This window comes from Acipenser ruthenus, chromosome 5 (assembly GCF_902713425.1).
Source record: "Acipenser ruthenus chromosome 5, fAciRut3.2 maternal haplotype, whole genome shotgun sequence".
Classification (NCBI taxonomy): Eukaryota; Metazoa; Chordata; class Actinopteri; order Acipenseriformes; family Acipenseridae; genus Acipenser; species Acipenser ruthenus.
This window is the reverse complement of record NC_081193.1, coordinates 61,416,038-61,560,216: the sequence shown is the minus strand read 5'-3', so window position 1 is coordinate 61,560,216 and position 144,179 is coordinate 61,416,038. Positions and strand designations below refer to the sequence as shown.

The following is a 144,179-nucleotide window of genomic DNA, read 5'->3' as shown; positions in this document are numbered from 1 at the left end:
GTAAGTTTACTCCGTCTAATTCACACAGCACCTCATTTACACACCACAAATCCTCAAATTTTCCAAGATCTTTCATCACTTTATAAAACTCATAAGCTACTTTCAGTCTGCATTTCACCGCTATCTTAAACATGCTCAGCACATCCTCACTCCCCTCCCTCTCCACTCTGTTCTTCCTACTCTTATAAATAGCCAGCTTAGCCTGCCCCACCAGGAAATTCACAATTTGATCGATTCTTTTTGTTTTCTTCCTATAACCATTTCCAAAAATAAAAACTGTGATGTTAAAATTTAAATTGAAGGCAGTAAAAAACTGAGCTAAAAGACTAAAAATGGGTGCTAATCGGGAGCATGCGCTAAAACAATGAAACACGGTCTCTCTCTGAGCATAGAACGGACAGGAATCAGACACGCCGGGGTTAATAATGCTGATAAAAGCATTGACAGCAACAATCATGTGTAAAACCCTCCACTGCAGATCCCCAGCTCTCTTATTGAGGGGGGGGGGTTATACAAGCTGCTCCAGGCTGGCACTGTACTCTCCTCCTCTTCCAGCTTGGCTCTCCAGGGTGTGTCAGGGAATGTGGTTAGCTGGTTCTGATGTTTAACAAGTACGCAAACTCTGTACAGGGCTTTGCCCTCCATGCTTGAGACAAGCCTCCCACTCAATCCCTCTGCTTCCAGTAGTGGCCCTGGAGGCCCCGCTTCTTCCCTGAAAGCAGGAGACACTCGCAGGCCTGGGAACGGGGGCGGGATGTCAGGGAGGGGGTGTCCCTGGAACAACTCTTTCAGGAGCAGCCGTCCCTCCAGGGACAAAATGGATCTGAGCTGGCTCAAAAACCTCTCCACTCTTCGTACTGAGTGCACTCCCAGCTCAGCACTCAGCCTCTCCGCACTCAGTCAGCAGCCCGGCTGCAGGTCCAGCAGGTGGCGCAGCTTCGTGAGGTGAGCTCTGATTAGCTGGTGGTTCAATGCAGGGGCGTCAGTGCTTGGAGGAACAAGGAGCGGGTTGTTTACAATTGGCTCTTCCAGAAGCCAATGCAAAGTGAGGGCCTCCTCCCCTCTCTCAACCCTCAAAAGGCGCCAGGTCCTCAGCATGCTCCTATAGAAAGTGGGGAGCAATGACAGGTCCACCCGGCTGGAATCCACTAGGAACAGGTGCTTATCCAGCTGTAGCGCTCCTGCTCTCCTCATCAGGGCGCAGGCCAGCAGTCTCCAGGACAGTGAGTCAGATCCATATAGCAGCCACTGGACTGGCTGCAGTCGGAAAGCCGAAACCCGGCTGCTCACATCCATCACACCCTGACCTCCTTTCTCCCGTGGCAGGTACAGCACTCCTTTCCTTAGCCAGTGCAACCCATCCCAGACGAAATCCAGCATCACCTTCTGTACCTCTTCCAGCAGCCCCTGCGGTGGTTCCAAACACACCAGCCAGTACCACAGTGTGGATGCCATCAGGTTGTTAATAATCAGAGCTTTGCCTCTGTAGGAGAGCTGCGGGACCAGCCAGCGCCACCTGCCCAGTCACGCCTTCACTCCCTCCAGCACCCCCTCCCAGTTCTTTATCTCGCTGATGTCGTCCCCCACGTGCACCCCCAAGTACTTGAATCCTCCCCTGCTCCATTGAAGCCCTCCTGGCAGTGCTGGGTGTCCGCAGACCCCCCACTACCCCAGCAGCAGTGCACAGCTTTTATTCCAGTTCACCTTGGCTGAGGACAATGTCTCAAAGTCTACAAGTGTGCTGTGCAGTGTCTTGATGTCCTGCTCCCCCTTGACTATCACAACAAGGTCGTCAGCGTATGGTGACACTGTGACAGGGGGGCCGGGGCAGTGCAGTATAGACAGTCCACTGATCCCTCGACGCAGTTCTTGGAGCAGGGGTTCGATGGCCAGGGAGTACAACATGCCTGACAGTGCGCAGCCCTGTCTAACCCCCCTCTGTACTCTGAAAGGAGCACTCAGCCCACCGTTTGTCTTCGGTACACTGTGAATGTCACGATAGAGCACCTGAGTCATGGCCATGAAGACAGGGCCGAACCCGAAGGCCTGCATGGTCTTCCACAAATACTGGTGCTCAACCCGGTCAAAAGCCTTTTCCTGATCCAGTGAAATCAGACCAGTGTTTAAGCCAAATATCTTGGAGACTTCCAAAATGTCCCGAATCAAAAATATGTTGTCAAAGATTGACCTGCCGGGCACACAGTAGGTCTGGTCTGAGTGTATCACTGAGCCCAGGACATGCCTCAGTCGACTGGCCAGGGTCTTCGACAGCAACATTGTAATCCACACATAACAGCGAGACAGGTCTCCAGTTATTTATCTCACACAGGTCCCCCTTTTTTGGCAGCAGCGTTACCACCACCCTCCTGCAGCTAAGTGGCAGCTCTCCTTTGGCTAGGCTTTCATTGTAAACCGCCAGGAGGCCCTCCCCGAGTTCACTCCAGAACATTCTGTAGAACTCTGTAGGCAGGTCGTCCATGTCAGGGGCTTTCCCGTTGCTCAATCCACTGAGGGCAGTGGAGAGCTCCTGCAGATAGAGTGCTCTCTCCAGCCCCTTCCTCTTCAGGGACCTGTGGCAGACCTTGGTGGAAGCTATGTGTGTGGGCTGTGTCTTCTCCTCCAACCTGACTGGAGAACAGCTCTGTGTAAAACTGCACAGCTCTCCTGCGGATCTCTCCTGGCTCCTGCAGCTCCCTCCCATCCTCCGCACGTAGGCAGTGGATCAGCTTGCTCTGTCCCTGTTTTTTCTCCAGGCTGAAGAAATAGTTGGTTGGGGCATCCACCTGTGATACACTATGGAACCTTGATCTTGTTAACGCTCCCTGTGCTTTTGTGTCCAGCAGGTCAATGAGTAATGCTTTTTTTCCTTTGAGATCCTCAACAAGCCTACTATCTGATGTGGACTCTAGAGCCTGCTGAAGCTCAAGAATGTCCTTCTCCAAAGATCTTATTGACTCATTGATGCCCCTTGTAACACTCACAGTGTACTGCTGACAGAGCTGGCGAATCTGCACCTTCCCCACATCCCACCACTGTGTCTGGGAACTAAAACTGGCCTTTTGCCTTCTCCACTGCTGCCAGAAAAAATTAAAACAGGTTTTAAAATGTGCATCATTGGTTAATAGGGTGTTAAAATGCCAGTATGCACTGCACGTTCTAACTGCCGGAATTAAAACAAAGATACTCCTCCACTTCACATTTAAGAAGGGTATCCTCTAAAACCTTTAAAAATAAAACTCTTTCTTTTCCGTCAGTTGGTGCATAAATGTTAATAAAAACGAGCAAGGTCTTCTCCATTAATGCACGCCCTTTAATAACCTCTTCAACATTCACAGAAATAGGTTTTACATTTTCAGCAAATAAAACAGCAACTCCGGGGCTCAGAGAGGACCCTTGAATGTCACTATAGAGCACCTGAGTCATGGCTCAGACTCCTTGGTGCCGCTACTAGCAGCTAAAACACTCCATCTAGTTGTGGGTCTCCTTTCTTCTACATCTTTCCCTTCAGCCTCTCTCTCCTTTACCCCCGTTCCAACACCTCCAATACCTCCTTCCTCTGCCTCTCTATTACGTTTTTTAGCTACCAATCCTCCGCTTCTTTTCCTTGTCCTCTTTTTTCCTGGGATTTAAAAATCTAGATCCTTTTCTTTTTCAATCTCCATCTGTGCTATCTCCTCCCTGATTTCTCCAATTTCCTTCAAACCCGTCTCTGTTTCCTTGACTGCAGCCCTGCTTCCAGCCTCCTCCCCTCCCTCTGCCTCAATGATATCATCTACCTGCTGTCCTTGGACGTCTTTTCCCCCAATTCAGTTCTGTTTTCCCATCGGCGATGCTAGCAGCCCTTCCCAATCTGTTACTGCCACTGCCTCCCGCTACCTCAGTGTCCGCCTGGGCTATTCCCCTCCTCGGCTGAGGCTGCGGCCAAGTCCGCGCTCTCGCGCTCTCGGTCTCGGCCCTGTCTCACCACCCTTCCCGGCTGCAACCCGCTCCTCCTCCTCCTCCCGCTCCGGACAGTTTTTAACAATGTGCCCCTCACTCCCACACCTGAAGCACTTCATCGACTCCGAAGTTACAAAAAACACGTAATCATGATTCTCAATTTTAAACTTTAAAGAGATGTTTAAGTCATTGTTAATATTATTTAAAATCATGTATACTTGCCTTCGGTATGAGACGATGTGCTTCAGTTGTGGAGCTTTGCACCCCAGAGGAATCCTCTTAATCCTGGACATTACCTGCCCGTATCTCGCCAGTTCCCTCTCCAGAATCTCATTTCGGATAAACGGCGGCACATTCGAAACGGTGATCTTCCGAGACGGGGCTGCTAGAGGCAGCACTGGCGTAAACGTGTTGTTTAACACAACCCCATTCACAACTACTTTCTGTACTAGCTCCATTGTTTTGAGAAAAATGACAATAGCTCCATTCATGCGTGAAGCAGATTTGACATTCTCACATCCAACTATCTCCCCGACTGCCAACACACGCCTCTCCAAGGGGCAGAACTGCGCTGGGGAAATTTTAAGAGAGACTTTTAAGATCCTCTATTAATCGTTTCAATTAAACGGCATTAAAAAAACAAAAAAGGCAAAACACAATCAAGTTACCACATTTTAAACAAATAAAAGGATCATAAAAAAATCAATACATAATAAAAAAACATAAAACTAAACAAACAGTGTTTTCTTTCTGTAAAACCAGATTAATAACAAATGAATAAAAACCATGTAAATCAAAACTAGAAATTAAACTGGAGTTCCCTCTCCTCACTCACAGCACACAAGGCGTCTCCCACACACCACCTCTCCTGGAAGCTCTCCAGATTACTGACCAGTTTAAAATACTCAAACTCTACTCTGATCTGGCTGACCACCACACTGGTCAATCCAGAACCAGAAAGCTGTTTTTTCCTTGTCTTTAAAATAGCCAATTTTGCCTGTTCAAATAAAAAATTAATTAGAACACACCTGTTTTTCATTTTAAAACTGTACATAACTCCAAAAATAAAACGCTCCTTACTAAAAACAACCCCTAAAACATTCATGATTCCCTGCAGTAAATTAAAAAGTGGCCGCTGCCTCTAGCACTCACTGTAAGCATGAAAAATGGTTTCCTCTGCTGAGCAGAAAGCACACTGCTCACTAATACTGGGGTCCACTCTGTGGAGAAACCTGCCCGTGGACACAATACCATGGAGAATCCTCCACTGCAGGTCCCCAACTCTCTTAGTGAGGGGCGGCTTGTACAGCACCCTCCACACCGGCCTGCGCCCCTCCTCTACAGATAAGTGAGCTCTCCATTTGGAATCTACCAGACCCCTTAGCCTATTGTACTCCATAGCTTTAACACACAATGTATATATATTTTTGCTATTCATTGCATGAAAAACAATTTCCTCTACACTATGCATAGTAATGTCCCTCCATTCTCTCCACCCCCTCTCCTCCCTCTCCTACTGCTGGTGACACAATCATCCCAGGGAATAAGGAACACTGTCTCTGCTCTGTGCCTCTGGACAGCTCCTCCCTCAGGACCTCCCTTAGCCATAGGGAGAGGCAGCTCCTCAGCTCAACCATCAGTCTCTCTGTGAGTCTCTCGGAGTGCCAACCCAGCTGTGCAGCTAGCTGGGAGGCAGTTAACCAGCAGGAGAGCTCAAGGTCGAACAGATGGATCATTCTGGTTATACCTGCTTTTAAAAACCTGGCACAAAGCGTCATCGACTGGAGGAACTTAACTGAAAAAAAGTGGATTAAAAAATAGGGGCTCATCAAACAGGGCCTGCCCGGTCAGGGACTCTTCATCCCTTTCCACCCTCACCAGCTGCCAGGCACTTAAAATATTTTGGTAAAAACTAGGAAGTCCTGCTTTACAAAAACTGGTGTTCTCAATTAAAAACAGGTGTTTTCCTAACCCCAGCCCCCTGACTCTATTGAGGAGGAAACAGGCCAGCCTCTTCCAATGAGCCTCCTCCTCAGTGTACAGGAGTCTCTGTACCGCCTGCAGTCTGAAGGCTGCCACCCTGCTGGCAATGCTGACCAGCCCCTGCCCCCCTTCATCACTGGGGAGGTACAGGACTGCCGGCCTCAAACTGTGTCTCTCGTTCCAAAAGAACTCCAGCAGCACTGTGTCTCCCATTCCAAAAGAACTCCAGCAGCACTTTCTGGATCTCCTCTACCAGGCCTGGGGTGGGGTGGGTCCAGGCACATTAGCCTGTGCCACATGCTAGAGACCACCAGATTATTAATGACCAGCACCTGACCCTTGAAGGACAGTTCGGCCAGCAGTCCCTTCCACCTCTGCAGCCGCCCCCTAACCCTGTTTACTCTGACAGAAGATGTTTTCTGGAACTCATTTAGAGTTTGCTGCAGTGCTTGAACATCAGCATCCCCACTCACAAATACAGTCACATCATCTGCATAGGCAGACACTTTCACTGTGGCAGGGGAGGGTGTGGAGGGCGAGGAGGGCACTGTCCATCCAGCCAACCTGCCCCTCAGCTGGTGCATCAGGGGCTCTATAACCAACGAGTACAGCATACCAGACAGGGCACAGCCCTGTCTTATACCCCTGCACACTGGGAAAGGCTGACTCAGCCCATTGTTGATCTTTAAAATACTAAAAATGTTGGAATATAAAAGCTGAATATAAGAGAAAAAAACAGGGCCGAATCCGAAAGCCTCCAGGGTTTTAAGGAGGTAGGTGTGGCCGACTCTATCGAAAGCCTTCTCTTGATCCAGGGAGACCATTCCTACATTAAAATCACAAATATCATTTACAGATAAAAAATCTCTAATAAAAAACAGGTTATCAAAAATGGAGCGACCCGGTATACAATATGTTTGGTCCATATGTACTATAGTTCCAATTACTTTTTAAAATCTGTTTGCGATTGTTTTAGATAAAATCTTTAAATCAGAGCATAAAAGTGACACAGGTCTCCAATTCTTTAGCTGACAAAGGTCTCCCTTCTTTGTCAACAGTGTAATCACTGTCCAGCGGCAGCTGAGAGGCAGTTCCTTGTGGCTGAGGCTCTCTCTCAGAACCTGGAGCAAATCCTCCCCTATTATGTCCCAGAAAGTATTATAAAACTCTGCTGGCAGTCCATCGATCCCTGGAGCCTTTCCGCTGGAGAGCTGCTTGACAGCAGTGGTCAGCTCCTGGTAGGTCAGCGGTGCGTCCAGCTGAGCCTGCTCCTCATCACTGAGGCTGGGTAACCCCTGGAGCAGCTGCTCAGTGTCCTTTAGATTGCACTGTTCTCTATTGTGAAGTTCCTTATAGAAAAGCACCACCTCTTATTTATTTTAAAACAGTAACTGAATCTTTGTCTCTTGAAGCAGCACTGTTTTGCTCTCAGAAAACAAGGAGGCGCTCTGGTCTGAATGAGTTTGAACCTTAAAGTGCTTCTTAATGTCGCTGTCTTCACCCTTCAACACAGCCGTGAGACTTTCACTGATGAGCCACGGAGTGGCTTCTCTACACCTGGAGACGTGTGTCACCGCCAAGCACCGCCTCACTAACTTTCCTAACTGCACTGTGCCCCCTGGTGGCAGTGACCTGTTAGTACTCCCTTAACTTCGTATGCAAACGCTTTCGGATTTCTTCACACAGCTGCTTTGAGCGAGATCCACACGGAGATGGACAGACACGAGGTCCAAATTAAAAGATATACTTTTTATTATTTTAAAAAAATCATTCATTAAATCAAAGGGAGGGCAGCGAACCGATCCTTTGTGATCCAGGAGTAGTGATTTGCGGTATCGTTTCACAGCGACCACAAAAGGCACACATCCACATGGTCACAATGTGCAGCTTCCAAGTTATTACTGCGATACATTTACCAATTAAATGATACAATATCCTGATCGATTCAGCAACGTCACTGACCATCACAGCAATCATTATTCATTCATTGATTCAGCATTGCGGGAGTTATTATTTACAGAGCTTGCAAAGCTGTAGATGGTATAATACATCAATAGAGCATTGTGTTTAATTGAATATTATTTCAGAATGCATATTCTTTATTCAGTGTTGTTCTTTAACCAATTCATGTTCTAGTTTTTGTAATTGTATTTCTACATGGATTTGAGGAGCACAGACCAAACACCCGCGTCACGTGACAAGGGAGAGTGGTGCAGTAGGGTGAACATGTTCTGTTACAATATATTTAATAGTTTTCTAAACATCATTACATTTGTCACTTTAATCATCCTTCGAAAAGTTAAATATGTTTGGAATAACACATTATTATTATTATTATTATTATTATTATTATTATTATTATTATTATTATTATTAAAATAATAATACCTTATCATCAATGCTTGGTTAACATTTTGGGGGTAATTCACAGCACTTATAGTTTATCTAGATAATAACAATAATAGTTATTATAATTATTTTAAATATCAGCCTGTATGAAGTTTAATAATAGAGTACTAGATATAAATATATAAAGACGTGCATGCGCGAGTTGGTCTCATGTCATCTCTTGTAAAATGTCTTCACTCTTAATATCCAGGGATACAGCTGCAAACCTGTGTTTATTAACAAAACGCTTCACGTGCCTCACATATTTTTACAGCTTGTTTTCTGTATGCATAACTTCATAATAAGTCTGCCGTGAATAAAGTCTATTGAATCTTCATGAATTAAAAGGAAAAAGGACCCCTTCCCTGTTAGTGTAAAATTGATTTATTTTGTATTTAAAATGTTTCCGTTCCTTTCCAATATATATTTCCCTCCCAATCATGTCCTGACTATTATTATTATTATTATTATTATTATTATTATTATTATTATTATTATTATTATTATTATTATTATTATCATTATACATCCCGATTGTTTATGCTGAACACATTGGGCCAGTCCACTTTTATAACTGCCTTCACACTCTGAGGGGGGCAGAGCTAGGATAGAAAAGCCAGAAAAATTGAATCATTCTCTCAGTAAATCTGTGTTTAAAAGTGTAGAGAGGTTTTCTCATATCACTGGCGTCAAAGAATGCCACCTCCCCCCCCCCCGTCACAGTCCAGCTGAACTCTGATCTTCTGGGGTTTCTTCTCCACAGTGAGTCGTGTCCGTGATGAGGTCCCTGCGCTGTACTGATCCCCACCCTCCAGGGCTATAACCCAGTATCCTGCTTCTGGGTTCAGAGGGATGCTCCCTTTCCTCTGGCTGGACTCTTTAGTTACACCCAGAAACCAGTAAGTATTGCTCCCCACTTCCACGTCCCAGCAGTGTTTCCCGGAAGTGAACCCCTCAGAGCTCAGCACACAACCATAGGTATCAAACCGCTCTGGGTTGTCAGGAAGCTGCTGTCTCTCATAGCTGCATCTCACACTTGTTAGATCCTCAGACAGTATCAGATCAGGGTGTGATGTGTTGGGATCCAGAGTCACTGGACAGGGTTAGAAATGAGAACATCTACCTGCAAGCATTTTAATAAATCACATGCTAAGAATTGTATATTTTTCTTCATAATACACCATCTCAAATATTATTATTCAATACCAAACATAACTTTTAAAAAAAGAAATCCCCTTAAAAATATCAAAGCAACAGCATCTGAACCTGTTAAAATCAGATCCATTCACAGCATGTGTAAACCCAGCCCTGATTGGCTGAGAGGATGTACAGTATATAAATGCTGAACTGATATCCGGCTGGATGATTTGAGTAGAACTCTGGCTCCGGAACTCTGGTCAGTGAGAATTGTAGCTGCTTACATAGTTCTATCACAGAGCTCTAGAACAGAACACTGTGACACTGCCCAGCACTAACATTCTTAGAGCTCTGGGAGCATTCCAAGACAATGGGCTGAACTCAGAGAAGTCTGTGTTGTACTGCAGTGATTACTTTACAAGGAGTTTTAATGCAGATCAACATGGGATCAGAAAGCCTTTTGCTCTCTTGGACTGCTCTACCAGCTCACCTCAATACTATGAGCAGCTCACAATGTTTAATATTGAACTGAGAGATGATCTCTCTGATGGATACAAGTGTATTTGCTACAGGTGTGTACATTTCATTGTGTATTATTATTGATTGTAGAGAGCTGTATCTTGCTGCTTACACACATTCTGGATTGTAGTTATATGCACCCCCCCCCCCCCCCCCCCTCCTTTGTGATGCTCCGCACAGGACTCACTGTATTGAACAATCCCCAGCATCTTCTCCCACACTTTGTACTTCAGAGAGCCCAGGTGCTCGGCTACATCTATCAACGCTCCTGAAACACACTGTGGATCCTGCACTTGGCTCTGCAATCATATTCAGGAGTTAGTGCTGCTCTGTGTTTACATTCAATACAATACAAGAGAGGAAGACAGGCCACATCTTACACACCTTCTCTGTGTGTCTTTTTACTTCTGAAACAAGCAAGGACATTAATTGAGACATTATTAAAACACAAATACCACTTTGATAGAAAACAGCAGCACCGCTGTCCAGCTTTACATTTTGAACTCAGTGTTTATCCATTAACATATTCTCTGGAGCACCAAACCAATGAAACCCCTCTGCTGGTTTGTGTGGCTGGAGGTGGGGCATTTGCTGCCTGTCTTAAGATGTCTTCAGCTTCCATCTCCTCTTCTATCACTCTGATCATGAATGAAAGGGATGAGATTTCTCTTGTAAGTTTTACAGTCTTCTCTTTCATGATTCTTCCCTTTTGTTCCTCTTCCCTCCTCAGTGCAGCTATCCTGGCCTTTTCTTCCTCTTGTAGAAACCGGTGAAGTTTCTCAAACTCCTCCTTTATCAGCCTCTCTGTTTGCTGGGCTTGTTTCTATACAAGAAAAGGATCAGTTTAGAGTTAGTTTGGGTGTCCAGTGAAAATGTATGTTGTGTATTGTTTCAATCACTAATCTAGTTCTCTTACCTTGATGTGCTCTGCTGTTTTATCACATTCATTTTTAACTTTATTAAAGGTTTTCAGTTTGTCCTGCAAGGGCTTCAGCGCAGTCTTGAGTTCACCCTGAAATGCAATGAAACCCAGAGCTTGCACATCACTGTGAACACATGCCTGGCTAGTAGCAATATGAATGCAGTGTGTGAGAAATCCCCTCAGCACTGGGGTTGCCACTGGGGGCTCTCAGAGCAGCAAACCCCCCGCTCTGGAGATTTGTGACACATCAATAAAGATTTGAGTGACTGGCAGATTCAAACGAGCTTCCGATATTGAATCCCAATCACAGACCTATCAGCCTGAGCTTCTAAACATTTCAAATCCTGGAAGCAGGGCCGGATTGAGGGGGGGGGTTAAAATAAATACAAAAATAAAAATGGCTATTTTACAGTTTAGAATCCAATCCACTTGCCCCGTGATCGAAGAATCAACAACAAGTGGGACACAATCATGAAGTGGAACGAAATTTATTGGATATTTCAAACTTTTTTAACAAATAAAAAACTGAAAAATTGGGCGTGCAAAATTATTCAGCCCCTTTACTTTCAGTGCAGCAAACTCTCTCCAGAAGTTCAGTGAGGATCTCTGAATGATCCAATGTTGACCTAAATGACTAATGATGATAAATAGAATCCACCTGTGTGTAATCAAGTCTCCGTATAAATGCACCTGCACTGTGATAGTCTCAGAGGTCCGTTTAAAGCGCAGAGAGCATCATGAAGAACAAGGAACACACCAGGCAGGTCCGAGATACTGTTGTGGAGAAGTTTAACGCCGGAATTGGATACAAAAAGATTTCCCAAGCTTTAAACATCCCAAGGAGCACTGTGCAAGCGATAATATTGAAATGGAAGGAGTATCAGACCACTGCAAATCTACCAAGACCTGTCCGTCCCTCTAAACTTTCAGCTCATACAAGGAGAAGACTGATCAGAGATGCAGCCAAGAGGCCCATGATCACTCTGGATGAACTGCAGAGATCTACAGCTGAGGTGGGAGACTCTGTCCATAGGACAACAATCAGTCGTATACTGCACAAATCTGGCCTTTATGGAAGAGTGGCAAGAAGAAAGCCATTTCTTAAAGATATCCATAAAAAGTGTCGTTTACAGTTTGCCACAAGCCACCTGGGAGACACACCAAACATGTGGAAGAAGGTGCTCTGGTCAGATGAAACCAAAATCGAACTTTTTGGCAACAATGCAAAACGTTATGTTTGGCGTAAAAGCAACACAGCTCATCACCCTGAACACACCATCCCCACTGTCAAACATGGTGGTAGCAGCATCATGGTTTGGGCCTGCTTTTCTTCAGCAGGGACAGGGAAGATGGTTAAAATTGATGGGAAGATGGATGGAGCCAAATACAGGACCATTCTGGAAGAAAACCTGATGGAGTCTGCAAAAGACCTGAGACTGGGACGGAGATTTGTCTTCCAACAAGACAATGATCCAAAACATAAAGCAAAATCTACAATGGAATGGTTCACAAATAAACATATCCAGGTGTTAGAATGGCCAAGTCAAAGTCCAGACCTGAATCCAATCGAGAATCTGTGGAAAGAACTGAAAACTGCTGTTCACAAATGCTCTCCATCCAACCTCACTGAGCTCGAGCTGTTTTGCAAGGAGGAATGGGCAAAAATTTCAGTCTCTCGATGTGCAAAACTGATAGAGACATACCCCAAGCGACTTACAGCTGTAATCGCAGCAAAAGGTGGCGCTACAAAGTATTAACTTAAGGGGGCTGAATAATTTTGCACGTCCAATTTTTCAGTTTTTTATTTGTTAAAAAAGTTTGAAATATCCAATAAATTTCGTTCCACTTCATGATTGTGTCCCACTTGTTGTTGATTCTTCACAAAAAATTACAGTTTCATATCTTTATGTTTGAAGCCTGAAATGTGGCAAAAGGTCGCAAAGTTCAAGGGGGCCGAATACTTTCGCAAGGCACTGTATATATATATATATATATATATATATATATATATATATTAGTCAAAAGTTTACGTACCCCAATGGATTTCTATTACACGAGAGTAGATGTTAAAACTTCAAGCTGATTTGAACTAATGTGATCCATCTTTGTCTCCATCCATTTGCGTTTCCTTCCATATGATGATGTAGGTATCCTTCTGCCTGGTGTTGATGGCTGAAGTGTAATGCTGGTTCCAGGGATCATCTTATTTTTGCCTCCCTAGCGCATCAGCACACACAATGGCTGCGATACTGACTCTGGGGATCAACCACAGTGCGGTCTCCCCAGCGCATCAGCATGACAACCGTCTGGATTGAGCTAAGTAGGGTACATCTCTGGTGTCTTCAAGCGGGCACCTTCCATCCTCGGTGTTTCGTCGACTAGCCCACGAGACCTCAAGAGGGCTCGACGGTGATTCTGGCGTCCCAGCATCACTCCCCTCCGTCCCCCACTGAACTCAGCCCAGCTTACTTACCCGTACATCAGCGTTTCTTTCTTTCTATTGTGCTTGAGATCCCCAGCCAGAATCTTTCCATCTCAACCACAGCCAGTTGCTTCTCCTCTCTGCTTCTTCAGATAAGTTCTTCACTGTGCGACGCAATTCTTGGCCACTGAATCCGACGTCTCTGAGAAACCGGGTTGTAAAGTGTACCACAAATCCTCGACAACCCACTTCCACTGGGTAAACCCGGACTCTCCATCCTCGCTGTTCCGCTTCAGTAGCTAGTTGAGCATACCGCAGTTTCTTCCTCTCATACGCCTCATCTACAGCATCCTCCCATGGCACTGTTAACTCTACCAGGTGAACAAGGCATGCTGATCCAGACCACAAGACAATATCTGGTTGAAGGTTAGTGGTGGCAATCTCAGGTGGAAAAATAAGATTTCGAAGTTGGTTCGGAGGATTTCGATACCAGTGACAGTGATGTTGACTTATCACTCAGCGATGATGATGAAGAGGATGTGGAGCCAAGAACAGCAGGGGACTGGGTGTTTATTACTGATCCCTACGATGATGCCAGTCCTCCATCATTTGATTTTGCACCTGTTTACACAGATTTGCATTCTCCATTGGAGTGCTTTTTGGCTTTTTTTCCCGAAAAGCTAATCACTTACCTTTGTGACTGTACAAACAAAAGAGTACGCAGCTACTTTACAGGTAAGCCAGCTGCAAACAGGAAGGTGTTTAGTTTGAAATGGCAGTGCTTTGACGAAATATTATCAAAACAATACTGGGGGGTACAAGGCAACGAAGCAGGCAGGTGTCTGCAGCAGCCAGATCCATCAAAATGCCTGGGCAAAGTAGCCCTGTACACGCATCTGTGACTATCCCTCCAACACAAGAGGCCTCAAAAAAGGTGCAGGGTCTGCTACGAAAATGAAAACAAAAGAAAGGACACAAGAAAAATGTGCAGTGGTTGCACCCCTGGTTCTGTTGTATTGAACATTTCAATAAATGGCACAGAGCACGTCGATAATGGCACACTGTGGCAAAGTGATAAGTGATACGTGCAGGTGCACGGGTAATGCAGTGCAGTTATGAAACATAGAGAGTTATAATCCAGTTGGAAACAGTTTTTAATTGTATCCGGTTCTGGTGACCAAACAATAAACCTCAGGCAATACACTCCAATGTTACAGTCCAAATAATAAAGACACGTTATCCACCCCACAATAATACAATATATGGTCACTGCTACTGGAAGACTCATCTTTGCAAATCCAGTCTGCAAATGTCCGTCTCTGTACAGTGCTCCCTCGCTATAAGGCTCTCAGTTATAACGTGCCTCTGATATAACGCTCCTACAGCATGTCCCCCAATTCCCTATACTAGTGATTCATGCAATATTTCTACAGTACATACAGTACCGGTGTTTTTAAAACTATAAATAACTTCTCGGTCTAACTTCTGTTTCTGTCTCTCCCTTTTGATACAGTATTTGAACTGAAGAAATGTTGCACTGGCACTTTATAACACAGACATCTAATTCATCATTTCTTTTATAACTAAATAAATATTAGGCCTATTACATGGTTATCTTTCCAAATGTATTTACTTTTTTTCTGCGAGAGGAGCTGCAGCTTTCTCCGGAAGACGAGATGCGTCAGCTTCATTTCAGCCCCGCTCCGGCAGCCGAACTTGGGGCGAGCCCATTCCATCTTCCTCTTTCCCGAGCCGCTCTCCTTCTCGCACTTGGTTTGCTTGTCTGTCACTTCAAACTGAACTCCCGACCACCATTTACCAGGCTATTTATAGTTTAAAAACTGCTAATTAAAATGATCCATGAGTGGGAATGTTACCTTTTTTTGTAAAAAATATAGCGTTGATTACATGGTGCTTTATGCATGGTTAATTCACGGAAAGTTACATCTTTGCTTCACTATATATGCATTATAGAGAGGGAGTTATTTTATTTTGTATTTGTCAGATGTGTGTTATGTGTCGCGCAGAACCCCCACCCCCTCCCCCGTTTATAATGCTCTTCGGTTGCAATGCTCATATTGTGTGTCCCCCGAGACCCGCGTTACAGCAAGGGAGCACTGTAATTCCAAACACTGCTTTGCTGTCATGCATCTTCTGCGATCCATTTTCAATGTGTATTGGGATAACAATGAACTTCTTTGAAAAACAAGTGACTTATATAGTAACTAGAGTGCATCTAAAACATAGATGATAGACTATCACACAGACAGACAGGACAGCCAGGCTCTGTCAGCTGTCAAGGCTGATTGATGAGCTATCAGGAGGCTCATTGTAAAATTAATCTGATTAAATCAAACTGTCTTGAACTGTCAGAACTAATGACTTGAATTGACTTGAGCCAGATAGGTCTGATGATGTATTCGAAACAGCTGGCTAAGTCAGGGCAAGAAGCACAGACTACCCCATGCACTATATACTTAACAAGCATGTTGCTTTATTGCTCAATGGATTTCATACATTCCAGATCTCAGTTAGGACCTCCATTTTTGTAGGAAGTATTAACAATTAAATACATTTACAATACCCAATCAAGAGTAACTAGGTGACATGTGTAATGGTTTTAATTAATTTGCACTCTTAATTATGAATTACTTCCAACCAAGCTCAAGATCCGGAAAGTGAAACACAGTCAAACAATAACAACACAACATGGTTATATAGTCTATACATTTTATCAAAGTGAGTTCAGTAATACAGTACAAAAGTAACAAAGTTAATTAGTGTCAAAATTAGCAATGGATAATATTCTGTTAATATGTGACATGTTAATTATAAGTAAAAGCAAGCATTCATCTACATTTTATATTTGCCTTTCTATAATAATAGCACGATTCTGAAATCAATAATCAAATAGCATGAATAAAGCATGTAAAAAGGATAACTGTTTGAATATATATGAGTATATATGAGTCAGGAAACTGATCAAAATACAAACTTAGTAAATTCTAATTATCAGGATATTACAAAATCGTTAGCAATCTGTTGTTTAATTTATATATATATATATATATATATATATATATATATATATATATATATATATATATATATATATATATATACAGTAATGTGCAAAAGTTTTAGGCAGGTGTGAAAAAATGCTGTAAAGTAAGAATGTGTTCAAAAATAGACATGTTAATAGTTTATATTTATCAATTAACAAAATGCAAAGTGAGTGAACAGAAGAAAAATCTACATCAAATCCATATTTGGTGTGACCACCCTTTACCTTCAAAACAGCATCAATTCTTCTAGGTACACTTGCACAAAGTCAGGGATTTTGTAGGCATATAGTCAGGTGTATGATTAAACAATTATACGAAACAGGTGCTAATGATCATCAATTCAATATGTAGGTTGAAACACAATCATTAACTGAAACAGAAACAGCTGTGTAGGAGGAATAAAACTGGGTGAGGAACAGCCAAACTCAGCTAACAAGGTGAGGTTGCTGAAGACAGTTTACTGTCAAAAGTCATACACCATGGCAAGACTGAGCACAGCAACAAGACACAAGGTAGTTATACTGCATCAGCAAGGTCTCTCCCAGGCAGAAATTTCAAGGCAGACAGGGGTTTCCAGATGTGCTGTCCAAGCTCTTTTGAAGAAGCACAAAGAAACGGGCAACGTTGAGGACCGTAGACGCAGTGGTCGGCCAAGGAAACTTACTGCAGCAGATGAAAGACACATCATGCTTACTTCCCTTTGCAATCGGAAGATGTCCAGCAGTGCCATCAGCTCAGAATTGGCAGAAAACAGTGGGACCCTGGTACACCCATCTACTGCCCGGAGAAGTCTGGTCAGAAGTGGCCTTCATGGAAGACTTGCGGCCAAAAAGCCATACCTCCGACGTGGAAACAAGGCCAAGCGACTCAACTATGCACGAAAACACAGGAACTGGGGTGCAGAAAAATGGCAGCAGGTGCTCTGGACTGATGAGTCAAAATTTGAAATATTTGGCTGTAGCAGAAGGCAGTTTGTTCGCCGAAGGGCTGGAGAGCGGTACACGAATGAGTGTCTGCAGGCAACAGTGAAGCATGGTGGAGGTTCCTTGCAAGTTTGGGGCTGCATTTCTGCAAATGGAGTTGGGGATTTGGTCAGAATTAATGGTCTCCTCAATGCTGAGAAGTACAGGCAGATACTTATCCATCATGCAATACCATCAGGGAGGCATCTGATTGGCCCCAAATTTATTCTGCAGCATGACAACGACCCCAAACATACAGCGAAAATCATTAAGAACTATCTTCAGCGTAAAGAAGAACAAGGAGTCCTGGAAGTGATGGTATGGCCCCCACAGAGCCCAGATCTCAACATCATCGAGTCTGTCTGGGATTACATGAAGAGAGAGAAGCAACTGAGGCTTCTTAAATCCACAGAAGAACTGTGGTTAGTTCTCCAAGATGTTTGGGCCAACCTACCTGCCGAGTTCCTTCAAAAACTGTGTGCAAGTGTACCTAGAAGAATTGATGCCTTTTTGAAGGCAAAGGGTGGTCACACCAAATATTGATTTGATGTAGATTTTTCTTCTGTTCACTCACTTTGCATTTTGTTAATTGATAAATATAAACTATTAACATGTCTATTTTTGAAAGCATTCTTACTTTACAGCATTTTTTCACACCTGCCTAAAACTTTTGCACAGTACTGTATATATATATATATATATATATATATATATATATATATATATAAAAGTGCTTTGTGATGGTGGTCCACTATGAAAGGCACTATATAAAAGAAAGATTGATTGATTGATTGCTATATCCCTTGATTAGAATTCATGGCACCTAAACTTAACACCCATTAGATTCGTTCTTATTCATTCTGTATTTATTCCAGTACCAATTACCCAGTTAAGTAGATTAATTCAATTATTTTCACTCTGTCTGACTGTTAAATTATTTCCATCAGCTATTCCACTTGCCCGTGGTTTCTGCAGTACAGTGACTTATGGCCCACCCTGTTATACTTTATAACTGTCTGCTTATATATAGATGTGTTTGTCTGTATTTCTGGTTAGGCAAACTCAGTCTCGCTCCGTATATAGGAAATCTTGCTGTAAATTTGGCCAGTGCCAGCAGGCCAAATCAGTTCATTCATTTATTTGTTCAACGTCTGTTGACCTTTCCTCTTTCTTCGATGGCTATCTAGTTGGTCAGGTTCTCTTTATGTCCTTTTTGTATTGTTTAGGTTTCTCACAATTTTAACCAGTCTGGGGTGTTGCGGTTGAATATCCTTGGGAGCTCTCTGCTCTTCTGACTTTGCTTGTTAGATGTTGATAGCACGCTGTCACAAAGACGGCCGGAGTGGGTGGCGTCAGACCAGAAGCAGGAAATAAATAAACAGAGAGATGGGGTTTTGGTAAAGCTGAGCGCGTGATTGCGCTCAGCATTTAATAATTAAACAGAACAGAACGGAAAATAATAGGTTTTAACACAAAAACACGGGACACGGCACTTGCGCCAAAATAAATAGACAAACAAAACGTACTAAACACTTAACAAACGGTGCACGGAGCGACAAACAAACACGGTGAGTACAAACACTTCTAGATTATCATTATTTTACTTTACGTTCTCCTTCTCCTCACCCGTTCTCCACTCTCGAACACCCAACCCCCGAGTGAAAGAAATGTGCATCTATATATACTATTGTGCTGGGATTCAATTACTAATTAATTATTCACTTGAATCCCAGCACGTGAATTAATTCTGTGCAACCCCGTGCTCACATATTACATTTAACCAGCACGTGAAGTGATTTGTGCCCTCCTCGTGCCTAAATACAAATCTACACTTTTTAAATACACGTGAAACACAGACCCGTTTATATCCCGTGTACCAATCTATACACCAACATTTAACACACGCACGCAACATACAACACATAATAAGCACACAGGGGCGGGGCACATTGCCACACACGCTCATTTTTTTCGACTGACTATATCATTTACTGGAACAAAGACCAGGTTCTTACTTAATTAGAATTACTCTCTTGCATCCGACCTTGAGAGCCAGGTGCATCCATACTTGCTATCTCTTACTTATTCCAGGCTCAGGAATTCAGAAGGGCCTGTCTTCCCCCAGAACAGAATCAGATTTGCTATAGTGACCAGGGGCTTACTTCTTTCCAAGCTACACTGTTACAAACTCCTCAAATGTATTTCTCATGCTAGATCATTACAGCAAAGTTTAACCATTTAAATACTCTTATGGTCCTACACACCAATATTACAGCAAAATCAGTGTTTTTCAGCCATAAAGTGGGACTTTAGTGACCACTAAAAATGTGCCGTATGTAAAGAATGGTTTTCACCTGCCGTTCTGCACCTGCTATCAAATTAGCACTTTGCCATCATTAATCCATTTAAATTATATTGAAATGTATTCAAATAAAGAAAAGAGCATGGAATTTGGCAGGGTTCTGGAATATTAAGCAGACACAAACATTATAATGAGATGTAAGGATTTTGCCTTGCACTTGCTGACCCTCCAAAAACTTTACACCTCTTCTGACAAGGTTCAAACCATTGTAGAAGCGAGTAATTAAGAGCTGTATAAAACTACACACCTTTAGAGACCTGTCATTGGCCTCAGCATGGCTGCTGTGGTACACTTCCTGATGTGACGACACTTGGCTTTTGTTGAGCACAGTCAGAAAACCTTCGGAGGAGAAGGGCAAGACGGAGAAAACCCTGCATATTCAAACCCAGGGTCACTTTTTCTGGGATGGCGTAGGATGCGTTGGTAAGGCATTATCATCTCACTCCACAGGTCGTCCTAGACCTAATAGCTGAATTTCACCTTTTCATCTCCTGGTTGACTGTCCTCCTGGTAACACCAACAACATTGACTTCCTTCACTATAGAGGACCATATGGCCTCTTAGTGGCAAAACTGATGTTGGCTGAGGCTTTTCCAAATACAGTAATCCATCACATATCTGACTGCGGTGGGACCAGAGTAAGGGCGGATATGTAAAAAGTCAGGTGAATGAATCCTGTTTTAAATACCATTATACACAGCTGTAACAATTAGTATATTCACACAATTATTGTTTTGAGATTCAGCTTACATTAGGGAGCTCCCCTAAATACCTTATTTAGAAAGATACTGGGTATTAATGCTTGTGACAGGGTAGCCATGTGCCTAGTGGGTGCGTGCATTTGCTACTAAGTGACAGGCAGGAGATTGAGAAGGAGGTTGAAGTTGATACAGAATTTATTTACATATCAATACACTGAACAGCTCACGTGACACTACCAGCAATGGCAGCGCACGGAGCACATACAACCCAGTGTACGAAAACTTTGGTAGGATCTACAATTTCTGAACTAATCTTCTCTGTTCAATAATAAACTAACATTGCTGAATAAACTAATTGCATGGTGGATAAGCATTTTTGGGTGTTGAGTCATTTGCATTGCTCTTAAGCTTACATAGGCCGCAGTGCAAAATAATTGCCTGGCCGCTAGGCAATCTGGATTTTGCAGCCGCAATTGATTGCACTGCACCTATCCTTACATCAGCCCCTTAATGTCTACCAGAATGCAATGCACTGGAGGGAAGTGTTTTGAAAATCTGTTAGATAATATAAAAACAAATTAATCATACATGAATTTCAATTGATGTCCCACAGGCTAAAATGTATTCACTTATGTCATAATAATACAAATGATATTAAATAATATGCCTGTTTGGAAATAATACCAAACAGGCATATTTGGAAGTTAATTGGCAAATGGTTTTGTTTTCAGATGTGAATGTTCTACTGCTAATTTTCTCTATCAGCATGTCTAAGGAACATGATAGTTGCGTGGATTTGTAATTTGGTACTTGTAATAGCGTGCTAAAACCATCAGCTTAGATAAGAAGATAGGTCCAATAATATAAAATAGTTCCAGGTAGCTACAGTACAGGCAGACACCAGGAAATAGTTTTGGAAGGCAAATAACAATCTGTATAATACAAATATGCAGTGCAAATATATAGCAAAAGTAATATGTTTGTAGGGTTATTTACTGTTTAATACTATCTCTGCTTTTCCTACAATTACTGGTAGTTTATAACTGTAGAATGTTCAAATGGTGACTTGATTGAACCAAAGGGAGACTGTAATTGCTGTTTTTTTGTAAAATATATTTACATGCACTAAATGTATTTGTATTGGATGTACCGGATATTGGAGGTAGTTTTTGAATTAATGGTTGTTTTTCAGCTGAAGCTTACTTATTTTTTTCACATAAGCTCTACATGCTGATAAAACCTGATAAAACACCAATTGTGCCCATAGTTCTTTAAAAATACTGTAATTCGTTTTTGACTACGTCATTCCTTCCTTATGTAAAAGGAAAGTCAAGAAACAGGATAAAATGTACCAACTTATTGAAGAGAATATTCGTTAACAAAATTAATTTCTTGAAAGCAAGCCCTGCATTAAGTGTTTTGAGCAAGCAAAGACAGGTGCATAGGATTCAATAAAAAATACTTTCTTTATTTTTAAACATCATACATTTAAGGACAGTTAACTGGTTAACTTGAATGGTCGCTCTTGACAGTCATCTGATTTGGTGGAGTTCTTTCAAAATGGTTACTTGGATCAATGCAGACTTCTGCAGAATCAGCTCTGGTTTTAATACAGTTCTAATGAACCATTGACCCATTGATAGAATTGTTAATTTATGTTTAGCTCCTGATGCATTTATTTAATTAACCCTTAATTGCAAATCTTATGGGAGATCTGTAGAACTGTTAATTGAAGTTTTAATACAACATTGCAGTTGTTTTGCTAACTTTAAAAGTAATTTCTATTTTTCAGAGAAATTGACAAATATAACATTGTTCAGGGGGGTAAATAAGGTCACTGGTCAACAATATTACATTTACAAAAAGAGTGCTTTTTTATAAAGTGACATTACTTGAACCGCTTTACATTGCCACCATTTATCTCAAGGAGGGATTCCATCACTGAGATAACATGACTATATTAAAGCTGCTTATCCATATTGCAAGTCATTTTCACTCACAATGGACAAGGCAGCATGTCTGACAGACTTTGATAGTAAGCTGACAGGCACTTGGTTGGCAGGTGTTGTTGATGATTACTAATGTTTCACGAGAAACAGTCCCAAAAGTGAGAACTCTACATTCCAAATCTATAGACTTTGCTGAAAATGTACAGCCACATTTCCCTAAAGAAAATTAGAGGGGTAATCATTGAGGAGTTGTCCTGTATTCTTACTGAACTGCTTAAACACATTTCAAGACTTGTCACATTCAATCCCTGGAGTACCCCTGTGTATCTTTACCAAACTTTCCTTCTGCTCTTTGAAGTTGTTTTCTATTTTTTCTTGATGCATCTGGCAAGTTTGATTACATTTACGCTGCAAGAATCCACCTGCATCTAAAGCTATTTTTGTTTTTACCTGTTATGTGGGAACCAAGAGGAATATTTTCATGACGTAAAATGAATGAGAGAGACTGGGATGCAATGCTACCCCAGGTTATTGTGTGGTTTCTCTAATGTTTACCAAAATAGTTTTTGTGCAATACTTTGGCAGCATATCAGAAAAATAACAATTACAACATCTGAACTACATATTTTTAATTTATAGAATTTACCAAACTTTACTAAATAAAAAATGTGTTACATCAAAAGTGGCACTTTAGAATGGGCTTGTTACTAAAACCTCATAATGTGAGTGCTTACTTAAACCACTGTGACCAATTCTTCACCATTCTAAAAAATTGCAAACATGATTGCACAATAAAGCTAAGCAAAAATGCTTTAGTATACATGAATAAGTTCATCGTTTTCATTAATTTGAAATGACCAATTCAAATATCTCCTTACTGCTGCAACCCACTTACCAATAAGTATGAAAGATCAATGGGCGACCCCTGTTCCTGTTGTCAAGTTATTGACCTCACCAGCCAAACCTAAGCTAATGATACTACTGTACCAACCTACTGAACCCTGTAGGCAAGGGCCTGGGATATCTCCTGGACTCGTAGCCTGACCTTACCAGTACAGGTCACAGAAGCATGATCAGATTAACTCTCCCAGATGGTTTTCCTTCCAAATCCTGAAGGACTGCAAAAGGCCAATGCAGAAAAAAGTCCACAGCCAAGAGCCTGTGGCAGGACTGAGGCCCTGCACATCTAAGTAATGTTTTTGTTTTGTTTGTAAAGAAAATGTTTTTAATTTGAAAGTTTTTGCAAAATAAAATTTGTATTAGGTATGGCAGGGCTGGGAGGTTATTTGTTCTTTCTCAGCAAGCTGAGGGTGAATTGGCTGGAAATCCTCACGACTGTGTATGAACCAGGGTGAGCAAACAAAGAAACCACTTGTGATCACGTGTGTGTTCACCAGGATCTGAGTGCTCAGAATAGGGTTTCATTTAGGGGATTTTAATCCCACCAGAGTTTATTTTAGTTGTGTAAGGAGAAGGTTCCTGGAGCGAGACCTCCCTTTTAGTGGGAGCAGCATTGAGCCACTGGACTGCAAACGTTTGTTTTGAGATGTTTTACCCACAGTTTTGTTTTGACATTTTTGTAAATGTTTATGTACATGTGTGTGTATGTCCTCCCACACTACTGACACCATTGCTGGTACCCTAGTGGCAGCCACCTACCACTGCAACTGCCTATTAATTGTTTAATAAAACCTGGATGTCTGAGTGGCGTTTCAACGTCAACCTCTATCTCTCTTGTCAATCAGCGGATACCCACACTCATAACAGAACACCGCTGTTATAATCCCCAACTTGACTCAAGCAGAATTAGAACCACTCTCACATGGCTACCCCTGCACTCCAAGCGGCAGTGCTTTTACTAGAGGGACATGGGAGCGGTTTAGAGCTATAATTATGATTCATAATAAATATATCAAAGATATCCTTACTTTTTACGTGGAATTCAGATGGTGACCTAAGTTACTGGTAATTGAAACCTAAAAACTGTGAGGTATTATATGCGATTAGTTTATAACCCGACTTGATTCCCACTGGTGAGCCGTTAACAGATTGTGGGGGTGGAGGGAGTGGTTAAACACTTCTATTATAGAACCTTCGCCTGGTACCAATAGTATCATAACACATTGTTTGGAACCTTAATAACCAAATCCCTCAGAGTGTTGTAAAGTTGCAGTAAATCCAAAAATACTCATTTATGATTGTGGCGGAGTCTCCTGCCCCTTCGTTTATTATTTGTATTATTATTATGATTTATGTGTTTATATATATTATATATGCCGGTGAAAAGCAGTGCTATTTTGTATTTGTTATTGTTTATAGTTTAAAATACCTTGTGAGACTGCGTGACTGTCGGCTAGTAATTGTTGAATTGGCTGACAGTCACGCAACTTTAGTAAACCCGTGCTGAATGAGACCGAGGGGTTAACAAGATAATTAATAGCTAGTTAATCCCTCGGTCATGACTATAAAAACCTGCAGCTTTGGCTGCAACGGGTGGAGTGTGTTCAAGAGTGGAGAACGAGTGTGGAGTAGGAGGTAAAATAATAAGAGAACTGATAACTGCTAACCGTGTTGGGTCTTGTGACAGAGAAAGAATTCGAACTGTAAATCTCCCTCCAGACCAAAAAAGGCGCTGGGTAAGGTTGATCGTATGCTTCCTCCTAGATGGACTGCCTTGACGGTAGGTGGAAACCGGAAGGTGACTATATTAGGGGGAGCGTGTAGTTGCATGTACCTGGAAGGATTCCATTGCAATCAGCTGCGGGGCGGGCCCCTATTGGAGAAACCATGGCTACAGGTTGCTTGCAAGGAGGAGGTTCTGGGTACAAAGGGAAAGCAGCTACGTTAGTACGGCCCCTTGCGCTGATGACGATATTCAGCCGGAGCCTGTGTGTTTGTTGTTGTTTTGTTTTGTCGTTATCAGAGTGAGAGTCGGGAGCTGCAGCCGCGGAGCCAGCACTAGACCCGGAGCACTAGACGGGGCATGTCCCTCACAGCACAGCACAGCACAGCACAGCACCAGCACAGCACCAGCACCCACCACGACCCCGGAGAAAGAGCACAGTTTCATGCATGGAGGATTGTGGTTTAGGAGTGTTATTATTTTGTTGTTCAGGACTGTAAACCTGCCGTGTTCCCCCAATACCATCGCTGGTAAAGGGGTGGTTTATTATTATTATTAATTTTGTCATTTATTGAAATAAAACAGAGACGTTTTGGGAGAACTCTTGTCTGGACATTGCCTTATATTTGCACCACTCACATCCTGTTCACAAGTGGTGTCAGAAACGGGATTTTACAATGGACCCTGCAGCACTGAACACTATGATGGAGGCTCAGGCACGGAGGCATGAAGAGACCTTGGCAGCGGTGATGGAAAGGGTGAATGCCATGTTCCTCACGGCCAACCAGAGGAGGGAACCAGTGGCTGAACCAGCAGTGGCGCCTCCGAAACCTAAAGTGGTGAAGATGTCGCTGGAGGATGATCCCGAGGCCTATTTAACATCCTTTGAAAGGCAGACGACAGCAGCCCTATGGCCTCGGGAGTGGTGGGCTACCCAGCTGGGACCCAATCTGATCGGGGAAGCCCAGGCAGCCTACCATGCTTTAACCCATGAATAAGCCATGGATTATGATCTGGTAAAAAAAGCCATCCTTCAGTGACTGGACATCACGGAGGAGACGCACTGCCGGTGGTTCCGGGAGTACCAACACCCCGAAGGAGTCCGACCCCGAGTAACGGCCCAGCAGCTGGTGGACCAAGTGACGCGGTGGCTCTGCCCTGGTGAACGCACAGCAGAGGAGGTGACTGAGATTGTCACCTTTGAACAATTTATACAATTGCTGGGGCTAGAGGCCAGTAATTGTGTCAGCCGGCACCGGCCCACCACGCGGGACAATCAGGCTCCGTGGGCGCCCTTTCCTCTGGAATGTTACCGGTGCCATGAGGTCGGCCACCTTGCCCGGAATTGCCCCTCAGCAATGGAGTGTGGTGCGGCTTCGCATTATTTGGTACCGGCGACAGGTAAGTCCAGGGGTAATGATTGGGAGGGACCTTTTATTGTTGATGTGCGGGTTGGTAATGTGAGCACCCACGCATTAGTGGACATTAGTGGGTGTGGTCAGACCTTGATTTCGGAAACTCTCTTAGAAGGGGTACCTTGGTGGTCACGTGGGTTAGTGGTCATCTCCTGTATCCATGGAGATAACAAGGACTACCCCCTCACTAAATTAGATGTGACAATTGGTAGTCACACCCGGCGTGTAATTGTGGCGGTGGCAAAAAGGTTGCCATACCCTGTTATTTTAGGTCAAGACTGGCCATGTTTCGAAACAATTACAGATGTGCTCAAATTTGTTGGTACCCCTCCACAAAAAACGAAGAATGCACAATTTTCTCTGAAATAACTTGAAACTGACAAAAGTAATTGGCATCCACCATTGTTTATTCCATATTTAATAGAAATCAGACTTTGCTTTTGATTTTTTATTCAACATAATATTGTAAATAATAAAACAAATGAAAATGGCATGGACAAAAATGATGGGACCGCTAACCTAATATTTTGTTGCACAACCTTTAGAGGCAATCACTGCAATCCAACGTTTTCTGTAGCTCTCAATGAGACTTCTGCACCTGTTAACAGGTAGTTTGGCCCACTCTTCCTGAGCAAACTGCTCCAGCTGTCTCAGGTTTGATGGGTGCCTTCTCCAGACTGCAAGTTTCAGCTCTTTCCATAGATGTTCGATAGGATTCAGATCAGGACTCATAGAAGGCCACTTCAGAATAGTCCAATGTTTTGTTCTTATCCATTCTTGGGTGCTTTTAGCTGTGTGTTTTGGGTCATTATCCTGTTGGAGGACCCATGACCTGCGACTGAGACAGAGCTTTCTGACACTGGGCAGTACGTTTCGCTCCAGAATGCCTTGATAGTCTTGAGATTTCATTGTGCCCTGCACAGATTCAAGGCACCCTGTGCCAGGCACAGCAAAGCAGCCCCAAAACATAACCGAGCCTCCTCCATGTTTCACTGTAGGTATGGTGTTCTTTTCTTTGAAAGCTTCATTTTTTCGTCTGTGAACATAGAGCTGATGTGACTTGCCAAATAGCTCCAGTTTTGACTCATCTGTCCAAAGGACATTCTCCCAGAAGGATTGTGGCTTGTCAATATGCATTTTAGCAAATTCCAGTCTGGCTTTTTTCTGTTTTTCTGTCAAAAGTGGAGTCCTCCTGGGTCTTCTTCCATGGAGCCCACTTTCGCTCAAAAAGTGAGGGATGGCGCGATCAGAAACTGACGTACCTTCACCTTGGAGTTCAGCTTGTATCTCTTTGGCAGTTATCCTTGGTTCTTTTTCTACCATTCGCACTATCCTTCTGTTCAATCTGGGGTCGATTTTCCTCTTGCGGCCGCGCCCAGGGAGGTTGGCTACAGTTCCATGGACCTTAAACTTTTTAATAATATTTGCAACTGTTGTCACAGGAACATCAAGCTGCTTGGAGATGGTCTTGTAGCCTTTACCATTACCATGCTTGTCTATTATTTTCTTTCTGATCTCCTCAGACAACTCTCTCCTTTGCTTTCTCTGGTCCATGTTCAGTGTGGTGCACACAATGATACCAAACAGCACAGTGACTACTTTTCTCCATTTAAATAGGCTGAATGACTGATTACAAGATTGGAGACATGTGTGATACTAATTAAAGAAACTATTTAGTTTGAAATATCACTATAATCCAATTATTTATTATCTTTTCTAAGGGGTACCAACAAATGTGTCCAGGCCATTTTAGAATATCTTTGTAGAATAAGCAATAATTTATCTCTTTTCACAGCTTCTTTGCTTTATTCTATGACATACCAAAGGCATGCAAGTATACATGATAAAATAGCTTTTAATTTCATCACTTTTCAGGAGGAATGAAGCATTATTTCAATGAGCTGTAAGGGTACCAACAAATTTGAGCACGTCTGTATAAACCAAAAGGTAGAGCCAGTCTCCGGTAAGACCATAGGAGCAGCAGGAGAAACTACTGGGGATATTTTTCCGCTGCATGCTGATCTGTTCCCCTCTCGGTTCCGCCCCCCAAAAAAAACTTTTCGACATGAGATCATGCGGTTGGCTCATGATGTCCCTTGTTCGGGCCACTTAGGTAGCGAAAAGACTCAGGAACGAATATTGGCTCGATTTTACTGGGCGGGAGTGTACAGTGAGGTGAAGCGGTATGTAGCGACCTGTAGGGAGTGCCAACAAGTAGCGCCGGGGCGGGTTCACCTGGCCTCATTGGTTCCACTGCCCCTGATCAATATCCCCTTTAAACGCATTGCAGTGTACATAGTGGGCCCATTTAGCCAGTCTGACTGTGGATATATGCATATTTTAGTAGTGGTGGACTACGCGACCAGATATCCATCCAAAGGCAGTACCATTGAGGTCCACTAGTGCATTGATGATTGCAAAAGAGTTAGTGCAGATCGAGAGTAGGGATCCCCAAAGAAATTCTGACTGATCACGGAACTAATTTTATGTCACAGTGTTTAAAGGAACTGTATAAATTATTACAAATTCAATCCATTTGGACCTACGTTTATCACCTGCAATCGGATGGTTTGGTGGAACATTTTAATCAGACATTGAAGCAGATGCTGAGGCGGTTTGTCAACCAGGAGCAAAAACATTGGGCTAAACTCCTTCCCTACCTGATGTTTGCAGTGAGAGAGGTGCCTCTGAGCTCGACCGGGTTCTCTCCCTTTGAACTGCTGTGTGGGAGGCAACCACGAGGTATCCTTGATCTTGTAAAGGAAGGATGGGAATAGCAAAATAAAGATGCTAAAAACATAGTGAAATATGTAATTATGTTGAGAGATCGCCTGCAATTGGTTAGTCATTTGGCACACAAGAACTAAAAACAGGCTCAGCATCGGCAAGAGCAGCAGTACAATAAACAAGCACGGAGTCAGACTTTTTGGCCACAAGATAAGGTACTGCTGCTACTTCCCACTTCGGAGTCTAAACTGTATGCTAAGTGGCAGGGACCATATGAGGTGATGCGGTCAATTGGTAATGTAAACTACAAAATCAGACAACCTGATCGCCGTAACAAAACTGAAATTTATCATATTAATTTATTAAAACCCTACAATGAAAAGGAGGCCCTGTTTATAGTCAATGACAGTATAGAAGAGGATTTTGGTCCCTCTGTCAGTACACCAGCTACAGTTAACATTCCAATGGGGGAACAATTACTTCCTGATCAGTTTTTTGGTGATGTTTTTTTCTGACTTGCCTGGCAAAACTAATATGATTGAACATGCTATTATTACTCCAGCAGGTGTCAGGGTTTGAGAGAGACCGTATCGAATCCCGGAGAGTCGCAGGGGTGCCGTCGGCCCGGAGGTGGGGGATATGCTCGAGCTTGGAGTCATTGAGCCTTCCCGGAGCGAGTGGAGCAGCCCGATAGTGATGGTGCCTAGGAAGGATGGCTCCACTCGGTTCTGCGTGGATTTCAGAAAGGGCAATGTCATCTCCAAGTTTGATGCATATCCCATGCCTCGGGTGGACGAGCTCCTCGACCGACTTGGAGGAGCGCGGTTAATTTCGACTTCCTGGCTCTGACGAAGGAATACTGGCAGATTCCACTGACCCAGAGTTCGTAAGAGAAAACTGCTTTCTCTACCCCAGATGGATTGTTCCATTTCCAGACCATGCCCTTCGGGTTGCATGGAGCCCCGGCCACCTTTCAGAGACTGATGGACCAGGTCTTAGCGCCCCATCAGCAGTATGCCACTGCATACATTGATGACGTGGTGATTTTCAGCTCTACCTGGAGAGAGCATATTATTAGACTTTCGGCCGTCCTACAGTCTCTGAGGGAGGCAGGGCTGACGTCTAATCTGTGCAAGTGTGCATTCGGCAAACAAGAAACCCAGTATCTTGGCTTCCTTATGGGTAATGGGCGGGTAAAGCCGATTGCTTCTAAAGTCCAGGCTTTAGTGGAGACGGCGATCCCGAGAACCAAACCGCAGGTGAGATCACTATTGGGGTTAGCAGGCTATTATCGCTGCTTTATCCCCGAGTATGCCACCGTAGTTAACCCCTTGGTAGAGCTCACCAAAAAGACGGTTTCAAAAATAGTTAAGTGGACAGGGGAGTGTCAGGGGGCCTTTGACACGATTAAAAGGAGACTATACCAGGCCCCAGCACTTATTTCACCAGATTTCAGTAAGGAGTTCATCCTCCAGACCGATGCCTCCCAGATTGGTCTGGGGGCGGTCCTGTCCCAGCAAGTTGACGGGGTAGAACACCCGATTATTTACATGAGCAAAAAACTGGCTCCACGGGAGATTAACTACGCTGGTAAAGGGGTGGTTTATTATTATTATTTTTGGCATTTATTGAAATAAAACATTTTGAGGTAAACCATTTTTTGTGTGTGTAAAACAATTAGCTTTCATGCTGGAAACGGACGTCTGACTGTTGCAGGTTCAGCACAAAAACATACAGTACATACATAGGCTGCATAGTTTTGGTTTTTTTCCATATATAGTTCAAGGCGTGCATACGCGGTTCAGCAAGTAAACTATCTGCTCTAATATATAGTTGTAAAAGTCTTTTGTCTAATTTATTTTCTTAGCAAAATTAACATCCACGCTTGCATGATGGTCTGAATAAAATTGCGTAACATTTCCTATGTTTATATTTAAGTGCACTGCAACGTTGTTTTGAAGGAGACGTTTGGCTTGAATAAGATGAAACATAATATTATGTTCTAATAGTTGTTATCAGTGTTTTCAGTACTACAGTATCAGAAGTTCTTTGCCAGAAATACTTTTTTCATCAGCTGAACTTATTTTATAAAATTAATTTGAAGTAATCATTCCCTCTCTCTCTCTCTCTCTCTCTCTCTCTCTCTCTCAATAAAAACAGTTTCATTTTTTCATTCCTTAGAGCACTTCTAAGACACCCTTGTATATAAACATCTGACCTAGTAATAAAAACCATGCTTTGAGAAAAGTATGTGTGTTATTTTGTTTTACAGTACTGTAAGTTTTGTTAGCACCAGTGGGACTGGGTGTTTTTCTTTACACTCATCCCTGCATTAACAGTTCTCTTTTTATACCACACTTTGTACTTGTAAACATTTTTATTTGACAGCCATTTAATACGTAATGGACATAAAATCCAAAGAATCGTGATAATATCGAGTATCGTGATCTTATGCAGGGTATCGTATCGAGGTAGCCTAAATGAGGTATCGCAGAACACTAGTGTGGGGCAGATATAGTGTTGATTAACATATTCAGTTTATGCTACAAATCCACAGAAAACTGTTCATTAGTCAACTAAACCACAGTCAGAATAATTCAACAGAAAAGGTAATATAATTTTATTATGCGACAATCATTTCAACATTTAGTTAATTACAGTATAACACATTACATACGTAGCACTTAGAAAAGGGCTTGGGATTTCAGTTTAGCATTTCATATTGTTAAAGAAAAGTAATAGAATCAGATTAACAATGTAAAAAAAAGTTTTCATAATTACAAATTCATTTCCACATAAACACTCTCTTTTTGCATTTTTATTTCACATTTCTTCTGGACAGGTTCCGGAACAACAGCAATTTCATCATCTCTTAGTAAATTTCCATCAATTACACTGATGTTAGATGTAAACTTAGTTGTTACATGTTAACTGTTTTAGGTTTGACAAAATGACTTTCCTTTCCATTGCTGTTTATATGTTTGTTTTTTTTGCATTTTATTTTTCTAATGCCACTTTCATGTTTAAAATCTAAAACATAGCCCTCGCTACTATCTTCACTTACAGACAGTTTTTTTCTGTGTAAGTGGGATTTCAAACTCAAACGCATTCCCACAATGTGAGAGACAAACATTTGAACTCTTTGAACTAAGCTTAATAAAAGAGCAAAAAACAAATCCAATTACCAAATGAACAATCACTTGAATCTCATTATCAAACAAGTATCAATTAGGAAGAAATGGTTTAAGCGGCATAAACAACTCAGTGTTGCATTGGTAAGAGTATAATCCACTGTTGAATTATTTTTACTGATTCAACACATGTTGTTGTTTATCCCTTACAGAAAGAATAAGTGTATAACGTTGTGTCGCAATCTTTTCCCATCAAAACTCAATATTGCATTATTTCTGTTATGTGTAGATTCAAAGAGAAAAATATGAATGAACTCCCGCACACATCTGCTAGTTGGATTGTGCATAATGTAAAATGTAACACAGTGGTAGCCGCAACCAACTATTTACCTGTCGCAATACTGTCGCAGTGAAACAACACAAAAGTGACGCAGCTTTGCATTTTTTGTAACTATATTAAATCAACTGCACTTCATTAGTCCTGACACCAAATGGGACAAGGGACCAGAAAATACATTAAACAAACCAGCATGTTAGAGCGTTGCTAAACAGCACGTGGTTTGGAGTTCGGCTCTTACGTCAATTGATTGTTCACGATCGTTCAAACGGGAGGAGTTATAGTTATTGGACTAAAATCCATACAGCAGGCTGTATAAACAGTACTTACAAGTATACATACCACACAAAACACTCACCCTTTTTTAAGCTTACAGGTGATGATCAGTCCAGCAAGAATCTCAAATGATCTGCAGCGTCCTTATTATAATATTCATGTAAATGTTCATACTACCTGTACAGTACTTGTACACTTCCAGCTATAATGATTCATCACTCAAACTATTGTACAGTCCTGTTAATTTTGTAAGGAAACTAAGAGCATTGAACTTAATAATGCACTCAAGTCTAACGATAATCAAAAACACAACAGTTTATATAGTCTTAAGATTGCTATGGAAAATCAAAGTCATGTTGTGCACATTCGTCATAACTTGTGTGCTATGAAAATACAGTAGGTCAGTGATTTTTTTCTTTATTCTGACTTTAGCCAGGATACGGTTAATGTGTCCATTGCCTCTTGGGCAGATTGGGGAACAAAATTAAAATGCAAGGCTACTGAAAATGACAGCATATAAAAACTGAATTCCCAAACGCATAGTGTTTTTCATGTGTAACTTAATCCATTCTGTCCGGCTAATAACTGAAATTACTGCTTTAAATGTGTGTGTGTGTGTGCTTTTTTTTTCTTTTTTTTCTTGAGTCCGTATAGTAATGCTGGGCAGGTAAAGTAATGATCATTAAACTGTAATGTTTGTATTTTGATTAAACAAAATTAATATTTATTATATTCATACTGTAGCAGCAGAGCAGCTGCAACGAAGGACCTGTGTCAGATGGACTGTGGAAAGCGATGGGACTTTGCTGTTTACAATCCTATATAATGCGTATGTTATGCTCTGTGCTAGTGGTTTTCAAGCTGTGGTCTGCCAGCATCCTTCAAGTGGTCCATGGAAAGGTTACATAATTACGGATCCCATTGCAAACCCCAAATTTGAGACCTTAAAAACTCAGCTACAGATGCAGGAAGAAAATGCATACATGGAAAATATCTCCAAGTTAAAAAGAAAAATCTATATAGTTTTGGAGTGTTGAAAATGTATTCTTTACTAGGGAGTTTTTGTGTATTGAGCTCATGTGCACTCAACACAGCAGCTTGTAAAGTAACACAGCTGTATAGTAATTCAACACAACGCACAAGCCCTGGAGTGTTATCCCACTTATAAAAAAAGATACAATAGAAAAAAAAGGTTTTATTTTTCCAAAAGAAAAAAAAAGATTATATATCCTTCCACTTCGGAGAAAAAATAGTCCCTCAAACAAGGTTCTATTATTTGTTGTAAACATTAAACTGGAGGTTTTCAACATTTCCATTTATTGTAATTAATTCAAATGAATGAAGCCTCCGTGTTGGTCTCAATCGCTCCGTAAACAGAGCCGACATAACCCACAATGTTAGCCTTGTTAGTGACCAAACATTTAAAAATGCCAATTGTGTATTTTTGTTGATAATGAGAAGATACAGAAAAGGAGGAAAAGACAAAATTCACTATCCACGCATTACTACCGCTGACCTGGAGAAGCCAATACAAAAATATATTATTGGCATTATTGGCTTGGTCACTAACAGGCTATCATCGCGGATTATGTCAGCACTGTTTACGGAGCGGTTGAGACCATCATGGAGGCTAACAACAAAATGAAGTACTCTTGATCAGCCGAATTACGCACTGAAGCATAGAATTATCATAACAGACCGCTTAGATTTTCAAGACAAACTGTTTTTAAGTCTATTATCATTTCTTTATGGTTTCATCAAATCAGTAAAAACACCAGCTGCCGAAGCCTTTTTGTTTTCTTCGATTTCATTAAGTTGTTGACTTGTTAAATCTTTGGCTCTTGTTTTTTTTCATAACGGGCTTTGCTTCTTGTAATTCTATGCACTTGTACACTGTCATGCCTCTGAAAAGAAAGGAAGAAACTATGTTGTGTATTGATAATTTATTAATTGAACTGTGCTTCGGCAAAAATTCTGAAGTGCATTGTACTATTTTGCACTTTAAAAACCCCTCAACAGCCAATCAGCATGCAGCATTCAAACATTCCATTTTATAAATAAAGATTAGTAGCTCCGACTGCTCTTGCTTCATGGATGTATTGTAACTTCACAGATTATTAATTTACATAAATCAACTTCTGCTGTAATTATCAATTAAAAAATAATTTTTTCCCTCTCAGTAAATTCATGTTAATTAAAAGCAAACTAGAACTGTTCAATGTTTTTTAAAATAAATGTGCTCACAGAAACAGGCTCACCCATCACATTGAAACAAAGAAAGGTAAGTCTACAATTATTCTTAGTATTACAGTGTTTTTTTATGTGCTTATTTTTCAGTCACCTATACTGTTTATTGTGTGAGCCACCGAGATCAAAAAACAATTCAGGTGGTCCGTGAACAAAACGTTTGAGAACCACTGCTCTATGCCATGCTAGTGAGCTCATGTGGTTTCGCTGGCTTAGGCCAGTTCTGTCTCTCTCTCTCCCGTTTCTTTGTTGGCCTGCTCAGAAGGCTGTGTGTGTGTTGGTGAGGTTGTGGAGTGTTGCGTACGGGGAGGAGCTGGGTGCATGCATGGTCAATGGTGTACTGTATTACGAATGGGCCAATGGGTGAAGAGTGTGCGTAGTTGTGAGGTATAAAGAACGATAGTTTGCGGATGCAACCCCGGTTCCCTGAAAGAGAAAATAACCATCAAGGTATGGGATATTGCCGTCAGGCAGTAGGGATTGGCTGAGGTTTATAGCAAAGCTGCCGATAGGCCTCTGCGCGAGCTGCCGTCTAAGCCCGCCCACCTGGGAGCTTACTACACGCAACGCGCAGAGACTCTCTTCCTCTTTTGCCCTTCAAGCCGTGAAGTCTTCCGGAGAGACCTCGCGGCTTGATGGTTATTTTCTCTTTCAGGGAACCGGGGTTGCATCCGCAACCTATCGTTCCCTTTCAAGTCGAAAATAACCATCAAGGTATGGGAACAGTGTACCCAAGCCGTCGCGAGGGAGGATTCTCGGCAGTAGGACAGACTTACGTCATAACGCAACTGCGTAGGCAATACATCTACGCATATGCAGAGCTGCGCCTCAGCGTCTATGCTCGCAATGACACCTGTCCTAAGGTGGAATAATCAACACCATGTTGTCAACCACTCTATATGTCCGCATCCTGAGGCGTCATAGAGTGTAGCACAGATGCTCCAAATAGTGGAGCAGAGGAATCCAGTACGTTCAACCGGTAAAACCTCATGAAAGTATGCGGTGTAACCCAACTGGCTGCCGCGCAAATGTCAGACACCGGCACCCCTCTAAAGAGGGCCCAGGATGTTGCCATACCCCTACTGGAATGCGCCTTCAACTGCCCTGGTGGTGGAAGGCCTGCAGATTCATAAGCTAACTTAATAGCATCCACTATCCAATGGGAAAGGTGTTGTTTAGACAACGGCTGACCCAAAGTCCTAGAACCATGGCATATGAACAACTGTTCTGTTTGCCTCACAGTCGTTGTACGGTCAATATAACACCTCAATGCCCGCACGGGGCAGAGCATGTGTAACCGTTCTTCCTCTGGGGAAGAAAAAGGAGAGGGATGGAACGCCATCAACTCGACTGATTGGTTCATATGAAACGGGGATATGACCTTGGGTAAAAAGGCTGGATTTGGGCGCATCGAGACCTTAGAACCGTCTCCTGCGAAACGAGTACATGATGAATGCACTGAAAGTGCATGTAACTCGCTCACGCGTTTGGCTGATACCACAGACAGCAAAAACACCGTTTTTATAGACACAAGCTTCATATCCACGCTGTGGAGAGGCTCGAACAGTGCCTTGGTGAGGGCTTCTAGCACCACGTCAAGGCTCCATGATGGTAAACTGGTCATTCTTGGAGGCCGCAAACATCTTGCGCCCTTCAGGAACTGCGATGCCAGAAAATGGCAACCTGGTGATAAACCGTCAATGCGTACATGGCAAGCTGATATGGCGGCTAAATACACTTTAAGTGTAGAGGGAGATTTCCCTTCATCTAACAGTTTCCGTAGAAACTGTAATATCACTGCCATAGGGCAGGATATTGGGTTGTGGCCCTCTGCCAGACACCAATCCTAAAACAACTGCCATTTGTATGTGTATTGCAACCTAGTAGAGGGTGCTCTGGCGCTCTGAATGGTCGAAATCACCGCCGTAGAAAGCCCTAGGGCTGACAGGCGCTCCCGCTCAGGGGCCAAGCCCATAGCTGCATGAGCTTGGGATTCGGGTGCCATAGCCCTCCTTGGGCTTGGGACAACAGGTCCGCTCGCAGAGGGAGCTCCCTCGGGCAACTGTGCAACAACTGCACCAGACTCGGGAACCATATTCTCCGAGGCCACCGAGGAGCGATCAGAATCACTGTCGCTTGCTCTACCCTGACCTTCTCTAAGAAGGCGGGAAGCATCGGAATCGGTGGAAATGCATATAAGAGCCCTAGCGGCCATTCGTGAGCCAGTGCATCGACTCCTAGGGGGCTGTCGAGGTCCTTCACCAAGAACCATAGGTGGCAGTGCGTGGTCTCTCGCGAAGCGAAGAGATCTACTTGCTCTGTGCCGAACCATTCCCAGATGCGCTCTACCACCTGAGGGTGAAGACGCCATTCGCCTGCAAGAGGGCCTCCTCTGGATAGGAGATCCGCTGCGTAATTGACTCTGCCCGGTAGGTGAACTGCACGCAGAGAGGTTAAACGCAGTTGTGCCCATAGCAACATCTATGCTACCATCCGGTGAAGACCAGGGGACCGCAAGCCGCCCTGGCGGCTGATGTACGCCACAACTGTGGTGTTGTCTGACCGCACTAACACGTGCTTGCCTAGAAGCACTGGCAAGAAGTGCCGAAGGGCGAGGTCCACCACTCTGAGTTCCAGAGCATTGATATGGGCTGACCTCCAGGGTCCTGACCACTCTCCGCGAGTCCCCGACCCGTTCCAGACTGCTCCCCAACCCTGGATGGAAGCGTCGGTCGTAATAACCTCCCTTCGGAAGATGGGACCCAAGCGTACGCCCTGGCGGATGTTCGACGGAACTTTCCACCAGCGCAGGGCTTCCCAGCAGGTTTGGGATACCCCCAACCTGCGGTGTTTGTCTCTCCGCGGATGCAACGCGAAGGCATTGAACCAGGCCTGCAGAGGTCTCTGGTGTAGTAAGCCCAAAGGAAGGGCTTGCGAGGCGGCAGCCATCAACCCCAGCATGCGCTGACACAGCTCCATGCTGACTGTTTTTCTCAACCTGAATAGGGAGAGACACCGGTCCATCTCTTGTGTGTCGACAGGGTCGCTTCCATGGACACTGAGTCCAGATGCAGACCCAAGAATTCGGTCTGTTGGCTCGGCACGAGGCGGCTCTTTTCTGAATTGACCTTCAGACCTAGCCGCTGAAGATGGTCTGTAACCATCACTGTGTGCTGTGCCAACTGCTCCTTCGACTGCGTGCAGATGAGCCAGCCGTCCATATAGTTCAGCAGTCGGACGCCTTGAGCCCACAAGGAAGCTAGAATGGCATCCATACATTTCGAAAAGGTTCGAGGAGCTAGTGACAGGCTGAATGGAAGGACACAAAACTCGTATACCCTGCTCTGAAATGCGAAACGCAGATACTTCCTGTGACCCGGGCAGATGGGAACGTGAAAGTACACATCTGTCAGGTCCACGGTGGTGAACCAGTCGCTGTGTCGGACTGACTGGATGATGTGCCTGTGCGTAAGCATCCTGAACGATAACACCCTCAGGTATTTGTTCAGTACTCACAGATTTAAAATAGGGCGGAGCCCGCCGCTGTTTTTGGGCACTAGGAAGTATTTGGAATAGAACCCCTGGTCGATCAGAGCAGGGTCTACTTGTTGAATGGCACGCTTCTTGAGCAATGCCTGTATTTCCACATTCAGAGCTGAGGACTGAACCGAGTCCTTCAATGCAGTTACAACCACTCCCCGGAAGGGGGGAGGCTTTAACCGGAACTGAAGAGTGTACCCGGTGGATATAGTTTTGCGCACCCAGATGTCGTTGGTGCATTGTTGCCAGAACTGGAGCTGTGGGACAGTGTAGGGGTGGGTTAACAGCTGCCTGGAGATTTCAGGGCTGTTTCGGCTGCACTCGTTCACGAGGGGCCTGGCCAGAGCCACGAGGGCGTGGCCTGCCACCTCCTCTAGGGTGCCACCCTCCGCGCTGCCGTCTTGCAAAAGTAGGTTGACCGCGCGCTGCTGTACTTGAGGGAGAGGTCTTACCACCCCGTGGCCGCGGCTGGTGCTGCGGTGGTGTTCTACGCCACTGGTGCTCCTGTTGGCGCTTAGGCTGGAAGGGCTTATGCGGCCACATCTTCGCCATCCTCAACCGCTGGGCCAAACGTGTGCCCCGGTGTAATAGGAGCATCTAATAATGGGGCCTTGTCAGGCTCTTGAACTCTCGCCTGCGAGAGCCAGAGCTGCCTTGTGGCAACTACCAGGGATCCAATACTCCTGCCCTGAGCCCGTGCATTTAGCTGGGCTATCTTGACTAGGAGTTGAGCGACCAACGCCAATTCCGCCCTCAGAGACACCGATAGGTGCTCCGGGAGATCTTTCACCAGTGACGCCTGGTAAACTGAAAGGAGGCTGGCCACATTGGACAACCTAACTGCCTCTGTAGCCGCTGAATAGCCCTTCTTTAAATGAACCTCCGTGGTCCTGCACTGTCTGTTAGGACATGCAGGGTATTTAGCTAGACCCGATAGCGTCGGCGTTCTAACCAGGGCTGCAAAGGCAGCATCAACTGGTGGGAAGGATGCCAGTCCAACCTCACTCGCTCCCTGCATGGCAAACGCGGAAGCCTTCCGCGAAGTTGCCGGTGAAGAAGCTGGGGCCCCCCAGGTGGACCTTAATGAAATCAGGGAAGGCTGGGAGCGTCCTGGGCTGTGGAGACCGTACAGAAGGCGACTCAAACAGTGACCGGTGAGGTAATTCTACGGCTGGCCACTCAATCCCCAGGTGGCGAGTTGCTCACTCCACCAGTGACCACAAGGGATCATTGGTGTCCAGCATCTCCAACTCAGTGTCTTGCTTTGAGTGCTGGGAGGTTAGTTCAGCTTCCACACTGTCCTCCTCAAGGAGAGGCTCCCCTTCTGAAGCATCCCTTGAGATGGCATCTACGTCCCACACCCCTTGGGGTTGTTGGACGACCGGGGCGGCCAGAGGCTGTGGCGGAAACGCCGTCTGATTGACAGTCGGCCCGACCTGTGCGTCAGTGGCTCGTGGTGCCATGTTCGTCAAAGACATGAGCAGCGATTGCTGACCCATCATCACGTCCATAAACTGGGACATCTTTGACGTGAGCTCTGCCACGCCTGACTTGTCCCTATAACGCCTGTCTCGACGAGGGGAACGAGAGCGTCCCCTATGGCGGGGTGACACGGAGCGAAACCGTGACCGGCGAGGGCGTTCCCTGCGCGGGGAGGGGCCTCGGGGTCGGATAGACGGGCTACGAGAGCGTTCCCGAGCACGTCTATGGTCTGGGGATCTCTGGCCAGCTGTAAGCTGGGAGGGGTTCCTGGATATCCGCAGCTTGACGGACGGAGTCGCTGTAGACGACGGCGGGACAGACAGGGTGTAAGACGACCCAGAGGAGGGGGAGTGGCTCCCAACCGCTTTCCTCGCCCTCTGGCGAAGAGTGGGCGGCTGAAAATTAGCACACAATGCGCAAAACGATCTGTCTGCCAAGGCAGACGCGCCGTGCTCTGGTCCCAGGCACGCCACACAGTCCTCATGCGGGTCGCTCGCTGGCAATTTTGCCTCGCAGGTGACACAACGGTGGAACCCAGACATCTTTAGACACCCCGATCGCCGAAGCGTCGCGTGTCGATGGGTTGCGCCGAAGCGTCGAAGCTACACGTGTCAGGAGCGTTCACCAAACGCCAAGGTGCCGAACACCGAACGTCGAACGCTGAAGCGCCGAGCGTCAAGGCGTTAATGCGCCGACTGTCGAGGTGCGTGCACCGAGCGTCGAGGCGTCGATGCGCCGAGCGTCGAAGCGTCGAGCTTCGAGGTGCGTGCACAGAGCGTCGATGCACCGAGCGCCGAGGACCAAAGCGTCAAGCGTCGAGGTGCGTGCGCTGAGCGTCGAGGCGTCGATGCGCCGAGCGTCGAGGTGCGTGCACCGAGCGTCGACGCGTCGAGGCGCGTGCACCGAGCGTCGACGCGCCTGCACCGAGCGTCGAGCACCGAAGTGCCGAGCGTCAAGGTGCGTGCACCAAGCCCCAAGTGCTAAGGCACTAAGCACAAAGCGCCTAAGCGCCAAGGTGCTGACACTGAAAAACGCCAAAGCGCTATGCACCGGAGCGCGTGTACTGAGCGTGAAGACGTTATGCACTAGACGCCGAAACGTCAGCTGACCCGCAGAGCGGAGACGCTAAGTGCTAGTACAGTGTCTCAGTCTAAAAGACAATGGTGTTGTGCTATACTTACCTGTTATTAAAAGGGGCAATGAAAAGTGTAGTTGGCGGTAGTCTTCCTAATGTATTGTATGGGAATTTTTTCTATTTTAGAAGAACTGCAGCCGCACTAAAGTGCAGATATATTTGTAGCGTAGCTACAGTCAAACAGCAACCACGCGGTGTGATGTTACAATCCGTGGGTGGTATTATTGGAGTGGCTGCTAGCAGCAGGCTGCACTCCGGGTCTAGCCGAGGCGAGACCGAGGCTGCAAAATATTGCGTGGCCTAGCCAGGCGCGCAACATGTCCTCTAAACTGTATTCTACACCTATGGAGAGAATAGACAATACCAAAAACCCAAACAAATAACAATACAAAAAATATATATTTGTATATATTGTAACCCGGCCGGCACTCACGGTCGTTCGTTTGCCCCTTTAAAAGCAGACCCAGGACACAGGAAATTGAGTTTTAAGCGCTTACGCGCTATTTTTAATAAACAATCAAAAACAAAACAAACACCTAGTTCTAATACACACTAACTAAACACTTATGCAGGTCCCTGACTAGCTCACAGGATGGCTAAGCCGTTTACCTGGCTTAAAACAAAACGCAGTTTCCTTTTTGACTGCTCGGAAACAGAGCACGTCTTCTGTCTCCTTCTACTCAGCAGTCCAGAGCAGTTTAGCTGCCTCTCTTAAATACCCTGCACCTGGTTTTAATTTACAATCGTAACCAGGTGCGGGTGATAATTAAATAATAAAACAATTAACAAATAATTAAACAATTAACCAAAATGTGCATACGCACATGTTTTCTGCAGGGAGGATACTAACCCCCTCCCTGCTGTGTTACAATATATAATGTAAGAAGAAGACAGAGAGCCAACACGGAAAGAACGCAATGCCGAAGCAAGCGTGAAAGAGAAAACAATATATATAAAAATTATATATATATATATAATGCTCAGTAGAGCGAACACTGAAATCAACTCAGAGAAGGGGCGGTAGCCAGCTTCTCAAGCTCAAGGCTGACGAGTACAATCAGTGAAAATCTCACAGAGAGAAACTTACCAGCTCAATGTCCTACAAAGGCTGAAGGCAAAAGAGGAAGAGAGTGTCTGCGCGCTGCATGTAGTAAGCTCCCAGGGGGGCGGGCTTACACGGCAGCTTGCGCAGAGGCCTATCGGCAGATTTGCTATAAAGCTCAGCCAATCCCTACTGCCTGACGGCAATATCCCATACCTTGATGGTTATTTTTGATTTGAAAGGGAACCGTGCTGCGGTGCCAGTGACTGAGTTGAGAGTGAGGACACTGAAAGAGCAAACCATTAGAAGCATCTTGAAAGAGTTATCCATTTGAATCCATTGCAGCGCAGAGCAGGAAATAAAAATAGCAGTTTTCACTGCTTGAACTTCACGCTGTTGTCTGCCACTTCCTTCCCCACTGGCACCTGCCATAGTTGCTATTACAGCATGTTAAATTGTTATAATGCCTATCAGGAGGTCAGCTCTGTGTTGCAGCATATAAGAACATGTAAGCCTACTACAGTAAAGAAAATTATTTTTATCATTATTATTATTGTCACATAAGTTTAGCTTAAATAGCCAGTCTCGTGGAAAATGTGAGGCTACAGGGGAGTGGGGAAATTCTATAGTCTTGTTGTCAAGTAGCCTAAACTCGTGCTACTACTAATAATAATAGTAATATGCAAATTATTATTAATCCCCGTCATCATTAGTTCCCTGATCTATTTATGTCAAATATGACTAAAAATAAAAATAAAAAAATCATTGTGAACCCTTTATCATCTGTTATCGTTTCTTTGAATTTCTCTCTGAGCGAAATTGATGCATTTTCATGTTATTATTACATTTATATTCCATTGGATCTAAACATAGATGTGCTGTGCATCATAAACTGTTTACAAAATTAGTCACAAAAAAGGCGATTTTGATTCCTTTTGTTACTGGTTTTGTAAAAAGTAACAATTGTATTTTGCTTTATAATAATGATAATAATAATATCTTTATTTGTATATAGTGCCTTTCATAATGGGCCACCATCTGAAAGCACTTTACAGAGGTAGGCTGTGAACTATGCATTATATGCAGAGTCAATTACAATAGTACATTGATTTAACATCTCATCCACAGGATGGAGCACAAGTAGGTTAACTGACTTGCTCAGGGTCACACAGTGAGGTGGGATTTGAACCAGTGACCTTCTGGTTACAAGCCCTGGACATTAACCACTGGACCACACTGCCTCCTTAACAAAATGTAACTGGGAGAGGCAACTACGTCCAAACTATACCACAATCACTATGACGGGTAATAATCCGATTACACCAGCTCTATAAAGAGCAACTAAAATGTAGAGTTTTCCAATTTTGCCCTAATTTACCCAGCCCAGGTTATTCTATTGGGAAAGCGCAAGTAAGGGGAGGGACATAAATTAATTCTGTTACACCTGTCTTCAAAGCAAGAGATCATTTAATTTGTGTATGGATAATGTCAATGACTGGGGCAGGAACAGGAGAGTAACAACTGCATTCTTGTGCTGCATATTTCAAGCATAATTTTAAAGCTCTGTTATCTTACATTTTTCTTTATTCTATGTATGTGTATAATTATAATTGTATACTTCATGTTAAAATTAATAGGCACATTTTGCAGTGTGTTTTCAAATAAAACATATTTTAAAATATATTAATATGTTACCTTTTCAGCACTGAATAGTGATGTATAGGTGTCAATTAAACTTCTATAACACTCAATGTGAAGATATTAAGTGCCTGAAGTTGAAAAGAATAGTTGGCAGAAAGTACAAAAAAGAGTTAGTGTGTTATTTTTTTAAGTGCCGATTAAAAAAATGAGCCACCCATATTGTGCTATATACTGCACTGCCGATTTATTTCCAACGCATTACTTAGCACAACACAAGTTACAGATACCTGTTTCATTTTACTGCACACAAATCAATCAACCTGTAGAGTTTGGGTCAACACAATCGAAGGTAAAATATTAACAGTCAATAGTTCTAGTGCATCATTATTGCAACTACTAACATTTAGGATCTCTTATTATTACACTTGTATTCCTGTCCTGTATCTAGTCTGTGCTGTGTAATTCTTATAGCATGAAAACTGTAAACAGTCTGTCACTGACTCCATTTAAAATCTCTAACCACTTTCCTTTAGTTTTAAATGTTGATCCCTAAATTGCATAAAATAAATCAATTTGCAATAGTTAAAGTATAATTACAGATAAAGATTTTTTTTTTAATCATTGTACTAGTTTATGAAGAAGTTGCCTTGTTTTTCACAGTTTTTGTAATGTTTAGTCACACTGTATGGAGAGCCCTGGTTATAGTATGCTGTGATGCATATACATAAATCAAAATGTTTACTATATGTTGGATATACAGTAATGTGTTAATTAAAACAGTTAGGGTCATATCTAATGGGAAACATTTGCCCCTTTTTTCTGAAATGAATACTGTAAAACAGTTTTAACATTATACTGTAAATCATGCAAATATTGTAACACTTGAATGTATTTGTATTTGCTTGCGATTGTAAGTCGCCCTGGATAAGGGCGTCTGCTAATAAATAAATAATAATAATGCAAGAAACAACACAACAATAGTTTAACTACTCTTTAAACTTTATTCACTGAAGAAAAAGGAAGGCACACTTTGCTCGTTGCTGTTCGGTGATAGCTGCAACAGAGCATGTGATTACTGTACTGTACTGAACCAATCGTATCCTTTACTGGTGTGTGTGATATGCATGGTAATATCTAGTTGGTTCCATTAGATCAGTGGTTCCCAACCTTTTTCAATGTAGGGACCACCTCGGTGTGTTAGGATTTTTTCCCACGGACCACCATACATTTTTTCACAACAGCATTTTGAATCTAATTTGTATGTGTATATGTAGAAAGTAAAGTATTTATATAATGTACCTAACTTAATGAGATTCCTGGGCTTGAATGTCGGCTACCAGGTCAGCAAGGAATGATGTCATTTTACGCATTGAAAGCTGCTGATGGCAGAGTTTCTGTTTCTTTTGTTTAAATTGTTTTTTTTTCACATTCTGAGCACTTCGTAGATAAATGGCATCTCAATTTTGCAGGTTTAAGAGTTTTGGTTGACAAAACCTCCTGACAAATAATGCACTGGGGCTTGGGTCGTCCTCAGATCCAGTAAATGTAAATACCAGTGCTGGTCCCCGCAACTGTTACCTCGTGTGTCACTCACTGAGTAGACAACTTCGCTCGATGTACATATAAAAAACACACCGGAATACGAAGTCGAGGTGGGTGGGAAGCGATTTGAAAAATTTAAAAATGATTCGAGAGTGGATGTTACTTACCAGTTCTGGTGGGCTGTGATGTGTAAATTAAATGTGATTGGTGGCACACATTCGGATTTATAGCATTTTAGTTGAATATGACCATAAAGAACAGACTGTACACATTATTTCCAGAAGTAGTATTAATAGAATGTAATTTTGGAATATAGTCTTGTGAGATATTAAACCTGGCTGAATAAACCCATATAATAATAGCGAGCTGAAATCAATCATTCACACTATTGTACAGTTCACAAGTCAAGATAGAAATCTAGCCTCTTTTTTTGTTTCACATTAACTTCTGTTACTATATGCAGCTAACCTCTCCAAAAATGTATGGAAATAATAGGTCTATTCCTATATCCCTGGCAACACTGTAGCACATATTCTATATTGTTGAAAATGAAAAAAGTACTAAAACTGTGGTTTTAATGGTTCTTTTTTTGTTTGTTTTAATTTAGTAATTCCAACCGAGTTATAGGAATATTCAATGCAGTGTGCTACTCATATGCAGAGCGAAAAGGCTGGGACAGCCAGATAGCGTCTTTTTTTTTTTTTTTTTTTTCGGTGAAGTGAAAATAATTGGGCATTTCAAATTGGGGAGAAAATAATAAAATAAAAAACTAATTGTCAACGACTAAATTTATTAAAAAAAAAATAAATAAAAAAAAGGGTTTTTGCAAGTAATGCTTAACTGAATTAAGGAAGTTGCTTGCAGACCACAGGTTGGGAACCACTGCCTTAGATCAACCATTAGCTACCTTGTGTTCTTGTACTCATAATAAGTTTCCACCAAATGTAAAGGTCTATCTTAGAGGGGCTGCTTCAGTGTGGATGTGTGCTGGGGTTATTTAAAAACAACCAAAAAAAACAACAACTACTTAACAGTAGAATAGCATAACACCAAAACTGAATAATTATTAACATTCTAGATACATTTAACATGACTTCATATTCATTTCAGGGTTTTTTTTTAATCAAAATGAAGATTAAGGACATTTCAAAATACACATGTTTCTATTACCTTCCTTAGAACTTCATATACAACAGATGCACAGAAATGCTTTACAGTATATGTTGGTTTCATTTTGGGATCCATATCATTTTTACTGAATCCCCATTTCCTTAACTACTATTTATTTACAGCGCTGTGTAAAAAAACAAATGTCTGTAAACTGAATTTTAAACAACCATATATAGAGAAACATTATCATTATAAACCTGTTTTACAAACTGCATACTGTACTTAATTAAAATATCATCAACATTATCGTGACAAATACAAGGCACCCACCTACTATGATACAGGAATATCCTGGCCACAAAAATCGTGGACATCATTTAAAACTGATGGAAATAATCAAATTGTGGTAAATAAATGCCTATACATTTTAATAACTTTAAAAATATGTTAAAATATAATAATGTCATGCCATTTAAAATGGCAAGAGGCATACGTTACCTACTCCCAAGTTTAAAGTTCAGTCTACCCTTGTTATGCTGCCCCTGTTAGTTCACTCTATCATTCCACAAGTTATTCCTTTGGAACTGATGTGCAGCAATATAACACGCATAATTTGCATTTGTTATACCACCCACCCTAGTGGTTCACCATCTGTCAAAGCACTAAGTCAAGCTGTACAATTAGGCAGGACTCTATATTCGTACGTCAATGATTATATCCTTCTTCTGATATACTGTACATTTAGTTTTAGTTTAGTTTTTACTTAGTAGTTTGGTGTTGCCTTAGGGTACATTACAATCTAGAGACACACACACATAATAGACACACATACAGAAAGGTAGTTTCTACACCTCCATCTTCAGTTTTATTTAAGATATTCACTGTTTCACTTACCTATTACCTCAGTGGAGCTGTTAAGAGCTGTCATCTCAAACCTTATACAGTGTGCCATTGTTGAGTTAGAAATATGGGTAGTTATACATCAAATAAACAGCTTTTTAGGCAGTTGAAACACTGAAAACATTTTAACAAGGAAACATTTGAATAGTGACAAATTGAGTAAAGTGTGTTTTTATATATACAGTATATATGTTTTACATGTACAAGATTATAAAGTGAAAATGTAGTTTAAGAACTCTTATTACATTTTTTGTTGAAATATTTACATTGAGGCCTGCATTAGGACTAGGGTTGCCACCTGGCCCCATAATTCCGGAACACTGTGAGACAGAACAGGATTTTGAAGTTGCCTTTAAACTGAAGGAAATCAACACATGAACTGAGTGCTAAACCTTTGCTAAATTGATTCTGTTGATTAATTGTCTCGAGGCAGCATGACAATACAATAATAGCTTTTAACAAATTAAATAAATAAGTACCATCATCAATATTTATTTATTTTAATAATAGTTTTAAAAATATATATTTGAAAGTTTCTTTATAGATTCTAATAGTATATCGCCTTCTCTCGCTCAAATCATTAATACTGACCAGCTGTTCACTATTCCTGACACCAGACACCTGATCAGTGTTATTATTTAATTGGGAGAGTCCGTGTAAATTAGGGCTATGTATTACTAATTAACAGGATATAAATAGCAACTTTTAAATATTGAGAACTGAAATACTAATTATACAAAATAAAAAAAGTATCTTGAATAAACCTACACATGTTTATTTAATGCTTTTTTTATTTTGTAAGATTTGTATTATCACAATGATTTAGATCATTAAGAAGCAGTATATATTAAGCAAGTTTAAGGGCAACTTAAAAACCCTGTCCCGTCCCAAAGTGTTCTGGAATTATGGGGCCAGGTGGCAACCCTAATTAGGACACAAACCTGTACAATTAAAAGACTTGACATTCCTATATACAGCAGTAGATGTATACCCTCGAATACAAAACAAGTTATAATTTTCAAGCATTGTCTTTTAGTGCACATAAAACTTACAGGTAGACTGCAGCTACAGTGGTTGTGCCATACCTTTTTATAATGGTAAAAGATCATCTTGTGCACACGTTTCTTCTTGTGCTTCCTTTCTAAAATTTTACAGCAGTTTACTATGATAAAAGCATAAGAAAGTGAAAGAATGGTAACATACAGGCACACATAAGCATAGAGAAACCACGGTTAACCACTATAAAAACACACTAAGAGTATGGTAAGCTATTAAATTACTGTGGATATTTGTCATGGTAAACTTTAATACAACATTTGTTTTACTGCACATACAGTCCTAACATAAACATTGGACAAATTACAAAGGGAGTTGGTTTAAACAAAAGCCTGGACTGATTATTATTATTATTATTATTATTATTATTATTATTATTTATTTGCAGACACCCTTATCCTGGGCGACTTACAATTGTTACAAGATATCACATTATTTTTACATACAATTACCCATTTATATAGTTGGGTTTTTACTAACCACTACTCCACACTGCTGCCCTGGACTGATAGGGGACAAACTGCCATGTATATAGAGCACATACTGTAATTAGTTTTAAAGCTTAACATTTTTCAAAGCTTAACTGTTCAGGTGCAAAATGTATATTTGTAATGCATGGAGATTTTTAAAGAAAGGAAAATAGGGAGTTTTATTAGGTGTAGACCTCTTGTTAAGCATTGAGACTCCACATTTCCATTAAACCTCCGCTACGCCATTAGTTCTCAGATACCAATCTAGTGCGTACATTTTTTTTATTAATTTAGCAATACACTAGGCTTGCAACGAAAGGTACATTTTGACCTTCGAAAGTTCGGAACACATTACTGAAGTAAGGTTCGGTCCTTCGATGGTACTAATTTGCATAATTTACTGGTGACGTCTCCATAGCTACTTGTTTATATTTGATTGAAAATCCTATTATTTTACAGGTAATCCATATAAATGGAATAAAACATTTCACATGCAGTTTATAAATATGTTATATAGAACAGTAATCATATTTTTATAATTTAAATAAAAATACACGTTGTTTATTTACACGTAATAGATGCTGCTTGTGATATATACAGTAAGCTTGCACTGCAGCAGCACCAACTGCAGCGGACTTAGGCAAAACAAAGCTTTATTTAACAGTCACTGTTTCAAACAGGTTATCAGTCACAGTGACATTTTACTACTACTAAACATATTAAATAATAATACTAAAATGGACCACTAAGGGTTAATACATTTTTTTATTAGTGTAATGCTTGTCTTAATAAAGATTTTTAACCGCATACACGCTTGTTTGTTTTGTTTACTGTACTGGTGATTGGGGGGACATTTTGAATGTCAGGTTCTTGTGTAGGAGTTTATACCGTCCATCACTTACTGCGGGTGAATCACGTTAACGCAAACGCGGCCATTCTAAGCGGTGGCGACTGAATCTGCATCTAAAAAAACTTGCAAACTATAAATGATAGAAAGACACATACCTAGTATTGTGTGTACCAATCACTTCTCTACAACACCTGCCTATCAATTACTTCACAATCAAGAATGAACCAATTACACTTTAAACACTATTTAAAAAACAAAAAACTTACATTTACTCAGTAAAAATGTCATAACTTAAAAACAAAAATCTCCTTGGGGCATACATTTGTAAAACCCCTTAATCTCGGATGCATTATTTAGACCGCCTGTCTCGGCTGATGCCTCGACTTAACAAGATAGGAGGTCTAACCAATGCATCCCCCTCGTAACGGGGGTTTTACCCATATAATTGATATATACAGTATATTGTAGAACACTGTATTACTATCAAAGCGCTGTTGTGACTTGTGTGACTTCTGAATTCATGTCATCACTGGCATGGAAATGTGAGTGCAGGGATGACATCTCTACAGCTAGTCATACCTGACGGTTAGTCCTATCCACAGTCTGCGCACTGGAGTTGTGGTCTCGGTTCAGGTTACGGGTTCGGGTGGAGTTCTGCTGCTCTATCATTGAGGAAGTAGGGATACAGAACTCTCGGAAACACCTCTTGAAGTTCTCGTCAAGAAAAGCATAAAGGACAGGGTTGAGGCAGCTGTTGGTGTAACCCAGAGCGATACAGAAGTGCCAGGCTACTGCCTGGAACAAGGAGTTTGGGATAGTGATTAAAGCTTTGATAATGACGTAGATGTGGATCGGAGTCCAGCAGACAATAAACACGGCCACAACAACCAGGACCATTCTGGTGATTCTCCTGAGGTTCCTGTCTTTCTCCTTGGAGCCGGACAGCATGCGTACACTTTTTAAACGAAGGATCATGAGCCCATAGCAGACAGTTATGATGAGGACAGGCATGATGAAAGCAAAGATGAAGACGCAGATCTTCAGCAGGTTTTCCCAGTACCAGGAAGGATGAGGGAATTTCAGTGTGCAGTCTGTAACACCTGCAACTAAAAATTTCAACAGACAATGAATATAAAATACATTAAAAAAACTATGTCACCAGAAGCAACTAACCATTGGTATGTATGCACATTTTGTTGAAATTAACTAGGATCTGCACTGTATAAAGGGCAGCTCTAAAAAGTTACTGGTAATTGTGTCCAGCACAGACAACAAGAGTTTAATAGTATAATGGTCATTTATTAAGTTATGAAGAGAAATGCTGCAGCAGCTTTAACATCTCATCACCGTAAATAAAGAATGCTATTCACATGAACAGCATATTGAATGAAACCTCTGAATGATAGAAACAGTGCCTCCTCTGTGGAGCACATCATACCGACCTACTAAATTTCATTGCTGTTTAGTCGCCAAGAGACTTTATAACCTATACATTGTAAAGTGCAACAATTATAGGATCCAAAAAATTAAACATGCACACAGAAAGAAAAACAAATCAGCATTTTCATTTTAGAACAATTACATCTGGTACCATAAGAGGTTAAAATAAATTCAATCTCTGTCATTAAGCAACCAACTGTTTGCCCTCATGATTTATATGCTTTGACCCCAATGGAGATTTATGTGATTATTTTGTTTGCTACAACCACTTTAAAGGGGAAGTAGTTTTTTTTGTTTTTCCTATCACAGGCTCAATAAATAACAAGCAAATAGAAACATAACATTCTTATCTTTAGGAGTAAAATTATCTTAGTTACAAATATTATTCTCCATAGAAGGCTCATGTCACCAAATGAATGATCCATAGTTCTTCAAATGGCATCTTGTGGCAATGTGGCCACACCCTTGTGTGTAGTTTGTGTTATATGTTGTATGTTGCGTGTGTTAATGTTGGTGTATAGTCATTGGTACACGGAATATAAACGGGTCTGTGTTTCACGTGTATTTAAAAATGTAGATTTGTATTTAGGCACGAGGATGGCACAAATCACTTCACGTGCTGGTTAAAATGTAATGTGTGGTCAAGGGAGTACACTTAATTAATTCACGTGCAGTTGTACCGAGATTCCAATTGAATGATTGACTAGCAATCGAGTCTTGGTACAACTGCGTAAAAGCAGCATGTTTTCACTCACTCTGGGTTGGGTGTTCGGTGAGTGGAGAATGGGATTGGAGACGGAGGTAGTAATTGTAAAAATAATAGTAGTTAAATCTGCTCACCATGTTTTGTCTGTGTAGTCCGTTTTGTTTGTCTGTTTATTTTGGCCTCAAGCGCCGTGTCCTGTTTTTGTGTTCTCTTATTTTGTTTATTAAATGCTGAGCACAACCAAGTGCTCAGCTTCACCAACCTCACCGTGTCTGTCTGTTTCTTCCGGGTCTGACGTGTCACCACTCAGCCAGCCTTGTGACATATGGTTGTCAGAAGCGGGATAACAGCGCCCCCAGACTCAGGCCGGAAAGAGTACCGCAGTTTCTTTTGAAAAAAAAAAAAAATGACAATGGCAGAAGACGCCAGGAAACTACGGGACTGGATCCTGGACAATGCTGGAGGCAGCTATAAGTGGAACAGCAGCCCAGGAAGCAGGGTCTCCAGCAGGAGGATTCATGGCCAGCTGCACCTTCCTAGAGATGGGGGAGGAGCCCGAACGTCCTACGCCTGAGTGGGAGGAGCCCGAATGTCCTACGCCTAAGTGGCCCGAACGTCCTACGCCTGAGTGGGAGGAGCCCGAACGTCCTACGCCTGAGTGGGGGGAGCCCGAACGTCCACAGCCCAAGAGGGGGGAGTCGGTGCATCCACAGCCCAAAAGGGAGGAGTCGGTGCGTCCATAGCCCAAAGAGAGGGAAGTCGGGGCTTCCACAGCCCTAGGACCCAAGCTGCCAGCAGAGAGAGAATGCCTGCTGGTTCCACCTCCACCAGCAGAGGAAGAATGCCTGCTGTCCCCATGTCCACCAGCAGAGGAAGAATGCCTGCTGTCCCCGTGTCCACCAGCAGAGGGAGCATGCCTGTTGGTTCACCTGCTGCTGCCGTCCCGAGAGCTAGAGGGGGAGGAGTTACAGGCTCAACCCCCTGAATTTTTCTGGGGGGGAGAAGGGCAGGATGCTGGTGTCCCCCAGCAGCCTCTATTTATGCTGCTGAAGGGAGCATGGCACACACCAGCCCAGCCGCCACAGCAGAGGGAGCCAGCACCGCCACAGCCTCCCTCTGAGTGGCCAGCATCAGCCCCATCGCCACTGCCTCCACCACAGTCCCCTGCAAGAGAGGCAGAGCCGCACCAGTCCCCTGCAACTTCAGGAGACTACACGCTGCTCCCACCTCCATCGTCAGGAGACTACACGCTGCTCCCACCTCCATCGCCAGGAGACTACACGCTGCTCCCACCTCCACCGCTTCCGCCACTAGGAGCAGAGCAGCAGGAGCTGCCTCTGCCTCCACCACCGCCAGGAGCAGAGGAGCTGGAGCTGCCTCTGTCTCCACCACCGCCAGGAGCAGAGGAGCAGGAGCTGCCTCTGCCTCCACCACACCAGGAGCAGAGGAGCAGGAGCTGCCTCTGCCTCCGCCACCTCCAGGAGCAGAGGAGCAGGAGCTGCCTCTGCCTCCACCACCGCCAGGAGCAGAGGAGCAGGAGCTGCCTCTGTCTCCGCCACTGCTCGGAGCAGAGGAGCAGGAGCTGTCTCTGCTTCCCGCACCTCCACCACAGGGAGTACGGTGGCCGGAGCCCCAGAAAGGGGAGCTATCGGCTACAAAGACAGGGGGAGAGGTCAGGAGACCACTTTCCCCAGCAGCAGTTTCGCTGCAGGAGTTCTTGTGGCCGGAGCCCCACAGGAGGGAGCTACCAGCTACGAAGAAAGGGGGAGAGGTCAGGAGACCAGCATCCCCCGCAGCAATTTCGCTGCAGGAGTGGACCAGCATGCTGTCAGCCGTGCCACTACCGGCAGGAGTGCTGACAGCATTGCCAGCCATGGGCCCACTGAAGCCTCCCTTCCCAGCCCGAGACTTTGTCCTGGACTGCTGGGTTTTTAAGGGGGGAGGTGGCCGTTGAGGCCATGTGTGCTGTGCACAAGGGGGGGTATATGTGGCAATGTGGCCACACCCTTGTGCGTAGTTTGTGTTATATGTTGTATGTTGCGTGTGTTAATGTTGGTGTATAGTCATTGGTACACGGGATATAAACGGGTCTGTGTTTCACGTGTATTTAAAAATGTAGATTTGTATTTAGGCACGAGGATGGCACAAATCACTTCACATGCTGGTTAAAATGTAATGTGTGGTCACGGGAGTACACTTAATTAATTCACGTGCAGTTGTACCGAGATTCCAATTGAATGATTGACTAGCAATCGAGTCTCGGTACAACTGCATAAAAGCAGCATGTTTTCACTCATTTGGGGTTGGGTGTTCGGTGAGTGGAGAACGGGATTGGAGACGGAGGTAGTAATTGTAAAAATAATAGTAGTTAAATCTGCTCGCCATGTTTTGTCTGTGTAGTCCGTTTTTTTGTCTGTTTATTTTGGCCTCAAGTGCCGTGTCCTGTTTTTGTGTTCTCTTATTTTGTTTATTAAATGCTGAGCACAACCAAGTGCTCAGCTTCACCAACCTCACTGTGTCTGTCTGTTTCTTCCGGGTCTGACGTGTCACCACTCAGCCAGCCTTGTGACACATCTACAATCTTTACAACAGCAGTAGCTGTCAAAACTTAGACCAGACTGCACAAGATCTAAACAATCCTTTAGCTGTTCATTTGACAATTAATTTAATTGTAACATTTTTGCAAGGAATTAGATATTTTAAATTGTAGATTATATTAACAACTGTTGGGCAGAGTGATTTGATTAACTCTCCCAAGGCTACACTAGCCAGCACAATAATTTGTTTTGAAACACACAAGAGTGCCTCAGCATGGCTTGAATGTGGTATTTACAAACATAAAAATGGCTGCCAGTCTTTGTCTGAATCAGATTAACAGTCTTGTGCACATAATAATATCTCAAATTTAAAGGAAAGATTGAGCTACTAGTCAGCACGCCTTTATTTTTCACCAAAATGTGAAAAAAACTGTTTAGCCATTTTAGAGCCATCACACTAATGGGATTTTTGGACCAAAGCCTGCCAAGTTCATTCAACAAATTTCCCAAGGCTTGAGTACAAGAACATTGTAACCAACTCTTAGGCTAATTCATGTTTTTAAATTAAAACTATGTTTTTTTAGTTACATTGTTCTTGCCTCATCCAGGAAAATGTTCATCAAGATACAAGCAATGTTTTTGAAGCAACAGTGGTAGAGGAAACATTAGCAATTCATAAGCACTCAACAGAGGATGCTTAATGAAAGTTCTGTATCTTTGAAGATTCAATTTGTGCCATTACACATATATTGTAAAGTAATTAGGATTTTCATAAGAAAAAAAACACAAGAGGATATTGCTGTTTAATCTTAGGTCCCAGAATTGAATTCAACATTTACCAAAAACCACTTATAATGTTACATTAAAATTATACTAATATGGGCTCCCGAGTGGTGCATCCAGTAAAGGCACTCCGCGTGGAGTGCAGAATGTGCCCTATAGCCTGGAGATCGCAGGTTTGAATCCAGGCTATGTCATTGCCGCCAGTGACCAGGGGTTCCAAGGGGGCGGCATACAATTGGCCGAGCGCCGCCCAGGTAGGGAGGGCTTAGGTCGGCAGGGCAATCCACGGTTCACCACGCACCAGCGACCCCTGTGGCTGATAGGGCGCCTGCGAGTCTGCAGTGGAGCCATTCAGATCTGTGTTGTCCGCCGGCACTATAGGTCTGGTGGCTTCGCTGTGGATCCGCAGTGCGAAAAACGATGGATTGGCAGGAACACGCTTCGGAGGACATGTGTTTCAGCCTCTGTTTCCCAGAGTCTCCGGGGTGTTGCAGCAGTGAACCGGGATAAAAATAATAATTGAGCATTTCAAATTGGGGAGATAACCGGCGTAAAAATCATTGGTGACGACTACATTTAAAAAACAAACAAACAAAAAAATGATGATACTAAATATTACATTCAATAATATTTTTTTTCAACCACATTAATTATTTGAACTACTTTGTGGCTATATGGAATAAATTAATATACAAAATACTTGCCATTGCTGTCAGGTGTTGTTGTCGCCTTTATCATCACAGGCAGTCCAATTGCAGAAGATAAAATCCAATTGCAGACATTAATAATTTTTGCATTTCTTGGGGTGCGGAAATCCAGGGCTTTGACTGGGTGGCACACAGCAATATATCGATCGACACTCATGGTGGTCAGGGTAAAGATGCTTGTGAACATGTTGTAGTAGTCAATAGACATTACAATCTTGCACAACACGTTACCAAAAGACCATGTTCCCATCAGGTAGTTAACACTCTGGAAAGGTAAAGTACTGGTGGCTAAAGCATCAGCCAAAGCCAAATTAAAAATATAGATGTTGGTTGCTGTTTTCATTTTTGTGTACCTGAAAAAAGAAAAAAAAAGGTGATCAAAATTCAATCTGCTCCCTGGTACAGAGCAAAGGCCACATGACAGTGTTCACCCTAATATGAATTTAGATCTCCCCGAATTACTTACATTTACTGTTATTTCAAATAAAGACATAATATACTATGTTTTTCTGTTTAGATTATAAATAAAACCACATACGCTACTGTGGCAGGATAGCAGCAGAGGGAAGACTCAGAGACAGGAAATGCAGTGAAACCAAAATATTTTAATTGACAAAACACAAATAAAAAAGGCACGTTGGCCAACCAAAAAGACAAACACAAAAACAGGCTTTAAACAAACTATACAAAAAAAGACTCACACTCACTCACTCACTCACTCACTCACTCTCACTCTCACACACTCACACTCTCTCTCTCTCTCTCTCTCTCTCTCTCTCACACACACACTCTCTCACACTCACACTCACACTCACACTCACACACACACACACACACGAATCCTGTTTTAAATACCATTATATACAGCTGTAACAATTACTATATTCACACAATTATTGTTTTGAGATTCAGCTTTTATTAGGGAGCTCCCCTAAATCTCTAGTTTAGAAAGATACAGGGTATTAATGCTTGTGACACAGTAACCGTCTGCTGTGTGGATGCGTGCTGATTGACAGGCATGAGATCGAGACAGAGGTTGAAGTTAATACGCCCCGCAAAAGAACAGGATTTATTTACATATCAACACACTGAACAGCCCATGTGACACTATCAACAATGGCAGCGCACGGAGCCCTTTTTTTTATTTATTTCTTAGCAAACCTGCACACTGCAAACCACTTTGCCACAAAAGCTCACCAGCGGGTTTCATCTTTCATTCTCAAAAGGTTTAGCAGAACCATGAGAAAGATAATTATGATTAAATATGATCAAAACCGACAGGTGAGTATATAATTGTGCAGCTATACTTAAAAAATAAAATAATAATAATAATAATAACAAAAAAAAAGTTTAACCAAGCATTTACCAATTGTGAACTCGTTCGTTTTAGGTTAAAGTTGAGGTCGAGTCTTGGATAATGCAATAAAATAAAATATTGCAAAATTACTTTTAAACACTCATAATTGGTCCGTGTATATTCCGGCCAATCGTTTTTGCATTCAGAATCGGAAATTGGAAAACCAGAAAATTACTCGTTTTTTCTATTTCGGTTTTTCATAAAAACAAAAATCGACCCGTTTTTCATTTTCCAATTTCTGAGTTTAAAATACAAAAACGGATTCAGGCTTGTTTTCCCATTTTTCATATTGTTTTTTTAAACAAAATATTCGAAAATTGAATAATCTGTAATACAAAAATAAATAATAGATTGCAGGGACGAAAAATGAAATCAATCTCCAAGAGTCGGTGATAAAGAAGGTAGTCTTTATTCAAGCAGATATCTGGAGAGACAACACTTCACAGGCAATCTGTTAATGCTTCTCTAACAAGTACACACTTAAACAATGATAGATATACTAACGTATCGGAAGAGGGACAGACCTATTCAACCAAGCGTACCAGCCCCCTTTAGTGATCCTATGGCAAGCTCTGTAAGATGCTAACATGTCCTCTCTCCCTGCGGTTTGCAGCTCTTACAAAAGACGGAACTGCGATACAATGCGGAACTGTAAACAGAATTCACCCCCACCCATCACCATATTCTGTTACAAAAGAACCCCCCACTGCAGCATGAAAACACTCCACAACATTTAATATCTTAATTATTTAGCTCCTTCCAAGACCTACAAAAAAAAAAGGTCAGACACGGCCAGCTCTCTCTGTCCCGCTTTTATGACGATGCAATAATTTCGTGCCTGTGCTTATTGTGAAGTGTTCTGTCTGTTTACCAACATTATTTATTTATTAATTAATTTAGCAGTTGTTACAAAGTATTGTATTACAATACAGCCGTAGGTCTACGATAAGTTAATATAATACTGTGTAACAATTTTTTTGGTTCCTGGGTAGTAAGTGTTATTTCCTAATTGCTTATGCCTCAAAAGTATAGAAAATGGCTATTATTCCCCACAAACTTTGCTTTTGTGACCAGGACAGTGATATTTTGAAATTTACCTATTTTCCAGAACATTCCAGATAGATTCAGTGCTGAGTAAACTTGGAGTAACTTCTAGAACTTTCTAGAACTTTCCAGTAATATGAATAGTAGTATAAATACAGGGGCCTTAAGCCCACCAGTTCAGTTTAGTTCCAGCTGCCTAAGTGGATACATATCTGCATTTTTCTGAGATGGCATCAAGGTCATAGGAGACTTCAAAATGGTGGCATTCCTCATGGGTCTCCAAGGCGGTTTTACCAAGTTTCCCTGCTATCTTTGCCTTTGGGACAGCAGGGACACCAAGGCGCACTACCACAGGCGGGACTGGCCACAGCGGACCGAGTTCTCTGTGGGGAGGAACAACGTCAAGTGGGAGCCACTGGTGGACCCCCGGAAGGTGCTGATGCCACCACTGCACATCACATTGGGCCTTATGAAACAATTTGTCAGAGCTCTAGATAAGGAGTCGGCAGCCTTCAAGTACCTTCAAGACTTCTTCCCTAAGCTGTTTGAGGCAAAGGTCAAAGCCGGTGTCTTCGTCGGACCACAGATAAAGAAGATCCTGGAGTGCAATGAATTCCCCAAGAAGCTCACTAGTAAGGAGAAAGCGACTTGGAACAGCTTTGTCGCAGTGGTTCGGGGCTTCCTGGGCAATCACAAGGCCGAAAACTATGTGGAGCTGGTTGAGACTCTGGTGAAGAACTACGGCACAATGGGCTGTAGGATGTCCCTCAAAGTCCATATCCTTGATGCTCACCTTGACAAATTCAAGGAGAACATGGGAGCGTACTCGGAGGAGCAAGGCGAGCGCTTCCACCAGGATATACTGGACTTTGAACGCCGCTACCAAGGACAGTATAACGAGAACATGATGGGAGACTACATTTGGGGGCTGATTCGTGAAAGTGATTTACAGTATAATTGTAAATCTCGAAAAACTACTCACTTCTAAATCTTTTGTAGTCATTTTTGTATTACTTTAGTATAAATACATGTTAATTTGGATTCATATGTTGTTTTTTTCTGACTTTATGTGAACGAAAAGACACAAATTCGCCCGTTTTCTCATTGGAAATAGGTAAATTTCAAAATATCACTGTCCTGGTCACAAAAGCAAAGTTTGTGGGGAATAATAGCCATTTTCTATACTTTTGAGGCATAAGCAATTAGGAAATAACACTTACTACCCAGGAACAAAAATTGTGTTACATAGTGTAATCATCCTTGTATCACTCAGGTACAGTGCATTATAATAATACTAACATAATAAGCCTTCACATACTGGGTGGAAAAAAATCCAGGTACGGTTCTTAATATTTATATCCGGCTTTATAAATTTACTTTATAAATTTAACTGGATTATATTATCATAGCACATTTGTCCAGGGCACTCACGTATGTTTAGAGCTCCCCTTTCACGGGTACCCAATTTGTTTCACTTGGGGGGTGCATCCATAGATATAGATATCCATGTATTGATGCAGAAAACGTCATAACAACGAGACACATTCGATACGAGTAGAGCACACCTCAGTACTTTTTTTTTTTTTTAAATGGTCTATTATTTATTTTTGTATTACAGATTATTCCATTTCGAATACTTTGTTGTAAAAAGCAATATGAAAAATGGGAAAACAAGCCTGAATCAGTTTTTGTATTTTAAACTCAGAAATTGGAAAATGAAAAACAGGTCGATTTTTGTTTTTTTGAAAAACCGAAGTAGAAAAACTATTTGTTTTCTGGTTTTCCGATTTACAATTTAGAATGCAAAAACGATTGGCCGGAATGTACACGGACCATAATTACTGTTGTTTATGGAAAACTCCTAGTGATGAGACATCTCACTTACAGCCTCTCCAGACAGCAACTATAGGGGGAAAAAGTTTCACAGTAAGGCCCATCTAACAAGATTTTCATAGTAAAACTTAAGAATGATATCTGGCCTGGGGAATTTTGTCCTCACAATTTTATAATATGTAATACACTTTCTTATATTACTTTATCTATAAGTTAATGACGCTGGCAACTCACTTTAATAATTTTATAGAAAAACTGCCCACAAAGTTTGTAAAATGACGTTTTATTGAAATGGTGCGAAATGTTGTGTGTACACAAGTACTGTTTTTAGTTATTATGCTAGCCTAATGTAATCAGTAAAGATTATGATTGATAATAATATAAAAGCATGGTATATGTACATTTATAATTGATAATAACTTAGATAATCGTGATTCGTATCAGAAGTTATACAGCTAGTAACTTTTATTATGGCAGATGTGCCAGCACTGAAATAGTTCAATTGCATTCCAAGTGCACTTATCTACAAAATGTGCAGAAAATATTACCCCTTTTTTTATTGAACTCTTGAGTGGAGTTATAGCCTGTTGCTATGCAACAGTCTTTGACAGAGTGGGGGAGGGTGGTTATGCTTTGTGTAATTTCCATTAGCACTGAGAAAACAGGGATCACTAGAATCAGAGTCTAATTTATGTACCTACCTTAATACTGTCAGTATGACACATGAGCAGTACTTGGTTGGTTGGTGGGGTGGGGATGGTGTGGTGTGGTGCTGTGTGGCACTTGAGCTGGGGGGGACAGTGGGGCAATGGTCCCCCACTTGTAAAACAGGAAATATACAGAGAACATGGGTAATTAAAGAATGGAGAAATTAACGCTTTAGAAGGCAATAATATTCTGGATGAGGCAGCTGTCGCAAGTAACGCTGAATCAGCTAGGCTGGTCAGTAAAATACTGACTCCTTTTGCATGGAGGATCTCAGTAGCTACAGCTGTTGGTTCATCAATTGAATCAGATTCAGTTGTATTGTGTCTGCCAACTAATGATGTGAGGCAGAACAGTAATTGGATACCAGAAAATATGAATAACAGTGAGTTTTGGCCTCCTTCAGTGTTCTGGATGGAAGGCGTACCTCGCAAAGTGACTCTGTGCGAACAAAAGGAAATATAAAGAAATAATATTTACAGCTAAACGTGTCCAAGTATCTTATAGGAATGAAGTCAGGCCATGGAAATCCACACCTGTGATGGAGAAACAGTGGATCAAGGGACTTCTTGTGGAAACAACTAAGAGCGAAACCTGGTACAGAAGCTGAATCCTGCTGAGAACATATGGATATGCTGAATATGTACTAGGCGATTTTAAATATGGAATGTATTATAAAATGAAGTGTCAAAGATATTAGGAAGGATAAAGAAAGAGTATCCTTGTACCACTAGTAGGTGGCTCTCTTGCTCAGTGAAATAGGTCAGTCCACTCTTGTTTGGAATTACACATGTATTCAATTAAATACTTAGTAGTCTGAGAATCCCTAAGAAAATATATATAATGAACGATTTACCACTAGTATATCTTATCTTCAGAAAGCATGACGCTTGATAAAAAGCACCATTCCGGCTAAAAGTGAACTTTAATCTACAAATTTATGTCCTAAAAACACAAGATAAGAAGAGACTCTTTATGACCAAAAGGTCTTGAGAAAAAATCCCGTCTCGGCTGGATTTTGTATGAACAAAGAGAAGGGTCAAGCCTTGTTGAATGCAGTTATACTGGCCTATATTTGGATTTAGATCCTAAGAGGGATTCACCAAAATAATATTATAGCAATTGATAAACAGAGGTAAATTAATTGAAAGATTATCTTATAATGAAACAGGTTCAGTGCTAATTGACACTGTTTATAGTTCATAACAGTTATTTCATAAGATTAATAATATGTTTTAAGTATTTGCTATAATGAGAAAACATATTATTTACAACTGACAAGTATTATTGCTTGTTCACAACTTTGCTGTAGTGATAAGAAGATTAAAACCTGGAGCAGTATTCGATTTACATAAATGGGAAAATGGTACAAGTTTATTCTTCTTTCTATTGAACAATAAGACTTCTAGACATTATGATATCCATTGAATTATGGAAGTTAAAAGGTGTTGTGTTATGTTTTTGTGTTAAGTTTGTAATAATATACTATAATGTACCTTGTTATTAATCCACTATACTATTGTCTAATGATGGTAGCTGGATTCCTTATAATGTGGTGATTTGAAACTGCTGCAGTGAAAACAGGGCCTCTCTTCTTCTCTAGAAAGAAGGAATGTCCTTGGGTTCCACTTCAGCAGAGCTGCAAGCCTCATAGAGATGGAGTGTTAAGGTTTATGGAGTTAGTGGTTTAGTACTGATAAGTAAATGTCTTGAAATAATATGCACAACTCATGGCTTAATGGACAGGTCATATATCTAATAAAGTGCTTTGCACAGACTCTGACCTTGGAAAAAAACAAGAGACTGTGGAAACTGCTAGCAGTAACATATTCCCAGAGAGGTACAGGTCAGAGCCTGGTCAGTGCATCTCTTAATGGATAAATAATTGTACTGAAAACTATTACCACTTAAACTTAGTGAAACTAAATGACTTGAATATTGTATGAGACAAACTTGTGTCAAATACTCTGTTAGACAGTGGTATATGGAATCAAAACTGATTCATTAACAAAATGATGAAACAATATGAAGTTAAAAGAAACACATACCTTTAATTTAGCATAATATAATCACTTAGAAGATGATGTCACATATTAAGAACATCTCTCATATATAACACATATAAAATTAGTGTTGCATGCAGTAGTGTTTTTATATTATATTATAAACCAAGATCCTGGGAACCTTGGTTCACTTAACTTTTCAGATAAAGGAGGGGCTCGGAGGAAAGCAAAGAAATGAGATCATAAGAGTTGAAACAAATGTGAAGTTTTGAATTTTTTGAAGTCCATGACACCTATTAATTCTGAAAAGTTAGTCTGGATCTTTTGAAAACTATTATTTGTAAAAGGGATAAAGAGCTGTCTCACATGATTAATGATTGGATTTAATTGAGGCGTCCCATGTATTCCAATGAGACGAAAAACCTATTTAACTCCAGAGTAATTTCAATGGAGCACCACACTCATCCCAGACAGGGCAAGGTGGTCCATCTTTTGCAAACCAAAGACACAATTGAGCTGACTGAATTCAGTTTCATTTGCCTGGTGAAGACAGCCATATCCTTTTACGATTTATATTAAAGGGTAAGCATTAAGCAATTATTATTTTTTATCTCACATGTATTGCATGTATTGCTATAAGGGACTCACGCTATGTTTTAGAAATAAGAGAGAGTTTTGTTGAATGTGCTGAAATAGACCATTGGGTACTTTAGGTGATGTGTTCTTGGCCTGCTTGTCGGCCTTGATTAACACATATATACATGTATTAAAGTGTTAACGTTGATATCTGTTAAGACACTGGACTGCCCAGTGTGTCTTTCAGCTGGGGATACGACGTAGCCTGTAGCTACTCTATCCAATATTTAACCGTTAATAAACCGAACGAGTACTAATCATACTCCGATTCGTAAAAAACTTTAAATACATGAGTCTGTCAATTTCTTGGGTACTATATTGGTCATCCGAATATACTGCGGGTCCAGAGCACGAACTATATCCCACTAGGAGTAATAACATCTCTGTCCTCCTAACGTCTCCCCTGAGATAAGAGTGTGTGCTGAGCAATTCAAAAGAGTACGTAAAAGAATCTGAACACGCGGATTTCGTGACACAGCGAAAATCTTAATTTCACCACCAGCAAAAAATAAAATAAAACAAGGCAGGCAACATATTAATATTATTACTGCAGGAGCCACTCCACAGCAAAGCAAAAACATATGCTTTGATAAGCATAAATAAAGACAGAACTAACATTGTGAATGCTGGAACAAATAGGGACATGTTTACAGCAATGAATAAGTGCAGAGAAGCTGACTGGGTGTGATAGCGAATGTTTCTACATTCATCTTCTTGTAACACTAATAGACTGTTGAAACATGTTGATTTGTTACCATTTCATGGGATTTACATTTATCAATGTAAATGCTGTACATGGTCATTTTCTTTTTTGTTTGTTTTACAAAACAATCATTTAATTTTTTTTGAAGTAAATTAATTAGTTTGTGGGATACGACTCAATGTTAAATGGTTTAAAAATTTGACAATTAATCTTTGTATGCCAACTTGAATCTTCAGTTATCCGGGGTTGAGAATCATGTTCCAATGTCTTCCAATCTTTAGTGTTGAATAACTCTTTAAGTAAACTGTGTACTATGATCTGTAACATACAGCAGAATATATATGGCTGCATTTTAAAGTGTTTCAATATACTGTATCAGTGTCTGAGTTGAATTATTGTATAATTACAGTATGTAGAAATTGATTCTAAAACCATTTTAAATTAATGAATGCTATGATAGGTGAAAATTGTGTAACTTTAAATAATTTCAACACCTGTTATCCAATTACTGATTAACTATTGGATTGATTGGTGTCCTTTGTATATGATAAAGCTGTATATTCTAATTGACAATCGCTGCAACACCTGATGAAGACACACTGAGCAGGATTTTCAAAAAACAGTCTTATTGTATCAAACTCATGGTATAGTTATGAGAGCTTTAATAGCAAGTTATTAAATCAATCCGTTAAATGCTTTGAAATTGAGTCGATGAGGTCATTAATGCACGCATTTCTCATTAAAAAGCTTAATTGTCACAGGTCAATTACATCACTTCCTGTCTCAACGACGAGATAAGGGGGAACTCCTTAATCAAAATGCATGTTAACGAGATCAAGAAAAATGAATTGTGCATAATTCACTGTTATGGAAACTAATAGCATACAGGGAGACGGCTGTCTCACCAACAAGCACCAGCAAAATGGAAATAAAAAAGAGAATATCTATTTTGTGTATAAGTTGTAAACTTCATTTAAAGCTGTGCATTTTGTCATGCAGAATGTACATTTATTTAGAACACTTCACATATAAAATGCTGATTTACGATTATCTGGTGTGTGGGTAGATATCTGATGCACAAATTAAAAAAAAAAAAGTGTATTTTGCAATCTTTTTTTGGTTAAAAAAAAAATATATATTTTTGATGGGATGGGCAGCAGTAAGCCATCTATGTAGGCTTGGCTGGAATTTATTTTCTTATGTTGACATCTACTTTTGTATGTATTTAAGTATGTACAATAGTAAGCTATAAATAAATACTCTGAAGTGCCATCTGTGTTTGTACTTGTTAGTTATACATATATACTGTGTTCTGCGATACCTCAATTAGGGAGCCTCGCTACAATACCATGCACAGTATCATGTTGTTCGATACTATCATGATACCATGACATGTTAAATGGCTGCCAAATTCCTTTTTTTGATAGTGCAAAGTGCATAAGAGGCTAATACACAGTTAATAATGCTACAGCATGGTGGAATGCTTGCTTTTTAAATATTTCCAGTTCCAGTGTATTCAAAGGTCATTGCCACTGACTATAACATTCAAATAAAACCTGTAAGAAAGCTCAACACTTAGTATAAAATACACCATTTTCTTTATTTCTTACATATAAAAAGAGAACTCTGGTGTTTCTGACAGCTTCAAATACCCCAATTACAAGGAATCTCTTAATTCTTATATATAACAAAATAACACAGAAATTCTGTCCTTGAAACAGACTTTTTATAACTAGGACAGATGTTTTACATACGGGGGGTGTGAAAGGGTAGCGTTGCAGGCCCAGATGGTATTGGCAGGCAAAGAGACTCGGAAGCAAGGAAGCTGTAGATGAAGTGCTGCTGCGCAGTTTAATAAACAAAAATAAATCAAAAAGGTGAACAAAACACTACTGCTCACTGAGCAAAAATAAAACAGTTAAACAAAAACAAAACTTGCACAATAAACAGGGAAAAAATAACCATCTCAAGGGCCAAAACAAAAGGTTGAATCAAAGTCCCAAAAACGTAGGCTGGGCATTAGCCTTCACTACATTTTTTCCCAAAAATAAACACAGCACAGCACAAACAAACAAACAAACAAACAAAGGATTTTCCGCTTTTTATTGCATGTGTCTGGAGCCAAACTATCATCAATTATTCAATTAGCTCGAGCCACATTCTCACATGTCTTTTGGCAGGGATAGGAAATTAACCCCATCCCTGCCAACCACCACCAAATCACCACACAGCAATATTATTTACAGGCAGGACCCTGCCCTGCCACAGGGGGGATCTTAGAAGTGCTCTAAAAATGTGAGCAAGGAATGAAAAAATGAAACTTAAAAAATGATTACGTGCGGGGTCCAGAACATCAAATGAATGCTACACTAGCAACCATATCTTAAAAGTTAGTATATAAGTGCATCATGTAATCATATGCACCTACATATACTAATGTTAAGATACGGTAAATAATATTAATGATATTAAAATGTTAATGAATACTTGTTTCAGTTCATTTGTTAGACTTTATCATTTTATATAATTCACAACTTCAAAGCACTCAGAATTCCAGTCTACTTCAAACATATCACGTATTTGTTTCTAAAATGACCATGCCCCAATAGGCCTATTGATATAATACTGCAATGCCGACTATAATGGGTTCTGACAGGTTGGCGGCGAGAATAACTAGACAGAAATAAATAAATAAATAAATAAATAAATAAATAATTAATAACAAAAATAATCACTCTTTGACACTTTTACAAAAAATGGTTAACAAATGAACTCAGTGGTCATTATCAAATCCTTTTTTTCATTTGACATACTAAATTATGTAAGAACATAAATTACAAAGATATTTTCCTAGCTTCAGTGGCAGCAAAGTCCTTTATCAAATCTGAGTATTCTAAATTCTTTGCAACTTCACTCTCATTTGACAGTATGGACAAATTTGACAATCTTTTGTGATTAACACTGGAGTTATCATTTACAACTTCATGCTGCCAGGAAGAGACTGTCTTGCACTACCAGAGAGAGAGAGAGTACCCCGTGCCGCCACCAATGAGAGACTGCACAGCGCTGCCAGCGAGAGTACCTCATGACACCAGTGAGAGACTGCATAGCGCTGCCAGCGAGAGTACCTCATACCACCAGTGAGAGACTGCACAGCGCTGCCAGCGAGAGGACCTCACACCACCAGTGAGAGACTGCATAGCGCTGCCAGTGAGAGCACCTCACACCACCAGTGAGAGACTGCACAGCGCTGCCAGCGAGAGGACCTCACACCACCAGTGAGAGACTGCACAGCACTGCCAGTGAGAGTACCTCACACCACCAGTGAGAGACTGCACAGCGCTGCCAGCGAGAGAGTACCTCACACCACCAGTGTGAGACTGCACAGCGCTGCCAGCGAGATACCTCACACCACCAGTGAGAGACTGCACAGCGTTGCCAGCGAGAGAGTACCTCACACCACCAGTGAGAGACTGCACAGTGCTGCCAGCGAGAGTACCTCACACCACCAGTGTGAGACTGCACAGCGCTGCCAGCGAGATACCTCACACCACCAGTGAGAGACTGCACAGCGCTGCCAGCGAGAGAGTACCTCACACCACCAGTGAGAGACTGCACAGTGCTGCCAGCGAGAGAGTACCTCACACCACCAGTGAGAGACTGCACAGTGCTGCCAGCGAGAGTACCTCACACCACCAGTGAGAGACTGCACAGTGCTGCCAGCGAGAGTACCTCACACCACCAGTGAGAGACTGCACAGCGCTGCCAGCGAGAGAGTACCTCACACCACCAGTGAGACTGCACAGCACCGCCAGCGAGAGTACCTCACGACACCAGTGAGAGACTGCACAGTGATGCCAGCGAGAGAGTACCTCACACCACCAGTGAGAGACTGCACAGTGACGCCAGCGAGAGACTGCACAGCACCGCCAGCGAGAGAGTACTTCACGACACCAGTGAGAGACTGCGCAGTGATGCCAGCGAGAGAATACCTCACACCACCAGTGAGAGACTGTACAGCGCTGCCAGCAAGAGAGTACCTCACACCACCAGTGAGAGACTGCACAGCGCTGCCAGCGAGAGAGTACCTCACGACACCAGGAAGAGACCGTCCGGCACCACCAGAGAGAGAGTACCCCGCGCCGCCACCAGTGAGAGACTGCACAGCGCTGCCAGCGAGAGTACCTCATGACACCAGTGAGAGACTGCACAGCACCGCCAGCGAGAGAGTACCTCATGACACCAGTGAGAGACTACACAGTGCTGCCAGCGAGAGTACCTCACCACACCAGGAAAAGACTGTCCTGCACTACCAGAGAGAGAGAGAGAGTACCCCACGCCGCCACCAGTGAGAGACTGCACAGCGCTGCCAGCGAGAGAGTACCTCACACCACCAGTGAGAGACTGCACAGCGCTGCCAGCGAGAGAGTACCTCACACCACCAGTGAGAGACTGCACAGTGACGCCAGCGAGAGAGTGTTAATGTTAGGCATTTCTGTGTGTGTGTGCTGTCCTGTCTTCTCCGCTGTTTCACCCTGCGTGAGTCTGTGAGTGGAAGCGCATTTCGTGTCTAGGCAGTGCAGGTGTGCTGCCTGGGGTGTCACGTGCACAGTGCAGCTGTATGGGAGAGAGGTCTGTGTTCGCTGCACTGTGATTTGTGTTCGGTTCTGTCAGTCAGCTGTTTGCGTGGGACCGAGGGTCTGAGCAATTGGACTGTGTGTATGTAAATGTACCCCTGTGTGTGTGAGCCAATAGGGTTCGGGGGGGGGGGGGGGGGGGGGGGGTTACTTTTTAGTGCAGTTTGGGGTCGTGTTGTGAAGTGTTCATGTTGTTGTTGCTGGGGAGTATAAAGGAGCTAAATCCCTTCACTTTACAACAGCATTTCCAAGTTATTTCATGTGCTAAGTTAAATTTCAGTGCTTGTTCAGCTACAAAAAGGTACATTTATTACTTTTATGAAAGCATGTCTATGGCCACAGTTTACTGTGAAAAAACAGCAATGGCAAGGAATGAACGTTTAACTTTGCATCCTACTATTTGGCATCCTTTGTTTTGTAGTTAATTCACTGGGGTAAAGTACGGCCTATACGATGTATTCTTTACTCCTGGGATATTTTTGTAGTTTAACATGGTTACATATTGTAACATCTTCTTGTAAAATAAAGGCACACACACACAGGCCACGCCCCCCAGCCCCTGCTGCTATGCTGTATCTGCCTGCATTCTGAGCAATATAATGGCTTTTATTACGTTTTGAAAACAAACAAATATTTAAATTATGAGTGAATATCTGAACATGAAAATCCTGTGTTTGTCCCAGCACTAATATATACTTTGTTAAAAATGTTTTTTTTTTCCATTTTTCTGTGTTAAGTGTTTATTTCAAATGAGTCAAACCCTGCCCCTCTAGATTTTACTTTATAGCTCACCACATGTTATGGTCATACATTTGCAACAATTAACCTTACGTTAGTTTAGAAATCTCTCCACATGTTTTTCAATACTTCAACTTACACAATCAAAAGCATTACTTATTATAAACAGTATTATATATATATATATATATATATATATATATATATATATATATATATATATATATATATTATAGTTTATATACCACATTATTTAGATAAGTGGAGAATAAGAGGCCAAGCAATTGAGCTGGTGGAGAATAGAGGGCCACCGATTAATGTTGAGAGGAAATGTGTCGTTATATTTGTTTTTGTGAAGTCAACATGCCGTTGTATCTATAATCGCTACATTTTGTAAAAATGATTCTCCACCTATAGCCATTTTAGCTTTTTGCATTATTGCCATTGGTGTACTTTTTAGACATCAAAACAGTATAAAAACATCAAAGCACAAAATAGATCAAGTGATACTTAAATTATTAACACAGCAGTTATTCCTTTCCATTCTGCTATTAGTCCTACTTTTCGTTGATATATGTGTTTGAAATTTGCGCTATAGCTAGCCTCAGATGACTCATGTAATTTTAAAATATGTATTTAGAGACAGAGGCCCTGTCCACACTATGCCTTTAAACTGTATTAGTTGCCTTTAAACTGGCTTAAAAGTGCTAAATACGGTTTGTGTCCACACTACGCAGCGCTTAATACCGTACTCAAGACCACCTCAGGAGGTAGTCTCCAGTTCTAATTAGATCGCATAAGGTAGTGCAGTTTATCAGAAGTGTGGATGCTGACATATCGAACTACATTTACAATGCTTTGTGGTATGTTTGGAGAAATACTGGCGCCTGAAGGACTTGCTATATACACTCCACAATGGGTATTCATCTTTATGCTTTAAAATAAAAAAAAATAAAAAACTGTCAGGACATCTCTGTTAAACTAGTGGGGAAAATAACAAAAGCACAACATTAAATTAGGCGACTGCAAAAATGAAATGCGTTAAAAGGACCGGGATGAACTATTCAGTATTTTGTCAGCTGTTTGAAATAAAATTAAGGGGACCTGAAATAGGCGCAGGCAAGATATGAAGGTAAAAACAAAGATTGTTTTTGTAATTAACAGCTGAGTTTAATTATGAAAACAGAATCGGCTCAATTTGTTTAAAGGGACGTCACCTGATTAAAAATAAAACCCGAAAACGTCAAGCCCACCTTCTGTGTGTTCGCATTTACTTTTTCCAAAATACTTGTTTGATTTCTTTTTAGCAATATGCACCTTTATTAATATGAAACATAACACATTATTTTAAAATAAAACACAGTGCATGGTGGGATACTGTCGTATTAATTTCCACTGTTCACGGCGCTGCTAGGAACTGTAACCAAACTATTCTAATAGCATGTGGACGCATTAAGTCTGACTAAACATGAAACGGTACATCAGTGTGGATTACTTAGAACGGTTTCGAGTATGGTTCTCGAGATCGGTTATTGTGGCAAAGTGGTGAGTAGATACAGGTGAGTGCAGTGCAGGTACGAATCATACAGACAATTACTAACAGGTGCAAGGGTGTTTATTGATAAATTACAATGTCCAGAGCCTTAAATGCAAATACCTGTAAATAATAATGTTGGAAGTGATTACAGCGGCGTGTATCACTTCGGTTTTTGTAAACTCCCACGGGTTTGACCCGCAACCAAAAAGTCCAGTTCCTTTTCAAGTCGAAAATAACCATCAAGGTATGGGATATTGCTGTCAGGCAGTAGCGAATGGCTGAGCTTTATAGCAAAGCTGCCGATAGGCCTCTTCCTCTTTTGTCTTCAGCATTGGTAGCGGTAGGTCATTAGAGCTTGTCGACTGACTATACTCATTAAGCTTAGGCTTGAGAAGCTGGTTTTTGCCCCTTCTCCAAGTTTATTTCAGTTGTACTCATTATTATTTTGTATTTCGGTTTATATAATTGTGTATATAAATTTATATTACATTATATATTCCTTCACGCTTTGCTTCGGCATCGCGTTTCTTTGTTACTCTTGTGGTCTTAGTCTTTCCTTTTACTATAATTATTTAATAATTGTAATTGTGTGTTTTTTGGGTTTTTGTATTATATTATATATCTATATATATATATATTTGTTTACGACGCGTGTTGCGTTGGCCTTGGCCACGCACGCATTGCAGCCTTGGTCTTGCCTCTGGCTAGGCCGCGTGTGTGTGGAGCCTGCTCTGCAGCCTCTATATTAATCCACTGCGGTGTGTTCCATCCCTACCGCATGGTAGTTGTACGGCCTGCCCTTACAGTCACTAAGCACTATATAGTGTTGCTGCAGCGTCCCACAAAAAAAAAAAAATCCCTTTTTTATCACCATTTGGAAGACGACCACCAAACACATACTCCCTTAAGCACCTAGGTAAGTATTAATCAGCATCAGACACTGTACCAGCACTAGCGACTCTGCTCTGCGGGTCAGCTGACGCTTAGGCGTCTCGTGCTAGCGTCTCAACGCTTGGTACTCGCACTCCACGTGGTGTCAGCGCCTTGGCGCTTGGTGCAGCACTTCCACGCTTGGGACTCGGTGTTTGACGCTCGACGCTTCGGTGCTCGACGAGCACACCTCTACGCTCGGCGCGTCGCTGCTCGACGCACGCACCTTCGATGCTCGATGCTTAGGCGCTCGATGCTCGGTGCTCAACGCTTCGGTGCTCGACGCTCGACGCTCAACGCTCGGTGCTCGACGCTCGACGCTCAACGCTCGGTGCTCGGCGCTTCGGCGCTCGACGCTCGCTGCTTGATGCTTCGGCGCTCGACGCATGCACCTTCGACGCTTGACGCTTAGGCGCTCGATGCTCGGTGCTCGACGCTCGACGCTCAACACTCGGTGCTCGGTGCTTCGGCGTCCGACGCTCGGCGCTCCGACGCTCGGCGCTCCGATGCTCGGCGCTCCGACGCTCGGCGCTCCGACGCTCGGTGTTCGACTCTCGGTGCTCGACGCTCGGTGCTCGACGCACCTTCGGCGTTCGTTGAGCCACGCTCGATGGAGATGTCAGGCTTTCATCGCTGCGTGACCTGTCAGGCAAAGCTGCCTGCCAGCGATCCGCACGATGATTGTGTGACATGTCTGGGGCCAGAGAACGCCGCATCCACATTGGCGGATAGGGCTTTTTGTCATCTCTGTGCTGGCTTCCAGGCACGCACCCTCCGCCAAAGGGCGAAGAAAGCAGTGGGTGGGCACTCTCCTTCCTCAGGATCATCCCACACCATTTCTGCCCCGCCGTCGTCTATGGCGACTCCGCCTGGGCGGCTACAGCTCTCCAGGAGCCCGTCCTCCCAGCTAACAGCTGGTCAGAGGTCCCCCACCAGACGCGCTCGGGAACGCAGACCCTCCCCTCGTAGGGTAAGCCCCCGTCGGGAGTCTAGGTCGCACTCCAGATCGCCTTGACGCAGAGGACGCTCTCGCTCCCCTCGTCGGGACAGCCGATACAGAGACAGGGGGTGGCGGAGCTAACCTCCAAAATGTCTCATGTCCCTAGCAAATGTGGTGCCCCCAGTCCCAGAACAACCGACTGGGCCCATTGCTAGCCAGCCAGTGGCCCCTCCACAACCTGCACCGGTCGTCGCCCTCCCAGTGCAACCCCTAAAGGAATGGGATATCGATGCAGTTTCCAGAGACGCATCTGACATCCTAGAAGGAGAGAGTATAGAGGCTGAGGTAGCCTCCCAGCACTCTGAGCAGGACATCGAGCTCCAGGTGCTGGATACCGATGACCTGACGTGGTCTGTGGTGGAGAGAGCAACCCGCCACTTGGGCATTGAGTGGCCTATGACGGAACTACCACGGCGATCCTTGTTTGAGTCGCCTTCAGCCCAGCCCCATCAGTCCAGGATGCTTCCGGCATTCCCTGACTTTATTAAGGAGGTGCAGTCCACCTGGGGGGCTCCGGCCTCTGCCCCTACGACTTCTCGCAAGGTCTCGGCCTTTAACATGCAAGGGGCAAGTGAAGCTGGGTTGGCGTCCTGCCCACCGGTGGACGCTGCGTTCGCTGCGTTGGTGAAGACGCCAACATTATCAGGGCTGACAAAAGATCCTGCATGCCCCAATAAGCAGTGCAGGACCACAGATGTACACCTGAAGAAGGGGTACGCTGCAGCCACGGAGACGGTCAAACTGTCAAATGTGGCCAGCTTGCTGACAGTCTACCAAGCGGCACTCATTAGAGACCTGCCTGAGTGCCCTTCTGTGGCCCTCAGAAGCGAGTTGGGGACGGTCAGTCAGCTGCTGGTGAAGTTGGCCCAGCTCAACGCGCGGGCTCAGGGCAGGAGCATCGCGTCTCTGGTGGTGGCCCGAAGGCAGCTCTGGCTCTCGCAAGAGAGTGCAGGAACCTGACAAGGCCCCGTTGCTGGATGCCCCAATTACACCGGGACACACATTTGGTCCGGCGGTGGAGGAGATGCTGCAACGCTCCGTCGAGGCGCGGGAGGCGTCACAGCAAATGGCGAAAATGTGGCCAAATAAGACATTCCAGCCGAAGCGGCCTCAGGAACATCAGTGGCGCAGGACACCGCCACAGCAGCAAGCGAAACCACGGGGTAGTAAGACCTACCCTTCAGGTCCATCAGCGCGCGGCCAACCCTCGTTTGTAAGACCGCAGCGCGGAGGGTGGCAGGCCATGCCCTCGTGGCTCTGGCCAGGCCCCTCGCGAACGAGCGCAGCCAAAACAGCCCTGAAAACTTCAGGCAGCTGTTAACCCACCCCTACACTGTCCCACAGCTCCAGTTCTGGCAACAATGCACCAACGACATCTGGGTGCGCAAAACTATATTCACTGGGTACACCCTTCAGTTCCAGTTAAAACCTCCCCCCTTCCGGGGAGTGGTGGTAACTGCAGTGAAGGACTTGGTTCAGTCCTCAGCTCTGAATGTGGAAATACAGGCATTGCTCAGGAAGCGTGCCATCCAACAAGTAGACCCTGCTCTGATCGACCAGGGGTTCTATTCCAAATACTTCCTGGTGCCCAAAAAGGACGGTGGGCTCCGCCCTATTTTAGATCTGCGAGTACTAAACAAATACCTACGGGTGTTATCGTTCACGATGCTTACGCACAGGCACATCATCCAGTCAGTCCGACACAGCGACTGGTTCACCACCGTGGACCTGACAGATGCGTACTTTCATGTTCCCATCTGCCCGGGTCACAGGAAGTATCTGCGTTTCACATTTCAGAGCAGGGTATACAAGTTTTGTGTCCTTCCATTCGGCCTGTCACTAGCTCCTCGAACCTTTTCGAAATGTATGGATGCCATTCTAGCTCCCTTGCGGGCTCAAGGCGTCCGACTGCTGAACTATGTGGACAACTGGCTCGTCTGCGCGCAGTCGAAGGAGCAGTTGGCACAGCACACAGTGATGGTTACAGACCATCTTCAGCGGCTAGGTATGAAGGTCAATTCAGAAAAGAGCCGCCTCGTGCTGAGCCAACGGACCGAATTTTTGGGTCTGCATCTTGACTCAGTGTCCATGGAAGCGACCCTGTCGACACACAAGAGATGGAGCGGTGTCTCTCCCTATTCAGGTTGAGAAAAACAGTCAGCATGGAGCTGTGTCAGCGCATGCTGGGGTTGATGGCTGCCGCCTCGCAAGCCCTTCCCTTGGGCTTATTACACCAGAGACCTCTGCAGGCCTGGTTCAATGCCTTCACGTTGCATACGCGGAGAGACAAACACCGCAGGTTGACGGTATCCCGAACCTGCTGGGAATCGCTGCGCTGGTGGAAAGTTCCGTCGAACATCCGCCAGGGCGTACACTTGGGTCCCATCTTCCGAAGGGAGGTTATCACGACCGACGCTTCCAACCAAGGTTGGGGAGCAGTCTGGAACGGCTCAGGGACCCGCGGAGTGTGGTCAGGACCCTGGAGGTCAGTCCACATCAATGCTCTGGAACTCAGGGCAGTGGACCTCGCCCTTCGGCATTTTTTGCCAGTGCTTCTAGGCAAGCACGTGTTAATGCGGTCAGACAACACCACGGTTGTGGCGTATATCAACCGCCAGGGCGGCCTACTGTCCCCTCGCCTTCACCGGATGGTAACACAGATGTTGCTAAGGGCACAACCGCGTTTGACCTCTCTGCGTGTGGTTCACCTACCGGGCAGAGTCAATTATGCAGCGGATCTCCTATCCAGAGGAGGTCCTCTTGCGGGGGAATGGCGTCTCCACCCTCAGGTGGTAGAGCGCATTTGGGAATGGTTCAGCATAGCGCAAGTAGATCTCTTCGCTTCGCGAGAGACCACACACTGCCCCCTATGGTTCTCGGTGAGGGACCTCGACAGCCCCCTAGGAGTCGATGCACTGGCTCACGAATGGCCGCCAGTGCTCATATGCATTTCCACCGATTCCGATGCTTCCCGCCTTCTTAGAGAAGGTCAGGGTAGAGCAAGCGACAGTGATTCTGATCACTCCTCGGTGGCCTCGGAGAATATGGTTCCCGAGTCTGGTGCAGTTGTTGCACGGTCGCCCAAGGGAGCTCCCTCTGCGAGCGGACCTGTTGTCCCAAGCCCAAGGAGGGCTATGGCACCTGAACCCCAGGCTCATGCAGCTATGGGCTTGGCCCCTGAGCGGGAGCGCCTGTCAGCCTTAGGGCTTTCGACGGCCGTGATTTCGACCATTCAGAGCGCCAGAGCGCCCTCTACTAGGTTGCAATATACATACAAATGGCAGTTGTTTCAAGATTGGTGTCTGGCTGAGGGCCATGACCCAATATCCTGCCCTATGGCAGTGATATTACAGTTTCTACAGAAACTGTTGGATGAAGGGAAATCTCCCTCTACACTTAAGGTATATTTAGCCGCAATATCAGCTTGCCATGTACGCATTGACAGTTTATCACCAGGTTGCCATTTTCTGGCATCGCAGTTCCTGAAAGGCGCAAGACGTTTGCGGCCTCCAAGGACGACCAGTTTACCGTCATGGAGCCTTGACGTGGTGCTAGAAGCCCTTACCAAGGCACCGTTCGAGCCTCTCCACAGCGTGGATATGAAGCTTGTGTCTATAAAAACGGTGTTTTTGCTGTCAGTGGTATCAGCCAAACGCGTGGGCGAGTTACATGCACTGTCAGTGCATTCATCATGTACTCGTTTCGCAGGAGACGGTTCTAAGGTCTCCATGCGCCCAAATCCAGCCTTTTTACCCAAGGTCATATCCCAATCAGTTGAGTTGATGGTGTTCCATCCTCCTCCTTTTTCTTCCCCAGAGGAAGAACAGTTACACATGCTCTGCCCCGTGCGGGCACTGAGGTGTTATATTGACCGTACAACGACTGTGAGGCAAACAGAACAATTGTTCATATGCCATGGTTCTGGTTTGGGTCAGCCGTTGTCTAAACAATGCCTTTCCCATTGGATAGTGGATGCTATTAAATTAGCTTATAAATCTGCAGGCCTTCTGTCACCAGGGCAGTTGAAGGCGCATTCCACTAGGGGTATGGCGACATCCTGGGCCCTCTTTAGAGGGGTGCCGGTTTCTGACATTTGCGCGGCAGCCAGTTGGGCTACACCGCATACCTTCATGAGGTTTTACCGATTGAATGTACTGGATTCCTATGCTCCACTATTTGGAGCATCTGTGCTACTCTATGACGCCTCAGGATGCGGACGTATAGAGTGGTTGACAACATGGTGTTGACTATTCCACCTTAGGACAGGTGTCATTGCGAGCATAGACGCTGAGGCGCAGCTCCGCATATGTGTAGATGTATTGCCTACGCAGTTGCGTCATGACGTAAGTCTGTCCTACTGCCAAGAATCCTCCCTCGCGACAGCTTGGGTACACTGTTCCCATGGTTATTTTCGACTTGAAAGGGAACGATAGGTTGCGGATGCAACCCCGGTTCCCTGAAAAAGAAAATACCCATCAAGCCGCGAGGTCGCTCTGGAAGACTTCACGGCCTGAAGAGCAAAAGAGGAAGAGAGTCTCTACGTGCTGCGTGTAGTAAGCTCCCAGGGGGGCGGGCTTACGTGGCAGCTCGTGCAGAGGCCTATCGGCAGCTTTTCTATAAAGCTCAGCCAATCGCTACTGCCTGACGGCAATATCCCATACCTTGATGGTTATTTTCTCTTTCAGGGAACCGGGGTTGCATCCGCAACCTATCGTTTTATCACCCACACAAAACACAAAGACACAGACACAGTTCCTACGGTGCGTGATTTAAGTGCTTGTGGTGAAAAGACAGTACGTTGTGAAACAGGGAAGTGCTGGTGTCCGGATTTGTTGCTGGCCTGCGGTTGCAGCTCCGGATAGTGTTAGTAGTCTTAGAACGACACAAACAGAACAATGTTACAAGACAGACTAACAAATACAACACTCACGGTTCTCACAAATTGCAGGGTTTCCTTTTGGTTATTTCTAACCATTCACAAAAGGAACGTACGCTACCCCCCTATTTATATCCTCGCTCATGACCCCTAAGTTAACGAGCGCATCTGCTCCTCCAATCCTCGGATGCCACACCGTTTACCGTCGGGGTCATTGAGTTTGGATACCGTAGCTCCGTTCCTCTCCTAAATGACCGACTCCCACCTACCCTACGGAATAAATTGTCGTGCCGTTTAATTAAGGGTACTCTGTTCCTCTTACACCGTGCCCTCACAGGTCGAGAGGGAGATCTAACACCAAGAATCATTCGATCTCTGTCACAGTTATGTAGTGTGGACAGGACCTAAGATTAAAGGTAGACGCATTTAAAATCATCTAAACATTGGACCTGGTCCGACATTGAAAAAATCCTGTTCCAGTCTGATGTCGGACTCAGTCCAACATCGGAAAAAAAAAATGTTTTAACAGGTCATGTGTCAGCTCTGAGTGGTGAAATCCAACTCCCCAATCGTCTCCGATTGGAAAGAAGTCAGTACCAGCCGGGGAGGGGGAGAGGGGGTGCTTTGAAAAGTATCACACACTATATACTTACAGATAAATCTGTGAATAGCATATACATAGTTATATTTGTTCTATAATTGTTGTTGGTTCAGATTTGTGCACTTTCTTTTGCAATGCTCAAATAGTCATAAAATACATTAAAAAAATGTTTTTGGTTATTATTTTCATTGTTTTCTTTGTTAGGGGTGTCATTGATTTACAATAAGTTTGGAACCTGAGTGATTGCTCTACAATCATTCTTACTCAACAAAACAAATAATTTAGTTAATTGTTTGGCATTTTTTTCTACCCTTGCCTCCTATAAATAGTTATAAATTAGATGAAAAATTGTTTCTGTTTTTTTTTTTTTCAGACTTGGGTGTGTGAACTATGCATCAGCTGCAGAGTCACTTACAATTACGTTTCACCAGAAAGAAGGAGCACAAGGAGGTTAAGTGACTTGCTCAGGATCACACAATGAGTCAGTGGCTGAGGTGGGATTTAAACCGGGGACCTCCTGGTTGCAAGCCCATTTCTTTAACCACTGGACCACACAAAATTGCGGAAGTCTGGCTTCCACAAACATTTAAAAAAGTGTTTATATCCTACCACTATCACTTCTGATTGGGTAGCTGTGGGGAAAAAGCGGATCTTCTATTGGTTACAAAGAAACCCAGAAATGGCTGCCCTTAGAGCCTCTGGCAAGGTACAGCCTAATCTTTAAACTTAAGGTATTATTTATGTTATTTTAAATGAGCAAATACGTGATACTGCTTTCATAATACATGAACCTGACATTTAATTGCAGCAATCTAGTAAAGTTATAAAAAAAACAAAAAGAAAAACACCATAGTCACTAAGGTATTAGCAGATTAGAAACCTTGTGGTCAAGCATGTAATTGTTGGGATTTAAAAAAAAAAAGTTTTAGAAGCACTGTTTAGAAGCACTTCAAAGACAAACGTTCCTGATTTACTGATTTTGGTGTTGCTATCCTAGTTTGCCATTTGTCATATTTACATATTTTGTTCAGATTTCAATGCTATATTAAAAAAAAAATACTTTTTTTTTTTACTAGATTTGAAAAGAAGTGATATTTGTTATTGGACACATCAGGATATGAACCAGGATCACCCTGCTGCAGCAGTGTTCCAGTTAGCCATCATGGGACAAGATGTTAGATGAGGAAAAATAGCTGTAAAATGTTGTACTCAGTTAAATAAACAAACAAAAAAAAAAAGTATATCACAGAAATAAACACAAGAAAAAAACATATTTTGTCTTTGAAGAAACTGATGGAGCCTACTGTAAATATTGTGTGCAGAGAAACTTAACAGGTTACACACCTTAAAAATCTCAGGATCAGAGTTCTGAAACAAATCAGAACTCAACAAAGCAGCAGTAATAGTTGGCAATGATTTCATACCTGTGATGCAACAAACTAAAACATATGTACATCTGATGGTGAATTCAGCTTATAGAGAAAGAGTGGAGAAAACAAGCACAAGCTATTTTTATATTTGAATAATTCCAAGTATTGCTTATTATAGTTGTACTCTTAAATTTACTAGAAAATGTGTTCCAAACTGCACTGAAAGGAACATTTCCTTAAAGTATGTTACACATTTGTTGAGGTGAGGTGGGGTCACAGGAACCTTTTGTGTATTTTGAAGAATTTAGTGAACCAGTCAAGCTACAAGGCTAGATCCGCCCCTGGTAATCACTAATTGATTGATTGTGTTCGATTGTGTTCGCGATTGTTAAATAAAACCAAAACCCTACAATTTATATTCTACTTTTTTGTGTGTGATTTGGGCAACGGGGAGGAGGCAAGCAGATTTTTAAGAAGGCCAAGTTGATTTTTCTAGCATTTTGTCCCTTCGACAATAATATTTTTTCAAACACTGCACACCCTTGCTGGTACTACTACCTATGGCATGGCTGAAGCCCTGCACATGTATTGTTTTTGTAAATAAAGTTTATTGAAAAATACATTTGTGGTAGATATTTAGTTAGTATTGGAGAATGAGAGTGATTGTGATTCCTCCAGTGTGGGCGAGGATCCCGATTTAGAGAAGGAAGAGCTTTTGCATCCTATTTTTGCTCACCTATCCCTTATTAATATGCCATGATATATTATATTAGTAATACACCGGTATTTAGGATGTGTTATCGTGTTTGCCGGTTTACACTATGTAAATTGGAAATTTACCTATTTCCAATGAGAAAACGGGTGAATTTGTGTCTTTTCGTTCACATAAAGTCAGAAAAAAACAACATATGAATCCAAATTAACATGTATTTATACTAAAGTAATACAAAAATGACTACAAAAGATTTAGAAGTGAGTAGTTTTTCGAGATTTACGATTATACTGTAAATCACTTTCACGAATCAGCCCCCAAATGTAGTCTCCCATCATGTTCTTGTTATACTGTCCTTGGTAGCGGCGTTCAAAGTCCAGTATATCCTGGTGGAAGCGCTTGCCTTGTTCCTCCGAGTACCCTCCCATGTTGTCCTTGAATTTATCAAGATGAGCATCAAGGATATGGACTTTGAGGGACATCCTACAGCCCATTGTGCCGTAGTTCTTGACCAGTGTCTCAACCAGCTCCACATAGTTTTCGGCCTTGTGATTGCCCAGGAAGCCCCGAACCACTGCGACAAAGCTGTTCCAAGCCGCTTTCTCCTTACTAGTGAGCTTCCTGGGGAATTCATTGCACTCCAGGATCTTCTTTATCTGTGGTCCGCCGAAGACACCGGCTTTGACCTTTGCCTCAGACAGCTTAGGGAAGAAGTCTTGAAGGTACTTGAAGGCTGCCGACTCCTTATCTAGAGCTCTGACAAATTGTTTCATAAGGCCCAATTTGATGTGCAGTGGTGGCATCAGCACCTTCTGGGGGTCCACCAGTGGCTCCCACTTGACGTTGTTCCTCCCCACAGAGAACTCGGTCCGCTGTGGCCAGTCCCGCCTGTGGTAGTGCGCCTTGGTGTCCCTGCTGTCCCAAAGGCAAAGATAGCAGGGAAACTTGGTAAAACCACCTTGGACACTGTGGCAATGTGCCCCGCCCCTGTGTGCATGTGTGTGTTATGTGTTGTATGTTGCGTGTGTTAATGTTGGTGTATAGAGATTGGTACACGGGATATAAACGGGTCTGTGTTTCACGTGTATTTAAAAATGTAGATTTGTATTTAGGCACGAGGAGGGCACAAATCACTTCACGTGCTGGTTAAAGTATAGTATGTGAGCACGGGGTTGCCCAGAATTAATTCACGTGCTGGGATTCAAGTGAATAATTAATTAGTAATTGAATCCCAGCACAACAGTGTATATATAGATGCACATTTCTTTCACTCGGGGTTGGGTGTTCGGTGAGTGGAGAACGAGTGTGGAGAAGGAGAAGCTAAATAGTAACGAAAGTAAGAACGTAAATATAAGTGTTTCACTCACCGTGTTTGTTTTGTTTGTCTCTTTATTTTGGCGTATAGTGCCGTGCCCTGTGTTTTGTTTGTACAACCTTTTTATTTTGCTGTTCTGTTTATTTATTAAATGCTGAGCGAAACCATTCGCTCAGCTCCACCAAACCACACCTCTCTGTCATTTTATTTCCTGGCTCTGGTCTGACGCCACCCACTCCGGCCGTCTTTGTGACAGACACTCATCAGGAATGCCACCATTTTGAAGTCTCCTATGGCCTTGATGCCATCTCAGAAAAATGCAGATATGTATCCACTTAGGCAGCTGGAACTAAACTGAACTGGTGGGCTTAAGGCCCCTGTATTTATACTACTATTTATATTACTGGAAAGTTCTAGAAGTTACTCCAAGTTTACTCAGCACTGAATCTATCTGGAATGTTCTGGAAAATAGGTAAATTTCAAAATATCACTGTCCTGGTCACAAAAGCAAAGTTTGTGGGGAATAATAGCCATTTTCTATACTTTTGAGGCATAAGCAATTAGAAAATAACACTTACTACCCAGGAACCAAAAAAAAAAAAAACAAATTGTTACACGGTGTTATCATTGGCTTATTTACTGTATATATATATATATATATATATATATATATATATATATATATAAATTACCTGTCAGATTGATCGCTTCTCAATAGTTATTTATATAGATGTACTTATATACTTTATAAAGCGATTTTCTAACAAGTCAGTCTTTTTTGTTTGTCAGCCATTTTATGTCACCTTGGGTTTGTATTTTTATTTGTAATTTACCATCTGAAGGGTAGTAATGCTGGTCCAACAGACATTTTAGGTACAAGGTTATTGTTTATTAGTCAAGTTTTAATGTTTGCGCAATAGACATTTTATTTGCAGCTTATTTGTAATTTATTTATTTATTATTATTATTATTATTATTATTATTATTATTATTATTATTATTATTATTTATTTCTTAGCAGACGCCCTTATCCAGGGCGACTTACAATCGTAAGCAAATACATTTCAAGTGTTACAATACAAGTAATACAATAAGAGCAAGAAATACAATAACTTTTGTTCAAGCAAAGTACAAGTGTGACAAACCACAATTCAATAATACAGCAGATAATAGTGATAGTTACATCAGGATATGATTAAATAGTGATAGTTACATCAGGATATGATTAAATACAAAATACTACAGGTTAAACACTTGGCAGATTACAGTATTCTGAAGTACAGGATTAATTGCAGTAAAATAGGGGGCAGATAAGAGCAAATAAAGCGCATTTAAGAAAGGGTGATAGTGTCCCAGGATAAAACAGAGGAGTTTCTACAGGTGCTGTTTGAAGAGGTGAGTCTTAAGGAGGTGCTGGAATGTGGTAAGGGACTGGGCAGTCCTGACATCTGTAGGAAGGTCATTCCACCACTGCGGAGCAAGGGTGGAGAAGGAGCGGGCTCTGGAGGCAGGGGAGCGTAGCGGAGGTAGAGCCAGTCTTCTAGTGCAGGCGGAGCGGAGAGGTCGAGTGGGGGTGTAGGGAGAGATGAGGGTCTGGAGGTAGCTGGGTGCAGTCTGGTCAAGGCATCTGTAGGCTAGTACAAGAGTCTTGAACTGGATGTGAGCAGTGATCGGAAGCCAGTGGAGTGAGCGGAGTAGTGGAGTAGCGTGGGCAAAGCGAGGCAGAGAGAACACCAGGCGGGCAGCAGAGTTCTGGATGAGCTGGAGCGGACGGGTGGCGGACGCAGGGAGGCCAGCCAGGAGGGAGTTGCAGTAGTCTAGGCGGGAGAGTACCAGGGCCTGGACCAGGAGCTGGGTAGCGTAGTTGGTGAGGAAGGGTCGGATTCTTCGGATGTTGCTCAGGAAGAATCGGCAAGTGCGTGCCAGAGTGGAGATGTGCTGGGAATAAGAGAGGCAGGGGTCCAGAGTGACTCCGAGGTTCTTAGCGGAGGAAGAGGGAGAGAGTGTGGTAGATTCCAGAGGAACAGAGATAGAGAGATCAGAGGAGGGGGAGGAGGAGGGAAAGAAAAGGAGGTCAGATTTAGAGAGGCTGAGTTTGAGGTGATGCGAGTGCATCCAGGAGGAAATAGCAGACAGACAGGTAGAGATACGGGAGGAGATGGTGGAGTCATAGGTGGGGAAGGAGAGGAAAATCTGAGCATCATCAGCATAGAAATGGTATGAGAAACCATAGGATGCGATGAGGGGGCCCAGGGAGCGGGTGTAGAGAGAGAACAGGAGAGGACCCAAGACTGACCCTTGGGGGACTCCAGTTAAGAGAGGGTGAGGTGTGGAGGTTGCTCCACGCCAGGTTACCTGGTAAGTGCGGTTGGAGAGGTAGGAGGAGAACCAGGCCAGAGCAGTGCCAGAGATCCCCAGGTCAGCGAGAGATGACAGTAGAATAGAGTGATCAACAGTGTCAAAGGCAGCAGAGAGGTCAAGGAGAATTAGGACAGAGGAGAGAGAGGCAGCTCTGGCACACTTAAGTGAGTTGGTGACAGACAGGAGGGCGGTTTCAGTGGAGTGGGCAGAGCGGAAGCCAGATTGGAGAGGGTCAAGCAGAGAGTGGTTGGACAGGAAAGCAGAGAGCTGGCGGTGTACAGTCCGCTCGAGGGTTTTGGAGAGGAAGGGTAGGAGGGAGACAGGACGGTAGCTCTGGAGGGAGGTGGGGTCGAGGGTAGGTTTTATAATTTATAATGTCTCCCATGCTTATACTAGGCATTTACTGTGCTTTACTTTTTTATTTGTCAGTCGCGAATGTGACTTTACCATACTTCTCTGATTTACTGTGCCTGACAGTGCAGATCCCAGTGCAGGTGATCAGGGAGGCAGGCTAAACACCACAGGACATCTGGTGAGGCTGACTCAGATTGTGAATAATAAGAAAGATTTGATAGTTGTATATAGTTCACAGGCTTAAGTTAAGGCCAAATTCCAATTAGTTCAGGAGGGCTGAGTTAAGGAACACATTGTCAAAAGCAGAACTGCAGGGAATTTGAAGTTCACTTTTAAAGAACCAAAGATGTAAAATGACAGCATGAGGAAGAAGAACAGTTACAGCAGCAGCATGTGAGGATAGGTGTAGCATCAGAACAGCAGATCACATGCAGGACAGGTGTAGGATCAGAACAGCAAATCACATGCAGGACAGGTGTAGGATCAGAACAGCAGATCACATGCAGGACAGGTGCAGCGTCAGAACAGCAGATCACATGCAGGACAGGTGTAGCGTCAGAACAGCAGATCACATGCAGGACAGGTGTAGGATCAGAACAGCAGATCACATGGAGGACAGGTGCAGCGTCAGAACAGCAGATCACATGGAGGACAGGTGCAGCGTCAGAACAGCAGATCACATGCAGGACAGGTGTAGCGTCAGAACAGCAGATCACATGCAGGACAGGTGTAGCATCAGAACAGCAGATCACATGGAGGACAGGTGCAGCGTCAGAACAGCAGATAACATGGAGGACAGCTGCAGCGTCAGAACAGCAGATCACATGCAGGACAGGTGCAGCATCAGAACAGCAGATCACATGGAGGACAGGTGCAGGATCAGAACAGCAGATCAGATGCACGACAGGTGTAGCGTCAGAACAGCAGATCACATGCAGGACAGGTGCAGCGTCAGACCAGCAGATCACATGCAGGACAGGTGTAGCGTCAGAACAGCAGATCACATGCAGGACAGGTGTAGGAACAGAACAGCAGATCACATGCAGGACAGGTGTAGCATCAGAACAGCAGATCACATGGAGGACAGGTGTAGGATCAGAACAGCAGATCACATGCAGGACAGGTGTAGCGTCAGAACAGCAGATCACATGGAGGACATTTGCAGCGTCAGAACACCAGATAACATGGAGGACAAGGCAGAGCAAGTCAGTGTCAGGGAGCATAGATGAACAATGAGGCAGCAAACCAATGAGTATAAAAGTTACATTTCTGTTTTTGTATCATTTTAATGTTTTTTTGTATTTTAAGCAGTTGATATGGAAGCAACCAACTTGCTCTAAAAGTGGTGCCCAACAATTGGATTTGGCGCCCAAAATTTTTGGCATAGGAGCCAGTGTTTGCTCCAGGACTTACAGACTGAGGGTCAAGGTGGCCCCCTCTCAATTTTAGGGGGACATTTTCTTCAGTGAGGGGGTCAATATGTTTGATCCAGAATCAACCACCATTTCTTATTTTTGTTTGTTTGAGTGAGGGTTTTTTTGTGTGTGTTGCATGCGCTTGATTATTACGAATACAGCATACAAACAAGCTGAAAGCTATAAGTTTGTATGTATGTAATGAATGCTGACAAAATACAGACAAATTATTTTTACCGTGAATAAATAAAACAAATAAGTATAACCTTTTATTTTATCATAAGGAAAGGTTTTGACTAAAAAGTAACAGGTAGACAATAAACAACGGGGTGGAACAAACACAAGACATGAATAAATCATATCCGGGTAAACAGGCGGTGGGGATGGAGGGAGTGAGAGAGTCTAATGCTTCAGCGTATGATACTCCTTGAAACATGGAGCAAAGCACATAGCTTGGCACCGCCTCTTCGCTGGACACCTGTCACTTGATGTTGATGGTAAATATTCTTCACTTATGTCTTCACTTGCTGACATCCGATTCAGTGGAAGAATTGTATGTATTTGAATTTAAATTGGAATCTGAATTTAGTATTATTTCTAATACTTCTTTCTCACTGAGCAATTTTCGCCAGTTTTTAGAAGTTACTGACATTTTTGTGATGGTTTATTGTATGTAATTCAGTCAATATCTGGCAGATGGCGCAAGAGACTAATACAAGTTGTTAAAGAAACCTTGTGCGATCAGGAGTTTGTAGGCTCAGTAATTCAAGGTTAAAGTTCTAAATCTCCTGTCTGTATACCAGACTGCACAACCCTGCTTGTCTGGGTCATACTGTGGATTAGCTGCAGCTCAGTTGTTATAAACAACAACAGTCAACCAGCCGTATATTCTTCCACCTGGCCCATGTGTTTACATACACCCCGCTGTAGAGTAGACCTTGCCGGCTCGATGTGTCGGGCCTTCATAATAACAAACAGTGTGTTCTCTGCCAATTGTTTTTGCTGTGTTTTTGCTTTTCAGCTTGCCCACCGTGGCTTCGGCCCTTGTGTCTCCCTGGTGACCACACGTGGTTAGGGTAGGCACCTCTGCATAGCAGTGCTTTGGTACATCAGTGCACGCTCAGTACTGCGGTGCCTCAGTGTGCACGGTGCTCATTGCACGTGGTGCCCGGCGCTCACAGTACTCAGTGCTCTCGGTGCACACTTAAAAAGCTAACCTGGATACAGCTGAGTTATCGGTGGTATGAGTTATGGTCCTGACTTTTGTGGCTTCAAGCTTAAACCGAAGTTTCATATGAATCAATTAACACATCATCTATGATGAATGGAATTAATGTGTTAATTGAATTGGGCTCATAATGTAGCTGTATAGCGATTCAGTTACTTTATGTACTTTGGTTATGCATCCACATTTTATATTGCAAAAAGATGTCAAGAATATGTTTGTAAAACTCTCTGCTTATTACATTATTATTAAATAACTGCAGGAACACCGCGGTTCAGTCATGCATAACCAAAACATTATACTGTAGTATAACTCAGCACACAACTTCCCCTGAAGATCAACAAAACACGTAAAACAGTAATATAAATTTAGGTCTTCATCAGGCTTGCATTGACAATGATGTAAAAACTAGAAATCAGTACAACACACAGACACCTACATGCACATTTCCTGAGGACCAATATAATAAGCATACAAACACGTTTTCTTTTCCATGTGCCAGTCTAACTTACATTACTGCAAACCACCAAGTCTTTTGAAATACTGCAATAGTATCTGACGTGTACTGTATGTTTAAACAGCACTATACTGTACAATAGAGTGTTAATTATACAATAACTCCAATTTACTGAAGAGTGTGCACAGATTGGTTTTACCTGAGATTGGTGGCCCTTTGAAAAGCCTATCAACTTGTTTGTTACTAGGGAACATAGCAGCAATGTACAGTTTGTATTATGCAGTTGTGGAGTATTAAGTCAGAAAAGAGGCTTTTACTGCACTGGCTAGAGACTGTAAACAGAACAATGAGCGTTATTGTTTTTGTATTTGTTTAGCAAGAAATCACAACATTCAACAAGGTATTTAAGTAATGAGTCATGCCTTTTTGTGCAATGGTTAAAATGCTTGTCGGATCAACACCCAGCCTTGGCCATGTAACACTTAATAAACACTAAATATCCTGGTATCTCTGAATAGATAACCGTTAAAGGAATGTTTGATAAAGACGTACTGCAGAACTTTGAAAAACTTAGTGGTTTAGTAACCTAAGGTTACTGAAGACTTGGGGATAGCAGCCTGCAGTTAATTGAAAGGGAAGAGATAATTATGTAATTCAATAAACTTTTTAGACTTATAACTTTAAAGCCTTTCAGAGCTCTTTTCAAATTGGCCACTCTAGTGCACTGGGGTTTGAGATGTGTCCTATAAATCACTTGTACATTTAAAATATATGAAAGCTGCACCTACCTCTTGTAAGTCAGTTTCAGTCACATGCGTTAAGACAGAAGATATTATAGTACTGATGGTAGCTGCTCATTTTCACATGCTTCTGTATTATATTCTAATGTTTCACGAGTAATGCTGTATTTTTCAGTTATCAAAGATTTCACGATTTTTGTGAAATGTACCTAGTGCCGTGTAATATGTAGTCCCCGTGAAAATTCACATTTCTGAAAGAATAGAGTAAATATACATTTTTTTTTTTTTTACATTTAAAAAAAATAAAAATTGCTTTACTGACACACTACCTGTCACATTTAAGAACCTGGCAGACGGTTTAGTTTGCTTCTGGGTAATAACTGAACACATTGCATAGAGCTGCACAATTTCTTTAAAATGTCTTCAACAACAAAAAAAATCAAAGATAAAAAATATTTCTCCTAAAGATTGCTCTGTCTCTGTCTGTCATTATTTTGTATTTATGTTTTTTTTTAAAATTATTTTATTTGATAATTCACAGACAGGGAAAATAGAATGTCTTTAAAAAGATGAACATAAATACAAAATGCCGTATTCCTTCAAATTTAAGGTGCCATCGAATTTAAGACACAGCCCAAATTTCCCACCCTCAATTTGAAGAAAAAATAAAACATGAAATAAAGGTGCATTTACAAATATACAACCTATATTACACATATTAGAAATCGACGTATGGAGGCAGTTTGCAGCCGTCTGCTGGCACACAGCATTGCAGTTATGTGCTGCTTCTCATTTCCTGTCGTGATTACTCAGACCTGTTTTTCTCCCTTTTTGTGAACTGTGGTATTGCTTGGCATGTCGAAAAATACAGGGGTCTGATCAGCATTTCTGATCTGTCCAGGCTGGTACTGTTTGTTAGAACTCAGACTATAATGAAATGCTGAAATTGTAACCTTCTCTTGAAATTCCTCAGGAAGCTAATGACGCTTCTTTAAAATGGCTGCCTGTATGATCGGGCAGTGACGTTTTTGTTTGTATTTTCTATACTCTACTATAGTACACATTACTATACTCGAATTTAAGCGGGCCATTCTTGAGAAGAAAAATCTGGTTTGAAAAGTGCGTTTTAAATCTGAAGGAATATGGTATGCTGCAGTTTAGCATTTACTGTGATTCAGGTAAGTATACAAATATTTAGGAACATTTGATGTATAATAACTGTAGAGAAAAATTATCCACTTTGAATGTGACAACACTGCTTTTTTCTGTTTTAATAAATATTATGTTTAAATCGTGAAATATCTATTTAGGACTGTGAAGTGCCATGAAACAAGTAGTTTTTTACCATGATCGTTTTGGAGAACTGTCTTCACTACAGATTTCCACCCTCAACTTCACTGATGGAACTAAAATCTCATCAGCAGTTTACAGGAGGATGAACGACAGCAGCCGATTTTAACCAATCACACTATGTTGGTGGGAATGAGGGAACCGGATGTGAGAGTACACTGGCGTGTTTGTCTGCTGCTTCTCCGCCAGGCTTTTTACAACTTTTAACCCTTTGCGGTCCATTGTCGGACCTGGTCCGACATTGCAATTATTCCTATCAGGTCCATTGTCGGACCTTGTCCGACATCATTATAGAAACGCAAAAAACGGGTTTTAGTCATTTTTCTCCGGAAAAAGCCGAGAAAACCATTCAATGGCCGAGTGGGAACGACAGGAGCCGAGACAAGTCGAAAAAAAAAAAGAAAATCTCATGATTAGTCATACATGGTATCAGATAACGGGGCAGTCATAAGTAAACAAGCTGGCTGATAGTGGGTCAGCGCACAGAGAACACAGACATTTGCAGAGCTTTTTTGAGATGTTATAGTAATAAAATAATGACTTGGATCGCATTATTTTTATTTATTTATTTATTTATTTTAAATTTAGTCATTGCCAATTATTTTAATTATTTTCTCCCAATTTGGAATGGCCAATTATTTTTTAAGCTCAGCTCACCGCTACCACCCCTGCGCTGACTCGGGAGGGTGAAGACGAACACACACTGTCCTCCGAAGCGTGTGCCGTCACCCGACCGCTTTTTTTCACACTGCGGACTCACCATGCAGCCACCCAAGAGCTACAGCGTCGGAGGACAACGCAGCTCTCGTGCAGCTTACAGATAAGCTTTTGACAAAGTCCCGCATAAAAGATTCATTCTCAAACTGAACGCAGTAGGGATTCAAGGAAATGCATGCACATGGATTAGGGAGTGGTTAACATGTAGAAAACAGAAAGTGCTGATTAGAGGAGAAACCTCAAAATGGAGCGAGGTAACCAGTGGTGTACCTCAGAGATCAGTATTAGGTCCTCTGTTATTCCTCATCTACATTAATGATTTAGATTCTGATATAGTAAGCAAACTTGTTAAATTTGCAGACGACACAAAAATAGGAGGAGTGGCAAACACTGTTGCAGCAGCAAAGGTCATTCAAAATGATCTAGACATCATTCAGAACTGGGTAGACACATGGCAAATGACATTTAATAGAGAAAAGTGTAAAGTACTGCATGCAGGAAATAAAGATGTGCATTGTAAATATCATATTGGAGATACTGAAATTGAAGAAGGAATCTATGAAAAAGACCTAGGAGTTTATGTTGACTCAGAAATGTCTTCATCTAGACAATGTGGGGAAGCTATAAAAAAAAAGGCCAACAAGATGCTCGGATATATTGTGAGAAGTGTTGAATTTAAATCAAGGGAAGTAATGTTAAAACTTTACAATGTATTAGTAAGACCTCACCTAGAATATTGTGTTCAGTTCTGGTCACCTCGTTACAAAAAGGATATTGCTGCTCTAGAAAGAGTGCAAAGAAGAGCGACCAGAATTATCCCGGGTTTAAAAGGCATGTCGTATGCAGACAGGCTAAAAGAATTGAATCTATTCAGTCTTGAACAAAGAAGACTAAGCGGTGATCTGATTCAAACATTCAAAATCCTAAAAGGTATAGACAATGTCGACCTTTTTGACCTGAAAAAAGAAACAAGGACCAGGGGTCACAAATGGAGATTAGATAAAGGGGCATTCAGAACAGAAAATAGGACGCACTTTTCTACACAGAGAATTGTGAGGGTCTGGAACCAACTCCCCAGTAATGTTGTTGAAGCTGACACCCTGGGATCCTTCAATAAGCTGCTTGATGAGATTCTGGGATCAATAAGCTACTAACAACCAAACGAGCAAGATGGGCTGAATGGCCTCCTCTTGTTTGTAAACTTTCTTATGTTCTTATTTGAATGTATGTTTTTAAAAGTCTCTGCTCCTCAGCCTTTGGTTGTTATCATTGTCTATAGACTTCCTAAACACAATGCTGCCTTTTTTGGTGAATTATCTGATCTGTTATCTCTGTTGTGTTTTAAGTTTGACAAGATCTTAATCTTAGGTGACTTTAATATTCACATTGATTCTGATGTTTGCAATCTTGCAGGGGATTTTCTAGCTCTCTTGGACTGTTTTGGCCTCATGCAGACTGTCCATGATCCGACTCACAACAAAGGTCACATATTGGATTTCATTATTACTAACTTTCTCATTTGACTAATATAGACTTAGGTATAATCGGACCATATGGCCATTTTATTTGAATTGGAAATTTCTGTCTCTTATTTCACCCCTAAGTGTACAATTAATTTTCATAACTGGCGCCCTGTCGATCATGTGAAGTTCTCTGATTCTGTTCTTTCTTCAGTCTCAGTTTTTTCTACTTCTAATACACTGGAGGAGAAGGTGCAGCTTTTCAATAGCTCTTTAGTTAATACCCTCGACACCCTGGCCCCGTTCAAGTCTAGGTCTGTCTCCTATACTTGCCGTGCTCCATGGTACACCGTCCAACTGCGCTCTCTTAAAGTTTGTTGTCGTAAAATTGAGCATAGATGGCAGGACTCTGGTCTTACTTTCCATCTTCACCCCTGGAAGGAGTCACTGGTTGAATATAAGGTTGCTATGGCAACTGCCAGATTGAGCTATTGTTCAAATATTATTGCAAATAATCAAGACAATCCTAGACAACTGTTCTCCACTATTGATCGGTTGTTAAAGCCTAACTGCCCCTTCAACACTACCGGCTTCACGTCACCAACCAGCAACAGTTTTTTGGAATTTTTTAAGTCTAAGATTGACAACATCCATCTTCACATTAGCATTTCTTCTTATCCTGCTCTCGTACAGTCTCTCAGTTTGCCTGGCTTTACTGGGTCCTCTCTCTCTTGCTTTGCACCTCTTACAGATCTTGTCCCTCGAATAAAATCCACCTCCTGTTTGTTGGATCCTATTCCCTCTGCTCTTTTTCAGTCCTGTTTTGTGATGCTTTGCCCCTTAGTGTTAAATATCATAAATGATTCCCTGAGTTCTGGTGTGGTACCAGCTTTTAAAACTGCAGCAGTCATGCCAGTGCCTAAAAAAACACATATGGCCTTGGATCATTTTAATAATTTTCGGCATATTTCAAATCTGCCCTTTCTTGCTAAACTACTAGAACGTGCTGTCACTCTGCAATTAAATTGTCACCACACTGCTAACAAATTTTATGCACCTTTTCAATCTGGTTTTCGACATCTTCACAGCACTGAGACTGCCCTTGTCAAAGTTACTAATGATCTATTAATGTTAGCAGACTCAGGTGCTTTATCAATATTAATTATTTTGGATCTTAGTGCTGAATTTGACACTGTAAATCATGAGATTCTTCTCGACAGATTAGAGTGTTTATTTGGTATCTCTGTGTGGCAATGTGCTCCGCCCCTGTGTGCATTTCTGTGTTGTATGTTGCGTGTGTTAATGTTGGTGTATAGAGATTGGTACACGGGATATAAACAGGTCTGTGTTTCACGTGGTATTTAAATTGTATAATTGTATTTAGGCACGGGATTGCACATCACTGCACGTGCATTTAAAGTAAGTAATATGCGCGCACAAGGTTGCACATAATTAATTAACGTGCTGGGATTCAAGTGAATAATTAATTAGTAATTGAATCCCAGCACAACAGTATAAATAGATGCACGTTTCATTCACTCGGGGTTGGGTGTTCGTGAGTGGAGAACGGGAGAGAGAAAGGAGAAAGAATTAAAAGCTAAAGAATAACAATTGCTACAGCGTGCTGGAAGTGCCAGCACGGTACTTGTTTAAACGTTCGTCCACTTGTTTTGTGTGTTAGTATGTTTTGTTTATATATTTATTTTGGCCTCAAGTGCCGTGTCCTGTTTTTGTGTTCTCTTGTTTTGTTTATTAAATGCTGAGCACAACCAAGTGCTCAGCTTCACCAACCTCGCTGTCTCTGTCTGTCTGTTTCTTCCGGGTCTGACGTGTCACCACTCAGCCAGCCTTGTGACACTCTGGCTACGGCTTAAATGGTTTAACTCTTATCTAACAGGGCGCCAACAATTCATCTCCCTGGGCAGGCTTAGTTCTGAGACAGGGTCAGTAACATCTGGTGTCCCACAAGGCTCTATCCTGGGCCCCCTGTTATTCAGTGTTTATATGTTTCCCCTCTCGGCCACATATTAAGATCACATGGCCTGAAATATCATTTTTACGCAGATGACATTCAAATCTGTATTCATTCTAAACCTGATATTGATGCTGCTGCCTCTGTTTTTACTGCCTGTAGGTGTAAAGTTTTTACACCTAAATTGTAAGAAGACTGAGGTTATGCTGTTAGGTACTTCCCATGGTACCATGCTTGAGTTCAGATCTAAAATGAAAATTTTTGATCCTGGGTTAACCTTTGAACCACATGTGTTGAATACTGTCAAGGTTTAATTTTTTCACCTCAGAAATACAGCTAGGCTTTGACCTATGCTCTCTGTATCTGCTTGGTTCATGCGTTTGTTTTCTCTAGGATTGATTATTGTACTGCCCTGCTCACTGATGTCTCTAATAGCAATATGTTCAAAATTCTGCGGCTAGAATTTTGTCTAGGTCACGCTCTATGGATCACATTACACCTGTGTTGGAGGCCTTGCATTGGCTGCCTGTTATGTTTTGAGTGGATTTTAACATCCTTCTCCTGACCTACAAGGCTTTCCATGGGCTGGCTCCGCTTTATTTGTCTTTTAACCTTTTACACACCCACTCGCAACCTCCGCTCCACCGATCTTAGACTGTTGTGTGTCCCTTCTGCTTGCCTGCACTCTATGAGCGACAGGGCCTTCTGTTGCTAGGCCCCAAAACTGTGGAACTCTATTCCATTAGAGATCAGGGATTCAGCAACTTTGAGTGTTTTCAAATCTAGCTTAAAAACATACCTTTTTAGAAAGGCATTTTTATGATTCCTTTTCCTTGTTCCTGTTTTTGATTCTACATGTTATTTTTTGGCTTTTAAGGGCTCTATAAAATAAAGTTTATTATTATTATTATTATTATTATTATTATTATTATTATTATTATTATTAAAGGGAAGTGATAATTCACCATCCATAAGAACTGTGAATTATGAGTGTGTACTGTGATAACAGTGAATTATGACTTTTTTCTTTGCATGAGCCAGGATGCAATTATAGATACTATCCATATATTATGTATATTTTCCCACAGAATTAGATTTTTGCCATTTCATTTGAAGGCCTATAAGGGTGTACATTTTCCTATATATTGTTTTTTGTTTCTCATCCAGGGTGCCCCAATACTTGCTAGAGGGCAATGTATAGAGCCTGAAAAAAATATGTGACCTACTCTGAGAAAACCAATCCAAAGTAGGGGAAAGTGTTTCTACCAAATCTGTTTTTTAGAACTACTTTGTTGAAATGTGTTACTAAAATTATCCAGTGCCAACAATTATGCTAAACCCATACATAAATTATACTGATCTTTTCTACATCAAATAAGCTACATATTGTGACATACAGACAGATGAGACTTATTACCGGTTCAGTAACTCAAATATTACTTGTACAATTTATGGTCAACGTGGCCTAACCCTGAAAAAAATTCATTCATGAAATTTTGAATGGTGAATTGAATCACAATATTGAGTTAAGCATCGTTCTTGGGCCTCTTGTGTTCCAATACTTGTTAAATGATAGCAATTGACACATTACATAGCATGCAGTTTTAACTACTTCAAAATAAAACCAAAATCTTAAGACAAATATAGATGAGTCACTTAAATACTGTAGGCATGGAACTAAAAACTATTTCTGATATAAGTACATATCTGAACTAATCTTTTGGCTTCATTCTCTGACATGCAGGATGCAGGACTGTGTGTGAACCTTTGACCAGAGCAGCTCCCGAAATATCCTACACAAAGGAGGGGGGAATAATGAGCCGAGGGCTGACGAACTTTGACTGAACCTAACACAAAGGGTCTCTACAGGATCATAAATAGATCGGCGCAATGGATCAGAATTTATTGAGGAAGCAAGAGTTGGAGACGGTAGAAAAGAAAGTCATAAATGAGATAATGGGGTCATCCCGTGCAGGATGAGACAATCATGGTCCAAAACAATGGAAGGCAGTTGTAGGGGTAATGTATAGGCTTTTATGCGAAAATCCTATAAGAACTGGCAACTTGCAGTAAGAACTTTGAATCGGTTCTGAATTGGTTTCAGAGTTGGTTTCTGACCTGGTTTCTGAGTCTCACATGGCTCATAAGAGAAGATAGCATTAAGCTTATACCTCTTGACTGCAAGAAGATTCTGTACCCTGCAATAAACAAACGTCAAAGAAAGCTCCGTGTTCAGGACTCCTGCTAATAGGAAAAGAGACGTCTGCGAGTCAGTTTATCTACGCGGCGAAACAAACCATTCCCAGCTCGGCTACAAGCTTCTGTTCCCAGTCGTAACCACAGCATAACGAGACTGTGTCTGCCTGCAAGGCGAAGCATTCAAAGAAGAAGCACACAGCATAGCGAGACTGTGTCCGCCTTTGGGGCGAAGTATTCAAAGAAGAAACCACACAGGGCGTGTGTGAAACCCCCACTTGGGTTTTGAAGATAAAGGAGCCCAACTTGGGTTTGAAGAATTGAGGGAACAAAGCGAGAATATAACTACGGAACAACGGAAGAGTCAACGGAACAACGGAAGAGACTTTGGGTCTTCTTCAAGGCACCGTTGAGTATAATTCCCTTACCTTTCCCTTGTGGAACTAGTGTAATTAATGATAATTACAACACATAGCAATTGATAAAGTAGTTATCCTAAATTGCGCTTTTAAAGCACATGAAAAACCTCATAGTTTGAACCTGGTTAAAAAGTAACTAAGCTGATTAACTCATATTGTCATATGAAGTGTTGCAAAAGTATACTTGTGTAATTGTTAGTAAACAATTGTAGTCCAGCCGTAGCTGTGATATGTTATTAGAAGAATTGTAATCGTGTAATTAGTTTTGCATTTCAATAATAAGTGTTTGTGTTTCATAAGTCATTTTGCCTGTGAGCAGTAAGCGCAGGGCTACTGTCTGTGTAGTTGAGCTGAGGGAACTGTCTGCAGAGTGACGTCATCACCTGCTGGCAGCTCCGCGCAGGCCATACTGAGATTGAGACAGACGAGTTGATGTACTGTGTTAGAATGAGATGTTGAACATATACTGAATGTTAGGAGAGCAATAGGATTCTACTGGTACTGTAGTTAATTGCATTATTGAAAAACGACATCTAGATAAGCATATACATTCAAAGTATAGGTGTTTACTGGTGCTGCATTGATATGTATGTGAACTGTTACCTCATGATGATTTTCTAAGTTTTCCTTTCTGTGCCCTTATTATTATTATCTAATAAACTGCTACAATATTTTAACCTACCTTGTTGTGGTTGAGGGTGTTTTGTGTGTTCATTGTAATTCCTCGATCTTATACACATCATTAAATAAAATAATATTGATGAGGTGACTGAATATTCCGATTATTTAACAGATAACTAATAGATTGTCAGTGTTTAGTCGGTAATCTAATATGGTAATGGTCATATAGTATTCATTCAAGTTGATTAACGCACGTTAATTTGGACTGTATTAATTCAGTATTGAAATTAATTATTAAACAAACTAACGTAATTAGCCCCACAATACTAATATTAGCTTATTTCTTGCTGATGTTACATTAGTGGACTAAAATAAAATATAATATGTAGTATTAAACACTTGAGTTATTTTTTAAATATAGGTAGATATAACAATCAGTGCTTGGAGAGTCAGAGATTTAGCACTGCATTAACCTGGGGTCATCATTTTAGGACTGATTGAACAGTTTAATTTCATGCTAGAACAGAATTGATCTGATTGTGTCACGTTTATCCCTAGAATTATTTCTACACCTTGTCACACTGAATCAGTGCTGTCAACACTACCTATGGTGGCTTTGCACCCATACTGTTTCAGTAGGCGTTTCTATTTTTGTTGTTACAAAGCAACCATCAATGCTTTGTAGGTCAGGGATTGAACATTTTTCATCCCTGGGTCATTGATTGAAATATTTAACTTTAGAACAAAACAAACCTGGAATTTAAATTATCCTGCTCAAGTTAACTTAACCATTTGAAATAGTTCAAACATCTGCTGTTCAACAGGCATCTTAAATCTACATTTGTTTCCAGACTGCCTCTGAGACTTTAGGTAGCTATAAAACAAATTGTAAAAATAAATAAAAAATGTTAGCAGCTGTTTGGTTTATACACAAACCTGCAGTATCTCACTCTTTGGTAGTAAACCTTTTTAATTTGCATATTATACATTCCCAGTTTAATGACTTTGACTCAATCCTTAACCCATTATTACTTTATATCCATACTATAATAAATATGCATTTGCTCCAGTTGCCAGGTTACCAAAATGTTAGCCTGATTGAGTGTCAATAAATGAGGCGGAACAGATGGCTCCATTGCTATCCTACTATGATTAACAATAGTAGTTCATGCCTAGTATATTAGCCTTCCAGGGATTTTGCTACCAACAAATCTTCCTTTCGTGGAAAGAAAATTGATTGAACCAGTCAGAACGACAACAAAAAAAAGATCTTTAAAGTTTTTTAGAAGACATGTTTAATTGACTAAATACATTCTACACTTATATTTTGAATTGTATTGTAGTTTTAAATTACATACCCATTACTTTAGTTACAACAGACAGTTCAGGGCTCTACAGTGTGCCTAAGTATTGCTTGTGCGATCTTCGATTTCATTTTAGGTGCGCAGGAAGTTTTAAACATTAACTATAATAAAGAAGTATTTAAATTTTGTCAGCTGAAAAAATAATAATAAAAAAAAATGCAGCAAGGATTTAACTTATAATTCTAACTTGGCATATAAGAGGTTTTAATACTGAACTCTGGGATTGTAGTTCATTGGTTCAATTCTTCCCATACCCTAAAAAACCGCAAATCCCATACCCCGCTAAATGCATGTGATTTATCAATGTGCTTGTTGCCTGATTGTTGGAAATGTATTATGCCTCTTTCTTTTTAAAGAAATGGGTAATTCATTTTTTCATCTTAAATACGATGAGTAAAATAACAAATGACAGTCAAACCCACTTAATATCACTTCAAAGAGACCAAGCATAAATTGTTACAATAAACAGAGTTGACATTACACTATGTAACACGATTTTTGTTCCTGGGTAGTAAGTGTTATTTCCGAATTGCTTATGCCTCAAAAGTATAGAAAATGGCTATTATTCCCCACAAACTTTGCTTTTGTGACCAGGACAGTGATATTTTAAAATTTACCTATTTCCAATGGGAAAACAAATTTGTGTCTTTTCGTTAACATAAAGTCAGAAAAAAACAACATATGAATCCAAATTAACATGTATTTATACTAAAGTAATACAAACATGACTACAAAAGATTTAGAAGTGAGTAGTTTTTCGAGATTTACGATTATACTGTAAATCACTTTCACGAATCAGCACCCAAATGTAGTCTCCCATCATGTTCTCGTTATACTGTCCTTGGTAGCGGTGTTCAAAGTCCAGTATATCCTGGTGGACGCGCTCGCCTTGCTCCTCCGAGTACGCTCCCATGTTCTCCTTGAATTTATCAAGATGAGCATCAAGGATATGGACTTTGAGGGACATCCTACAGCCCATTGTGCCGTAGTTCTTCACCAGAGTCTCAACCAGCTCCACATAGTTTTCGGCTTTGTGATTGCCCAGGAAGCCCCGAACCACTGCGACAAAGCTGTTCCAAGCCGCTTTCTCCTTACTAGTGAGCTTCTTGGGGAATTCATTGCACTCCAGGATCTTCTTTATCTGTGGTCCGACGAAGACACCGGCTTTGACCTTTGCCTCAGACAGCTTAGGGAAGAAGTCTTGAAGGTACTTGAAGGCTGCCGACTCCTTATCTAGAGCTCTGACAAATTGTTTCATAAGGCCCAATTTGATGTGCAGTGGTGGCATCAGCACCTTCCGGGGGTCCACCAGTGGCTCCCACTTGACGTTGTTCCTCCCCACAGAGAACTCGGTCCGCTGTGGCCAGTCCCGCCTGTGGTAGTGCGCCTTGGTGTCCCTGCTGTCCCAAAGGCAAAGATAGCAGGGAAACTTGGTAAAACCGCCTTGGAGACCCATCAGGAATGCCACCATTTTGAAGTCTCCTATGACCTCCCAGCCGTACTCATCATACTTCAAGGCGTCCAGCAAGGTCTTGATGCTGTTGTAATCCTCTTTGAGGTGCACCGAGTGAGCCAGGGGAAGAGACGGGTACTATTATGGAGCAGCACGGCTTTGAGGCTCCTGGATGAGCTGTCAATGAAGAGGCGCCACTCATTCTGATTACAGGCGATTCCGATTGCCTCGAACAGACTGGTCACATTGTGGCAGAAGCAGAGCCCATCTTGACGGGTGAAGAAGCTGGAAAAAGGTTGGTGACGCTTCCTCTGATCTGCGACTTGCACACTTTCATCCAACAAGTTCCACTGCTTGAGCCTAGACGTCAAAAGTTCGGCATTGGACTTGGTGAGACCAAGATCTCTAATCAAGTCGTTGAGGTCTTTTTGGTTGGGGTAGTATGGGTTTCTCTCCTCGGCTCCACCTCTGAAATTGTCATCTGGATCTACAACGTCTTCCTAGCTCTCTGACTTGCGGCTCTCTTCTAAAGACGGCTGCTCTCTCTCCGGAGGAGTGGGTACGGGGAGCTCATGGCAGTGTGGCACTGGGGCGATAGATGAAGGAAGGTCCGGATACGTGATAGCAGGTGCATTCTTGCCACTCCGACGTTTGGAAGGGTCCACCATGCAGAAGTAGCAGTTGCTTGAGTGGTCAGTGGGTTCCCGCCAAATTCTTGGGATAGCGAACTTCATGGGTCTCTTTTCCCCTCTGTACCATCCTACAAAAATACATTTATTTCACCCATGACTAATGTGTAAGAGATTCTCGCAACATTTTTCATATATGATATATTTTTTCAATACCATTGAAAATTGTAAAACATTTTAAAATTAAAAACTTTTACAATTTTAAAAATTTTAACAAATTTTATAACATAAAATTCAGAGCAACAATTGTCCATCTTACCTTCCAGAGTTTTTTTGCAGTGCTAGCAGGTGAAATGACGTGCCCAGGGTTTGTCTTGATCCCCGACAGGCATGCCGAAATATGCCTTTTAGGCCTCACACATCTTAGCAGATGTTTTTCGCTCTTGTCTTGATAAATTGGCCACAGACATAGCAAAATGCGTCTGCCGGATGCTTGCAGCCTCTTGATGCCATCTCAGAAAAATGCAGATAAGTATCCACTTAGGTAGCTGGAACTAAACTGAACTGGTGGGCTTAAGGCCCCTGTATTTATACTACTATTTATATTACTGGAAGGTTCTAGAAAGTTTTAGAAGTTACTCCAAGTTTACTCAGCACTGAATCTATCTGGAATGTTCTGGAAAATAGGTAAATTTCAAAATATCACTGTCCTGGTCACAAAAGCAAAGTTTGTGGGGAATAATGGCCATTTTCTATACTTTTGAGGCATAAGCAATTAGGAAATAACACTTACTACACAGGAACCAAAACAAACAAAAATAAATTGTTACACAGTGTTATCAGACGTTCATCTATAACCTAACAAACCAAACGACCACTTACAAATTTAAACCAATTTAAGTTATCTTCTAAGTCCTTTTACTTTCCTGTATGCATTCTTTTGGTACGTTCAAGTTCATTTTCAACAGGGAATCAAAATAAATGTACTGAAGCACGGTGCATCAAAGTGATACGCAATATGCAGAAATGCCTACTAGGGATGGGAATTGTAAACGTTTAAACGTATAAACTCTAAAGAAGTGGTCAATAATATGCTAGACGTATAACCGGTCACATGACAAACTTCACCAAACGAGTCTTGTTTTAATGTACTAATTTTAGTAATTTATCATATACAGTAGTCTGTCGCGTATCCGACTGCAGTGGTGACAGAGCAAGGCGGATATTGTAAAAAGGAAGGGGTTTGGCAATTGCCTCCAAGTATTTTTTGTAATTGGTGCAATAGAAAGATTGACACTGGGGCGGGTGCTATCCTTGGTCGATCTGGTGCTTCATTGGCACACTCTGTGTTCATGCTGTAATGCTGTAATAGACTTTGCATGGTTTCCAGTTTTTTCTGATATTTGTTCTATTTTTTTAATAAAATGGCATCTCTAAATTCAAAGGAATGAGGCGAAGCAACATTTGGAAGTATTTTGATAAAACGGACAAGAAAACCATGGTATATAAATTATGCCAAACAAAATTGGCATACCACAAAAACACAAGTTCAATGCTTCACCATTTGAAATTAAAACATTCAGAAATTACTGTGGATAGGGGCTCCCGAGTGGCGCATCCTGATGAAACTATCACTGACACTGTTATCTGCTGTATTATTGAATCGTATTTTGTCACACTTGTACTTGCTTGAACCAAAGTCATTGTATTTATCTTGCTCTTAATTGTATTATTACTTGTACTGTGATACTTGAAATGTATTTGCTTACGATTGTAAGTCGCCCTGGATAAGGGCGTCTGCTAAGAAATAAATAATAATAATAATAATAAAAATAATAATAATAATAATAATAATAAAGGCGCTCCACATGGAGTGCAGGATGTGCCCTATAGTCTGGACATCGCGAGTTCAAGTCCAGGCTATTCCTTTGCCGAACGAGGATGTGAGCTTCCAGGGGGCGCCGATGAATTGGCTGAGCACTGCCCGGGGGGAGGGAGGGTTAGGTCGGCCAGGGTGTCCTTGGCTTACAGCGCACCAGCAACCCCTGTAGTCTGGCCGGGCGCCTGCAGGCTTGCCTTTAAGCTGCCCGCGAGCTGCGTTGTCCTCCGACGCTGTAGTTCTTGCATGGCTGTATGGTGAGTCCACAGTGTGAAAAAAAAGTGGTCGGCTGACGGCACGCTTTGGAGGACAGTGTGTGTTCGTCTTCGCCCTCATGAGTCAGCGCAGGGGTGGTAGTGGTGAGCTGAGCCTAAAAATAATTGGCCATTCCAAATTGGGAGAAAATAATACAAATAATTGGCAACGACTAAATAAAAAAAAAAGAAATTACTGTGGATGGAGCTACTGATGGCAGTAAAAAGCAAACATCCATAACAACATTTGCTATAGAGTGGGCCGAACAGGGTGTGATCACGTTATCCCCTATAAGAACGACAGTGTGTGAGAATCGTGAATGCAGCATTTTGAAATCGATGTAAGATTATCCCAGTAATCATCAATTGCAAAATAAATATATCTTTTTTATACAACTTTTTGTCCACTATATAGTCAACCTCGGTTAACTCGACTGATGGATAACTCGACACCTTCGCTTAATTCGAGACAGTCTTGGTCCCTGATTTTCTCCATATAAAATATATGCATACTGCCTCTTTAAATTTTTTTATTCAACACCAAGCTTTACTCGTAATTTGACACTTATTACCAGTACCAAAGGGATAAAAACTATTAAAAATACATAGTGAACAACTCAACACTGTCATTTGACGTGATTGAACTCTACTTGACACTTTCACGTCACTGACCTCTGACTGTAAATGGATCATTCATTCATTCATTCATTCATTCATTCATTCGCAACTACCAAGTGCAGCTGGTTACAGTATCAGTTCACAATGAGTGAGAATCGAAAAATTTGTACTCGTTCAATTGATAACAAGCTTGACCGCAGAACATTCAGCGCGCATGTTTTTGCATGCAAAACAATCGACAATGTTTGATTTCTCTGTGAAACTAAGTTGTTTGTTACTGTTTTTGTTTAGTGCAACATTGGTTTGTATATTGGAACGACTGTACTAAAGGACCTCCAAGACACACTTCAAACAGGTAGGCCAGGCATCTCTTTTTAATAATTTAATATAAAGCTCATGTGAATACCTGAATTTGAATATGTTACGTTATTTAGTAATACTTGACAATATATACAATTAACTGCACAAGAAGGCAAGCGTTATATCCATTACGTAATATACTTGATTATGTGTAAGACTGGCATTTAAAAATAGGACTTGTGGAAATGTTTGGGAGGTTTATGTACACTAGTATGTAGAGAAGAGTGGTGTTGGATTAGAGTACTCAAGTACTCAGAGAAATTGTAATGCTCAAGTACTGAGCAATATATTTCTTGAAAATCCCACCCCTACTATCAAAGACTGCAAACTTTTAAATATATAAGGCAGACCTTTTAATATCAGTCACAGTGATCTTTCCATTTCCAAAATCTTGTGCTATTTTATCCCTTTTCCAGAAGTGAAAGTATTTAATAAGTTACTTATAAAAATAAAAAAATGGAAGAGGTTCCTGTTTTTTTTTTTTTTTTTTAATTAACCTTTAAGAAACAAACTATACTAGAAACATTATACTATTTGGAAATTTGTTGAATATTTATATAGTTCTATAAAAATCAAAAAGTCATTCATGCACCAAAAGTTTATTGTGACGAGGTGCTTACCACAAAGGAATAAACAATTTGAGCGATTGTCTCCGATTGTATCCATTTGTCCCCAGTACCAGAAACCAGTATGGCAGCACATTCCTCCAAAAAGTCCTATCTCCACTGAAAAACTCTGATTACAAACATTGTTTGGTTGAAGAGGACATTTAAATATAAACATTTCAATGTATACTTTGGTATGTGGATTTTTTTGTGTTTATTTTTTACTTTGTAGTTAAGTCTTTGCGATGTTAAAAATGTTATTTGCTTATTTAGAGTTTCTTTGCTTGGTGAATTCTTTGATTCACCACCTTCAGCTGTAAATCACTCTCAATTTTGCATGCAGCTTCATAGCCAATTTCAAAATGCGGGATACAACAGATTTTGAGATGCCAAACTTTTCTGCTAGCCGTACTTATTTAGCACCGGGTTCACGTAGTGCCTCCAGAATCCGAACTTTATCAGCTATAGAAAGGTCAACACGTTTTGAAGCCATGATGACAGACGACAATCAGACTCAATAAATGTACAGCTGCGATATTAAAACTGATACATAAATAGACGCTGCGATGCGTACGCTGTATTCGTGTGCGTGCCACAGCAATAAAAATTGTAAAAAAAGTTGTCATTATTCGAAATCCATTAACATTAAAGTATATGGGATGAGATTGGTTCCCGTGAAAATGTTGTTAATAACCAAAAGTTGTCTTTATCAGGGTTGCTAATAACCAGCATCTACTATATATACAGACGTGCTCAAATTTGTTGGTACCCCTCCACAAAAAACGAAGAATGCACAATTTTCTCTGAAATAACTTGAAACTGACAAAAGTAATTGGCATCCACCATTGTTTATTCCATATTTAATAGAAATCAGACTTTGCTTTTGATTTTTTATTCAACATAATATTGTAAATAAGAAAACAAATGAAAATGGCATTGACGAAAATGATGGGACCGCTAACCTAATATTTTGTTGCACAACCTTTAGAGGCAATCACTGCAATCAAACGTTTTCTGTAGCTCTCAATGAGACTTCTGCACCTGTTAACAGGTAGTTTGGCCCACTCTTCCTGAGCAAACTGCTCCAGCTGTCTCAGGTTTGATGGGTGCCTTCTCCAGACTGCAAGTTTCAGCTCTTTCCATAGATGTTCGATAGGATTCAGATCAGGACTCATAGAAGGCCACTTCAGAATAGTCCAATGTTTTGTTCTTATCCATTCTTGGGTGCTTTTAGCTGTGTGTTTTGGGTCATTATCCTGTTGGAGGACCCATGACCTGTGACTGAGACAGAGCTTTCTGACACTGGGCAGTACGTTTCGCTCCAGAATGCCTTGATAGTCTTGAGATTTCATTGTGCCCTGCACAGATTCAAGGCACCCTGTGCCAGGCGTAGCAAAGCAGCCCCAAAACATAACCGAGCCTCCTCCATGTTTCACTGTAGGTATGGTGTTCTTTTCTTTGAAAGCTTCATTTTTTCGTCTGTGAACATAGAGCTGATGTGACTTGCCAAAAAGCTCCAGTTTTGACTCATCTGTCCAAAGGACATTCTCCCAGAAGGATTGTGGCTTGTCAATATGCATTTTAGCAAATTCCAGTCTGGCTTTTTTATGTTTTTCTGTCAAAAGTGGAGTCCTCCTGGGTCTTCTTCCATGGAGCCCACTTTCGCTCAAAAAGCGACGGATGGTGCAATCAGAAACTGACGTACCTTCACCTTGGAGTTCAGCTTGTATCTCTTTGGCAGTTATCCTTGGTTCTTTTTCTACCATTCGCACTATCCTTCTGTTCATTCTGGGGTCGATTTTCCTCTTGCAGCCGCGCCCAGGGAGGTTGGCTACAGTTCCATGGACTTTAAACGTCTTAATAATATTTGCAACTGTTGTCACAGGAACATCAAGCTGCTTGGAGATGGTCTTGTAGCCTTTACCTTTATCATGCTTGTCTATTATTTTCTTTCTGATCTCCTCAGACAACTCTCTCCTTTGCTTTCTCTGGTCCATGTTCAGTGTGGTGCACACAATGATACCAAACAGCACAGTGACTACTTTTCTCCATTTAAATAGGCTGAATGACTGATTACAAGATTGGAGACATGTGTGATACTAATTAAAGAAACTAATTAGTTTGAAATATCACTATAATCCAATTATTTATTATCTTTTCTAAGGGGTACCAACAAATGTGTCCAGGCCATTTTAGAATATCTTTGTAGAAAAAGCAATAATTCATCTCTTTTCACAGCTTCTTTGCTTTATTCTATGACATACCAAAGGCATGCAAGTATACATGATAAAATAGCTTTTAATTTCATCACTTTTCAGGAGGAATGAAGCATTATTTCAATGAGGTGTAAGGGTACCAACAAATTTGAGCACGTCTGTATTTTGCGGGTGTTGGGGTCCAATATAAATCGGCTATATATTGGGTGCCGCGATATAGCGAGAGACGCATAGAAAAACAAATAGGCTAACGAAAACTATTCAACCACTCCCTCGATTTATTGGGGGCGTCAGGGTCCAATATAAGTTCTCTACGCAACCCGCTTTTTCGCATTTTTCATATACAAAGCAACACACTGTTTTAATTCGTACTGTGGAGGGTAATTGCTTCTCATCAACTTGAGTCTCCAATTAATTTTATGAGTCTTCCTCTCCTTTCTCAAATGCACAAACTCGCTGCATTGAAAGAATCCCATTACAAACATAGGAGGCTTGTTGCTAGGGAGCTGACGTCACTGCCTTGTGACTTTTGCTAGTGCATTGCTGCTGCCACAAGTGAACACCTCGTTGGATAAAATAAAAGACACTTCAGCAAGTAGATATTTAATTTGCTTTGTGTTATTGTGCAATATGTGTGTATATGATAAGTGTGATATTAATTCTTTGTTTTTATTTGTTTTGTATATTTTTGTTTGTCATGTGCAGTACAAAATAAAACTAACAGTAATTCTAAGTGCAATTGCCTATGTATATTGCAGCTAAGGCATACGCAGTTACAGTAAAACTGGAGCGCCAACTCCAGGACCGCGATATATCCGAATCCGCAGTATAGTGAGGGGCAATATAATGAGGGGTGGGTGTATATATATTAAATAAACCTTAAATAAATTTGCTTTACGTGAATCCACTTGATTCAAGACCAATCTTTTTAAGGAATAATTAAGAAAAAATAACCCTTAAACCTGCGAGAAGTATAGCTTGTTAAAACAAACCATACTGGATTTTTGATATTCTTATTCTTGAGTGCTAGTATTATATATGTAAGAATACGTTACAAATTACCAAGATAAAACTTTCTTTTTTCTCTGTTTGGGTAGGTTGGCGTTGTCCATTTTAACTATGCCAAGATTTAAGACCTGAACCCTCAGGTTCTGCTGTGGCAGCCTGCTAAATAAAGACAACACTGTTGACCAGGCATCCAGGTTGTCGAGTGTTTCCAAGTATTCCACCATGATGCATGGCCTGAGAGTGAATTATTCTGTGGTGTTGAACAAGTGGATTTCCTTCCGAAGCATTTTAGGGAGGTCTCAAAAAGCAAGAGAGTGAATTATTTATATTATTTTCTTCAAGGTAACCTTTGTAACTTTTCTTTTTTCCTTTTGCAGAGGAGAATGTGACAAGGTAAAGGTTCAAAATGAGTGGCATAGAGCCATACATTCAAGGTCAAATCAAACTGTGGCAGACACTGTTAATAAAGATGCCATACTGTCAAGATTATGAGGTATAGTTTACTTCTATTCCCATACAGAACACTCACTTACTAAACATAATTCATTTTTTAATTTTTTTCAGAACATATTGCAACAAATGTACAGGCACAGCTCCGCATCCTTTCCACGGTGCTCCAGTGCCAGTGGTGAATATACAATAACAAGTGACCAGTGCAGTATTGTAATCCGGGTTGAAATGCTGGCTTAACAGCGACAGCTCCCAGGTGTTTAGCCGTCTGATAAATAGAAATCAAACACAGTGAATAACACAAAACAAATACAAACACTCACGGTTGGTTTATGGTTTCTAAGTGCCACATTCGCAACCATAACAAAAGGAACAGATTGCTTGGCCACATCCCCTGAAATACCCTCAATCACGCCCCCTTCGGCGGTGAGTCCAATCACGTATCCTCCAATCCGTGACTGACACATCGCCTACCGCATTAAGGTGATGACCTCTGGTATTGTGGCCCCGCCCCCTTCCTGTATGACCGACTTCCAACCTACTCTGGAATGAACTGTCAAACCATCCAGTCCAGGGCACACTGTTCCCTTCACGCAGCGCGCTCACAGGTCAGGAGAGAGATTTATAACCAAGATTCATTCTTTCTCTGTCACAGGGATGCACACTGGTATATTTTACCTTACCCACTGTGCAAAACAGTGGCGTTCTTCCTCAGATCATTCTAGAAGACTGTTCTACAAGGAATGGCCAAAAGAAATAGTTTCTGTTGATAGAAAATCTCTTAAATTATTATTTGTTTATTTAGCAGACGCCTTTATCCAAGGCGACTTACAGAGACTAGGGTGTGTGAACTATGCATCAGCTGCAGAGTCACTTACAACTACGTCTCACCCAAAAGACGGAGCACAAGGAGGTTAAGTGACTTGCACAGGGTCACACAATGAGTCAGTGGCTGAGGTGGGATTTGAACCGGGGACCTCGTGGTTGCAAGCCGTTTTCTTTAACCACTGGACCACACAGCCTCCTAAATTAAAGATAATTAACTTTTTTATGTTTGGGTAAACAGCAGTTGAGAATAAAGAAAATTTAAAGTTGTAAAGAAAAAGTTTTAATGCAATATAAGATACATATGTGTACAGGTTTGTACACTCTGTTAGTTTTAAGAGGAGATTATCAGAGGAGGTATAGTAACTGGTAAATGCGAGATTGCAAGATTGCATTTAATTGCACTGACAGCAACCATCTGTCTGCTGGAATAAACACAACTTAAGTTAAAACCTCTGAACTCAGGATATAGAACAGTTAAGTTAAAACCTCTGAAATCATTGTGTTAGTCTACAAAAATTACAAGGTTAACCGCTGTAATGATTGGACCACTTGGAGTATGAATTTGTAAAGAACAGTGAGGACCCTGTGACTACATTTGAGGCAGGAATGTAATACTAGAAATACAGCAGAGAAAAATAAGAAAATGAAGCAGATTAACTGTGCAATGGCAATGAATCAGACAATTGAACAGTTGCAGACTAGATATGATTTTACATGCAAAGACTGTAGAAAAATGTCTGTTGAGACTAAGAGTTTCAAAGAGGAAATGAAAAAATTGGAAAGTGTTACTTGGGCATCGATGGCTGAGAGGCAGCTGGCTGCCATACAACAAATGGATTTGCTTAAAGACAATGCAAGTCAATTGCAACAATTGCAATGATTGTCTAAGAAAAATGTACGATTGAAAGGTAGCTTAAAAAACATACAGACCGCACATCAGGAATTATGGAAAGTGTCCGGTGAAAATAAAGACTGACGCATTGTGCAAGAGTTACGTGCAGTGCGTAAACAGACTCAAGTCACAAAAAATTATAGCACCGCATTGCAACACTGAGTTTGGCAGCGCTAAAGTCAGAGACTAACAGCGAACAATGACTCTGATGTTATGGGACTGACTGAGTACAGTGAGGATAGTGATGACAAAAGTAGTACCAAAAGAGAGGTGGACAGGGAGGATGTTGCTCTCTCGGAGGAGGAGCAGGAGTACCAGGGAAGGAGTGAAGACACAGAGCCACGCGGCAGGCAAGGGCTCCGGTAGTAAGTCAGGGCAGAAGACAGTGGCTGTTGCTCCCCTGGTTACCCGTCGTGTACGCACTTCCAGGACCGCGGATGGGGAAGGCTCCACTACGTACGAGTATAGATAGGGATGTACAGGTTAATCGTGATGTGACTTTGGCTGAATTGTTGCTCATTATGGATCAGTTACCACACTGGGATGGGAACAGGGATCCCACAGCGCTGTGTGACAAACTGAGAGTACTGCAACGCACCCATAATTTGAGTGATCGGGATTGTTGCAGGGTTTTGATTTCTGTGTTGTCTGTTGAGGTGCCAGCCCCTACTGAATTGACTCCCGTTGACGCCGATGCTACCTATCCCAAACACGCAGAGCGAGTGATGCTCATGTACACTGCTGCAAACTATCACCATGCCCGATTTGAGTAAAATTCTAGAAGCGATACCTAAAGAGGGCCAACATCCTACTGATTTCCTACACACAGAGAGCGTAATGCAGTCGATTTAACACTGGTTGGTAATGACTCGACATTCTGGCAGTTGGTGATTAGCAAGTACAAGGGTTTGGTATCCCCTACATGCAAGCACCTGTTGATACAGTACAGTCATGAACTGTCGCGAGACAACCAACGCCCCCCCCCCCCCCCCAACTATTGGTGCAGGTATACATGACTGCTTGAGATTGGAATGAGTTTGACCCCGACAATACTGTTAAAAAAAGAGGTTGCAGCAGTTGTAACCAATGAGGGAGGGGTGAAAGCAGAATGTTTTAACTGTAACAGGCAGGGACATATGGCTAAAGATTGTAGAATACCAAAAAAAAGTCTGTAATAATTGTAACAGGTCTGGGCACGTAAGCAGTCAATGTTGGTCAAAGGGAGGGGGAGCTGAATGGCAGAGACCGAAACAGCAGTTTCAGTCAGGACAGTTGCAGGGGCAGAATGTAAACACTCCCACTGCTTCGTCATATGTAGAGCTATTAGCAATTAAAAGAGCAGTTAGGAGACTCGGGGAGGCTCGGTGAGTCCTTTTAACCATTCAGCCCAACAATGAAGGTGTCGGGCCTCTACAGAAGTGACAGACTTACATGGACATTGTTATGGTCGGCCTGTAGTCAATACTAGTGTAAAAGGCCAGTCTAGTGTGTCATTGGTTCATACAGATTCGACTTTATAACTATTGTACATTCTGACCCACCTCATATTGCTCGTGCTTCTCCACTATGCAGCATTGAGAGCAACAGTTTCCCTATTAAAGTACACTGATTAGGTGAATTCAGTGGAAATGACCGAGTCGTTATTGCTGACAAACATTTTTTGACTGACACTGGTATTTCTACACACACTTTTCTTTTACTCTATTTACTTTTATTTCTGTGTGTGTGCTATTGAGACAAAACACTTTATTTTCCATTTTTTATTTTTTTAAGGAACGGTTTTATTTCTAAACTTGTTTCTCTCATTATTGATACACACATAGTTTTTCTTACTGGACTATTTTTATAATAAATACTTTTATTTTTGTGTGTGCTATTGAGAGACTTTTTCTTTATTTTTTATTTCCCCGTATACAGTAGATCTATTAATAATACAAGCTGCTACAGACATTGTTTTAGAATTCCATTGGGCTAAAAAAGATTTTGAATAAATGTATGGGTGCCACCTATTGGGTTGTGGCCTGATATTTCATATTGTGTCCACAAACCAAAGTGGGGGTAATAAGTCTTTTCAGAAAACTTTTAATACATTGTATGTTTTGGTTGCTTGCCAGTTGTATGATGTGTTTAAACTGAGAACTGGATAAGCCAGCACCAATAAATCATTAAATATGCAAGCTGTCACTGTAGGAAATTGTATACTAAATGGACCAACAACTAAGTGTAAAATCTTTAGTTGAAAATAAGCGCTCTGTGTTGGTATACTATCATCCTGCAGGGGTTTCTCTGCCAATCATAAGCACAGATGGGAGCAGCACACAATTAGCACAGGCCTATGCCCCACCCAAACAGTTCATTTTCAAATTGGGGATCGAGTGATGCTTAAAATTAAAATAAATAAATAAATAAAAATGACATCATGGACAAACTTGGAGAAGGCAATTTAAAAAAAAAATCGATTTAAGGGGAAAACTTTAAGGCAAATCAATGCAAATTGTACAAAGAATAAAATATATTAACTTGAGTTTTCTTTTTCAAGTCTGGGGGATGTAGTAATTATAACAGAGATACAGATGTGCTCAAATTTTTTGGTACCCCTCCACAAAAAACGAAGAATGCACAATTTTCTCTGAAATAACTTGAAACTGACAAAAGTAATTGGCATCCACCATTGTTTATTCCATATTTAATAGAAATCAGACTTTGCTTTTGATTTTTTATTCAACATAATATTGTAAATAAGAAAACAAATGAAAATGGCATGGACAAAAATGATGGGACCGCTAACCTAATATTTTGTTGCACAACCTTTAGAGGCAATCACTGCAATCAAACGTTTTCTGTAGCTCTCAATGAGACTTCTGCACCTGTTAACAGGTAGTTTGGCCCACTCTTCCTGAGCAAACTGCTCCAGCTGTCTCAGGTTTGATGGGTGCCTTCTCCAGACTGCAAGTTTCAGCTCTTTCCACAGATGTTCGATAGGATTCAGATCAGGACTCATAGAAGGCCACTTCAGAATAGTCCAATGTTTTGTTCTTATCCATTCTTGGGTGCTTTTAGCTGTGTGTTTTGGGTCATTATCCTGTTGGAGGACCCATGACCTGTGACTGAGACAGAGCTTTCTGACACTGGGCAGTACGTTTCGCTCCAGAATGCCTTGATAGTCTTGAGATTTCATTGTGCCCTGCACAGATTCAAGGCACCCTGTGCCAGGCGCAGCAAAGCAGCCCCAAAACATAACCGAGCCTCCTCCATGTTTCACTGTAGGTATGGTGTTCTTTTCTTTGAAAGCTTCATTTTTTCGTTTGTGAACATAGAGCTGATGTGACTTGCCAAAAAGCTCCAGTTTTGACTCATCTGTCCAAAGGACATTCTCCCAGAAGGATTGTGGCTTGTCAATATGCATTTTAGCAAATTCCAGTCTGGCTTTTTTATGTTTTTCTTTCAAAAGTGGAGTCCTCCGGGGTCTCTTCCATGGAGCCCACTTTCGCTCAAAAAGCGATGGATGGTGCGATCAGAAACTGACGTACCTTCACCTTGGAGTTCAGCTTGTATCTCTTTGGCAGTTATCCTTGGTTCTTTTTCTACCATTCGCACTATCCTTCTGTTCACTCTGGGGTCGATTTTCCTCTTGCGGCCGCGTCCAGGGAGGTTGGCTACAGTTCCATGGACCTAAAACTTCTTAATAATATTTGCAACTGTTGTCACAGGAACATCAAGCTGCTTGGAGATGGTCTTGTAGCTTTTACCTTTACCACGCTTGTCTATTATTTTCTTTCTGATCTCCTCAGACAACTCTCTCCTTTGCTTTCTCTGGTCCATGTTCAGTGTGGTGCACACAATGATACCAAACAGCACAGTGACTACTTTTCTCCATTTAAATAGGCTGAATGACTGATTACAAGATTGGAGACATGTGTGATACTAATTAAAGAAACTAATTAGTTTGAAATATCACTATAATCCAATTATTTATTATCTTTTCTAAGGGGTACCAACAAATGTGTCCAGGCCATTTTAGAATATCTTTGTAGAATAAGCAATAATTCATCTCTTTTTACAGCTTCTTTGCTTTATTCTATGACATACCAAAGGCATGCAAGTATACATGATAAAATAGCTTTTAATTTCATCACTTTTCAGGAGGAATGAAGCATTATTTCAATGAGCTGTAAGGGTACCAACAAATTTGAGCACGTCTGTATCTGTTTGTGTGGAGACAAAGGGAGGAGTTGCACTTAATATATCTCAGTAGAGATCTTGAGAGTTAATAGCTTTTGTAGCAAAACAGACCATTGAGATAAAAGCAGCAAACATTCTTTCTCTCATACAGATAGGGTACGCATTCCCAGATGAAAGAATGAAAACTCAAGGGAGAATGGCCACATTGAATGTTGAAATCAGATGTTATTGAGAAAAATGATACTGCCCTTGATTTATTCCAGATGGGTTCTGAAATGAAGAGGTTGCTGATTTCTGATGGTGATTAAGAAGGGAACCAGAGGAAACAATGAAGAGTGCTAGCAAGTGGGACATGCAGCTGGCAACAGAGTTGAGCAGAACTTGGAACAGCGAGCAGGACCATTGCTTTTCTGTTAAAGAATGAATGTCTGACAAGACTGTCATCTACTCTGGACATTTTTATTGATTGATTTATTTTATTTTATTCATTTTTGTGAATAATATGAAATTTGAATGATTTACTGTAATGCTGAATATGTTTAGATCTGTTTAACATAGAGTGATTATTTTTGTAGTTAAGGTTTTTAAAAGATTCGGACCTGCATATATAACTGGTAATTAATTAATTGACAAGCCATTCCAAAAAGCTTTACAAACACAAGAAAAATGATTATGTACATGTTAACTCTAAGGGAGGATAACTGCTCAGAAAATGAATTATGCTTCAAAGTAATGGAAAACACTGTTATCCGTATACCAGCTGAACATGAAATAATAATGGGACCTGGTGTTTGAAGAGGCATGTATTTTGGCTACGTTCTTAATCGACATTGTTAATGTTTTGTTATTTGAAATACCTGATTAAGGGCTACAGGTCGGAACTGAAACATGTGCAGAGACAAAGAAGGAGCAAAGGAGTAGAAGGAGAGAGACAGGTGGATTGTACATAAAGGTTTATTTTATTATCTTTGTAGCTTGAAACACAAAAGACACAACACATGATAAATACTTACACATATTGTAATGACCATAGCATGACAGTTTAGACTTGGGTGTATACGGAGTTCATACCCAGTGAAGAGGACATCGGGTGGCTTTGGGTACCTCGTGGGCGACCCTGTCGCGGTAGGACCCCCCCATCTTTACTTCTAAAAGTGGCGTATGTTGGATAACATGGAAAGAAGTTTGAATGCTGTATAAGATACACGTGTTTGCAGGTTTGTACTCTCTGTTAGTTTTAAAGAGATTATCAGAGGAGGTACAGTAACCGGTAAATGCCAGATTGCAAGATTGCATTTAATTGCATAGACGGTGACAGTCTGACTGCTGGAATAAACTCAATCACACATTGCTGGAGGAATTGATGCACTCAAGAGATAACATAGGTTAAGCACAAAAGAACAAAGGGCCACATCCAAGATAACACCAACTTAGGCAGTGTGAGCCAGAACCAGTTTTCTTTACAACACATATTATTATTTATTATTAATATTATTTATTTCTCAGCAGACGTCCTTACGACTTACAGTCGTACAGGGCGACTTACAGTTGTATACAAAATAAAATACATATCAAGAATTACAGTAAAATTAAGAGCAAGATACAAAATACAATGACTTCAGTCCTAATAAGAGTGCCCGGGGTGCTTGAACCCACAAAGAGAAGGAAGGAGGGGGGCTGAGGTCAATGGGTAAATTTCACATACTTATACGTCAAAGTAGCGGGTTTGTTTTTTACACTTAACACTTTGAATGCCAGCGGCTCTGTGCCAGTGGTGTGAATTTGCAACAGACCGCTGTACCTTTAAACAGAAGCTGTTGGCTAAAACAACAAGAAACTTGAAAAAATTATGCCACCACAATAAGCACCACAACTTCTGCTTTCGATTGGTCTATTATTTACTATATGCTGTCATTCAGTTTTTGTTTTTTTTAACCAAATCACATATGAAACTGATGTTGCTGACAACCAAACAAAGGAGAAGGAGGCGGTGCTTGCACTGTGAAGTGATAGGACCAGTTTTCCGTACAGTCCGTCAGTGTCTCTCTCTAGTTTAAGAATTGTAGTTAGTTTTTATGGCAAGCCAAATGATCATTTAGAGATATTTCAAATTGCATTTTACGATATCTTGAAATATTTAGAGATATCTGTAAAACATTTCCAGATATCTCAAACTGAATTCCAGATATCTTTAATTGTGCAGTTTTTAAGATCTCTAAAATTAATTTAAAGATATCTGTAAATCAAGTTGAGATATCTAAAAATGAAATCAAGATATCTCAAATTGATTTACAGATATCTTTAAATACTATGGAAACCATATGGATTGTGCTAGCATGGCACGCCAAACTGTCATTTAGAGATATCTTAAAATGAGGGTTTTAAAGAATCTCTAAATCATTTAAAGATATCTCTAAATAACTTCCTGTTCATTTAAATATATCTGTAAATCATTTGACGATATCTTCAAATAACTTCCTGTTCATTTAGAGATATCTCTAAATTATTTAGAGAGATCTCTAAATAACTTCCTGTTCATTTGAAGATATCTTTAAATGGACAGGAAGTCTGTGGAGAGGGCAGATGCCCAACACATCTCAGAAGCTATATCTTCACTCATGAGGCAGATTGTTTCAGACCCTGTTAACACTGCTCATAAATGTTGCTTGTTTTTTGCATTTTCTTTTGTTGTTGTCGCCCCCCGGAACGATGTTGGCCAGTAACGTGTCTGTGTGGCCGGTGGATTTTTCCATCCACTAGCCATGATGGCTAGTGCATGGAAAAGTTAATTTCAAGCCCTGCGTTTCCCAACCATACACCACAAACCAAATATATAATAAAGAACTCCATAGTACTAACTATGCCGTTCTGTTATAGTCTGGGAGTAAATATGTGCATGTGGTAGGTTTACAAATTACTAATAATTAAAATTAATATACTGCTTACCTTATTTTAGTCCAGTGGACGCCACACGTGCTAACGATCTTCAGCTGTATATTTCATGAGCCTCCGGTCTGCAGACATACACTAGGAACCATAGGCGTAACTGACACGGGGGGCATGTCCTCCTCACTTTTTCAATGATAGAGAAATGTCCCCCTCACACTGCAGGAGTATTAAAACTTTTATTTTATGAAAATGTATTGGTATAATCACTAGTCAGTATAGAAGTCAATGGGAAGAAAAATTGGATCACTGGAGCCGGATCATGAGGTGGTGTTTCACTACGAGGATCTGGATCAGGCTCCACTGCTCCGTAATGTTGATCCGATCCTGGAGCTGCACACACCTTAACCAATGAGAAGTGAACATATGTGGGGCGTAGTTTAAAGACCCCGGCTGACGCATTTGTATACATCCTGAGATCACAGTAATGTTGGGGAAAAATGGCAAACTGATGGACAAAGATAGAGGAGGACGCACTACGTTGCTGTATCCAAGACACAGGAAAATAGTTTAAGTTTGTAATTCACCGTAGCTTGTGTTATTTACACTGAGGTCTCTGTCTACTTACAGTGTAACTGTTCATTTTAAATTGAAACAGTAAACTTAAAACAGCAAAATGACATTTGTGCAAATAAATAGATACATCAATAAAAACTGAATACATTACCACTTTTTACACAATTATACCAAATTAATGACGATATATTACTGATTCTAAATGTGTTTAAATACATCGCACACTCTCGCATCTCTATTTATCAATGTTCCAAAAAATCTGTCACATTTTACTAAACATTTTAAAAGTAATAAATAAACAATTACCATAACGAACATAATCATATTCATTACAGTAAAGTTGAGTTCTTACTTGTAAACAGGAACATGTTTAAAGTTTGAAACTCATTGTCTGGAGCTTGGTGTTTTTTTACATTATCATTGATACACTGTGGTTTGAGGGTCAAGCTACAAGCGCATCTGCGTATTTTAAGTGGATAGAAGCTGAAAATACTTTTAAAAAGCACCATTTTCTTATACCAATACATACTAGCATCATTTTAATAGCAAAACTGTATTTATTTTAACTATTTCAATTGTGGGGAAACCCTCAATGTTTCTATTAAATCTGCATTATGCCACACTCGCTCTAGCGCTCAACACTGCCTCGGGGGCCAGTTGTAAAGGGATCTGAACCTGGATCCAGGCTCCAATCTGAGCGGACTCAGAACTGACTGAATAATATCTATTTTCCACACGCTTCACTCATGACAATATTGCGCCAACAATGTATTGTTTTGAATGATTTGCTGCAGCAATGTCTTCAGATCTCAGAATTAGACTTGGGTAACATATTGTATTATTTCAGATAGAATAATCTTCATGCATGCCCCAGCTACATAAACTTCCCCCACTTTTGAAACCAAAGTTAAGCCACTGCTAGGAACACAACGACATCACTAAGGCATAAACAACTGCTGGCAGCACTATCAATTGTAGACGCCCCTTCGTGTGATTGACAATGTTCAAACATAGGCTTTAAAAAGTTCAATTGCCAAATTAACTTGAAAGTTCAACTGGCAAACAGCTCGTTTACGATTTAACTTAAGAATTGACAAATTAAGTCACATATTAATGTATAAATTTAAGAATTAATTTATAAATGTATAAATTAATTTATAAATAAAATAATTAATTTACAAATTAACTTTATAAATTGACAAATTAATTAACAAATTAACTATTTAATTTTGACCCTTATAATGCTCCATAAATACTTCAATCGCTCCCATCTTTCAAGATAACTTGAAAGATACTGTAAACACGCCGTTCACAGACATTACAAAACGAAGCAGCCACTGCACTTGCAAACTGAAAAAAATGGAAAAGGACCACAAAAAAATTAGCTCGCATTCAAACAAACGCGGTCCCTTTGCTCGCGCAGATAAGTGTAAACAGCAAGCACATTGATACATTGAGCAACCAGACCAATTCTGTTTAAAACGGATCCAGTGTGAATACAAAAATACATTTTTTAATCATTAACACATAATCGCCAAGTTGTGTTATTATTAGTAGTCGTCGTATTAGTATTATTACCATTTGTATTGATGTTTTATTTTTTTAACTGCCTGTTTTGTCACGTGTAACATTTAAAAAAAAAGTTGATGTTTATACGCCATGCTTAGTTGTAGTGATTGTGCGAGTAATGATTAGAAATGGAACCACCAGAACAGATTTGTGAGCTAGCTTTTCCCCTCGTTTAAGTCTGTATTTCAAATAGGTTCATTTGTACCTTTTACTGTTCCGTCTCGATGGCACAGCGCTGTGTTTATTCATTTGTAGAAATGGAAACGGTGATGCAATTTGATTGCAGTTTTCTAATGTGACAGTGTATGTGAAACTCAGGAAAGAACAGCAATGCAGCCCTCTGATAGGCTGAAACACTTTACAGCATCTTGATGCAGACTAGAGTTGTTATCGGCATGAGATGGGATGTCGATTTGGTTCAGTTTTGCGTACCATGTGAAACATTTCTGGGGGCTGTACATCCCAACATTACTTCACATATGACTGACAGCGCTGACAAACAGCAAACGCATGCAACTAAAAACACATCTTCTAATTACACATTAGAAACTTAACTAACCTATTTACTTTGATATACGAGATATATTTATTTATTTATTAGCAGACGCCCGTATCCAGAGCGACGTATAATTGTTACAAGTTATCACATTATTTTTTTTACTACAATTACTCATTTATACAGTTTTTAATGGAGTCATCTAGGAAAAAGCATCTTGCTCAAGGGTACAGCAGCAGTGTCCCCACCTGGGATTGAACCCACAACTCTCCGGTTAAGAGTCCAGAGCCCTAACCACTACTCCACACTGACATATAAATAAAAACATACTTGTTATTGTCAAGTATATATTTATATAATATATACTTGACAATAACAACAGAAACTACTGCAATACTGCCACGCTGTAGTGAATACAGGCATCTTAATCCAACAAATGCGCTTATGCAGGGACAAGACTTTTTTTTTCGTTAAAAAAAAAAAAAAACATTGTAAACACTGAGTGCTAGCGACTATAATACCAGATGAGGACTATAGCAAATAAATAAAAGTTGGAACTATGGGGTAGCGGGGTGGTAGTGAAGGGCACAGGTTACAGGTATTCAGCTTCTACCTAAAAGCTGCTGTTGCATTTTACCTAGTGCTCTGCTTCATAAAATAGCCTACTGTCTGTTCCGACACAAACGTAAAATTGGAATATATATATATATATATAGCTGCAAAATATTGAGAATAGCTGCTTCTTTAAAGCCCAGATGTGTTGCTCCCGCTCTACTGCTTGGGAATACATAATAATAATCAAACGGTACAGCCGAATGCTACTCTTTATTCACGTTTACTATCAACTGCAGATCTTTTCAGTACTACTGGTACCTATTAAGGCTATCTTGGAGTGTTCGCTGCCAAATACTAACATACTATCTATCTATCTATCTATGCATAACAGAAAATGGTATCGACAAATCATGCACATATATGTAAGAACGTAAAAAAAAACCTTACCTGATGATTACATACATGACCAGCACATTTCCGACCAGCCCCACCACACAAACTATGGAATACAAGGCTGTGATGATGATAGCAATAACCACTGGGGTTGAACTCTTTAGAATTTCTGTTCTGTCACACTTATTTCCATCCAAAACAGTCATGTTCGTTGAGTTTCTGCAAACAATGTTGTTATTGAAAATACCTGCAAGCTGATCCATTGCAGCTGATTCATTGGTAGAGATATTCTCCATGGTGAACTGAAGTGAAATGCTGCTCCGTAATTGCAACACCTAGACAACTACTATCTTGTTTACACGTCTGCCACAATTTACACTGAATGCCTTCATGTGCACGGGACACAGGTCCTCGATGTCAGTTATCATATATTACAATATCGTTCTTGCAAACACATTCGCTGTAAGAATAAGCATACAAGTGAATACAATAGATCTAAATCCTGCAAGTATATGAGCATACCACAACCACCAGTAATATCCAGCGAAATCTGATCACTTTCAGACCGCGTTTTCTCATTTTATCAAGCTAAATGACGTCACTTTGTAAACCACATGATCCCCAGACTCAGCCTTGCCTAAGCAGTCATAGGGACTATATTGATTTCTCAAATCTATTTGCACGGAACCCACACGTTCAGTAAAATCTTTACAACATCCGACTGAATATGTGAATTATTTGTAATTCAAATACGCAGAATACACGAGAATGTATTTTCCGATTTACGTTATTTAACCCCTTTTCTGCTGAGGCTCTTGTGACGCTCTATGCTACATACATTTTGTGATTTTGGGAGTCGGCTCTTTTACATAAAAATGACCATATGTTCCCTTTCAGATACCCCAGGAAACGGGTTCTCAAACTTTTTTTTTGCTGGGTCCCCTTTTGGAAATGTTTAAGGCTGTGACGACACCCCCCCCTCCCCACTCTACCGATCAGCCTGAAGAGACATGTATATGTGGTAAGCACAATATAGGAGACAAAATTACTTTCCCTCAGCCTAAGGCAACATTTATGTGTGTAAAATAAAATATAGGACCTACATCTCAGAAGTAGTGATTCTAGAGTATTGCACACAGGGGAGCACCAAGGGGGGGGGGGGGGGGCAATTCAGGGTTCTACAGTGTTTTCACATCTAATAAAATGCCCCACAAAAATAACTGTTTTAATTAAAAAATGAGAAACCTGCAATGGCATAATCTGAAGCAAACTCCATTTAAATTAAGTGGAGAAAACCACACACACACACACACACACACACACAATTGCGTACCTTCCTGCAATTCAGCGAATTCTGAAGTGCCTTGAACCCCCTATAGCTTTAGTATTAACCTGGACCAGTGGCATAGCCAGGAATTTGTTTCAGGGGTGGATGGAGATTTTTTTGATTATGGTTAACACTGGTATAGAGTAAAATAAATATATAAATAGCATAAAAATTAATTTTATGCTGACATTTAATGTTGGGTGAGATTGGATCTGATTTAAGAAGGTGACTGACTACATAAGTACAAGAAATAAGAAAGCTGTCAACACATAATTAATGATTTAAAATGATCGTCAACCATATTTTTCTCTTAATAAACCACAAATCTAATATATTGTGAGCAAGAACTGAACGGACACCAAATGCATTGCTATATGTGTCATATCATATCCTACTTGAATGAAACTGGCAGTAAATACCAATAAAAAAAGATTTCATATATATACTGTATATACAGTATATATATATATATATATATATATATATATATATATATATATATATATATATATTATACTTTGTACAATAACTCCATTTACAGTACTTTTCATTTCCATTTACAGTACTTCGACAAAGGAGAGGGTAGTACAAAAAAACCCTATTTACCAATTCTAGACACTCAGGTAGGCCCGGCTCCAGCTCCTAGAATGGGGTGGCCAGTAGACCTACAGGGATCTTTCTGTAGAGTGTATTCAAATAGCTTTATGAAAAGCCCAGTTGTAAAATGGTCCACATCATCTATTTTGTCACTATCCCCACAATGGGGGAGTTCATCGACTACAAGAAAATCTCTCCAATGCTTTTAACGTAGTACCTGTTTTTCTCCAGAGAATCAGTGGTTTCTCCCGTTGCCTGACTGTGTTTAAACTCACTCCAAGAGGCAGCAGCTTGTAAATGAGCAGACTCGTGGCATGTTTGTGAAAACCCTTTTCACGTTCAAGTGCACATTTCCAGTTCTTAAACCCACGTCCTGTAAACACGGTATCCTTGTCATTTACTACCCCGAAAATGCGACAAGGAAAACAAAAGCAGGTATCTTTTGTAAGGGAATACTTGAGCCATGGACGTGTTTTAAACCAACTTGCGTTAAAGCTTCTCTCTCGCTGAGCAAACATACCTCAGTGGATAAGATTGTAAAACAGGCTGGCTAGGGGTATCTGTATTAAGATTGTCAGCTGCTGCACTAGAAGAACAAGAAGCAATGGCAGATTTTATGTTACTTTCCTCCGTTGGACTTTTATTATCAGTGCTACTAGTAGTAGTGTGAGGCACAGGTTCTTTATTTTGTCAAATAAGAAACCAATCCATTGTGATGCTGCAGAACTACAGTAAGGAGGCCCAGAACTACTTAATATACACAAATAATAACTAAATAAAATGAATGGATGGCAAAAAAAAAAATCTGTTTCCTTGGCAGTCAAGCTTTGATATTTAAACTAAAATCACTAACCTTTTTATAATCTCTCCGTTAACTTTTCTGTCTACAGTATTTCCCCCTCTCTCACACACACTGTCTTCGTTTTAATGGCTTCTTAAACCGGATGTGAGCTTAAACTACTGTCTTACTATATATAGTAAGACAGCAGGGAGGGGGGTAATATCCTCCCTGCATAAAACATGTGCGTATGCACATTCTGCTTAATTGTTAATTGTTTTATTGTTAATTATCCCCTGCAGCTGGTGGTAATTGTAAATTAGAACCAGGTGCAGTGTATTTAAGAAAAGCAGTCAGTCTGCTTGTGACTGCTGAGTAGAAGGAAGCAGAAGGCGGCGTGCTCTGTTTCCGAGCAGTCACCACTGTGAGTACTGTGTTGTTTTTGTGTGTTTTGTTTATGCCAGGATAACGGCTTAGTCGTCCCGCGAGCTAGTCAGGGACCTTCATACTGTATAGTTAGCACTCCAAAGGAGCTAGGTGTTTGTTTTGTTTATTTTGTTTTTGTGTTTATCAAAACTAGCGCGTCAGCACTGGAAAACTCAATTTTTGTGTCCTGGTTCTGTTTTTAAAGGGGCAATGAACCGTGAACGAGTGGTGCAAGCTCGGTTACATATGGTGGCAGCGAGTGTGGGCTCCCCTAAAGACCCAGAAATGGACGCAAATTTAAAAGAGTTGATCGCAAAGATCAACTGGAATACCGCTGCTCAATGGGAGTAGAATGAAAAGTGGAGACTGGAGCTAGGGCTGCCGGAGAGGGAGCCGACTGAGCTGGAGCTGCTGCTCCAAAAATGGGAGCAGGCGAAAGAAGCCCAGCAGTCTCCTGCACCAGGAGAGCTGGTGCTGGGTCAAGGGCGGGAGGAAGAGTCTGTCCCGGAGCCAGAGGAAGCGGAGCTGTGGCTGTATCTGGAGTCACCAGCTGCAATCAAGGGAGAGGAGGTGCTGTCTCCTGAGCCAGAGGAGGTGAAGAGCGCACCTCCACCACAGCTCTAGCCCACAACCCCGGAAGCGTTTCTGGCGCTGGTCAGTGTGGTCCCTTGCCCTTTGCTCCTGGACACCCTGCCGGTCTGCCTAGACCTCCCTGCGCTAGACCTGGAGCCCAGGAGTCTGCACCATTGGCCACAGCTCTGCCCCTGGTTCTCTGCTCCGCTCTTCCCAAGCACCCAGACGTCGCTGGTGCTCCCCCTGTTAGCTGCTTCGCTCCCCCTGGGTGATCGGACATCGCTGCGCCGGTCCCAAGGCACTCCTTCCTCTCACGGTCTGCAGTCTGTATGCACTCCTTCAGGACACAATTGAAACGTTCAATTGCCCCGTTTGCCTGTGGATAACATACAGAAGACCTTATGTGTTTATTGTCCCTCTCCTTAAGAAAAGCAGCAAAGGTAGCTGACGTAAACTGCGGTCCATTGTCACTGACCAGTTGGTACGGGTTCCCTTTGTGGCTGAAAACAGAAGTCAGAAAGGAACCAATGACATCTGTAGTAACATGTGATGCGAACACATAGGGACTGTTGACATGTGTGCAATAGGTAAAAAAGTAGACAAATCTAAATGGCCAAAATGGTTTAATAGATCAATTTAAAAAAATATTCAGTGAAAAAGGCACTTTACAGAGCGTTTAAAAGGGACCAAAAACAAAGTACACAAAAAGAGTACTTGGAACAGCAAACACAAGTCAAAAAGGAAGTTAGAAAGGCCAAGACAGAGATAGGAATCAATATTGCTAAGGGGGCAAAAACCAATTCCAAAATGTTTTTCCATGTTTTAGAACATTCAAAGAGGAGGTTAAATATCTAAGAGATACAAATGGCAAAATTATAGATGAAGAAAAATAGCAAATATATTAAATGATTACTTTTCACAGGTTTTTACAAAGGAGGACACAGACAACATGCTCCACATGTCGACCTGTTCCTATCCAGTTTTAAATAACTTGAGCATAACAGAGGCAGAAGTGTTAAAGGGACTAGGAGCTGAAAATAAACAAATCCCCTGGACCAGATGAGATCTTCCCAATAGTACTCAAGGAAATGAAAGAAGTTATTTACAAACCGCTAACCAAGATCATGCAACAGTCTCTTGACACAGGGGTTGTACCGACAGACTGGAAAATTGCAAACGTAATACCGATCCAGAAAAAGGGAGACAAAACCGAACCAGGTAACTACAGACCAATAAGCCAGACTTCTATTATATGTAAACTTATGGAAACTGTAATAAGATCCAAAATGGAAAATTGCCTATATGGTAACAATATCCTGGGAGACAGTCAGCATGGTTTTAGGAAAGGGAGATCATGTCTAACTAACCTGCTTGATTTTTTTGAGGATGCAACATCGACAATGGATAATTGCAAAGCATACAACATGGTTTATTTAGATTTCCAGAAAGCTTTTGACAGTCCTGATAAAAAGATTAATTCTCAAGTTGAAGGCAGTAGGGATTCAAGGAAATGCATGCACATGGATTAGGGAGTGGTTAACATATAGAAAACAGAAAGTACTGATGAGAGAAGTGTGGCGGAGTGTCCCGCCCCTTTGACTGCTTGCAGCTCCCACCTCCACCAGCAGAGGGTGAATACCTGCTGGTTTTGCCTCAATCAGCGTTGGAGGACGGCTTACCATTCCCACCTCCACCAGCAGAGGGTGAATACCTGCTGGTTCCGCCTCCATCAACGTGGGAGGACGGCTTACCATTCCCACCTCCACCAGCAGAGGGTGAATACCTGCTGGTTCCGCCTCCACCGCCATGGGAAGGACTGCTCCTGCCCTGCCTCGCACCGCCCAAGGATGCCTGCCTCGCTCCGCCCAAGGATGCCTACTTCGCTCCACCCAAGGATGCCTGCCTCGCTCCACCCAAGGATGCCTGCCTTGCCCCGCCCAAGGATGCCTGCCTGGCACCGCCCAAGGATGCTTGTCATGCATCGCCTGGGGTTGCCTGCTGCTCCACATTGCCTGTGGAGCCACCAGTTACAGGGTACGAGGGAGAAGTGGAGCTCCCGCTGCCGCCTCCATGGCCAGGGGCTCCCCTCCCGAGTTCGCCTCCCGAGGGTCCGCTGCTGCTGTTGTCGTCTCCTGAGGGTCCGCTGCTGCTGCCGTCGCCTCCCGAGGGTCCTGCTTCGCCTGAGGTCGTCAAGGGTCCTGCTTCGCCTGGGGTCGCTACCAGTCCTGCCATGCGGCAGGAAATACTGTGGCTGGAGCCCCATGAAGGGGAGCTGCCGGCCACGAAGAGTGGCAAACACTGTTGCAGCAGCAAATGTCATTCAAAATGATCTAGACAGCATTCAGAACTGGACAGACACATGGCAAATGACATTTAATAGAGAAAAGTGTAAAGTATTGCACGCAGGCAATAGAAATCTGCATTATAAATATCATATGGGAGATACTGAAATTGAAGAAGGGAACTATGAAAAAGACCTAGGAGTTTATGTTGACTCAGAAATGTCTGCTTTGTAAACTTTCTTATGTTCTTATGTTCTTAAAAAAAAAAAATCATCTGTGTATTTGTTATAAAAATGATTAAAAAAATAATTAACATACACAAAAATAGTAATAAAATGTATCTGATATGATATAGTTTTTAAATTTCCCATTACCCGCTTCCGAAAGCTGTCAACAGATATTATCAACGATGACATGTGCGATCAGCCGTAACTGTATTCACTGCGCATGCGCCACGGAACAGGATAGTGTTCAGAAAATAGCATTTTTCATAACAATTATGTATTGTCATAATTTGCTAATGTTGCAGTTTTCAAAAGACCTTGGGCAAATGTGAAATCTACTTCAAAAGTTTGATGCATTTTTTTGCATGGCGAAAACCAGCTCAAATCAGCAAAATTTCTTACGCCTCCACTGACACCATAGAAAGAATTCTACCGAGCTCTCTGTATATAACACAATGCTTTGCCCGTAGAGAGACTGAACTAAAGTCTGAGTCAAGTATCTTCTTAAATAGAATATCTTTGCTGTATCTGTGCTCTTATGGTATATCTCTGTTCGTACGAAGCCTGGGAAGGGACATAAGAGAAAAAAAATATCTCTCGTGGGAATGTTTTGATACAGCATCTTGTGGGAAGGGAGAGTTTTAATATATCATGGGAACCATTTCATATCTTGTGGGAACGATTTAATATCTTGTGGGAACGATTTGGAATGCGTGGTGGTGAATGAAGACTGAAGAGTCATCCTTTGAAGGTAAGGCTGTACTTTAATTTGACACGTTTATATTATGTAATATTCACAGCCATAATTTAAATTATATACAAATTACCAAAAATAAATAAAAATCAGTTAACACTGACAAGATGAGGCAACACCGGGACCGTGTGGGTCTCATTAACAGTCCAGGTGTCCCGACAAAAATGCCACAAAACGTAAATGTCCTGGTTATGAAATTTACAAAAATCATACCTTAAATTCAACTCTGATAATTTCTTTAAAAACGTAGCAGTATATACAATCCGAAAGGTTGGTCGCGTTGTTAAATTCACCGCTGAAAATTTTACTGTGAACCGGAAGTACATCCACTGGTGACTGGATTAAAAGAACAGTTCAGTGAGCAAATATGGCAACTAAGGAAAGATGTTTGTGTTGCGGCGGCAGGCAAGGCAATAATAGACTTAATTGTAGAAACTCCAAAATTAGATTCCGATTTTGAAATGGAGCAGCACATAGCGGAGTGTGTTGCAGCGAAATTAAAAAATAGGGAAAAAGTTTACGTGCAGGTTGTGAATCTGTATTTCAAAAGCCATTTCAGACTGAGTAGGACTTTAGTTCAGGTGAGCCTGTGTTTTAGCTGTGACTGTAACACTGATGTATTTTCAGATAAGTTAATTGTGTATCTTTGTAGTTTACATATACACATATTTTAAGATAATGGATTTAAAGCATTAATGTGTACATTTATTGAACATTCTTTTATTTTTTTTAATGAACTTTAGGGATATAACACCAAGGTGAATATACTTTTTATTTTTTTCATTTAACTTAGCAAGTAAACACATGCTAATAATTTGATAACTGGTTACAATATTTGTTAATGAGTTAATAGTTTACAGTAATATCTTGCAAGCTCTTAATTTTCCTCACAGAGTCTACTTGAAAAATTCCAGGGCATCGACCTAGATGTTGCTCAAAGAGGACGACCAGCTGTTTCCCAGGAAACTGTGATTTTAATGTAAATTTGGGTTCTTACAAACCAAGAAAGTTTGAGGAGTTGCAGACCGATTTGGGCTGGACAGGGGTCATGCACACCACCTTTTGACCCGGCTGACTTATCTAATTTCAGTCCCATCTCCAATCTCTCTTTTCTCTCAAAAACTCTCAAAAGGGCTGTAGCCAGTCAGCTGATGAAACATCTCACGAACAACAAACTGCTTGAATCTCTACAGTGTGGTTTCCGGCCGCATCACAGTACTGAAACTGCTCTGCTCCGGATTGTAAATGATCTCCTGCTCAATACTGATGCTGGTGCTCCCTCTGTGCTTGTTCTCCTTGACCTAACAGCTGCTTTTGACACCATAGATCATGTCATTTTTCTTGACTGCCTTCAGAAGTATGCTGGGATCTCTGGAACCTGTCTCTCCTGGATGTCCTCTTACCTGTCTGGACGCATGCAGTCTGTTTTCTATGCTGGACACAGTAGTATTGCAAACCCAGTCACTTGTGGTGTCCCCCACGGATCTGTTCTTGGGCACCTTCTCTTCAATATCTACATTCATCCCTTGGGTCACCTCATCCGCCAACACAGCCTCATGTTTCACTCCTATGCTGACGACACCCAGCTCTACTTAAAACTGAATTCAAGACATCGAAGCTTGGATGACTGTCAGTTTTCTTCAGCTGAACGCTAGCAAATCTGAACTCCTTCTAGTAGGATCTAAAACTCAACTTAAGAATCTAAATATGCCCTGAACCTCGGAAACTGTCTGCTGCTGCCTTACCCCACAGTGCTTTAATGCCCACATCTCCTCCATGGTCAAATCTTCCTTCTACCATCTTCAAGACATCTCTAAAGTCCGTCCCTACCTCTCCCTCCCAGATGCGGAGATACTTTCTCATGCATTTGTCTCCTCTCGACTCTACTACTGCAACTCTCTATGTGGTGGTCTCCCTGCACGCACCATAAACCGACTGCAGCTTGTCCAGAATGCCGCTGTCAGGATTCTTACAATTCTCCTGCTCACCTACAATGCCCTTCATCATACAGGTCCCAAGTACCTCCTCAACCTGCTGACCCGCTATGTCCCTGCCCGCAAGCTGAGGTCCTCTGACTCTGGCCTGCTTGTTATGCCCAAGCAAAAGTGCACCACACTTGGAGAACGCTCGTTTAGCTTCATGGCTCTGACTCTTTGGAACTCTCTCCCAGCTTTGGTGCGTGATGCTCCCACCATTGCTTGCTTTAAATCAACTCTCAAGACCCACCTGTTCTCTCTTGCTTTCCATGCTCTTAAGCCTGATGTCTGCTATTAGTTGCTGCTACTATTTCATGTATTATGCACTTTCCACTGTATTTAATGTATTATGCATTGTTCTGTATTTAAAGTATTATGGATTTTCTTGTTACTGCATCTTGTAAAGCGCTTTGTGATGGTGGTCCGCTATGAAACGCGCTATATAAAATAAAGATTGATTGATTGATTTTATCACCTTTTGTAAAATGATGAAAGGTTTTGCGAAATAACACATCAAGTGGCCTTCAGGTAAGTAACATGGCTATGTACAATATTATTATTGTAGATTTTTAGCAAACACTTTTACCCAAGGCCACTTACAGGGTTTATCAAACAATACAATAAAATGTACTATACAAACAGTACAGAGTAACAACATTAACATCCACATAACAAATTCAACCACACACAACTATGAACATTATACAGAATAAATAAACAAAATAGAAAATGGAGAAATATGCCAGCAGCCTAAATAGAAAGGAAATAAAGAAAAAAACGATGAGTTTAATATTAAAGTTACTTATAATTAATTTATATCTTATTTCTTTTGATCTATTTAGGCACAGATGCAGCCAGGGTGAAAGTGGGTTTAAAAAATCTATGAGAACAAAGCGGCTTAACAAAGGCCTGTTTCACGAACGTGGTTTAAAGAGTTATCTGGCTAACTTCCAGGTTTAGATTTGAAATTCAGGCTTATTTGGTTTCACAAAACAAGATAATAACTCAGGCTTAAAACCATGGTGACATATCACGTTTAAATAAACCTGCTTCGGAGCAGGATAACTAAGAATAATCCTGACTTAAATCTGGAAGAAAAAAAATGGTAAAATGGCAACACCTTTCCTACCGGGAGTTGTAGATGCTGGCGCTGTTATTGTGAGAAGGGCTTTTCGTCGGGAGAGGGTATTCTGGGATCGTCAAGACCCACTGAATAATTATCCCGATTCTAACCTGTATGAGCAACATCGATTTTCAAGAAATGGTATATAATATCTTACGACCCTCTCTTGAATTCTCAAACCGACGGAGCAGAGCCCTTACATGTATGCAGGTGCTCTGCATCGGCTTAAGATTTTTGGCTTCTGGTATATTTTTGTACACTGTTGGCGATGCTGAGGGACTCACTAAGGCAATGGTATGCAGAGCATTCAGAAAGAGGCAAATTCTGTGAACAGGAAGGGCTTCCACAGCGTGACTGAGCAGGTAAATTATATTCTATTTTAGATCATATAATATTGTATGCACTAGAGAACACTAGAGTTTAAATCCCTTCATGGAGATGGAGGGGGTTGTTATAGTGTTGCACAATCAGTGACAAAGTAGCCACAGTTGCTATAATTAAAAGTAACCAGGGTGTGGATAAAAGTAATTTAATACATCTAAGTGTAACATTACAAATCATTTTTAGAGTTCTTGTGAATGCGTTTAAAAACACTGTATAATAAACCAGTTATGTATTATTTTTTACTTTGTCTGTGCTAAGCACTTTAACCATTGTAATAGATATCTGACTTCATTTCTTTCTTTTTCAGATGATCTGTGACCCAGACTGTTTATTTACAAACATTGAGGCACAATGGCCTGGTTCAGCACATGATTCAAGAATGTTCCGGGAGAGTACGCTGATGTGAGCAAGGTTAATATAAAACAATTATATTACTTTTTAATCTTTTTTTATTTTACCCCAAATTCCAATATATGTGTGTGTGTGTGTGTGTGTGTGTGTATATACATTATATATATATATATATATATATATATATATATATATATATATATATATATATATATATATATATATAAATATATATATTTCTACTTTTCAGGTCAGTATAATGGACTGCTCCTCGGTGACAATGACTATGCCTGCCGCACATTTATGATGACACCGTACCTCAACTCTGAACCAGGATCTCAGACAAGATTCAATACATCTCTGTGCAAGACCAGTGTTAAAATCGAGATGGCCTTTGGGATCCTAAAAGCCAAGTTTGCCTGCCTGAACGGCCTCAGGGTGTCACCTCAAAAGGCCTGTGATATCACAGCATGTGTGGTCCTCCACAATACTGCCACCATCAGAAAGGAGCGAGTCCCCCCTCTCAGACAGCTTCCTGACCGCTTCAACCAGCCTGCCAGGCAGGCAAACCAAGATGGCAGTGCTGTAAGAGACACCATTGCTGCTGGACATTTTAGTTGATTAGGTAATTAAATAAATAATGTAAAAATGTAAAAAAAAAAAGTATAGTAATACTGTGGTTTAATTAAATTAAGTTATTTATTATCAGACATTTAATTGTTTCTCAAAGTGCCATCTCCATTTGCATCTTCTTCATCTTCAGTTGGCAATACTGTATTTCCTGTTGTAGGTGTTGAACGTAGACCTGCTGGACTTCAATGGATGTTCTTGGCTTGTTCTGTTTAAGTAAAATTAAATTAGGTCATTTAGCAGACGCTTTTATCCAAATTGACATACAGGTGGACCAACAGCGGTTTGAAGAGAGCAAGTTGCAAAGGACTAACCTTAGTGAATGAGCTGGAACTGGGTGATGGAGTTGTTGCTGGCTGATTACTTGTTTCAGGGTTTTCTGGAATCTATGAAGATTTAGTAAAATTAATATAACTTATCATATTAGAATCATAAACATTACAGTAACGCAATGTCAAAATGCTTTTCATAGTATCAATGTAATATACGCTCCAAAAACGAATACAAATGTATCAATACACCAATTCTAACTGACATAACAGACTTAAACAATGAATTACTATTATATATATATATAATACATATATATATATATATATATATATATATATATATATATATATATATATATAATGTAAAACGATTAACCCTCGCTCGGGTTCGTTGCCCCTTTAAAAATACGACCCAGAACACAGAAGTGGATTTTTCAAGCGCGTTTGCGCTATTTTTTTAATAAACACAAACAAAACAAATACAAAGCAAACACCTAACTCCAATTTGGAGCACTTACTACACAGGTATTTCCCTGACTAACTTGCAGGACGGCTAAGCCGTTTACCTGGCACCGACACAATCACCAACTCAGGTTTACACAGCACTTACTCGTTTTCTGACTGCTCAGAGACAGAGCACCTCTTCTGCCTCCTTCTACTCAGCAGCCTCGAGCAGACTGATGCTCTCCTTTTAAACCCCGCACCTGGATCTAATTTTCCAATAACGCCCAGGTGCGGATGACAATTAATAATAAAACAATTAAACAATTAAACTAAACAATAAAACAATTAACAAAACAATTAGCAAATTAAATGAAACAATAAAGCAACACAAATCAAACAAAAAGGTGCATTTTCACATTTTTTTTTTATTTTTTTCTTTGCAGGGAGGTTTTAACCCCCTCCCTGCCGTCTCTCACAACCCGCTATATTACACATCCCCCCCCTTGTCTTTACAAGACACAGGCCACGAGACGGCCACCTCCTCCCCTAAAACACAACCACCCACCCTCGAGTCCATAAATGTCAATTTTCGCCCTCTTCCACGGGCGAACTCGAGGGTGGATCGGTCCACGTCCTGGGTCAGCCAGGTAGGGACCGCGCACCGGCGACGAGGGACCCCACCGGTTTGTCAGGGGCGACCGGCACGACAACCGGGGCACTGGAGGCTGCAGCAGCGGGCAGAGGTCTGCAGCTGGGACCCAGTGTAGCGATGTCCGGTCAGCAAGGGGGAGCGAAGCAGTGACCAGGGGGAGCATAAGCGACGTCTGGGAGCAGCGCAGCGACGTCTTAGTGTCCGGGAGGAGCGGAGCAGGGGACCAGGTGGAGAACTGTGCCCGATTCTGCCGACTCCTGGGCTCCAGGTCAAGTAAAGGGAGGTCCAGGCTAACCGACAGGGTGTCCAGGAGCAAGGGGTAAGGGACTGGACGCAGCGACGCCGGACTGGACCGTAGGGGTGGTGGTCGGGGCTGTGGTGGAGGTACGCTTTTCACCTCCTCCCTAGGCTCCGGAAGCGGCAGCTCCTCCCCTCTGGGCTCTGGCAGCGGCAGCTCCTCCCCTCTGGGCTCCGGAAGCGGCGGCTCCTCCCCTCTGGGCTCCGGAAGCGGTGGCTCCTCCCCTCTGGGCTCCGGAAGCGGCGGCTCCTCCCCTCTGGGCTCCGGAAGCGGCGGCTCCTCCCCTCTGGGCTCCGGAAGCGGCGGCTCCTCCCCTCTGGGCTCTGGCAGCGGCGGCTCCTCCCCTCTGGGCTCTGGCAGCGGCAGCTCCTCTCCTCTGGGCTCTGGCAGCGGCAGCTTCCATGCCTGGATCAACCGCTCTAGCTCGGTTGGTTCCCGCTCCTGTCTTTTCAGCGGTGCCAACCCCATGTCTATTGCCCGCATTCTCCACCAAATGTAAAACGATTAACCCTCGCTCAATATATATATAAATATATATATACAGACGTGCTCAAATTTGTTGGTACCCCTCCACAAAAAACGTAGAATGCACAATTTTCTCTTAAATAACTTGAAACTGACAAAAGTAATTGGCATCCACCATTGTTTATTCCATATTTAATAGAAATCAGACTTTGCTTTTGATTTTTTATTCAACATAATATTGTAAATAAGAAAACAAATGAAAATGGCATGGACAAAAATGATGGGACTGCTAACCTAATATTTTGTTGCACAACCTTTAGAGGCAATCACTGCAATCAAACGTTTTCTGTAGCTCTCAATGAGACTTCTGCACCTGTTAACAGGTAGTTTGGCCCACTCTTCCTGAGCAAACTGCTTCAGCTGTCTCAGGTTTGATGGGTGCCTTCTTCAGACTGCAAGTTTCAGCTCTTTCCATAGATGTTCGATAGGATTCAGATCAGAACTCATAGAAGGCCACTTCAGAATAGTCCAATGTTTTGTTCTTATCCATTCTTGGGTGCTTTTAGCTGTGTGTTTTGGGTCATTATCCTGTTGGAGGACCCATGACCTGCGACTGAGACGGAGCTTTCTGACACTGGGCAGTACGTTTCGCTCCAGAATGCCTTGATAGTCTTGAGATTTCATTGTGCCCTGCACAGATTCAAGGCACCCTGTGCCAGGCGCAGCAAAGCAGCCCCAAAATATAACCGAGCCTCCTCCATGTTTCACTGTAGGTATGGTGTTCTTTTCTTTGAAAGCTTCATTTTTTCATCTGTGAACATAGAGCTGATGTGACTTGCCAAAAAGCTCCAGTTTTGACTCATCTGTCCAAAGGACATTCTCCCAGAAGGATTGTGGCTTGTCAATATGCATTTTAGCAAATTCCAGTCTGGCTTTTTTATGTTTTTCTTTCAAAAGTGGAGTCCTCCTGGGTCTTCTTCCATGGAGCCCACTTTCGCTCAAAAAGCGACGGATGGTGCGATCAGAAACTGACGTACCTTCACCTTGGAGTTCAGCTTGTATCTCTTTGGCAGTTATCCTTTGTTCTTTTTCTACCATTCGCACTATCCTTCTGTTCAATCTGGGGTCGATTTTTCTCTTGCGGCCGCGCCCAGGGAGGTTGGCTACAGTTCCATGAACCTTAAACTTCTTAATAATATTTGCAACTGTTGTCACAGGAACATCAAGCTGCTTGGAGATGGTCTTGTAGCCTTTACCTTTACCATACTTGTCTATTATTTTCTTTCTGATCTCCTCAGACAACTCTCTCCTTTGCTTTCTCTGGTCCATGTTCAGTGTGGTGCACACAATGATACCAAACAGCACAGTGACTACTTTTCTCCATTTAAATAGGCTGAATGACTGATTACAAGATTGGAGACATGTGTGATACTAATTAAAGAAACTAATTAGTTTGAAATATCACTATAATCCAATTATTTATTATCTTTTCTAAGGGGTACCAACAAATGTGTCCAGGCCATTTTAGAATATCTTTGTAGAATAAGCAGTAATTCATCTCTTTTCACAGCTTCTTTGCTTTATTCTATGACATACCAAAGGCATGCAAGTATACATGATAAAATAGCTTTTAGTTTCATCACTTTTCAGGAGGAATGAAGCATTATTTCAATGAGGTGTAAGGGTACCAACAAATTTGAGCACGTCTGTATATATATATATAAACTATTCTCTAAATATAGGCTAATTCATAGTTTTAGCTTTTAATATTTTATATATTTTTTTGTCTCACCTTAGACAGGTCTTCTGTTTAATTATCAGGAAGATCCTCTGCATCAAAGACATTTAATGACTGAAATATATAATGAGTTACAGTTACCACAATTTATTAGTCCTTTTTGGGTTTCAAATCTACTTTAGTTTTAAAATACAAAAGAGGACAGCATAAATTTGAAATTATTTTATTGACTGTATTCAAATTAAAATGACATTTCAGTGGCGTACATCACATGTCACGGCCCACATAGCAAAAAAATAAATTAGCTCCCCACCCCTTATTATTAAGGTTTCTTACCTTGGTCGTGTTTTCTGCAAACTGCTATATAGGTACCTTTTCAAATATTTTTTTAAGTAAATACTTAAATGTGAAACAATATTTTAAAATTTTGTAGGCTACTTTTTTTTGTAGCCTACTTCCTGACTGATTTTGCCGTTTCCAGCAATTTCATTTTGGCACACATACAAATTCCAGTTTTAAACTTCTCATATGCTACCGGTACTCGGCTACAGTATTTTCATAAGTTTTGATCTGTAACGCAATTAAGTAGGGCCCATAAATTGATAGAATGATTAAATAAATACATATATATTTATGTGGAATTAACATATTTGTGTGTGTGTACAGTAAGGTAGGTAAGATATATATTTTTTTTGTTAACTACAGTCTATGTACACCACTGCGTCTTATTACTTTAACAAAAGCATTAGTGGTCAGGTTTGGTGTCAAAAAAGAGGATGAACTGCCCCAGGGATCCCGTCCATCACGGGATGCCCCTGGTTGGTGGCGAGGGCCAGTTCTTCAGCTGGGGTTTTTTTTTTTTTAAACTTGTGTTTATTAAATTTTTGCTTTTAAACAACTCAAACAGAACTTGAGGTCTTTTTTGAGCTTTTGAAGTATTATTCATAAGAACCTCCCTTTCCAAAGCTTTAATTTTATTTTCTAATTCACTCATTTTCAGTTTAAAAGCTTTAGTTTTAGAACTAGTATAACTAATGATCTGTCCTCTGATAAATGCTTTAAAGGCTTCCCATCTAACTGAGGCAGTGGTCTGGGTTGTGTTAATTTCAAAATATAAATCAATTTGTTCTCCTACAAATCTTAGAAAGTCTGAATCTTTAAACCACTCTGAGTGCACACGCCATTTTGGGGGGTCAGCGATCAGTTTAGAATCAATATAAGATAGTGAAATTGGTGCATGATCAGATATAACAATACAGTCATATTTACAATCCAAGATTTTGGGAATAAGTGCGCTAGAGATTAAAAATTAATCTATTCGAGAATAAGATTGATGCGTGCTTGAATAGCAGGAGTACTCCTTTTTTGTTGGATTAATCTTTCTCCAGACCTCGCACAAATTAAGATCCGAAATGGATTCCAGTATTATTTTCCTACTTTGTAAGATGCCTTTGAATTTACAGAACAATCAAGAAGTGGATTCAGAGTACAATTAAAGACCCCCCCCCCCATAATGATATGACCTGGGAGCGATGGGAGAGATAAAAATAAACTACTGAAAAATTTGGGGTTGTCTGTATTAGGCCCATATATATTTACTAAATTAATATTTTGGGAAAGCAATGACCCTTGAACAATAATATATCTACCAGTCGGATCGGGTGATGAGTGGTGTATTTTAAATGGAACGGATTTATGTATAAGAATCACTACTCCTCTTGCATGCGTAGAATATGATGCCGATATTACTTGTCCTGGCCATCTTTTTCGAATTTTTATTATTTCATCTTGCATTAGATGGGTTTCTTGCAGAAACACTATCTTAGAGTTTAATTGTTTAAGCCTGATAAGTACCTGTTTTATTTTAGAGAGTTTATTTAAGCCCCTCACGTTCCAAGAGGTTATTTTAAACCCTGCATTTAGAGACATCATCTTATTTTACATCTTGAAGGTTAAAAGTCATAGACATAAGCAGATAAAAACTGTATTGGTTGAATACCTCCTTTCGTATGTCCATGATCGCACACACCTTGCCGACACTATCTGACTGCATTTTAAATTGCATGCAGCAGTCATTAACCTTATCGTTGAACTGGATGCATGGGGAGCACAAGATTTTGCCAAACTGGGATCGAGTCACAGTTCTCAGTTTCTGTTGTAGTTTGTTTACTAAGCACAATAAGAAGTGTGTGGTTCTGAAAACGAGTCCACTAGTAAATAAAAGAATGGTCACTATGCACGAAACACCCAAGTATTGAAACCCCCGTCTATTATTACATTTCCCGGTCGGTCTCCCCAAACGAGACCTTTTTACCCACACAGATCTTTTTCTGTTCTCCACATAGATCTGACCCGCCCCCATCCCACTAAACACGGGAAAGCTGCTATGCAAACTGATCCACTTTGCTGAGGAGCAGTCTAACCTTAAACACCAGTTCAGTATCGCAATACCCGCTCTGCTGGCATTTACTGTAAAGAAACAAAACAAAATGCAAATAATTCAAACACGTCCCCTATACAGTATGCAGCGAAAGCCTAATAACCCCCTCCATCCCCGCTAGTAGCTTCCTCTAGATTTTAGAAAAAAAAAAATATATATATATATATATATATATATATATATATATATATATATATATAAAACACATTCTCATCATGTTACGAGTAATAATAATAAATAAATAATAAAGGGGGAGAAAGGGAAAAGCATAACTCACTACTGTACTTATCTAGAAAGAAAAGTATCTTGTTTAATATTGAGTCCTCGTTATTGAGTTCGATAGGATTTTTCAAACGTCTATTCGCTTTATCTTCTTAAGGAACACCTCAGCTGCCGAAGGAGATTCAAAAATGTGAGTCTGGCCTTTGAAGGTAACACGTAGCTTCGCAGGGAATATAAGTCCGTACCGGATATCCATGGCCCTCAGCTCTTGTTTAATTCCGTTGAATTGTCTTCGCTGTTTATGTAGATCTGCCGACAGGTCCGGGAAAAACATTACATGATGATTTTCGTACATCACCCTGCCCTTGTTTCTGGCAATGTACAGCACTTGTTCTTTATCTCTGAAGTTGAGAAACTTCATAATGAGAGCTCTTGGGCGAGCATCTGGAGCAGGTTTTGGTCCCGTCAGTCTATGCGCTCTTTCGATAATCAGAGGTGACGGAAAGTTTGCCGAGCCCAGAACCTCCGGCAGCCATGTCTCCAAAAAGGGGAGACCAATTAGTCTTAAGTTAGATCGGCGATTACGATTTTCCAATTCGTCCACTTTTAGGATGAGAGCTGTCAGGTCTTTATCCACGCGGCCTGTTTTCGATTGTAGAGTAGTTATGTTGTCTTCAGCATCGCTAATTCGAGTTTCGGCCTGTGTCAGCCTCCCGGAAATGTCTCTTATGTCCCCTTTAATAGAGTCCACCGCCGCTAACAAGCCGTTCAATTTCAAGGAGAAGTCCTCTTTCATTAAACAAATTTCGTTCAGTATTTTACCAGAAAGGTGGTCCCGGCCTTGAGTAGCATCGGCATCGCCATTGGGATCGCTAGTCGATGGCGAGGGTGGAGCACAGGCCTCCGTCTCGATCGCGCTGTCATTTATTAAATCAGCTCTTTTTGACTTATTATTTTTAGGCATTTTTAGTTGGATAATCAAGTTGTATATCGACAGAGACCAGAATGAGTTGAATATAGCGTGTTTTCTTGAAGGATTGTAAAGGATAAGAAGCGTTAAACCAGCAGAGCAGATTTTTGCGTCCTTTCAGCAGCAAGCCATAGCCACGCCCCCCTGAGTTATATTTTTATATGTGATCTTTATCTGTTGCCATGTCCTTTTAACACCTGCCAGATTTGACCTTTATAAGAGATAACAAGCGATAATACTGCTGCGGTCTCTATTTGTAACAAAGTTAACTCCGACTCACAGGTGTGGAAATTTAAAAAATAAATAAATAAATAAATCACAGGGATATATTGACAGATTGCATAGGCCTAACTACATTCAGTCAAAATTGTTTATAGTGCTTGAGGTGTAAGTCAGTCTACTTATGCTTTGACTGCATCGGCTATTGTTTTCCAGGCTACCTCCTTGGCTTTATTGGTGGTGGCAGTTGTTTTTTTTTTGGTTTTTTTTATGAATACAATTTTTACTTGATCATGCGTCTTTATTAAAATATGTTGCTTGGTGGCAGTGAAGAAAGTCACTCTTCTTCTCCATTTTTAGATGACCGCTTAATAAAGATTACCATGGCACTCGATGCCGCAATAGAATGCGTGTTAACGGTAGGATCCGCGCACATTGACAAAAAGTTAACCCGGCTTGAGTTATCTAGATCAAATTAACCTTGATCTACGTTCTTGAAACCAAGTTAGCCAGTTAAGTTATATCGAGTTAACTCAAACTAGGTAACTTTAAATTAAGCCTGGCTTTATTAAACCATGTTTGTGAAACAGGCCCCAGGAGTGTTCGGCTGTGTTGATGGTACACACATTCCAATTCGAGAACCTGTTGAAGACAGCACCAGCTACTACAACGAGAAAGGGTTTCATTCCGTTATTTTGCAGGTGGTGTCCAACTCTTGCTGTGCTTTCATGGATTGTTTTTCAGGCTGGCCAGGATCTTCCCACAATGTCCGTGTTTGGCGAAGCAGTCCCCTTGGTCAGAGACTTCAGCTTGACCCAGACATGGTGCCTGTCAACTGCCATTTACTTGGTTTGGAGACACATTTGATGACTCCTTACAAGGACAATGGCCAATTCCAAGACATAAAAAGTTAAGTCAGAAACTTAGTTCAAAACATGTTGTGGTTGAGCAAGCTATAGGGCTATTAAAAGGAAACTGTAAACTATAAAAATACATAAGCCTTATAACATTATTGACGATTGCATTGAAAAGTTGAAGGAAATGAAACAAAATTAAAAAACAATATGGTTTTGAAATAAATTTCTTTGACAACTGATTGGTTTTCAAATGTTTTATTCCTTGACAACCGATTAATTTTCAAATGTTTTATTCCTTATTGGCTTCACATTCCGGACCTGTGATTAAGTAATGTCTCATTTATGTATTTTTGCTTTTTGACCAATGAAATGCACCATCACTATCTAACTGAATTGAAAGAAATTAAATGAAAAAATAAAATATATGAATATGGAATTGAAATAAACATCCTTGATAACATTCATTTTCAAATAGTTTACTCCTTATTAGCCAGGCTGCTGATGGCTTTTGCTAGTATATGGATGGCTTCTACTTTTTTCTCTTCTACAATTCTTTGTTCTTCCCACATTTTCTTTTACCTGCTGCGCCACTGTGGCAATGTGCCCCGCCCCTCTGTGCATGTGTGTGTTATATGGTGTATGTTGCGTGTGTTAATGTTGGCGTATAGAGATTGGTACAAGGGATATAAACGGGTCTGTGTTTCACGTGTGATTTAAATTGTATATTTGTATTTAGGCACAGGATTGCACATCACTGCACGTGCATTTAAAGTATAGTATGTGAGCACGGGGTTGCACAGAATTAATTCACGTGCTGGGATTCAAGTGAATAATTAATTAGTAATTGAATCCCAGCACAACAGTATATATAGATGCACATTTCTTTCACTCGGGGTTGTGTGTTCGGTGAGTGGAGAACGGGTTTGGAGATGGAGGTAATTGTGAACTATAAAAAGAATAGTTAAAGTATCTGCTCACCGTGTTTGTTCGTTTGTCTGTTTACTGTTTAGTCCATTTTTGTTTATATATTTATTTTGGCGTAAGTGCTGTGTCCTGTTTTTGTGTTCTCTTGTTTTGTTTATCAAATGCTGAGCACAACCAAGTGCTCAGCTTCACCAACCTCGCTGTCTCTGTCTGTCTGTTTCTTCTGAATCTGACGGCACCACTCAGCCAGCCGTGTGACAGCCACATACACCTGAAGCCATTCGGATGCATTTCTCTTGCTCTTATTTTTGGCCACTGTTGCTCTGGAGGGGCTAGATGATGAACTTGAGGTTGATGGAGAGTTAAGTTGTGTATGAGGGTCGTCTTCTGATTCTGCAGTATCCAAAGAAGAAGCTAACAGATGATTGCTACTTGCCGCCGTACCCAAAACATTCAGGATGGCCTGGTTACCACTGGTTTTCATTCTGTCCTTATTTTTCCTGTAGGTGCTGAGTATGTGCCTCCATTTGGCATCATATTCCTGACCTGTGATTAAGTAATGTCCAGTTTCTTTCATTTTGTTAGTGATATAAGATATAATATGTATATACAATACTGTTAGCTATTCTTTCTCACACAGCACAGGCACTCATGGCCTACAGAATTAAGAAATTACATTGGATGCTGATTAAATAACTAAAAAAACTAGATGATAACTTTACAAGTAAAGTTGTGGGGCTTGCTTTATTGGGAAAGTGGTCAAAGTAGCTGATTTGTGTCAAAAGTCACATTGTTTACTGATTGTCTCATGCTTAGAATGTGCTAGAATTTGAAATTTCTCAAAGTTCTATGACAGTTCATTCAACCGTGGGAAGTAGCCTACTGAAAGAAGTTGATGTGGTTACTAAAACAGCTGTACCTCTTGATTGGTAGATGTCATTCCTGTTTTGATTTCATATTTGAATAGCTGAGAAGTAGAGGAAGATTTCATTTGCTCTAAGTAGTTGTCTAACTTGTTGGGAAAGTGGTCAAAATGGCAGTTGTTTATAAAAAGTTAGAGAAAATTGAGTTGGTGCGGTTACTAAAACAGGTGTACCTCTTGATTGGTAAAAGTTATTTCTGTTTTGATTTGATATTTGAATAGCAGAGAAGTAGAGGAAGACATCGTTTACAGTAAATAGAATGTTGGAAGTCTGGGAGTTTTTAAACAATGGGGAGCTTTAGAATGTTGAAAAAAGTCCCATAAAGTGAATGAAGATGGACAAAAAAGGGACAAAAAGCTTAATAGTTTAAAAAGTATAAAAGATATCAAAAAGTCGCATACAAGCACACTATTCCAGACCGGTCTACACGTTTTAGAGTTTGAACGGCGTTTCTGGCTTAAACGGTGTAAGAGGAGTAGCGAGCCAAAGAAGAAGAAGAAGAAGAAGATGAAGTAGTATGTCGAAGATTTAAAGTGGGGACTCTTGCTTCGCAAGCCCCACTATAAAAACTTACCAGAGTTGTTAGGTGTTGGTGCCAAGCTGACATAGTTCTCAACAGTTCCTGTAATTAACCCCCCACCCCCCAAAAAAAATAATTAAACAACTGAAGACTATTTGTTTTAAAATGTACTACAGATACAACAGGTTTCACAGGTAGAAGTCACAACCTCCACTTCTACACTGCTGTAAAGATAGACTAATACAGTTCTTAAACGTATGCAGTCTAAATTCTCCTGGCTCATTAACTGAAGGTAATTCCCCTGCTCCTGAAATAGTTGAAGGCACACTGAGGGAAGCAAGCACAGCAGCTACATATTCTTTAGCAAAAGAAGCATCTAAAAGTAGTTAAAATATAAAGTTAGTAATACTGTGCATAGTAATAACCATTGACTACATGAGCTATTTAAATCCTCATTCAAAACTATTATTTTCTCTAGAAAATGATTTTACATTTTTATTATCTGTTAAATTTGATAACATAATGAACGTTTTCAATATAGCTGCTTTGTACTGACTTGCCTGTTTTCTTATCTTTTAATACATAGCTGCATGCATATTTGTAACATTTTATTTATTTATTTGCCTATTTTTTGAATATTTTAATACATAGCTGCATGCATATTTTTAACATTTTATTTACCATATTTATTTGTGTGAAGCATTTATGAGGTTTTTACATGAAACGCACTATAGTTTTAGAATGACTTTCTAATAAAATATGATCTCTACCACCTTGACAGTAGACGTTTGATATAAAAGATGTACATATTAATACTTAATGATATACTTAATACTTAATAATATTATACTATTCTTGAGGGCGGCCATGTTGTCCATTGTTTATGGTGAGTCTCTCACCGCCTGTTTTTCACAGTGAGTCTGGTGACTCATCATTGAGTTTAACAACAGTTTGTTGAGTGCCACCTGTTGACTTTAACAACAGTTCGGTGGTCACAGAAGCTCACTGGTAGAGCAACCGTTGAATTTAACAACGTGCCCATTGCGTGTCAGTGGGTACTAAGTAACAGTTTTGTTTTATAAAAAAATTACATTGTATTTTACACCCTCACCGGACATGTCTCCGGACAGTGCGTGCTCTAGGTGCAGGTGCAGTGCTTTAAACAGTGGTGCTTGCTTGTTTACAGGCACACAGTTCCTGTCGTTTTGTGAGGTTCACTAGAGGGTTGAACACTGTGGCGTACTCGGGGATAAATCATCACCTGGGA

At 41.4% G+C, this 144,179-nt stretch overlaps 1 protein-coding gene across 1 annotated transcript; it reads right to left on the bottom strand.

Annotated features, from left to right (window-relative positions):
* Window positions 1-46,587: 46,587 nt before the first annotated feature.
* Window positions 46,588-121,081, bottom strand: oprm1 (opioid receptor, mu 1). The gene is made up of 3 exons (XM_034004090.2): window positions 120,598-121,081; window positions 56,044-56,399; window positions 46,588-50,979 (listed from the first exon to the last, which is right to left on the bottom strand). Exons 1-3 carry the CDS (start codon window positions 120,837-120,839, stop codon window positions 50,447-50,449), a joined length of 1,131 nt encoding a protein of 376 aa, XP_033859981.1. The 5' UTR covers window positions 120,840-121,081; the 3' UTR covers window positions 46,588-50,446.
* Window positions 121,082-144,179: the final 23,098 nt, after the last annotated feature.

Bases quoted from the DNA above. Each gene is read 5' to 3' on its own strand.
- oprm1 (XM_034004090.2), bottom strand. From the start codon at position 120,839: ATGGAGAATATCTCTACCAATGAATCAGCTGCAATGGATCAGCTTGCA. The intron at 56,400-120,597 runs GTAAGGTTTTTT...TTCTTTTTTCAG, and splicing joins GTCATGTATGTAATCATCAG to GTACACAAAAATGAAAACAG. The intron at 50,980-56,043 runs GCAAGTATTTTG...TGAAATTTTTAG, and splicing joins AACAACACCTGACAGCAATG to TTGCAGGTGTTACAGACTGC.